The following is a 144,179-nucleotide window of genomic DNA, read 5'->3' as shown; positions in this document are numbered from 1 at the left end:
CCACCAAAATGGAGAATTAGATGAATATCCCTGATAAATACAGAAGCAAAAAATTCTCAACAAGATATTAGCCAATAGGGAAGTCCGGGTGGCTCAGCGGTTTAGCGCTGCCTTCAGTCCAGGGTGTGAACGTGGAGACCCAGAATCAAGTTGCACGTCAGGCTTCCTGCGTGGAGCCTGTTTCTCCCTCTGCCTGTGTCTCTGCCTTTCTCTCTGTGTGTGTGTGTGTCTCTCATGAATAAATAAATAAAATCTTTAAAAAATATATTATTAAAAAAAAGGATACTAGCCAATAGGATCCAACAGTACATTAAGAAGGTTATTCACCATGACCAAGCAGGATTTATCCCCGGGAAACAAGGCTGGTTCAACACTCATAAGCAATCAACCTGATAGATCATATCAACAAGAGAAAAAACAAGAACCAAATGATCCTCTCAATAGATGCAGAAAAAAGATTTGACAAAATACAGCATCCATTCCTGATCAAAACTCTTCAAAGTGTAGAAATAGAGGGGACATTCCTCAGCATCTTGAAAGCCATCTATGAAAAGCCCACAGCAAATGTCATTCTCAGTGGGGAAATGCTGGGAGCCTTTCCCCTAAGATCAGGAACAAGACAGGGATGTCCACTCTCACCACTACTATTTAACATAGTACTAGAAGTTCTAGCCTCAGCAATCAGACAACAAAAAGAAATCAAAGGCATTCAAACTGGCAAAAAAGAAGTCAAACTCTCTCTCTTTACCAACGACATGATACTGTACCTAGAAAACCTAGAAAAAGACTCCACCCCAAGTTTGCTAGAACTCATACAGCAATTCAGCAGTGAGGCAAGATACAAAATCAATGCCCAGAAATCAGTGGCATTTCTATACACTAACAATGAGACTGAAGAAAGAGAAATTAAGGAGTCAATCCCATTTACAATTGCACCCAAAAGCATAAGATACCTAGGAATAAACCTAACCAAGGGGTAAAGGATCCATAACCTAAAAATTACAGAACACTTCTGAAAGAAATTGAGGAAGATACAAAGACATGGAAAAATATACCTTGCTCATGGATTTGAAGACTTAATATTGTGAAGATGGCAATGCTACCCAGGGCAATTTACACATTTAATACAGTCCCTATCAAAATACCATGGCTTACTTCAGAGGGTTGAAACAAATCATCCTAAGATTTGTGTGGAATCAGAAACGGCTCCAAATTGCTGGGGACTATTGAAAAAGAAAACCAGAGCTGGGGACATCACAATGCTGGATTTCAGGTTGTACTACAAAGCTGTGGTCATCAAGACAGAGTGGTACTGGCACAAAAACAGACACATAGATCAATGGAACAGAACAGAGAATCGAGAAGGGCCCTCAAATGTATGGACAACTAATATTCGACAAAGCAGGAAAGGCTATCCACTGGAAAAAGGACAGTCTCTTCAATAAATGGTGCAGGGAATTAATGGATAGTCTCTTCAATAAATGGTGCTGCTGCTTCTCCACGTGCAGAAGAATGAAACTAGACCACTCTCTTACACCATACACAAAGATAAACTCAAAATGGATGAAAGATCTAAATGTGAGACAAGAATCCATCAAAATCTGAGAGGTGAACACAGGCAACATCCTTTTTGAACTCGGCCACAGCAACTTCTTGCAAGATACATCCACGAAGGCAAAAAAAAAAAAAAAAAGCAAAAATGAATTATAGGAACTTAATCAAGATCTAAAGCTTCTGCACAGCAAATGTGATAATCAACAAAACTAAAAGACAACCCACAGAATGGGAGAAGATATTTGCAAATGACATATCAGATAAAGGGCTAGTATCCAAGATCTATAAAGAACTTATTAAACTCAACACCAAAGAATCAAACAATCCAATCATGAAATGGGCAAAAGACATGAACAGAAATCTCACAGAGGAAGACATAGACATGGCCAACAAGCACACGAGAAAATGCTCTGCATCCCTTGCCATCAGGGAAATACAAATCAAAACCACAATGAGATACCACCTCACACCAGTGAAAATGGGGAAAATTAACCAGACAGGAAACAACAAATGTTGGAGAGGATGTGGAGAAAGGGGAACCCTCTTGCATTGTTGGTGGGAATGTGAACTGGTGCAACCACTTTGGAAAACTGTGTGGAGGTGCCTCAAAGAGTTAAAAATAGAACTGACGTACAATCCAGCAATTGCATTGCTGGGGATTTACCCCAAAAATACAGATGCAGTGAAACGCCGGGCCCCCTGCACCCCGGTGTTTTTTTTTTTTAATTTTTTTTTAATTTTTATTTATTTATGATAGTCACAGAGAGACAGAGAGAGAGGCAGAGACACAGGCAGAGGGAGAAGCAGGCTCCATGCACCGGGAGCCTGACGTGGGACTCGATCCCGGGTCTCCAGGATCGCGCCCTGGGCCAAAGGCAGGCGCTAAACCACTGCGCCACCCAGGGATCCCCACCCCGGTGTTTATAGCAGCAATGTCCACAATAGCCAAACTGTGGAAGGAGCGTCGGTGTCCATCGAAAGATGAATGGATACAGAAGATGTGGTTTATGTATACAATGGAATATTACTCAGCCATTAGAAACGACAAATACCCACCATTTGCTTCAACGTGGATGGAACTGGAGGGTATTATGCTGAGTGAAATAAGTCAATCGGAGAAGGACAAACATTATATGGTCTCATTCATTTGGGGAATATAAAAAATAGTGAAAGAGAATAAAGAGTAAAGGAGAGAAAAAGAGTGGGAAATATCAGTGAGGGTGACAGGAATGAGAGACTCCTAACTCTGGGAAACGATCAAGGGGTGGTGGAAAGGGAGGTGGGTGGGGGTTGGGGTGACTGGGTGATAGGCACAGAGGGGGACACTTGACGGGATGAGCACTGGATGTTATGCTCTATGTTGGCATATAGAACTCCAATAAAAAGTACACAAAAAATAGAATAAAAAAAGAAAAAGAAATGCTGATCTTTCTATTGTTTTTATTAGCTGTTTTGTAATTGCCTTAGGACAATCATAAGGAATTGCTAAATTTCACTTCTAGAAATAAATATACACATATATAATATTGTCTATACTCAGTTTTATCAGGTTTTTTTTTGCAATTTTTATATCTGAATATATTCTGCATAAAGTAACAAAGAAGGCAAACCACATGTCAGATTAATAAGGAATTTTTTCATCTATTCCTTCTCTGGACCCAGGGCTACAGATTAGATTTCTAAGCTAATATACATTAAGAACTTCTCCCACTCACCTCGACTTCAGGCCTATATCACTGCAACCTTCTGGGGAAAGAGCAGGAGAATGACTTTGTCCCGGATCTGCTTGGTCTTTACTCCATAGACAATAGGATTGAGTGCAGGTGGGATAACTACATAGAGGTTAGCAAAGAGGATGTGAAAAGTACGGGGGACATTATGCCCAAAGCGATGGGCAAGGATGGAGAAGAATGCTGGTATATAGAACATGAGGATGACACAGACATGGGAACCACAGGTGCCAAGGGCCTTCTGACGGGCATCTAGGGAGGGGAGGCGGAAGACTACACAGAGGATGAGAGTGTAAGAAACAGCAATGAGAATCACATCTGAGATGACTGTCATGATGGGAACACAAAAGCCATACCAGATGTTGATGGAGATGTCAGCACAGGCAAGTCGGGCCACACCTATGTGCTCACAGTATGTGTGTGGTATGATGTGTGTCCCGCAGAAAGGTAGACGATTTGCAAGGAAAACACATGGAACTATAACACAGAAACTTCTGAAGGAAATTCCCACAACAATTTTGACAGTGGTCTTGGGGTTCAGAATAGTGGTGTATCTCAGAGGGGAGCAGATGGCCACATAGCGGTCAAATGCCATGGCCAGGAGTATAGCTGAGTCCAGGACAAAGCTATAATGCAGAAAGAATAACTGGGTGAGGCAACCAGGAAAGCTGATTTTCTGGGGACCAAGCCAGAAGATGGTAAGGGTTTTGGGGACACATGTGGTAGACAAGATCACATCTGTAATGGCTAGCATGGATAGGAAAAAGAACATGGGTGCATGAAGACTCCGCTCCACAGCAATGAGGTAGAGAAGGATACCGTTGCCCACAATGGCCACAAGATAGATAAAGCAGAAGGGGATGCTGATCCAGACGTGGTACTGCTCAAGGCCAGGGATGCCCAGGAGGGTGAAGTCACCTGTGTTGTAGCTACTCAGGTTGTACATGGCCAGGGTGGTCTCATGAATCGATCTTGAGTCTGAAAAACAAAATGTGTATAGTGAACCTGAGAATATTGTATGGTAATTCTTCCTGCACTCTCTCCTTCCGGTTAGTTCTCCTCTTTCCTGTCTGCCAAGAAAGATACTCCCAGTGCTCATCTCTTTAAGAAAGATTCCCTAGACTTGATACCCTGGTGGTAGTCCTACCCTTGGGCATCTGGAATCTTCTTCCAACTGCCCAAATGCTATTCCCATTTTAATACCTAATATTATATATTACTGTATAAAAATTATATTATATCAAAAAATATATTATATCATAATATTATATTAGTAATAATAATGTAATTTTTTTGCTATATTGAAGTGAACAGAGAGAACCACAGCTAAGTACATACAGAGAAAAAAAAACTAAGAAAAGTGGGGATACAATGGGAAAATAACAGGATAATTAACAATGACAGACTCCTACTAGACGTCAGGCTTTACACAGTATCATCTCATTTAGAATAATCTTCTGAGTAAGTATTTTCATTCTCCTCATTTGTTTTTTATTGTTTTGCTCTAGAATCTAACACTCTGAGAGAAAATTTTACTTAAGATCTCATTTTGATTAACCGGCAGAGCCAAGATCAGTACAGTCCACAGCTAAAACTCCACCACAGCTGTGGTGCCAACCAGGTGATTGCTCAGGTGACACATTGTTAGATGCCAGGTGCTGAGAAGAGGCCTGAGATGTAGGGAAGTCAGTGGTGGGAAACCTAACACTTAAACTGCAGTGTGTCCAGCACACTAAACCTACAACGATTGAAATTACTCTACTAGGAGAGTACACTCTACCACCTGGGATTTGCAGACCAGAATGTTCTCTGAGACTGATATTTGGTGCCTCACCATGGAGAATGATATGGAAATGGATATACACAGTTCAGCCTCCAGCCCCCTCTCAGCACTGAAAGGGGAATCTTTTAAAATGTGCTCTTGATAGCAGCCCGGGTGGCTAAGTGGTTTAGCAGTTTCTTCAGCCCAGGGTGTGGTCCTGGAGACCTGGGATCAAGTTCCAGTGTCAGGCTCCCTGCACGGAGTCCTGTGTCCTCCCTGTATGGGGCCTGCTTCTCCCTCTGCCTGTGTCTCTGCCTCTCTCTCTCTCTCTCTCTCTCTCTCTGTCTCTCTCATGAATAAATAAAATAAATCTTAAAAAAAAAAAAAGGTGCCCTTGGTAAATACAGAGGGGACCTCTAGTGGAAGAAATGTACAATTGATACACTTAAATCCCAGGTCAAGATAAAAGCAAACAAGGAAATTCCATAACATAAAAAATAATATTTTGCGAAACGTTCACAGTACTATACTAGTTAAAACTCTTTACATAAAATCACTTCTTTAATCCTCTTAAAAACTCTATGAGATAGGTAATAATGTTGCCTACATTTTGAGGATGCAGAAACAGAGCACAGAGAAGGTAAGTAATTGCCAAAGACCACAAGATAAGCAAATGTTAGAGCTACGGATAAAACCCAGGACGTCTTTTCATAGACTCTTATGTAATAAAGGAAATTCTCTACAGAGTGTATAGCAAATGGCATACACATGACAGCTGTATAGCAGAAGATAAAAAATTAAGTCACATAAAGAATACACAAATACTTCATGAATCTACAGACAAGTGCTGTATATGCAATCTAATACAACAACATGAAAGCTTGTAGCTCATGGAAGCAGAGAACAGACTAGTGATTGACAGAGGTGGAGGTGGGGGTTATGAAATGAGTAAGGTAGTCAAATGTACAACCTCCCAGTTATAAAATAAATGAATCCTCCGGGTGGAATGTATAGCACAGTGACTCCAGTCTATAGTCTGAAATTCTATATTTAAAACTCGCTAAGAGCATAGATCTTCATGGTCCCTATCACAGGAAAATAATTCACCACGTGGTGATGGATGTTAACTTGACATATTATGGTGATCATTTTGCAGCAAGTTTAACATCCTTGTCACTCACCTACTCCAAACTTTTCCCTCAAAGCATGATAATCTCATCTTGAATATCTTCATTTGTTCCTAAAAGGTCAGGTACCCAATTCTAGGACTCTTTCTTGAAGAATTGTAGCTTTGAATTGTCCAGCCTCATTAATCACACACATGCTAACTTTGTATCTGCTCAGCTATGCGGTTCAGTGATTACCAATTTGTTCTTCAACAACCTTGAGCTCCCCACCCCCCCCCACCCCCCCCCACCCCCCCCCCATCATTGTCCTTTTCACTACTTTTCATTCACTATCCTGGTGTCTTTGCATTCGTCTTTTCTGGTTTGAATTCTGATTCATCATGTCAACCACTCTCTTACACATATAAGGTCCAGTGACCTCCTATCACATATGTATGCAAAACTCAAATCCTAAAACTCACCAACCTTATGAGTCCTTTAGATCAAGATGGAAAGGCACTTAATCAGGTTTAATTGTTTTCCCATAATTTCATGATCATCAACCTTAAGCTTCACCACAGCACTGCCAGATGACCTAAAAACATAATCTTGTTCAGCTCAATCTCCTTGGATGACTTTTTTCCTACTTTTCTCCAAGCACATACAACAACTCCAACTCCCTCTTTCTCAGCAGATAATCTTTCATTTTACTTCACATAGAAATTAGAAAACATTGGATATGAAATCAAGTAAGACAGCACATCTACATATATATGCATATACACATACACACACGTATATACTTTTTTTCTTGTCATAATTGAAAAAATATCCCTTTTTTTCTCTACTTTTTTCTGTCATAATTGAAAAAATATCTATTTTTTTCTCTACTTTTTTTGTCATAATTGGAAAAAATATCCCTTTTTTCTCTACCTTTTTTCTGTCATAATTGGAAAAAAATATCCCTTTTTTTCTCTACTATTTTTTCTGTCATAATTGGAAAAAATATCCCTTTCATATCTTGGTCCAAAAACAAACCGAAACTCCCTCTCTCAAATCTTTCCAATTTTCATTATTATTCATTTCCTTTCTTGTCTTTGCCTTCAGCCTAGGCTTTTAAAATTTCTACTCTTTTAACATTTAAACAATTAAAATGTGCTCAAGTATTTTCTAGTCTAAATTACACAGAAACAATTATATTCTCTCATCATAGACATGTAGTTGTCTACACCACATACATGTTTCTCATGTCCTATTCACCCTTTAATTCATGCTAATCTCATTTCTGTCTTCAGTTTTCTACCAAAGCAACTTTTGTTAACACCACCAGTGAAGTCCATGTCCCACCCTGAGTCCTTGCTGAACTTCACAGCGGCATCTAACACTATTCAATATCCTCTCCATCTTGAAACATCCTCTGAATACTTTATCACAACACTGAGTTTTTCTTCAATTTCGCTGGCATCCCATCTCATCCTTTGCCTGTTCTTCCTATTCCTTGTATCTTAAGTCCTAGAGTTCCTGAAGGCTCTGCTTGAAGCCCTCTTTTCTTTTCTTCATACTTTTCCTGATCTAGATCATCAACTCTTAAGATCTCAATTAATAGCTGTGTATGACATCTCCCCATTTTTTACACGACACATATATTCAACTCCTTTCTGGATCTCCTCTTATGGATATCTCATAGGCACTCAAATATAGCTTTTCAACAAGTAAAATCAAATTCCCTCATATATCATCACAAATCTGATGACCCATACTGTATCCAATAAGTCATAGGATATCAATATTATAGACTCAATAGAGGTGCACAGCTAGAGCTTCTCATCTTCCCCTGCCTTCTCTGCTCTCTGCCGGGTCTCTCACTCATCTCCAGGCCTCCACACCTCAGTGTCCTCTCAGAGTCAGGGGTTCACAAGGGACATGCTGATGGAAGTGGCAGTGGGATTGACATTCCCCCTGACTCCTGGGCAAGAGACTGTCTCTGAGCCACAGCCTGGAGCCCTGGAGCTGCTCCTACCTGCCGATGCACGCAGCCATCACTGTCCATGCCCCTTTCTGTGATCAGGAAACCAATGCACAGTGAGGCTCGGGTCACACACAGCTGGGACGAGGAATAAGGTCTCCTGGATCCTAGTCCAGGACTAGGATTTTGGTCTAACTAGGTCTATTTTGAATCTTTTGCTTCCTAGCCTGGGAAGTCTTTGCCTTGTTCCCACCAGATAGCAATTTTCCTCTTGGCAGGAGAAGCTACTCTGCCACTCATACAGATTCAGCAGCTCATCTGACCTGGGATCCCCCCACTCTGAGGAGGTCCTTGTTCTGACTCCATTCACACAGGCATGCTGTCTTGCTGGCATGAGTCACTGGGGGCACTGGGACACACACACCTGCATGAACCAGCCACAGACTCAGACTCACCTCGATCCATCCATGGCCTCGCCCCCATGGGTTCCAAGCCAGAGCCTGTGTCCTACCTCTTCCTGCGCTGATGATCCTTCTCACGCTGCCTGCTTCTCCTCAGAGTGGCTCACAGAATGTGTCCTGCCTAAGGGGCTGGGGGCACAAGTGTTCTGTCCAGGGAGGAGCAGAACAAGGAATGTATTAAATGCAGCTGGAAGCAGTCACACAGAAAGAAGGCAGAGGGGAAGAGTTCAGGAACTGAACTCTGGCAGCATGTGTTCAGTCCCAGCTTTGTCATATGATTTGGAGTGAACAGATTAAGCACTTTGGCCATTGGTTTAATCAGAATTCCTGATCCTCATGTTCTCTGTGGAGGTAGGAGTGAGAGGGAAGCCAGTCACAATGATCCACTTGTTGCCATGTACTTCCCCTTTAGCATAGTGGTTAAGATTTGGAGTGAGCTCCATGGCCACAGTATATGGTTCAGACCCTAGTCTGCCACCTACCAGCTGTGGGACTTTGCACAAGATATTCAACTTCTCTACGCCTTTATTTATTTTACTTAAACTGGGGATAAGACAACTTTTAAGGATAAATAAAATTCAAAAAATCATGTAAGAATCAAAAAACAATATATGTAAAGTGATTCTGGGACCTCTGGACAAGATAGTGGAGTATGATTCTGAGCTCACATTGTACTCCATAGCCCTAGATAATATCCATATCACTTAACCAACCCAGAAAATGACCCAAAGCCAGGTGGAACATGCTCTCCACAGTAATCATAAAGAAGAGGCCTCATCAAAAGTAGTTTTTGATTTAAGCATAATGGCTTAAATTATGAAATGGCTTTTTCATAAAAAAACAATAAAAAGTGAATAACGAATAAATCAGTTTTGCCTGAAACACAGCCAATACCAAAAACATGTTAAATAGAATAATTGTAATTATTGTACTTTCAGCATTTGTATTATTCCTGAATCTAATCCTGTTGAGAAAATTTCCACTTCATTCCTAGTCTTCATTTCATAATCTGATCAACCATCCATCCTTTAACATATCTTAGAACACAAAAAAAGGAAAGATAGAGACTAAACTAATGATATTTGAAAGAAGAATGGTCCTGAGTTTGGAAAAATCAAATTGCTAAAAGTCAGGCTGAAAGATTCAAAATAGACCTAGTTAGACCAAACTAGCAACCTTTTTTTTGCCATCGGAGCCCAAGAAAAGCAGGTTGAATACAAGACTGTTTCCAATAAAATAGAGAATGTGGTGGTATTGTCTTTTAAACCCTGTTCCTAGTCCCCAATCTGTACCTTCCATATTTTTTTGATCCAGGAACTATGACAAGGGAGTCTCACTGGAGTGAGACTCACTCCAGTTCTCAAACTTAACAGTCTCACTGGACCTCCAACACAGGGTCTCCTTGGCAAATCAAAGTTGTTCTCTGAAAAAGAATCTGAGGTAGTCTGTTTCTATCAGGACAAACAGGCTCTCTGAAACAACTACAGGAAGATTGGCACTTCACCAGGATCTTCAGTGCTTGGATCACCATGGGATAAATCCAGGTAGAGCATAGGGAGAGGAAGAGGTTTTCAGGAACCCTCAGATCCTGTGACTGAGCCTGGCTGAGGAAGTCCTGTTGCCCATCAGTCAGGAGCTCTCACCTCTCTGCTGGGGAGGTGGGATTAAAGATGAGGAAGGGACATCCATCCTCCATCTATCCAGTGCTGCTCCAGTCCCTGCTGCCCCACCCTGTCCATTCAGTAGTCAGGGCATCAGTGATCTGGGGATTCTGAAGGTACTCTAGGACAAGCCTGGGGGAGAGCAGGTGTGGGCAGGAAGAATTTATGGGTCTCTTTTCAGGGCATCAGGGGGGCATGGACCCTGCATTCCTGGTGGGATTGAGAACCTGTGAGTCTCAGCTGTGCACTGTTAATGAGGGATCTGCAGCAATCTGCAGTCATCTCTGCTGACTCTCCTAGTCCCCCCAGGTTTCCATGCCTCATGCACTCAGAGCCCTGGAAAGGAAGAGACCAACCAGGGAGGTCTCTGCAGAGCCCCTGGGTGGGGCACAGCAGACTCAGATGGAGACATGCTTCCTGCTGCACAAATAACAACCCCAGCTGCCACCTAGACGTGGACAGTCCTCATTACTTAGTATTTGTTTCTGCCCCCTAGCCCGATATACAGACAAAGCAGTGTGGAGGAAGAGCCTGGGCTGTTGAATCAGGCGGACATGGGATTGAATAGATTCCACTATTAAACAGACTGGAGCAAGTGTCTTCTTCTTTGAGCTATTTTTTTTTTCTTTTATACAATGACGATTCATGGACCTTCCCCAAGAGGTGGTGTGAAGAATAGAGCAGCAAACCGGAGCACCAGCAGGGTATTTGAGCTTGGGAGAGCTGACGCGTTACTCAGGGTTGTGTGGCTTACAGTGTCAGCTTAAGGACAAACTCTGGCTATCTGAGATGCCTGTGGGACCCACATGGGGTAGCTACTGGACCCTCATAGTAGACAGTAGCTTCACAACTCTTCTCTCTCTTACCAATGCCTTTCCTTCCATGTAGAGGCACATAAGAGGATGTGGTAATGACGTATTTCACAATATGTCCTCCACAGTTTGTCTTTGTAGACCTCGTTTGCATGAATTGTTTTGCAATTACACCGTCACAAAACAAACTTACAGTATGCCAAAAAACAACAACAAAATCTTTATGGTATTTTCATGCTGTATTTTAATAGTCTAGAATACTCTAATAACCTCTTCTGCCCAACCTTTCCCTTGTGGAGTATGTGTGGATACATTGGACTAGAGCATATGAGAGCAATTGTTGATATATGGCCCACTCTGAAAACATGACAATTTATTTCTAAGAATTCTAAGTGAGGAATCCATCTTGCACTGCTGTCTGTGGGAGTATATACCTCAGCAGGCTGATCATTTTACATGACCACATAATATCACATGTTTAAGGAGTGGTTAGTGATACATGGAACCCATAGAACAAACAAAGCTGGCAAAGTATTATTTCACGAGATAATATAAATTCTCTATAGTACATACCACTATGCACACTTTCAAGAACCAATATGTATATTTATGCTAGTCTTTCATTGGTTTCCTCTGGTTAATCCAGTAGTACTTATTATAATATATTTTATGCCTTTGAATACAATAGATATGAGACTGTGTTCCATGGTTATTTAAAATTGTATTTTTCTAGTAATTTATTTTACTCTACAAAAGCCTTAATATATGGTTTTTGGAAATTAAAAATATAATCTTTCCTCATTGATAGTTTGATATATCCCTATGCAAGTACATCCACCTTGGCGATTCATTGGTTTTCTTCAGCAGAAGAATGAACTACAGCGATGATTAGGTGGGTCTTGTCTCACTCTTGGATGTATCCTCCCAAGTTTACACTTGGAAATAAAATAGTAGAAGGCAACGTGAAGACACACTTATATCATATTCTTGATTTTGGCACTATGGAAATAATGCTCATATTTTCATATATCAGCTTGTCTGACTCATATGCCTATCCTCAATTCCTTTCCAAGAGGAAGTAAGAAATGTGTGATGAAATTCTTAACTTTCGAGTGTCAACAATAGCATCAAGGTATGAGATAGTTTACAAACCTCATCTACTGATATTCCCACTAGCTTCCTACCTCTACCGAAGACTAGTTTATGAGTCTCCCTTTTCTCACTGTCCAGCTCCCCTGCACAATGCCATTATCATTATGGACGATTCCTATACCAACTTACAGATCAGAGTTAACAGATTTTGAAACACATGGTTTCTTGCCTAGGCTCAGTATTCCCTCTGGCTGGCAGATCCTGTTCCCCTTATTCATGAGGCTCAACTGCTTTGTGTTCTTCTAGACAATCACGGAAATGTACTTTGCCATAAATCTTTCCCGGCCTCTGAGGAATGGTTGAGTATGCTTCCTTTGTGTTTCCCTAACATCCTATGCCACTCATTGCAACATATAAGATTAGCTAAGCAAAGTCTTTGTAAATGTGATGTACTCCTTTTGCTAACATAGAAGCTTTCTGATTGTAAGCAGCGTGGGTAGTACTTACTATATATCAGTATTGCCAATTTCTATGCATTTTGCTTCCTATAACATGCACTTTGTGAATGTTACTCAACTGAAATTATGACACATAAATCATTGTCCATTTATTTTAAAACATAGGTTCAAAATGACAGGTGCAAGGCATAAAACCAACTGCCTTCTCTCTTCAAAGAGAGACATTGTAAATCTATTCCATTACTCATTTTTATAAGGCCTACATTATTCTTCTGAACACAAGAAATATATCCAGTTGCCATTGGCTTATAAAATAAAACACGTACACAATCAGGTCTAGGTATACAATGCAAATGTCTGGCTAAATGGGAGTAAACAGGATGATGGAATGAGTAGCACTGAAATCTAAGAGACAGCAAATGTAATCACAAACACCTAAAGAATGGTGACATGGAGAATTTCTGGAAGAGAGGTTTTAGAGACACATTCTTGTATCTCTACTATTTGTAGGATACAGCTCTAAATTCTGAGGATGGAAAGGTAAAACCCTTCATTCCCCTAATGGTTTGGTTTTAATATCTCATATCTAATATAAGGGATGAGGAATTTGCAAAAAGAAAAATATATAGGATAAGACAATTTATGTCTGACACTATTCTCTTTTAAATCCAACCAGAACATGTAATGTCATTCATGGTCTGACACTGGAACAGAATATTTGCAGCCAGTCTCGCCACAAAGAGCCGTTAGCAACTGAGCAGTAGATTTGACCTTGAGGAAGAGAAACACCAGGCTTAACCTGTTTTCTCCTTCCATAAACATCAAAGTGGAGTGGGAATTTATTTTATTTTAATTTACCTATTAATTATTTATTTAAAATCAATTTTGTTAACATATACTGCATTATTAGTTTAGGGAGAGAATTTAGTGATTCATTATTTGAATATAACACCCATGCTCATTACATCAAGTGCCCTCCTTAATGCCCATCACCCATTTATACCATGTCCCCATCCACCTCCCCTCCAGCAACCCTCAGTCTATTTCCTATAGTTCCTCCTTTTTTAGGGTTTACTTCCCTCTCTATTGTCATCTTATTTTATTTTTTCTTGCCTTCCTCTATGTTTAACTTTTTGTTTCTTAAATTCCACATGAGTAAAATCATATGTATTTGTCTTTCTCTGACTTATTTCATTTAGCATAATACCTTCCAGTGGAGGAGGGATTTTAAATGACAATGATAAGCTCAGAGTTAAACATGCTGAGATTCTCCTTCCAGAAAAGAATGACAGTGGTAAGTAGTGGAATACTAACCTAACAGCTAACATAGATTAATATTTTACAATCTGCAAAGCACATGATCCACATTACTTGTTTCATCCTAACACTGGCCCCCTTAGGTAAAAAAGCAGACACTAAGATTTATTAGGAAGATCATATATGGACACTAGGGTATAGAGTTACCAGCACAGGGACTATAAGTCACAGAAATAAATGAACCCCTTTATAGAGTGATGGTAGAAATATAATAACAGGGCAGCCCCAGTGGCTCAGTGGTTTAGCGCTGCCTTCAGCCCGGGGCGTGACCCTGGAGACCCCGGATCAAGTCCCATGTCAGGCTCCCTGCAGGGAGGCTGCTTCTCCCTCTGCCTGTGTCTCTGCCTCTCCCCCTTCTCTCTCTCTCTCTCATTAATAAATGAATGAAATCTTAAAAAAAAAAGAAATATAATAACAGATAACTGGGCCAAAGATAGAGAGTGGGAGAAGGTAAGGACACAATGCAGAACAAAATCTCTTGCTGTATTGCTTTTTCTAGGGCATTAAGCTTTCATGGGAGCCATTCCTGTGTGTTGGTGAACAACCATGGCTTTGAGTTCCTAACAGGATGAAACAAGAATGTACTCTTTGTGTGTGTGTGTGTGAGAACGTACTTTTTTTTTTTTAACTTTTTTTTTTTTTTAACGAGAACGTACTTTTAAATTAGCTCAGAATCTATTTATTTAGGTTTCCACAGTAAGCTTTTAAAAATATCAGCTCTTATCTAATTCATGTTCTCAGAGGGGCGGAAATAATTAGAAGAAAATAAGAGGTCATTTCTTCTGATATTTGTGAGCAGATTTACCAAGCTGGTACATAGAGCAGAATCCTCAATTAGTAGGATGGGGCTTAATTTAAGACAATTAGACTTCACCAAAATTAGAAAAACGGGCTCTGATATCTCTACTTATGTTTTCTTCCCTCTGACGTTATCTCAGGAGTGAGGTTATGTGGAGTGGGAAAATCTCTGAACGAGGGGTTTGGCAGATGCTATTCAAGCTCTGCATTTATTAGTGCCTTGCCATGCACCTTAGAGAAGTCATGTTCACTCTCCAGGCTTCAGTTTCCTCGTCCTAGAATGAAGTTTGGATGATTCCAGTTCCACAGGACCTGACCAGGCTCCTCCTCCTTCCTCTGGTCCCCCCACCTCAGTGTGCTCAAGCCACATGTGCCTCTGCTCTGTCCACAGTCATGTCACACTGTTTCCAGCCCCAGGACCTTAGTGTGTGCTGTCCTCTCTGCTACTGTCCTCTTTGCCCACTTGTAGTGCATCACTGCATTCACTTCATTTCTCTCTCAGTTACATTACTCTTTGAAGGTAGAGAATTTATTTGTTTTCATGTTTCTTATGAATCTCTGTCCTGAGAATATGAGCTCCACAGAGCAGGGCAGAGTCTCTTTGTATTATTAACCCGAATGCTTAGAAGCATTATATCCCTAATGCTTAGAAGCTCATTGCAATACAGTGAGTACTCAATAGATAGCCCTAAATCAGTGGATAATTTTCAAAAAATGAAAGGCTTATCATAGGAACTCTAGATCATTCTTCGAATATGACACATGGTGTTGTGTGCCATGTGATCCTTGTGCAATTAGATGCACCTTCTCATGCATGTGCTACTTCCCTGTAGAGTTCCTCTGTTTATCCCTCCTGTACCGCACTTATGCGTCTGATAGTTGATTCTTTACCACTGTCCAGGAAACACACTCCGTAGGTAAGGGCCTCACAGGCTCCAGGCCAGTGGGGTTAAATGTCTACTTTACTGTCCCAGTGAACTGGCATGAGATCTCCTGACCCAATCTCTGCAGCTCCCTTCCTCAATGTGTCTTGGAGCCTAGAAGTTACTGTCTTCCACTGGGGTGAACAACTTTAGTGTTAAAAAGTATATGTTATGTCTTCCTCATTACAGCCCTGCTGGTAGACCACCCAGTTCATAGCACTTGTATTGAAAGACTTCATGTGTTGGGGCACCACTGAAAGGGAACTGTGAATGTACATCATGAATAATAATGAGCATTGAATATTATTGTAAATATTCTCAATCCACTTACAGATCCCCTCAATAATGGATTATTCATTGGTATTTTTACTTTTAGTCTCTCTGCTTAAGTGTTTCTCCCTTACATTTTTCATTACATAGTTGCAAAGTTGCAATTTTCAAATTTGTATTGTTTTGTCCATTTAAAGTAAGTCAGCTCTCTGTTTCCACCTCCTTTTCTTATTATATTCTATATAACTTCATATTCCACAAATAGGCCATCAGGAATTTTTCATACATAGAACCATCTCCTACATTAGATTATGTCATTTTCCTGGTATGCAAAAGTACCTGCAGGCAGATCTTACTTTATATTTAAAAAGAAATTAGGGGATCCCTGGGTGCCTCAGCAGTTTAGCGCCTGCCTTTGGCCGAGTGTGTGATCCTGGAGTCCCGGGATCGAGTCCCAGGATTGAGTCCCACATTGGGCTGCTTCTTGCATGGAGCCTGTATCTCCCTCTGCCTGTGTCTCTGCTTCTCTCTCTCTCTCTCTCTCTCTCTCTCTCTCTATCTGTGTGTGTGTGTGTCTCATGAATAAATAAATAAAATCTTAAAAAAAGAAATTAGCTTTTTTTAGGGGTGCCTGGGTGGCTCAGTTGGTTAAGTGCCTGACTCTTGATTTTGGCTCAGGCCATGATCTCAGGGTAATAAAATTGAGCTCTGTGTTTGGCTCTGTGCTAAACATGGAGCCTGCTTAATGTTCTCTCTCTCCCTCTGCCTCCTCCTCTCACTCCCTGCTCATGCTGTCTTTAAATAAATAAATTAGATTTTTTTCTCATATTGCTACATTAATACCCCTATACAGTGATGTTAGTTTTCCCATAGCATATTAAACATCATTCTGAACCCTTGGTAGAAAACAAAAGGATGACCTTATCTCTGATCTGCTTGGTCTTCACTCCATAGACAATGGGGTTGAGTGCAGGTGGAATAACAATGTAGAGGTTGGCAAACATGATGTGGAAAGTGCGGGAGACATTGTGTCCAAAACGATGAGCAAGGATGGAGAAAAAGGCAGGTGTATAAAACATGAGGATGACACAGACATGGGAACCACACGTGCCAAGGGCCTTCTGGCGGGCATCTCGGGAGGGCAGGCGGAAGACCGCACAGAGGATGAGGGTGTAAGAAACGGCAATGAGAATCACATCTGAGATGACTGTCATGATGGGAACACAAAAGCCATACCAGATGTTGATGGAGATGTCAGCACAGGCGAGCCGGGCCACACCTATGTGCTCACAGTATGTGTGTGGTATGATGCGTGTCCTGCAGAAAGGCAAGCGTGTAAGCAAGAATATAACTGGCAGGATGATGCAGAAGCTTCGACAGGAGATGCCCACTGCAATCTTGGTGATGGTCCTGGGGGTCAGAATAGTGGTGTATCTCAGAGGGGAGCAGATGGCCACATAGCGGTCAAATGCCATGGCCAGGAGTATAGCTGAGTCCAGGACAAAGCTACTGTGCAGAAAGAATAACTGGGTGAGGCAACCAGGAAAACTGATTTTCTGGGGACCAAGCCAGAAGACGGTAAGGGTTTTGGGGACACATGTGGTAGACAAGATCACATCTGTAATGGCTAGCATGGAAAGGAAAAAGAACATGGGTGTGTGAAGACTCCGCTCCATGGCAATGAGGTAGAGAAGGATACTGTTGCCCACAATGGCCATGAGATAGATAAAGCAGAAGGGGATGCTGATCCAGACGTGGTACTGCTCAAGGCCAGGGATGCCCAGGAGGGTGAAGTCACCTGTGTTGTAGCTACTCAGGTTGTACATGGCCAGGGTGGTCTCATGAATAGATTTTGAGTCTGAAAAACAAAATGTGTATAATTAACCTGAGAATATTGTATGGTAATTCTTCCTCCACTCTCTCCTTTAGGTTAGTTCTCTTTCCTATCTGCCAAGAAAGACCCTTCTAGTGCTAGTAAGAACAACAATATTCATGTCTTGAAGAAAGATTCCCATAAAAAAAAAAAAAGAAGAGAAAGAAAAGAAAAATTTCTCAGATGTGACACTCCTAGTACTAATTACTCAGTTACTCTGGAATCTTCAATCTCCCTAATTTTTTTTCCATGTAATGATTGAGTGTTCACTGAATCAATGTAATTAGTTTCTATGTAGACTTGAGTCCAGAAAAAAAAAAAAAAAACAATCTAACCACATGCAGAGAAAGAAACTAAGAAATGGAGCACAATTGGAAAAATAAGTAGATAATTAATAATTACAACTCCTATTATTCCCAGCTTTACAAAGTATTGTCCAATTTAGAACAGTCTTCTGAAATATATATTTTCTTTCCAATAAAAGCAGCTCAACTTTATTAAAGGGAAGCTAGGGAGAAGCAGGCAAATGAAGGTCTCTGCAGACACTACCATCACTGATAGGACTGCCAGGCCCATGTCTGTTGGAAAACAGGAAAGGGTCAGTGTCCTGCCCCCTTTGGTCCATTTTGGGACCAGGGGTCCAGGCCCTCATTACTTGGGGCCCAAGTACAAATCAGCCTTCTATTTTCCTCAGGGTCTCCAGCAGAACATTGGTGCTTTGCTCAGAGTTGATGCAAACCTTCTTGTTGGGCAGGCCAATATCAAACTCAACTCTTCCCAGGTTGTTGAGAACCCTTACTGATGGCTTTAGAGCAGCCTTCTCAGGTCATGTCCACAGAGAACTCCTACTTTAGCATGACTGTGGATATGGTCTGAGACATATGTTTTTATCCCTCCATTTTTTAAATAGAATCTAATACTCTGAGAGAAAATTTTACCTAAGATCTCATCTTGGGGAACTGGCAGAGCCAAGATCTATACAATCCACACATTTATGCTATGGTGCCAACCACATAATTGCTCAGGCGATACATACTAGATGTCAGGCACTGATAAGAGGCCTAGGATGTAGGGAAGTCAGTGTGGAAAACCTAACACTCAAACTGCAGTGTGTCCAGCACACTAACCCTATGCCAATTGCAATTACTCTCTTGATTTCCCTTACATTCTAGCACCTGGGATTTGCAGACCAGAATGTTCTCTGAGACTGATGTTTGGTGCCTCACCATGGAGAATGATGTGGAAATGGACATACAGTTCAGTGTCCAGCTCCCTCTTAGCACTGAATGAAGAAACTGCATCAAGTGTCTTTTAAAAAAAATAAGTATTGGTGTGGGCGACCACAAACTAACTGGAGTAACTGAACCAAACCAGGGCCGGACTTGGGTCCCTCATTCACTCAAAAGGCTTGGGAGCCTAAAGGGTGAATAGTTGGTTGACGCTTGAGAAAGGGCTTGAGCAATGGTTCTCAGGGCTCGCTTGTACGTGGTCGCCCACATAACACAATAGATACAACTTATTCTGGCCTGGTCATAAATGTAAGTAAGGGTCTGTCTGTCCTTGCTGGTCTGTTTACCATACCTAATATTCCTTTGAAGTATGCACATCTGGAGCAACAAGCTTATCTATTTACCAAGGTCTTCTGGCACCCGTGAGTCTGTCTTACATGCTGAGAAAGGGGAACTTTGGAGGGTTTCACAGACATGCTAAAAATAGACATTTTCTTAGCTTTGTTTTGCTCATGCTATAAAATGTTGTAAAACCTTGAATAAAGCTGACACTGCTTGGACATCATCCACTGTGTCCCTCCTGTCCCCATCTCTTTACTTTTCTTTTATTTTCCTCATCCCCTTATCCTTGGGACCCTAATCGTGTTGCCACAGCACGTGCAACATATTGAGATGCCTGGGTGGCTCAGCTATTGAGCATCTGCCTTCAGCCCAGGGTGTGATCCTGGAGACCTGGGATCAAGTCCTACATTGGGCTCCCTGCATGGAGCCTGCTTCTCCCTCTGCCTGTGTCTCTGCCTCTCTCTCTGTGTGTGTCTCTCATGAATAAATAAATATTTTTTTAAAAGTATTGATATTATTACATTTTAAAATAGTATCTTAAAATTTTTTTAAATAAAATAGTATCTTAAGAGGGTTAACTTGCAAGCATACAAGTGACATACAGTGACATTTCTTGTCACTGTAGCCCATTTATCATCATTGTTTCCTAGCATAAGAAAAAGAATCTTTATAATATTTTGAATGAAAACAAACTATCCCCAATAGCACTAGGGTATAAATAGTATTATTATACCTCTCTCAAAGAGACTAACATAGATGGAAAGTTGAGTAAGACCCAAATCCAGGCACTTCTGACTCCAAATGGTGTGTTTTAAACTTCTATGATACCCCCTCCCCAAACCATAAACATGTGGTTAAAAACAGAAAAAGAAAAAGGAAAAAAAAAAACTATTAAAGACATGTATTCAAAGAGAGTAACTGAGGGACCTCTAATGGAAGAAATACAGAATTAATACATTTTAAATCTCAAGTCAAGATAAAAGCAAAAAAGCAACCTCTGTAAACAAAAGTAATATTTTGGGAAACCTTCACATACTACACAAGTCTAAAGCTCTTTACATGAAATCACTTCTATAATCCTCTTAAAAACTCTATGAGATAGGTAATGATGTGACCTACATTTCAAAGATACAGAAACGGAGCACAGAGAAGTTAAGTAAGCTGCTAAAGCCTACACATAAGCAAATGCTTAGAGCTGCAAATAACACATAAGAAGTCTTTATATAAACTATCATGTAATAAACACAATTCTCTATAGAGCATAGGGCGAGTGGCACATACATGATATCTGTATAACAGAAGATATAAAATTAAGTCACAAAAAGAAAACAAACAAGAGGTGCCTGGGTGGCTCAGGAAGTTAGGCATCTACCTTCAGCTCAGATCATGATCCCAGGGTCCTGGAATCAAACCCTGCATCAGGCTCCCTGCTCAGTAGGGAGCCTACTCCTTCCCGCTTGTGCTCTCTCTTGCTATCTCTCTCTCTCAAATAAATAAAACCTTAAAAAAAAGAATACAGAGACAAATATCATATGACATCACAGACAAATGCTGTGTGTGCAATCTCTAACCATAAACACAACAACAACATGAAAGCGTGGAATTCAGACACTGAGAACAGATTGGCGATTGACAGAGGTGGGCATGGGGCATTAGTGAAATGGATAAAGGGAATCAAATATACAAATTTCAAGTTATAAAATAAATGAGTCCTGGGATGGAATGTACAGCCTGGTGACTCAGGTTAATAATAACATATCGTATACTTGAAACTTTCTAAGAGAGTAGATCTTCAAAATTTTCATCACACAAAGAAATTTGCAACTCTGCGTGGCGATATGTATAACTAGACAGATTGTGGTGATCATTTTACAGCATGTTAACATCCTTGTCACTCACTTACTCCAAACTTTTCCCTCAAGGTGGCACAACATCACCTCAGACAGCTTCATTTTATTACCGAAAAGAAAGGTACCTAATTTCATTATTGTATCTTCAAGTACAGTAACTTAGAATTGACTGGCCTCATTAATCACACATTTGCACATGCTAACTTTCTATCTATGTGGTTTAGTGATTACCAATTTGTTCTTCAACAACCCTGAGCCCTCCAGAGCACTGATTTTTCACTATTTTTCATTCACTACCCTGGTGTCTTTGCATTCCTCTTTTCTAGGTTAAATTATGATTCATCATGTCACGTACTCTCATACATATTTCGCCCACCCTTGCGTGACCTCCCATCTCTCATGCATGCAAAACTGAACTCCTAGATTCACCAACCTAGTAAGTCTTAGGCACAGTAAGGCACTTAACTAGACATGTTAATGTTCCCATAATTTCATTATCATCAGCCCTAAAGTTCATCTTCAACCTCGCCGATGACCCAACATGATCTTCTTTCAGCTTAATCTACTTGGATGACTTTTTTTCCCTGTTTTTCTCCAAGCACATCCACCAATTCCAACTCTCTCTTTCTCAGCAGATAATTTTTCATTTTACTTCACAGAGAAATTCAAAGGCACTGTATGTGAAATCATGTGAGAAAGCTATCACATCTGTGTGTATGTGTGTGTATGTATATATTTATATTAGATTTTAAGTGTCTTTTTTATATACATTGGAAAAAATATTCCTTTTGTATCTGGGTCCAAAAACAAACCCATCCCTCTCTCTCACATCTTTACATCGTGTCAGGTATCTTTTATTATCATTTATTCTCTTTCTTACCTTTGTCTTCAACCTAGGCTTTTTAAAAGTTTACTCCTTCAACATTTAAACAATTAAAACGTGCTCAAGTATTTTCTAGTGTAAATTACACAGAAACAATTATATTCTCTCATCATAGTTAGACATGTAGTTGTCTACATCACATACGTGCTTCTTATGTCCTATTCACCCTTTAATTCGTGCTAGTCTCATTTCTGGCCTCACCTTTCCACCAAAGCAACTTTTGCTAACACCACCGGCGAAGTCCATGTCCCACCCTGAGTCCTTGCTGGACTTCAAGCAGCATCTGACACTATTCACTATCCCATCCATCTTGACACATCCTCTGGATGCTTTATCACAACACTTTGAGTGTTTCTTTAATCTCGCTAGCATCTCATCTCATCCTTTGCCTGTTCTTCCTGTTCCTTGTATCTTAAGTTCTGGGGTTCCTCAAGGCTCCGCTCAAAGCCCGCTTTTCTTCTCTTTATACTTTTCCTAACTAGATCATCAACTCTTAAGATCCCAGTTAATAGCTGTACATGACATCTCCCTTACATCTTACAAGACACATATATTCAACTCCTTTCTAGATATCTTCTTTTGGATATCTCACAGGACTCAGATTTAATTTTCAAAAATTAAAATTAAGACCCATCGTATTTCTTCAGAAACCCAAAGCCCCCTACTGTGTCTATTATTTCACAGAATACAATATAATCCACTAAATAAGCCAAAGCAAAAACCTGACTTGCACTATTTATACCTTTCTCTCTTTAAACCCCCATGTACAATTGATTATGCTGATCCAATCCTTTTGGATCAAAATGAAAAATCTTTAACATAGCTAACAAGATATCCATAATCTGGTCTTGTTACCTCTTTTGTTTTCCTGTTACATCTTTGGAATGTTTACCAGAAAAAGAAGTCCTGCTTTTTCTAAAGATGTGTATATTAAAAGCAACTTCCATATAAGATGTGTGGTAAATTCCTCTACCACTTTATTTCAGGGGTTCCAACTACAGTGTTTAATTATTTCCTCAATTTTGACTTAAGTATCTGCTGAGACTCACACTTCTCTGCAGTTGAACAGAAATGAGGCCAGAGATATGGGAAAGCTATGTGATAAAGAGAAACAAGACCACCATGACTCCCTACAGGTGAGCTATCACACTGCAAGGTGTAGTATATTCAAAGCGATATCTGTTCAGTGAGTGGCCCACCCTGATGATGAACTTCTCTGAACAACCATCATTGTAGATAAATAAAAGTCTAAACAGACAATGTGTGCTATTCTAAATACAGATAGGCTACCACATGTTCCCTCAGTGCCAAAGTCTCCTGACTATGAGACTATGTACATATTTCCCCCTGGACTTTAGAACAAGCATCGCCATCCCTTTTCTTATCTCCAAGCAATGCTAGGTTCTACTTATCATTCAAATTTCAACTAAGCTCCACTTCATTCAACTGAAATATCGCTTCCCTGGGAGCAGTCTTCCTGATCTCTGTTAGGGTATTCTATTTCCAAATTATATTTCTTCTTTTCTTAAATTCATCATACTTGCGAACACCTGTTTACTATTTATTTTCTCTGCTAAGCTGCGTTCTCTACAAAGGCAAAGATCATGTAAATTTTGTTCTTTCTGCTTTTGTTGTTGTCGCTATTGTTTCAAACGTGCTTTCAATATCTGCCCAATAGTGGAGCTTAAAAAGTGCTCAGTGACTATTTCTGGAACTGAATGTTGCTATTGAGTCAAGACACAAAGAATATTCCCATCTTCTCATGAGCATTTAAATTTTGTTGAATAGATGAATAATGATTAAATTCCTGTTATGAATAATGTTAAATTTCCACACAAGTCCTTTTTGATAGTGATCTTTGCTCTTTTTCTGCCACATATCTCTACCCCACCTCCATTTTCTCTTCTATTTACTCTATATTCCCTTAGAGTTTAATAAGTGGCTAAAATAATAAATGAATGAGTGAAATAAAACACACACATGGAATTCCTAGGCAAAGTTTATACGAAGTCATATTATTGCTACTTCTTAAGAACTTGCATTTTAGAATCCAGTATTAGATTTGCATTTGATCAGTGCCTGTTTTTTCATTATACCAAACAAGTTATATGATCTCTCTAAAATGCCTGTTTCCTTACGCCTGGGTGGTTCAGTGGTTGAGCATCTGCCTTCAGCTCAGGTCATGATCCCGGGGTCCTGGGATCAAGTCCTACATTGGCTCCCCGCAGGGATACTGCTTCTCCTTCTGCCTGTGTCTCTACCTCTCTCTGTGCGTTTTTCATGAATAAATAAATAATTTTTTAAAAAAGATGCCTGTTTCCTCATAGAATTTTTGTGGCCATTACATGAGGAAAGTCCCCAGCTCAATGTTAAGCTCTCAATAAAGTGACTATTATGTAATGTCATTATTATCACAAACACTTGCAAATAGACATGGATGCCAGAAACCCACACAGTAACAGAAAATTTCAAATCACATACAGAAAACACAGAGTTTGATCTGCTCCTTCCAATCCAGGCTCTCAGACCATATGGTTTCCGCTGTTGAACTGTGTCCTGAAGAAAAGGACCAGTCCTATTTGTTCCCTTTGCCCCATTTGTCCATCCTTTTGCCAACCCCTAGGAACTACTTAAAATCTGGCCCCCAGTCTTGTGGACTCTATTTCACGGGGAAAGCTGGATTGAGCCCACTGATCTTTTCTCAGCATCTCTTTGCCCTCCTCTTGGTTCTTCTGTAAATCCTTCAATTAGCTGTCCTAGGATCCAAACCTGAGCTCTGCCCCTGGCTTCCCCAACACTCACCAAACCCAGGCCTTTGGTGAACACCGAGAATACATAGAAATGGCACCCTCAATCAATTAATCCTCTTATTTCTCTTTCTGGTCTTCAGAGAGGGCACTCAAAACTTGTGGGCTCCTGAGAGACCATAGCCACAAACCTAATTATCAAGCTGTGGCCTGCAGAGGAAACATTTCCCAGGGGTCTAGTTCCTGAAGTTCTGAGGTCCCAAGAGAGACCCTGCAGCCTCTTTTCTTCAGCCAGTATCCTGAGTGGGCACAGTCCACTGGGGCTTGCAAAATGGCAAGTGGACTCTCTACCACATTAAAGCCATTAACAGTGCGACCTGTGTGTGTGTGTGTGTGTGTGTGTGTGTGTGTGTGTTAGAGAGAGAGAGAGAGAGAGAGAGAGAGAAAAGAATTATCTTGTTTCTGCGGGTTATTGTATTTATGTCATAAATATCCAATCATTTGTGTAAGTACACATAATGGTAATTTTAGTATGAAAGTGCAAATAGACCTATGGAAGGAGGGGTACAGATTATTCTTTCTGATTCAAGCCTCAAAAAGGAATACCTTCGCTATCATGAATCAGTCCTATTGATCAAAGACTTGAACTATCATGTAAAACTCCTTACACACATGCTTGCCAACCCAGCCATTGAGACTTTAAGATACTGTTAGAACACATTTCTCCTTTGTCACCATTCTTCAGTCCCTTGTCACCTCTGCTATTGGATACTCATTGATCTGAAGATCTCAGTTCCACCCCATGAATCCCTCCCCTTCTCTCAAACCATAATAATCCTTATAAAATAGAAATATAATCATCATTTCTACAGAATTTATAAAGCCTTTAATATAAAATAGATCCCTATTAGCATCACATACAATATCTAGCAATTTCAGTCCCTTGACATCCTTTGGAGTGTCACCTCTTCCCATTTGTCCCCCAAACACCCTAAATTTCAGACTAATCTATTTGGAGTTCCAAATACACATTATAATTTTGCAGTCATCATCCCTGTGCATATATGTTTTTTTTTTTTCTAGAATATCCTTCCTATCTTTTTCTGTCTGACTCAGCTTAAAATCTTAGCATTACCCATTTGGAAAGTCACCCCTTAGTCTCCCTTGACTTTATCCTTGCCCTGGCACTAATCACATCATGTTGTAATTATCTGTTTAGCTGTTTCTGCTTCTAGAAGGCAAGTTTCTGAATGGAAAGGATCCTACTCCTGATGTTCACTATTAGATTTGGTGCTAGAATGGGGAAGATGCACTTAGAATGAAGCTTTAGCAACAGTGAAATTAATTTGAGAACTTTCACTGTAGTCCAGCCAGAGATGATGAGGAGCTAGGCAGGCTGGGAGGACATAATAATGAACTAAATAATGCTCCTTCCAGAGCTGGGACTAGGATGTGGCTAGGGAAATCCCCAGGATGCAAAATTTAAGAAGACACTTTCCTTCATGGTCTTGGGCGCTCCCAAAATTGGAGGTGCCTCCTTAAATTTTTGCATGTCCCTATAGGGTTTAGTACAGGGACAAAGAGTTATTGCTATTTCAGCAGGAAAGGAGGTCAGTATGTTCTTGAGTCATTTGTCCCTGCCTGCAGTTTAGGGGAAGCAGGAAAGGCACAAAGTCCCAGAGGTTACTCCCTTGGGATATTCTAGGAGCAATACACAATCCTGGGCCCATTCTGCCTTCTGTGTACTGGGAATCTCCCTTCTGGGAATAGATGGAGGTGACTGAGCTAGGTTGTGCAGATATGAGGTTGACCATTTCCAACACGTAGCAGTTACTGTAATTACCCACACTGCAAGAAGCCATTTCTGTCTGTGAATTGGCCATGTGAGCAGGAGTTAAAAAAGTAACTTTTTTTTAGACTGTAATTTTTTTGACCACCCTTCCGCATATTAATTCTCTGGATCGCATTTCCCCTCTGCTCTCCCTGCAGCAATTTCTCTTTACCTCTAGGTTCAGTTTTCTTGTGCTTTTCCAAAAGTAATTAACACTCCGGTACCCTGCTCTCTGAGCCTCCCATAGTAATATTTTAAAGCTGCAACGACCTCATTCTAGTTTGCTACTCATAGGAGAGCTCATGATGAGAACACCAGCAGTCCTCCACTGAATGAGACAGGCTTTTTTAAAAATTTAAATTCAATTAATTAACATATAGTGTATTATTAGTTTCAGAGGTAGAGTTCAGTGATTCATCAGTTGCATATAACACGCAGTGCTCATCACATCACATGCCCTTCTTAATGCCCATCACCCATTTATCTCATCCCCCTCCCCACCCCAGCAACCCTTAGTTTGTTTCCTATGATTAAGTGTCTCTTATGGTTTGTCTCCCTCTATGATTTTGTCTTGTTTTATTTTTTCTTCCCTTCCCCTATGATCCTGTTTTGTTTCTTAAATTCCACTTATGAGTGAGATCATATGATAATTTGTCTTTCTCTGACTGACTTACTTGGCTTAGCATAATACCTTCTAGTTTCATTCACATCATTGCAAATGGCAAGATTACATTTTTTATGACTGAGTAGTATTCCATTGTATATCTATACCGCATCTTCTTTATCCATTCATCCGCAAATGGACATCTGGGCTCTTTCCATAGTTTGGCTATTGTGGACATTGCTGCTATAAACACTGGGGGACAGGTACCCCTTCAAATCATTATTTTTGTATCCTTCAGATAAATACCTAGTCGCACAATTGTTAGGTCATAGGGTAACTCTAGTTTTAGCTTTTTGAGGAAACTTCATGTTGTTTTCCAGAGTGGCTACAGCAGCTTACATTCCCACCAACAGTGTAAAAGGGTTCCCCTTTCTCCTTATCATTGCCAACATTTGTCATTTCTTGACTTGTTAGTTTTAGCCATTCTGACCTGTGTGAGGTGGTATCTCATCATGGTTTTGGTATGTATTTTCCTGATGCTGAGTGATGTTGAACATTTTTTCATGTGTCTGTTGGCCATCTGTATGTCTTCTTTGGAGAAATGTCTGTTCTGAGATAGGCTCTTAGTACAGTCTATTTCGAGAGAGTATTCTGATCTTTTAACCCAAGGTGGGACTCCAGATCTGAGCTGTGCCTGAAGGGTGATCTGGGGAAAGGAAGCTCTTGATGGATCAGGGTAATCATAGAATCTATGAGTCCTTCTCAAATTTTATCCTCTGTGGATGATGAAACCCTGACTTTGACTTCTTGGTTGCCTGTCTATGAAGTCTGGGCTTATGCACACAGTTTCTTACACTTTAAAAGCATGAGATACCACATCAAATATGTTATTTTGTCCAGCAAGTTAATTTTTGTACGGAGAATGCTCTGGTTTTAAACACTAAATATTAGGAAGATATATTTTTTAAGATTTATTTATTTATTCCTGAGAGATACAAAAAGAGAGGGAGAGACATAGGCAGGAGAAGCAGGCTTCTTGCAGGGATCCCGATGCAGGACTCGGTCCCAGATCCCGAGATCATGACCTGAGCCAGAGGCACGCGCCCAACCGCTGAGCCACCCAGGTGTCCCAGGAAGATATCATAATATGAAGTAAAGAACAAATGTATTGTGTATTGTTTTACACACACCTTTTTTTCTTGTAAATGTAATTCCCTATTCTTTGCCATGCAAATTTATGGCATCAATGAATATTTTAGTTGATGCTAATCAATACTAGACTTCCCAGTTTATCTTAAACAGCTAAAGGGCAACTATAGATGGGTCATTGGCCTGAAACTGGTCCAACAGAGTTAGATTACTATAGACTAGAAGGGATATTGCGTCAATTCCTCCAAAGGTAGGAGATATAAATCAAATAACTTCTAATAAAAGCTTGCATTTTCAGCTCTCCCTTTAATTACAACAAAACAACTTCATCTAATTATTGTCATATATATTTGACAATAGTAAAATAATGTTATATTTTTCCATATAATAGAAAAATAGAAACTATCAAGACAAAACAAAAATAAAGTAAAATCTATTGGTTTACTATGCGGATATAACTAATTATTTCCACATTTTTACCCATCAGAAAGCCTATCTATACAAATATATATTTATGTACCATTGATATTGTTCAACAATGACACCAAGCACAAGTATTTTGTAACCTTCTAAAAAGTTTAATAAAAACTGAAATCTATTAAATGTCATTTATTTTTAAAATAAAATGTATTAAGCTTTGTATATAAGTTAATCTTTTATGATACAGAATAGCAAGATTTTTCTTTGTTAATAAGGAAATTAACTTTCTTTTTAATGAAAGTTTAATTTTCTTTTTAATGAAGATTTTAGTCTATTTAAAATGATGGCAGGATAGGGCCCCTGGGTGACTGTCAGTTGCTTAAGCCTCTGACTCTTGATTTTGGCTCAGATCATGATATCAGGGTCCTGAGATTGAGCCCCGTGTTGGCTCCACAGTGGGCATGGAGTCTGCTTGAGATTCTCTCTCTCCCTCTGCCTCTGCCCCTACCCCAGCCCCTCTCAAACAAACAAAAATCTTAAAATGATGTAAGGGTAGGAGACTTTATTTTTATTTTCTTTAAGGGGTATAGTGTCCATTATATGTCATTTTTTCTGTGATGAAACTCATTTAGCACCAGGTGGAGGGTTTCACAGAAATCTCTGGGAGGGAGAATTTGAGGAAAGTCAACTGTATTATGTTTCCTGAAGGATATAATTTTCTTGCTTACTAATTTTATTCAAACTCAGTGCTTGCACAAACACAAAATAAAACTTGAAGGAATTAGAAACCAACAAAGAAAGAAATTATCAAATCTATTTTTAAAGAAGTTTAAATATGAAGTGGTTGGTAGCAGTATCCAATTACATCTATGATTTATATTTTTGGCTTCTTCATTACTTATTTCTGATGATGCTTTTTTAAGGTAACAAAGTTGAAAAAAAAGTAATGAAGTTGGAATGTATTAATAATGAAACTTTGACATAGAGAAACAATATTTTTTGAATAATCTAGGTAAACTTTAGTATAGTGTCTCATCCTCAGTGAGTTGTGCTATAACGATCTCCACCCATTCTCAAGAGCAGTATCCCCACCTGCGATGATGGCTGTTCATAATTTAATAAAATTTTTCACCATTGAAACTTCAAAACAAAGGGTATCTATAATCAGTGGATAACAATTAATTAAATAGAAAACATCTCTGTTGGGACAATGGTTCTATAAACTATACCCTGACATGTGAGATTTCTATTCTATAGGCTTTGAACTCCTTTTCCCTTTTATGCACATGAGGATATCTCTGTACACATTGTAGGTGATTAATAGATGTTTAGTTGATCAATAGATTAATAGTTACTTAGGTAAATATGTGCACTGGATTACAGAATTGTTGTTTAATTAGTTCAACCAAAAAAAAAAAAAGCTTTTTGTTTTTATTTGGTTTTGAATATGTTTTACAAAAATTTGTAATTTTCTTCCCTGTCTTAAAATATTTAGTCAGAGAATACAATTTATTATTATAGATTTTAAAATTTCCTATGACTATCATTTTAAGTTTATGACAGTTGTGTGAAAAAACATTATCAGCCTCAGGAATTTCCTCAGAAGCATCTTTATGAAATTCTTTTATCCCACACATTTAGGTACATACTTAATACCTTTGAGTAGGAGGGGACTTACTAACTGAAATTTTACATAGCAGATCATGCTAGTCGATTGTGACAGGCAAGCTCTCAAACTTTCTTTATTCTTATAGGTAAGTGATGAAAATTCCCAAGCATAATTCAGGCATGGTTCATCCTAACAATTTCACTGTCATTTATGATATGTTTATGTTCAATGGCATTCTTGGCCTAAAGAGCTGCACATGTGGATCTCCATCCCTTTCTGTCTGATGTACCCAGTGGCTGTGTCAGGAAATGTTATCCTAATCAGCATCGTGGCAGTGGAACACAGTCTTCATGAACCCATGTACCTCTTCCTCTCCATGTTGGCTTTTTGGGATCTGATGCTATCCACATTCATAGTACCCAAAGCCCTGAGCATCTTCTGGTTTGATGATATGGACATCTCTTTTGGGGTTGTGTAACCCAACTCTTTTTTTTTTTTTAATGAATTTTGCCTTTTTAGTGAAGTCAGGCATTCTCTTAGCCTCTGCTTTTGATTGCTATGAACCCTTCTGCTCTGCATAGCAGTGGTCATCTGCTACCCACTGAGATATACCACCATTCTCTGCCATGGTGTCATTGGTAAAATGGGGGTGCTGTAGTGCTGAGGAATTTTGCAACTGTTTTCCCCATTATCTTCCTAGTGGGGAAAGATAATAGAGGTGTCTGCCCCTCTTTTTACAAACATCATTGCCCACACATTCTGTGAACACATGAGGCTGGTAAAGTTGGCTTGTGCTGTTATCATCATCAACATCTGGCATGGAATCTCTGTGTCATTACTCACTATTATGCTAGATATGGTGACAATAGTCATCTCCTATGAGCTCATTCTTGAGGCAGTCTTCAGACTGCCATTCCATGATGGACAAATTAAAGCCCTCAGCATGTGTGGTTCTCACGTCTGTGTCATCCTCATGTTCTGCCTTCCAGGGGTTTTCACTGTTATTGCTCAGCGCTTCAGCTGAAAAATCCCCAACCATGGCCACATCCTGTTGGTCAATCTCTATGATGTCCCCATAACAATCCCAATTATCTATGGAGTAAAGACCAAACATATTCATGACTGAGTGGCCTTGCTATTTCCCTCAAAAAGAAGTTGCTGAGGATAACTGGCTCTCATGGTTTTTTAGAATGAGGAAGAAGGATCCTATTAAAACAGAAGACAGATAAGTTGTCATTTAGGATAGACTTTACTTGCTATGAAATTAGTCTTTTTTCATTCAATAGAGATGACCCAAATTGTAGGCATCCGTATTTCAAAGATAAATATGTATTATAGGCATAAACCTATTTTATTTATTTTTTTAAGATTTTATTTATTTATTAATGAGAGACAGAGAGAGAGAGAGAGGCAGAGGTATAGGCAGAGGGAGAAGCAGGCTCAATGCAGGGAGCCTGACGTGGGATTTGATCCCAGGCCTCCAGGACCACATTAGGCTGAAGGCAGGCTCTAAAACTCTGAGCCATCCAGGGATCCCCTAAAGCTACTATTTTAAGTGCCTAAAGAGGGCAGTTTGGGTGGCTCAGCAGTTTTAGCGCCGCCTTCAGCCCAGGGCGTGATCCTGAAGACTGGGGATCAAGTCCCACACCGGGCTCCCTGCATAGAGCCTGCTTCTTCCTCTGCTTATGTCTCTGCCTCTTTCTCTCTTTGTGTGTGTCTCTCATGAATAAATAAAATCTTTAAAAAAAATAAAAATAAATAAATGTCTATAAGCTTCTTCAGTGTTCAATAACAATATATTTCTATTTCTACCAAACAAAAACAAGATATATATAACACTTCTCCATCTACTATTTAAATTTTTAGATCTCTATGCATACTCCCCAACAACTATATTGAATACAAATTAGAGTTCAAATCAAAACTGTATAAGTAAGGGAAATGTAAAGGTTCTCCCTTCTATCTCAGTTTATTTATGGAAGAACTGCTTCACAATCTTGTAACACAAATCGGAAAATTTGATGATAGTAGATAGTACGATCTGCATAAATGAAATATTTATGGCTATAAGTATGTAATTTGGAAGAAAAAAACAGGACAAGACAATTAGATGTTTGGAAACACAAACGCCCTTGAATGCTGGGTGTCCCTGTTACCCTCCTTTTTTAATTTTTTTTTTCCTGTTACCCTCCTAATTTGCACTTGAGCAAGCCTCTTTTAGACTCCTTTAACATCTATCTCACAGAGTTGTGACATGAAGATCCAAAGAAAATTGGATGCTAGAGCACTTTGGAAATTATAAAATGTTATACAATGCTATACACATATGTTGTGTCATTGTTGTTAATGTCATTATGTTTCCTGGTATAAGCTTTCACCCTCCTTATGGTCAAAGGATAAGAACAAAACAAAGCAAAAACCCCATCCTTTGTCCACAGCAAAGTCCTTCTATCTCCTGTCTTCTTTCTTTTCCCATCAGGGTTTATTTAACTGCAGGGAAGTGTCCTCCTACAGTTTTTTCCTATCAGGCATACGCCTCCCACTTTGGATGGGGGATGATCATAGATACTCTTCAGGTGCTCAGTCTGCAACGCCCCTATTCTAGGCAGTGTGGGCCGGTTTTGCATTTCCTTCAGAATCCCCTACAGGACTTCGCAAGGAAATTATACCTTGCTCCTTAACCATGGAGCTTACTTTTCAGCTGTCTGCTCAGACTTCTGGCATATTTGGTTTATAAAGAAAATATTTCTGTGTTTTCCCTGAGTGAGGTGAATAACTTTTGCCAAATCTTGGCAACCTGGCCTAAGAGCAAATCTTGGGAAGTTAATTTATAATGATAGTGAGATATATAAAGATATTAAGAAAACCCGAGAGAGATTCACCTATTTCCAGAAGCACAAGGACGTGGCTGGGTTTAGAGCTGAAGACAAGTGTTTCATCTTTTCCCTGGAGAGTCTTCTACTTCCATAACGTTCAACCCTGTAAGTCTTGGGTGGCTGCATTCTGGTCTCTCCTTTCCACTCTATTCCTTGTAGCCACATAAATCCATATACCTAAAAGAGCCTACCTCAATCACAACAAAATAATGTGTTACACCCCCATCCCCAACTCCCAACAATACTAAATACTAACAAGCTTAGGAATGTGAAGTATGGCCAAAGGAACATAAACAGCCCAAAAATGTCTGAAAGTCAAGTGTAGCCCTATAAGGTCTGAAGTCATGGCCTCAGCCACATTCAGGACTCTGAACCAGGCTTTAAGAGGATTACAGCCAATGATGTGCTAGTGAATGTTTAGCAACTATCTTTTGAAAATTTGGTCTGTACATTTACTGATTCCCAAGGTGTAGATATTCCCACTATTGCTGATTTCAAGCAGCCAATATGATGTTGACCTGTTTGCAAAATTCCTGAAAATTTAACACTTAGCTCTCATAAGCCAGTATGAGCAGTCTTCATTCACCACACCACCAATTGCAGGCCTGACACACTGAGATTAGAATGAGCTTGAAAATTGCAGCTTTGCTTTAACTCAGAAAGGATACAAAAAGTGAGGTCTCCGTGCTAGAGAAATCCTGCCTCACTGGGAGCTAGGACATTGAGTAAGTAAGAGCAAATACTTTGAAATCAGAGGACTTATTACCTTTATGCTCATCATATATTGTTTATATTATGCTGAGCATATTTAACTTTTTATTAAGGTAAGATTCACATTACATGACATTCACCATCTTAACCATTTATAGTGTGCAATTTAATGGCTTTTAGTACATTTGCAATGTTGTGTAATCATCCCCACTATCTAATTGCGGCACATTTCATCACCCCACAAGGAAACCACATCCTCAATTAACAGCCACTCTTTATTTCCCCTCCCCCTCAGTCATCTAGCCACTACTAATTGACTTTCTGTCTCTATGGATTTGGCTATTCTGGACTTTTGACATAAATGGAATAGTACAATATGTCAGGCTTCTGTGTCTGGCTTCCTTCACTTAGCATAGTGTTTTTAAAGTTCATTCATGTGATATTATATATAAGAACTTCATTCCTTCTTATGGCTGAAAAAGACTCCATTGTTTAGATTGGACATATTTGTTTTACCCATTCATTGGTTGATATGCATTTGATATGAGTTGTTTCTATTTTGGGGGCTATTATAAACAATGCTACTTTAACATTTATTTACAAACTTTGGTGTAAACAACTGTTTTCAATTCTTTTTGTTATATATCTACAAAGAGGACTGGATCATTTGATATTTCTATGTTTAACCATTTGAGGAACTGCCAATCCATATTCTACAGAGGCTGCACTATTTTACATTCCCTCTAGCAGTACATCAGGGTTCAGTTTCTTCATATCCTCACCAACACTCATTATTTCCCATTTAAAAAAATTACAGTTATCCTAGTGGGTGTGAAATAGAACAATAAAAAGGGATTAAACAATTATTTCCTTTCACTCCTTTTCTTACCCAAGTGCAAGCTAAGCTTCTGACTCTAAAGGAAATAGTATGCATGAAACTCCAGAAGGAAAGAGAACATAGTTTGAAAAAAGCATAAGATGTATGGGGTGATTAGAGCATAATGCGCATGTGAATGAAAGGGAGAGCTGGTTAGTGGACACCAAGCAACAGTTGGTTAGCACCAACCCTGCTGTGAAGGCTTTGAAGATATGTTGGGGAAAAGTGGGTAACTAGAATGATTTTTAGGTAGAGGATTGACATGATTAATTAGGATTTAGTAAGACCACTCTAGTTTGTGATTTAAAAAAAATGGATGCAGATGGTCCGCGCTGCACTCGGGCTCTCAGCCGCCGCCCCGCCCCGCAATCTCTGGCTTCTCTTCCTCCTTTTCTTTTTTTTTTTTTCTTTTTTTTTTAATAAATTAATTTTTTTATTGGTGTTCAGTTTACCAACATACAGAATAACACCCAGTGCCCGCGGGGCAGCCCAACCTGAGGAAGCGAGCCCGTTCCCTGGCCCGCTGCCGCCCCGGCGCCCGGCCAACCCTCGTTCAGAAGAGAGGTTTTAAGATCAAAGATGGGAAAATCGGAGAAAATTGCCATTCGCCACGGCCAGCTTGTTCATGGTATACACTTGTGTGAACAACCAAAGATAGACAGAAAAGCAAATATAACTTACCACTAACCGAGATCACCTCTGCAAAAAGAAATGGAAATAACTTTTGGCAGGATTCTGTTTCATCTGCTTTAATTCAGAAGCAGGAAAAAAAAAAAGCCTTTTAAAAACACTGAGAATATTAAAAATATGCATTTGAAGAAATCAGCATTTCTAACTGAAGTGAGCCAAAAGGAAAAGTGTGCTGGGGCAAAGTTTAGTGATCCACCTTCTCCCAGTGTTCTTCCAAAGCCTCCTAGTCACTGGATGGGAAGCACTATTGAAAATTCCAACCAAAATAGGGAGTTGATGGCGGTATACTTAAAAACTCTCCTAAAAGTTCAAACTTAGATCTCAGATTGCAATGTCTGTCAGTTTCCAAAATCTCTGGACTCTTGAAAAGAGAATTGGTACAGAAATGAAAATTTGCCTTGTAACTTACAAGTGCAAAAGATGAGTTGAAAAAATTACAACCAACAACTTGTATTATATTTTATATTTTGTAAATACTGTATACCATGTATTATGTGTATATTGTTCATACTTGAGACGTACATTATAGTTTTGTTATGAAAGTATGTATTTGCTCTGCCAAACGGTAGGTGTTTTGTATATATACGATGGAGAAATTTTAAGTGTCCTAAGGCACATGGAAGACCGATTTATTTGCACAAGGTACTGAGATTTTTTTTAAAGGAACAGCTATCTAATCTCAAGGTGAAGATCTAAATGTGAACAGTTTACTAATGCTCTACTGGAGTTTAAATCTGTGGCACAGTCATTGTAAACATGGGGTTTGTCATGTTTCTCTAAATTGATTTCTGCCTTCTAATCTGTAATTACTGGAAAACTATTCCCATTTTTACCAAACTTAATTTCTGGTTTTTGGTTTATCCATTCAAATTTAAGATACCTCTAATTTTAATGACAACAAAATTGGTTGTACTCAAATTTTTAAATAATAATATAATTTGGCCCCCCCTTTTAAAAAAAATGGATGCAAATTCCAAATGAGGCTGCTGAATAGATCCAGGACACAGAAAGAGTGGTGATCATATTTTAGTGTGAAACATATGATGAATTTAAAGGAAATTCAGAAGATGTAATTGATAATACAACTTTTAGTTCATGTTGATTGTGAAGTTTCAGTAGGAGAGCCAGGAGGCATTACTAAATACAAAGTTGTCTATGTGGGACTGAAAGAATTGTGAGTAGAGCTTTCGATGTGGAAATTTTCAGCATGCAGATGGTTATTGAATTTATGAGCTTACCGGATACTAAACAAGCCTATAAATAAGGTACTATTTTTTTCTTTTCTTTACTTCTTAAAATTTATTTGAGGAAGACATTGAAACAAGATAAAAGAAACAAAGAGTAAACAGTTTTTGCATTTAAGTTTTTGATTGTAGAAAATTAGGATTCTTCCATCTGATGTCTGTCATTTTCTAGGGACTTGAAAAATCCTTACCTCTCTTCCTCTAGTTCTACCAATGATTTTCTCTTACATAATTAAGGCCTTGAAATTCATAGGAATTGAGTCCATTGTTGAAGGTCTTCCTGCTACTGATTTACTTAAAAAATTCTATTAAATCAGACTTCCCACAATTTTTCTCTCCATGTGCTCAGCCCAGGGTCACTGCATCCCTTTAGGAAAGAATAGAAGGATGATCTTGTCCCTGATCTGCTTGGTTTTTACACCGTAAATGATAGGATTGAGTGCAGGAGGTATTGCCACATAGAGGTTGGCAAACATGATGTGAAAGGTGATAGAGATATTGTGGCCAAAGCGATGAGTAAGGACCGAGAACATGGCTGGTGTGTAGAATATGAGAATGACACTGACATGAGAACCACAGGTGCTGAGGGCTTTCTGCCGGGCATCTCTGGATGGAAGGTGGAAAACAGCATGAAGGATGAGAGAATAGGAAATACCAATGAGGATCAGGTCTGAGATAATAGTCATTACAGGCACAGCAAAGCCATACCAGATGTTGATGGAGATGTCCGCGCAGGCGAGCCGAGCCACACCTATATGTTCACAGTATGTGTGAGGAATGATTCGCGTCCTGCAGAAGGGCAAACGCTTCACCAGGAAAACAACAGGCAGAATGACACTAAAGCTCCGACCCACAATGCCCACCATGATCTTGACTATTGTCCTAGGTGTCAAAACACTTCTGTATCTCAAAGGAGAGCAAATGGCCATGTAACGATCAAACGCCATGCCCAACAAAATGGCTGAATCCAGAAAAAAGCTGAAGTGAAGAAAGAACAACTGGGTAAGGCAGCCAGGAAAAGTGATTTTCTGAGATTTCAACCAGAATATGCCAAGTGTTTTGGGCATACACGTGGTGCATAATATGAGGTCTGCAGAGGCCAACATGGAGAGAAAGAAGAACATGGGTTCATGGAGGTTGTGGTCCATAGTGATGAGGTAAAGAAGGATGCCATTACCTACAAGGGCCACCAGGTAGATAACGAAGAAAGGAATTCCAATCCAGATGTGGAATTGCTCCAGTCCTGGGATCCCCACCAACATGAAGACACTTGGATTGACACTTGTTAAATTCAATGTGGACATCATGGTAATTGTAATTCCTTGAGGATAAAATATACTACTTTATTCCTGGAACTGGCTGGCAGTGAATTCCCTTTAAGTCTTTTCCAGAACTAAGATCCATTTATTCCCATCACATAACAAACACTAGGCCAAACACAACCTACCTTTTGTCACAATTTCCACAGCATTTGATACCTTGATACCAAAGGCTGCCAAGAGGTATCAATTAAACGAATAACTCCCTGTCTACAGATATTACCATAACAGTATTGTTACCATATTGGGACCGTGTACCATCAGATCCATGATCTAGGATCATTACTGGCCCTGTGTTGTCAACTAAATTTCCAAGATTATCTTGCCTCCACCAAGTAATTCACTCTGAGATTTCTCAAAGATGTAAGTATTGAATATCCTACCTGGCATGAGTCTCAGTAATATCTTCACTGAGGTATCCATTCAAAGAAATAATAGGGACCAGGTCAAATTAGCAAATCTGCATTCTTCATTGCCAGCTCATCATTAGGACTCTGGCAAGCCAATCTACTGCTGTCTATTTGCTCCACTTCCTTGATATCTGGAAGAAAATTTCCACCCAAATATTCTTCTGTCAACCCATCAACAACTCATAATTCCTTCCATCTGCCAACTTCCTGACCAGCTACCTCACTTTGTCATCACAAATCTCTCCCATCACTGGAACATGGTGATCTGAGGGGTGACTAAGGCTCTTTTTCCTCCTTCAGTCCCCATATCTCATCTTTGAGTTCTTCTGATCCTTTTTGAAACTCCTGCTTGATCTGACTACTCCATTTTTCCACTTCCTCACCTACCCATTAATCACTAATTAGAGCTATACAATAAGAATCCCAGTTATTCCAATATCTTTGTTTTTATCTCATGTTGCCAGATTGCTCTCTTAAAAATATGAAATTACCTTGCTTACAACCTTGTTTAAAAGCTTGTAGTTCCCCCTCCATTACACCTACAGAAAATATTTTATCCCCTGCCTGGCAGTCAATAGTTTTATTTTTTTTAATAAATTTATTTTTTATTGGTGTTCAATTTGCCAACATACAGAATAACACCCAGTGCTCATCCCGTCAAGTGCCCCCCTCAGTGCCCGTCACCCATTCACCCCAACCCCCGCCCTCCTCCCCTTCCACCACCCCTAGTTCATTTCCCAGAGTTAGGAGTCTTTATGTTCTGTCTCCCTTTCTGATATTTCCTACCCATTTCTTCTCCCTTTCCTTCTATTCCCTTTCACTATTATTTATATTCCCCAAATGAATGAGAACATATAATGTTTGTCCTTCTCCGACTGACTTACTTCACTCAGCATAATACCCTCCAGTTCCATCCACGTTGAAGCAAATGGTGGGTATTTGTCATTTCTAATGGCTGAGTAATATTCCATTGTATACATAAACCATATAATTTAGTTCTACCTATGTGAATGTGTCTCACATTCCTCTCTACGAGGTGTCCATATAGACCTTCATAGATTTCTCCCCCTTTCCTACATCTCATTGCTTGGATTGTTGCCTTTTCCATCAGTGGAATGTTGTCTTCTCTCAACATGTGTAAATTCGGGATCCCTGGGTGGCGCAGCGGTTTGGTGCCTGCCTTTGGCCCGGGGCGCGATCCTGGAGACCCGGGATCGACTGCATGGAGCCTGCTTCTCCCTCTGCCTGTGTCTCTGCCTCTTTGTCTGTCTCTGTGTGTCTATCATGAATAAATAAATAAAATCTTTAAAAAAAAATCTGTAAATTCTATTTATTGCTCTTCATTCTACCAACGCTGATGTCTCCAGGACATGTTCTTCAGTAATCCTGAAACATGCAGTCCATTCCCCTGCTTATAAAATCACAGCTCTAAATCATTTTACCAAACAAAGAATCAGATGACTATATTGAGTTTTACATTATTTTCCTGCTTATTCTTTTGGATTATCTTTTATAGATATGTGAGCATCTTCTGTTAATGATTGGGAACTCTCCTGGAGGACAAACTTTCTGTCCTTCTATGCCTCGTCCAGAGTAAAAGGAAGCAAGATTTCACATAGAATAACCATTCATACAGTCTCAGGAGTAAAACTGAAATTTCAAGTTGTCATTCTTCACTTATTTTTTTTTCATTGTGTCCTATTTGGGCCAGAAAATATTGAATATATACTTTGAATACACACATAAGTGTGTGCGCGCACACACACACACACACACACATTTCCTTGGCTTATTGTCTCTTCCTCTATCTTCAAAGACAATAGAAGGGATTGAATCTTTCTCAAGTCTCATTATTCTAACCTCTATAGTCACATATCTCTCTCTGATTCTGAACTTTTCTATCTCCCTCTTCCTTTAAAGACTACTGCAATTACTTCAGAATCACCCAGATAACCCATTATATTTTAGTCAAGTGATTAGCAGCCATAAATCTCCTTTGACATATAATTTATGCATAGATTCCAGAGATTAAGATATGCATATCTTGGACGGCCTGGGTGGCTCTGCTTAGCACCGCCTTCAGGCTAGGGCCTGATCCTGGAGACCTGGAGTCAAGTCCCAAGTCAGGCTCCCTGCACGGAGCCTGCTTCTCCCTCTGCCTGTGTCTCTGCCCTCTGCCTTTCTCTCTCTCAATCTCTCTCTCTCTCTCTCTCTCTCTGTGTGTGTTTCTCATTAATAATAAATAAAATCTTAAAAAAGAAAAAAGAAAGGTAGCTGGATGACTTAAAAAAAAAAGAGAGAGATATGCATATCTTTGAGGGGTCATTCAGTATTCCAGCAACCCTAATCATTCCCTGGATCCTTCCCAGGATCTTCCCCAGTCTGCCTCCCCAAGACTCCTATCATTATTACTACATGCAGATTATACTCACAGGTACCTTACTCTGATGCTAGGAAACCAATAAAGGGCTTGAAGAGGATAGTTCCAAGCTGAGAACAGAAAAAAACAGGAGGTAACACAACACAATTGGGGAGCACATGTAAAAAGAAAGAGAAGGGTACTCAGACAAGAGATGAAGCACAGGAACAAAGAAATTTAATTCAAACAGAAGAGACAAACACACCTGGACAGCATAGCCTTTTATTTCTCATTGTTTTTCTCAGGGGATGGAAAGACTGAAAATTGAGGGCTCTAAAATCCAGAGGGACTCCAGGGAAGCTCCAGTCACCAGTCAATACTATTAGTATTAGTATACAAATGTTTACATTAATGTTTTTCTAGTCTAGAAATGGCATCATACACAAACATGGTATGATTCAGGATTTGGGACAGAGGAGAAATTAGGGAGTGCTGGGATTCTCCAGGGTATGGCCTGTGTAGGCTAGTCATTTATAGACACTCAAAAACTAATTTTTGAAAGAAAAACAAATTAAAGTTAACTAGGTTCCAGGTACTGACTTTGAAGAATGGTATGATAATAACCCTTTAAACTCTAGATCCCAACGGCCCCTGGGTGTCTCAGTTAGTTAAGCATCTGGTTCTTGATTTCAGCTCAGATCTTGATCTCATGGTCATGAGTTCAAGCCCCATGATGGGCTCCACATTGGGGATGGAGCCTACTAAAAAACCCCTCTAGATCCCAGATATTTATGTGAGTGTTTGGAGAAAGACAGTTGATTAATTATGGATGTGGGTGAGTTCCAAATGATATGGTTGTAGGACAGATATTAATATTACCTATTTCACTGAATGAGGCTAGATATAAGTCTCTACTTATCTATACTGAGGTACATCTTTGAAGAATCTTTGACTTCTAAGCAAGATGAGTTAATCTTTTATATAAACCAATAATCCTTATGTATCCTTTCCTTCAGGACATATAATGCAATAGATTTTTAGGGGCAATGAAGGGGTGAAGAGAGAGCATTAAGGTAAAAAAAGAAGCAGAAGTTTGAAGACAGACACTAGGCAGATGATGAAGCCCTAGAGGAAAAACTTTAGACAAGAAAAAGGATGAGAGGAAAAGAGAAGAGAGAGTGGGATTGAAGGCATGGAAGAGAGCTTATATTAGGGCAGGAGATGCAAAAACTAGTTCAATGGAAACTCTCAGGCTAAGGAGGAGCCTCTGAGTTGGTCCTCACCACCACTGTCCCACCACCCCCCGTTAGTGTCTATCAATAGATTTCTTCTCTCTGGCTCTATGCCAGAGCATTTCCTTATGTGCCTTAAATCCTTGTGTTGAATGGAAGTATATGGGCCCAAATGGCAGGGCAGAGATTTGAAACTAAGGGAGGAAAGAACATACAAGGGAGGAAAATCCATAGTCCCAAAGGAGAAGAGGAAACAAAGACCTATGAAGCAAGGCTCAAGACTCAATACTATATATTGAGGAAGGCTGAGCTGTGTACGAAATGCAGAATTGAAAACTGTGGATCTGAGAAGGTGGCCTCAGGGAAGTAAGTCTGAGATCAAATATTTTCAGGATGGAGAGGAGGTTATTAATATTGGGGAATGGGTACAAGGTGAATGGACACCTCTGTAGCAACATTCAAGGAGAGATGAAGGATGAAGGGGAAGAAAGGACTAGGTCGCCAGGGTGAATCGTGTTCTTCTTGTGGAGTGAGATGGGGGAAGAGCAGTTGGAAGGGTCACCTTACAGATGAGGATGAGATATTGATGAGCAACTGATCCTTGGCTTGTAAGGAAGATGCCACAATCATAAATGGCACATGGGTTTTATCCTCAGACATAATAAACAAAGAGGGAAAATGTTATTCTACTGCAGTTGGGGGTCATTTATAAAGGATAAAGTTCTTGGATGGAACAATCAGGTAAAGGACTCAAAAACAGGTGAAAAGAGGAATTCATTGGGATAGAAGGAACAGTTTTTCAGGTAATTTCCCCAAAGCTGAGAGAAGCAAGAACTAGAGGACAAGACAATTGGGCATAGAAGGAGTGGGAGTTCTGATAACAGGGGCTGCGGGAGAGAAAACTGCAAGTGGAGCTCTTAGGGATGCTCCCTAGTTAGGGGGCATAGCAACATCAAGGGTGCCTGAACTGGAGTGAAACCACAAGTCCCAGGGATTAGCAATAGGGAAGTACTGTGAACAAAGGCTGCCTTGGAGGTTGATTATGTAGAACTGAAGTCAGAGAAGAATAGTTTACTCAGGGCCCCCCCCCGATGCAATCCAGGAAGTTGGGAGCATGTGTGGTGAATGCACATGATGAGTGATGCTGGAGGAAGGATGGGTGCAACAAGTGGCACAGGCTCCAGACTAGAAGAGGGTGTGAGAACAGAGGGTCTGTGACTGTGAACCCATGATTTTAATGACACAAGTGTGTGTCCCTGATGGTGGGAATTTATGTGGCTGTGTGAGTGGAAACTTACCTATTCTTTCATTTTTGTTAACATCCACTACATGTCAACTCTATCCCAGACACCAGTAAATAAGACACAGCGACGACCCTTAAGGAGCTCACAATATATTGGGCCTGAAAAGATTTCAGTGTGATAAGTGCTAGAGAGATACTGGTATTTGCAGGGGAACATAGGTGCATGAAAGGAGCACACGACTCAGCCTCAGGAAAGTCTTCCTGAATGAGAACTATAAATGGGGTAGATAAAAGTGAGGATGGAGTTAGAAGAAGCAGAACATATAAAAGACCACAGAGAAAGAAGAACAGGCACAGAGACAAGCATTTGATCCAGTATTAGCAGAGAAAGCAGGGCACATACTTGTGTGAATCTTTCAGGCAGTGGGAAATTATTATCTGCAATCAAGTAAATACTGTGCTCAAAAGTGTCTTTAGGAAACATGACTTCTATATGGAGGCTGCTTTCTAGACTGGGAGGACTGCAGACTAGTTACAGGGAGTGGGGCAAGTGTTTGGATAAGTGGATCTGAAGTCAGCCTGGAAACAATGTAGATGACAAATATAGATTTGGGAGGGACTAGCACATGCCCACTAAGTGAAGCCCAGGCAGTGTACCAGATTAGTTAGGCTGAGTGGGTGGTGAGGAGGCCCATAGGAAACACCAACAGTAAGCCATCCTGCTGGGACAGAGTAACGCTTGATGAGACTGGAAAGGAAGGCCAGAAAACAAGAGAAGAACCAGTGGAGGGTAGAGAAATGAAACCTAAAGAAGTATTTATGGAAGGACTGACTTTGAAGGAAAGAAGAAAGAACAGTAAGTGGTGGGACAGGTTAGTAGAATAAGATATTTTTATGAGAGCTGAGGAGGTAGGAGAGAAAGGGGATTCAGAAAATAGATGGGGAAATTATTCTTTTAGACATATGTACATACATACATACTTAAACACATATGCATATATATACATATGCACATATGCAAAGATATGTGTCTCTGTGTGTTTATCCAGCTGGTTTTAAAAATAATTTAAGATCACACACACACAAAAGTAACTATGTGAGATGATGGATGTTAATTAACTTGATTGTGGCAATAATTTCACAGATGTATGCATATTCTAAATCACCACATTGTATATTTTAAATATATACAATTTTGTATTTGCCAATTATTCAAAAAATTGCATTTAAAAAACAAACTGGAGACTTATTTTGAGAAAATTGATGTTTTAACAATCATTTGGTCCTCTGACTTGTGTACATGGTGTACATCTTCATCTATTTATGTTCTAAAAAATCTCTGCCACATTTTGTAGTCCTCAGTGTAGAGGCTTTGCAAATTTCAATTACATTTATTTTTTAAGTATGTGATTTTAACATATATTTTGTATGCTTTTATGTTTGTATTAAAATGGAACTTCTAAAATGTAATTTTCCAGTTTGCTGCCAGTATAGAAAATTATAACTGATTTATATTATCTCTAAATAAATAAATAAAATAACTTGAAGGAGCTTTTTTATGGCTAGGTAATGTAAAATATATTCTGGTTCTGATAAATGAACCACTGAAACACAGGAGAAACATTCATACCACTTTGTCTAAAACTGGAGGAAATGAGAGAAGAATGGGTGCAGAGATAAGATAAAGGTATGAGAGTGGAATAATAATATGAGGAGTTGGCTTCTGACAAAATTGAAGTCTGGGTAATATAGGAGGAAAGTTCTGTTGAGAGAGGAATAGGAATTTGGGCAGTGGTAAAAGTTATATGTTTATTGTGAGGATAATTGGATGGGACTAAGGTGTCAAGTGGCCTAATTTGTAGTAAAGACTATTTGTATGGTCGGTATTTTCTCCACATCCTGACCATGTGAGCTGAGGATAACAGTGGTTAGATTTAGTGGAAGTCTGAGCATTTCCGGAGAGAATGCTGCAGAAACCAGTTGGAACTGAGAAGCTATTGATCCTAGCAGAAGGGATGGGCATTTAGACTACATAGGAAAGAAAGGTAAAAAGTTCTTGTCTCAGTGGCTCACAAACCTTAGCATGACTCAGAGTCAGCTGGTAGCCTTGCTAAAAAGTATATTGCTGCCTCCAAATCCAGTTAGTGATTCATTGGATTTGTGGTAGGGTTCAAGAATCTGCAGGTTCCCTGATGATGCTGATGACACTAGTCTGAGGACCTCACCTTCTGAAGCATTATTCCATACCTTTCTTCTTCTTCCCGATGATAGCACCATGTTTCAGAGACAGATGGGTGACTCAGGGAGCACCACACAACTTAATAAGGCTCCCAAAGACAAAATTTAATGTAATATACCAGTGGGACAACAATTACGCTCATTTTAAAGATAAGAAAAATGTTACTTAGAAAACTGACAGTGGAGTTGTCCAAAATCACTCAGTCTAGTTGATACAGCAGACCCAGGTTGGTGTTTTGTTTTGTTTTGTTTCACATAATATCTAGTGTTCTTTCTATTTTTTTTAAAGATTTTATTTATTTATTCAGGAGAGTCAGAGAGAAAGAGAGAGAGAGAGGGAGGGAGGGAGGGAGAGACACAGGAAGAGGGAGAGGCAGGCTCCATGCAGGGAGCCTGATGTGGGACTCGATTCCGGGACTCCAGGATCATGCCCTGGGCTGAAGGCAGGCGCTAAACCACCGAGCCACCCAGGGATCCCCTCCAGTATTCTTTCTAAATGTCGTGGCTGCCTTGACTGCCTCCATCTTTGTCAGAGCATCTGTGATGGGGGGAAAGAGATGTAATATCTGCAGTGAATTGCATTGTCCCCAATCCTACTCTTCCACAAGATGTGCTATGCAGAGGCAGTTGCTCTGTGGTGTGGCCCTTCTGTGCAGAGCCTGGGCCTCTTGCAGAGCTCATCACCGTTCACATACCTATAGAGGGCAGCCCGGGTGGCTCAGCGGTTTAGCACCGCCTTCAGCCCAGGGCATGATCCTGGAGTTGCAGGATCAAGTCCCACGTCAGGCTCCCTGCGTGGAGCCTGCTTCTCCCTCTGCCTGTGTCTCTGCCTCTTTCTCTCCTCTCTGTGTATTCTCATGAATAAATAAAATGTTTAAAAAATAAATAAATAAACTTAAAAAAAAAAAAAAAAAAAACCCCATACCTATAGAGATTATAGAGATTGTTTTTGGTGTTATAGCTATTCCTGTTCTTTTCAGAACCTGTGGTACTCTACTGAGTCTGGCAATGTCTTTAAACCCTATGAAAGTCCTAGAACCATATTGAAAGCCTCTGAATAAGAGCACAGAGTAGGGATCCCTGGGTGGCGCAGGGATCCCTGGGTGGCGCAGCGGTTTGGCGCCTGCCTTTGGCCCAGGGCGCGATCCTGGAGACCCGGGATCGAATCCCACGTCGGGCTCCCGGTGCATGGAGCCTGCTTCTCCCTCTGCCTTTGTCTCTGCTCGCCTCTCTCTCTCTCTGTGACTATCATAAATTAAAAAAAAAAAAAAAAAGAGCACAGAGTCTTTCTGTGGGCAGGGTCTATAACTGTGCACATTGTGCAGAGCCTCTGTATAAGTATCCAAAGAGAATATACCTGTGCAAAGCCCATAGGGGTTGTAGGATCTGTGAGTGTGTGCAGACCATGTGGCTGCTTGCAAGCCTTTATGTGCACTCTGCTAGTATATACAAAGTCTGAAGCTAGGTTGCCTCTCTGCACAGGTGAAGAAAATCATGGCCCTTTCATCTGCCACCAGCCCAGCTGCTGTGAATGACTCTGACACTCGAGTGGCCGGCTGCCTCCTCATTGGCATCCCTGGGCTGGAGCATCTGCACATCTGGCTCTCCATCCCCTTCTGTACTATGTATGCAGCTGCCCTGGCAGGCAATGGCATTTTAATTTGTGTCATCCTCTCCCAGCCAAGCCTGCATGAGCCTATGTACATATTCCTGTCCATGTTGGCCAGTGCGGATATCTTGCTCTCCACTTCCACCATGCCCAAAGCACTGGCCAACTTCTGGCTGGGTTCAAGCCATATTTCCTTCGATGGCTGCCTCACCCAGATGTTCTTCATCCATTTCCTCTTCGTGGCTGACTCTGCGGTCCTGCTGGCCATGGCCTTTGACCGCTTTGTGGCTATCTGCTACCCTCTGCGATATTCCACAATCCTGACGAAGACGGTCATTGGGAAGATCGTTGCTGCCACCCTGACCCGCAGCTTCATCATCATGTTTCCATCAGTCTTTCTTCTCAAGCGCCTGCACTATTGCCGGATAAACATCATTGCACACACTTTTTGTGAGCACATGGGCATCGCCCGTCTGTCCTGTTCTGATATCTCCATCAATATCTGGTATGGGTTGGCAGCTGCTCTACTCTCCACAGGCCTGGACATCATCCTTATCACTGTTTCCTACATTCACATCCTCCAAGCTGTCTTCCACCTCCCTTCTCAAAATGCCCGGTCCAAGGCCCTGAGCACGTGTGGCTCCCATGTCTGTGTCATCCTACTCTTCTATATCCCTGCCCTCTTCTCTGTCTTTGCCTACAGATTTGGTAGGAAACGCATCCCACGCTATGTCCATATCCTCTTGGCTAACCTCTATGTGGTCATCCCACCTATGCTCAATCCCATTATTTATGGAGTGAGGACCAAGCAGATTTGGGAAGGGGTTAAACAGATGTTTTCACATCTTGTCCAGGAATCTAAATAAATGTTCCTAACTTGACCTCAACTTAATCCCTTTTTTTATCTATCAGTCGTTCCTATATTCACACTATCCTCATATCCACATCTTCCAAGTATTGCCGTGTTATTATCATCTATGTCCTAATTTATTTAAGTACACGCTCTACTCAAATCTCCCTTTGCTTTCTTTTTTTAGAAATCTACAGTAATACCCACCCCACTTACTTCCACCTATGACTCAATACCTTCTGATAACCCACCGTCTCAAAAAAAAAAAAAAAAAAACTGATTAGGGGAATTGTGATAATTTGTTTAAATCTACCATTCGAATAAGACCTTTGTAAGCATCCACTTGCATTTTCTCCTTAACGTGTGTATAAGAATATGTACTATAGAATATATACAACACATACAATATATATACAAATATATATCACATAGCATATATATACAGTGCTTACTATATAATAAATGCTTTGCAAATATAGTTTTACTTGTATTGTTTTAAATATTATTAATTAATAGCTTATTACCTCATAAATAATAAAAGTTGTACTGAGACAAACCATAAGAGACTCAATCATAGGAAACAAACTGAAAGTTGCTGGAGGGGAGGTCGTTGAGGGGTTGGGGTTACTGAGTGATGGGCTATAATGAAGGCATGTGATGTAATGAGCACTGGGTGTTATATAAGACTGATGAATCACTGAACTCTACCTCTGCATCTAATAATACACTATATATTAACTAACTGAATTTTAAAAAGTTGTCCTGAGACCCAAGAGGATTACATAACCATACATGAATTTTATTTCTACATAGAGGAATAGGAAAGAGAACAAGTTTTAAAAAAGAATTAATTTAATATTTATAATAACTGAATTCATCCAAATATAATTTTAAAATATAAAAATTAAATGCACTTAGAAATTATTGTAGACATTGATTTAGGTACACCTACTAAAAAACACATAGACTTCATTGATGTTTTGCAGATGTACCAAGTTCATCTCCTCCTCAGGTCTTGGTAACTGTCAGTCTGTTGCCTGAAACTCCCTCTTCCTATATCTTTACATGACTCACTCCCTCCTTTCATTCAGTTTTCTGTTTATATGTCTCTTCCACAGAGATATCCCTATGATCTTCCCATAATAAATGCCTCCCTTTTTTTTTCTTGGCAAAAAAAAAAAAAAATCCCCCAAATCAAAACCAAAACCAAGAAAAAGAAAACACAACATAAGCAAAATCAAAATTCAGTGTAAAACTGTGAAGAAATATTTTCAAATTTTACTACAGATGAATGATTAATTTTTCCTAGTATATAAGGAGCCCTAAAATGTAGGGAAGAAATGATCAAGAGTCTGATGAAAGAAGACAAAGTCAATTGGAATATGCCTAACCATTAACAAGAGAAAATGAAATAGGACTACACCAAAATTCAATTTCTCACCTGTCAGATTGACTTAAATTAAAAAGATTAACACTGTGTTGGCAAAGAATTAAGAAAACAAGCTCTCTCATACACTGCTCATGAATATAAAATATGACAGAATTTTTGTGTAATTTGGAAATCTCTTGAAAATTCTTATGTGTTTGTCCTTTGATCTAGCAACCACAAGGGAAATTGCCTTTTAAACCTATCTTCACAGGTACAAAACAACATATGCACAAAGTCAGTAATTATGGTAAAAATTTTAAAATACTAAAGTATTTGAAAACTTAAATGGAGCCTGAATCCCTGGGCCCCAGTGCTTACTAGGAGTCCTATCTTCCCCAAGTTCCACAAAGGCTTTAAAGCCACACAGAGTTGACTTAGAGGAAGTCACTCTATTCAGTACATACTAGCTATTTGTCTCTAGGCAATATATTGAACCTCTTTAAACTTCCTTTCCTTTTCTATAAAATGTAGTAACACCCACTTCAGAGATGCTTTGATTATTAAAGAGATTAGCCTGACATAACAAAATAAATGGTGTTTCAATGGATATTTTATTGCTATCAAACTTGACACCATTCAGGTGCATGGGTGGCTCAGTCAAGTGTCCAACTCCTGATTTTGGCTCAGGTCATGATCTCAGTGTCCTGGGATAAAGCACCCAGCCCTATGTCAGACCCTGTGCTCATCAGGGCATCGGCTTGAGATTCTCTCTCCCTCTCCTTCTGCTCCTTCCCCTCACCCTGCTCTCTCTCAAATAAATAAGTAAATATTTTTAAAAATCTATCACTGTTATAAAATAGCTGGAGTTTGTGTATATTTATGTGCATCTTGGGAGTTCTGTATTTCTGTAAGTTAAATACCTAAAAGTGGAACAGCTACATGATACATTATGCATTTTTAAAATTTTAATAAATTATGCTTTTATTGAGAAGGTTTTTAAAAATCTTTATTATCAAAAAGCTTTTTATAAAAGCTTTATTATTATTTTGCATATTATTGTTCATATCAATTATGATTTGAAATAAATAGCACTAGGGTATCTGTTCCATGTTTAGCAAATTTTTGGTAACTGCTTTGGTAACTTTTGGTAATGTATTCTTTTTTTTACTCCTTCACCCCTCAGTCTGAATAACCTTGAAGAAATTGAGAGCTTTGAAGGCTCTGAAGGAAACAGAATCTCACCAATCTGAATTAGGAAACAGTTGCTAATTAAGAACAAGAAAGGAGGTCTGTGTCGTCATCCTGGACCTCCTACAGTACCCTTGAGCACCAACTATGCCCCCAGCATTCAGAGAGGCTGCATCCTTGGAATCTGGGAGAGGTAAGAGTCAACCAAGGAAAAAACAAACCTATATTACTGTATACTATGTACTGGATCAATACCTAGAACACTCTATCCCTTTTTCTATCTGGCCATCCGGGCTGAAAACTTCAGGTTACTGAAGCTAAGTCCTAGACAGGAACTTCACAAGAATAGTCAGGAAATATTGTCAAAGATTTGGAAATGGGAGAAAAAAATGACTGGTATTCTTGGAGTGGAATTTTGGACGTTGTCAAACAGACTCTCTGGGAATTACCTGATTCTATAAGGATGTACTACCATGATCACCTTTGATTAACTGGGGTCTAGGCTATTTTGCAACCCTACAAATTGTAGAAAATGTTAACAAAGCAAATGTTTTCTTCCTGGAATTACAAATGATTCTTGTTCATGGCATATAAAATTAATTTTGTATGCTAGAGTATACAAATTTCTTGTCAACTGCTGGCTCTCTCAGAGTAATCCATAAATAACCTGTTGATAAAATAAGGCAAAGTTTTATCTTAATACAATGAGGAAGAGTCTTCAGAGGGAGAATGGTAAAGCTAAGATGTTTATGAAAATTTGGAGTTCTTTTCAAGATGAGTCTTGCAGTTCAGAGACTTAATTAAGATTGGGTATGGATGGGCAGCTTGGGTGGCTCAGTGGTTTAGTGCTGCCTTCAACCCAGGGTGTGATCCTGGAGACCTGGGATCGAGTCCCACATCGGGCTCCCTGCATGAAGCCTGCTCTTCCCTCTGCCTGTGTCTCTGCCCTTCTCTCTGTGTGTGTCCCTGATGAATAAATAAATAAAATCTTAAAAAAAAAAAAAGGATTGAATATGGATAACAGCTTAAGATTGATGGAAACAGTAAGGTAAGAAGAATTTTGAGGTAAGGAGGCTTGAAAAGTCTTGAGGAGTAAATTCTTCTATTGAAGTATTGAGCAAATGGATCACATATAAATGTATTTCTAGGTTGAATAATAAACTTATTTGAAATTTTTACTTTGCTAGGCAAGAACCTCCTAAAATAGTAAAATCATGTTGGAATAGTAAGGTTTTGCTAATGTAGAGAGTAAACTATATAAGATATAGAATGTTGCAGTTCTCATTCCTGAAGTCATATTTTATTTGAACTGATTTTACTACTTTACTGGTTCCTTCCTTAATTAATGAAGTAAGTAAATCTCTGACATGTATTTTTTTCAGAATTGTATAAATGTGGATTTTCTGTTTTAAATCCTTTAATGAGAAAGGAGATGAGAGCCTGGGAGAATGGGGGAGAGAATAGATTACAGAGCATTAAAGACTCACATAAAAAAAAAAAAAAGACATAAATTTAAAGTGAAGTGTGTGGGGTGGGGGAGGGAAGGGGTTGTTTCTCCAATCATGGTCAGCTAACTGGATAAAGAGGAGCAGCAAAGAGTCAAGTAAAAATAGGGTTGGCATTTTGCTAAGAACCTACAAAGAAGGCGGGGAATAATAACAAAGTCTTTGAATGAACACATCAAAGAGTGATTAGAATAGAGGAATTTAAACTGAGAAAATTGGAGGGTAGTGCAGACATGGAGGGGGTGCTGTGCACAGAGAATCAATGGTAGGAACCAGTTTGATTATGGCGGGATCAAAGGAAATTATAGTGATGGCACCTAGAGGAAGAGTGAAATAATTGAAACTAAGGTCACAGAAAGGTTTTGTATTTATTGGTGACAATGGGATGTGTAGGATGACCACGGAGGGAGAGGCTGAGGAAAGATGAAAGACAAGCTTATTTTAGGAAAGGTAGTGAGGACTGAAGGTCAGCATAAGCAAGGATCCTCTATGAATTGAAATATCAAGAATCATGACAAAAGAATTAAGGAGCGAGAAAGAGAGACAGAGACAGAGATAAAGAACTAGGAGACCAAGAAAGTAAAGAGAATATTCCAAGAAATTGACAATACAGGGAATTTTACTGAATGATGACTGAATCCCAGATTGTCTAATGAAGGATTTCAAAAACTGGAGAGGGGTGGAATATCGAATCAAAACTAGGGATATAGGGCAGCCCAGGTGGCTCAGCGGTTTGGTGCCGCCTTTAGTCCAGGGCATGATCCAGGGCAGGATCGAACCCCACGTCAGACTCCCTGCATAGAGCCTGCTTCTCCCTCTGCCTGTGTCTCCGCCTCTCTCTCTGTGTCTCTCATAAATAAATAAAATCTTAAAAAAAAAAAAAGAACTAGGGATATATAGGACTTTATGGAGATGAGAGTCTGAGCAATAACTTTGAATCATGAGTTTCTTGCATGAGACATAACAGGGAAAAAAATGCTTACTGACATTATTCCTAATGGTCTCAAAGCAGTAAATGGTAGTGAGTATCCTGAGTGGGGAGGTGTGATGGGTCAGTCCAGGGGAACTCATTGTTGTCTGCTCCAGCCTCTGGAGTTGTGGAGGCTGGGGAAGGGCTGGTCTTCTCTGAAGCAAGGGATCACTCTCTTGATTCTTGGGGCATCACTCCAACATTTCATTCCCTTTTATTTTTTTTAAATATATAGATTTTATTGATTTACTTGACAGAATGAGAGCACAAGCATGGGGAACAGCAGAGGGAGATGGAGAGGCAGACTACCCCCGACTGAGCAGGGAGACCTATGTGGGGTTCCACCCCAGGACCCTGAGATCATGACCTGAGCCAAAGGCAGACACTTAACATATTGAGCTACCCAGGCACACCCATTTAATTCCCTCTGCCTTAAATGCACAACGTTAGACTCCAGGACCTCTTAGGTGCTTACAAAATACTTGAATCCGGGATCCCTGGGTGGCGCAGCGGTTTAGCGCCTGCCTTTGGCCCAGGGCGCGATCCTAGAGACCCGGGATCGAATTCCACGTCGGGCTCCCGGTGCATGGAGCCCGCTTCTCCCTCTGCCTGTGTCTCTGCCTCTCTCTCTCTCTCTGTGACTATCATAAATAAATAAAAATTAAAAAAAAATATTTGAATCCTAAAAACAATATTCCCCATAATATAGGGGAAAGATAAGTTATAAAACCCAAGTTAATCAATACTTAACTGCTTCAATTCAACTCTCCTAGTTAATTATTTTGAACATATGGGATGTGGGCATGTTTTTCTTTGTTTTAAATCATAGAGGAAAAATAAACATCCCTGAGGCCAAGACCTTGGTATCACCCTCTACTGGCCTCTGATAATTTCTAAGCCCTTGGTATTTGCTCTTCTTCAAGATCCTGTCACAGTTCTTCTTTGCTTGAGAAAGGCATTTCTTCCTCTCAATTTTCTGATTTGGTGTTGCAGCATTCCTGACAAAACCAGAGATTGAGAATGACTGGATGTACTTTGAATACCTCCCTATAGCAGGCTTTTCTGTCTCCTCCTGTCCCTTTGAGACTCTGCCCCATTCCATTCTTTCCTCTTTTACCCTTCCTCCACTCCTAGAAGTTTTCCTTGCTCTCTATTCCAATTGACATAAGCAGGTATAGATGAGTGAAGCCAGGTGTCCTTCACCCTCCCTTCTGAGAGTTTCACCTCCCCTATTAGACTTCTGCAGTGGACTCTTGTTGAGTGGAAAAATGTAGGGGAGTTTATAAGTTTAAAGTGTGACCCAAGCTTGGGGGAGAGAGCACAGGAAAGCTGATCTTGGGGCCATAAAGTAACTGTATAAAGGCTATTGTTCAGCAGACTGATACAGAAAGCTAAATGGCCAGCAGCCCACATTTCTCTTTCTGACCCAGGAGATAGACTTAGTTTCTTTCCTCCTCCCGTCCCTTCTATCTTTCCTTCCTTCCTTCCTTCCTTCCTTCCTTCCTTCCTTCCTTCCTTCCTTCCTTCCTTCCTTCCTCCCTTCCCTTCCCTTCCCTTCCCTTCCCTTCCCTTCCCTTCCCTTCCCTTCCCTTCCCTTCCCTTCCCTTCCCTTCCCTTCCCTTCCTCTTTTCTTTCTTTCAATTTCAATAAGAGCTTTATTGAGATAAAATTCACATGGCACACAATTCATTTATTTTGGGTGCATGAGTATTTCTTATTATGTTCATAAAGCTGTTGTCACTATCACCACAACCAATTTTAGAACATCTGCATTACTCACCTCCCTCAACAAAACCAGTATCCCTTTTTCTTCCATCCCACCTCCCAGCCCCAGGCAACCACTAAACTACTTTCTTTTTATGGATTTTTCAATTCTGGAAATTTCATATTAATGAAATCATACAATGTGATCTTTTCTGACTGGTTTCTTTCTCTTAGTATGCTATTTTCAAGGTTCATCCATGTTGTTGTATGTATCAGTCTTCATTCCTTTCGATGGCTGCATAATGTGCTGCTGTATGAATATACCCCCCCTTTTTTTTATCAATTTATACATTAATGGATGTTAATGCAAGGACACAGGAATTACTAATCCTGAGATTCCTTTTACTATATATCCCCCACTGACTTGGAGACCTTGCCAAGTTCTCCATGTCCATTCCTGTTGATCATGACTCCTTAAAACCCAGATCAGTGTTATCTGCTAACTGCTCAATATCCCATCTTCTTTGTCCTATGATTCTCACAAGGGCTCATATCACACTTCACAAAATGAAGTGATTAACAGTCTCCACTCCAACCCCATCCACTTTCTCCCTCCTATGAGAGGAAAAAGAAAGACAGATCAAGTTCAGAAATCACAGACACATCCCCTCTTAGAAAGGCTTTACTGAGGTCAGAAAAGCAGGACACAGACTGAACTAGAAAAACAAGAGGGGACATAAAAGATACAAAAATCATTCTCACCATCCTCCAAATAGCTTAATGCAAAATCTGTCTTAGATTCACCTTCTTCCTCCCTTCAATTCGCTGCTGTCACAGAGTCTGATCTTGCCACCTCAGCGACTTGCTTCATGGTTACTTCATATTCTCACTCTGTTGCCTTTATCTAGTTTCATCTGGACTGTTTTAATCATCTATGAGTTGGTTTCCCTGGTTTCAGCATTGTGTACTTTCTAGCTACCACCTACCCGGACACCCAAAAGGTCTACCCCAAATACAAATAATTGCAGTTTCTACTGCCTATAAGATAATAAAATCAAACCCCATAGAAGATATCTATTGAATGGAAAGTAAATTAGCAGACACATTACAGGGCAAGACTTATTTAGTACCTGGCATGCCAGTTAATTTTAGGCAAACAATTGTAAGTTGAATTTCTCAGGGTTTCTTTGTAAAGCGGATTTCCTTCTTTCATTATCTTTTCTGTGATAAGATGAATTTCAGGGGTAAAAACTGAATCTTTAAAGGCCTATGAAGTGTAAGGGTGGGTGGATTGGCTTGCATGAAGCAGGGGTTCTACACTGAGGGGGAAATAAGAGAAAGTAAGAGAAAAACTTAAGAGAACTCAGACTCATTTGAAAGATAAAAAGGCATTTTAAAAAAAGCAAAGAAGTGTGGCCTTTGACCTGCAATTTCGGAGTAGCTAGTCTCTTGAGAGAAAAACAAGTGGGAAAAGAAATGCAAGTTGTATTGAATGGAATCAATTATTCACTGTTTGATTTATTCATCCTCATGTTGAAAAAAGCTTTTGATGAAATGATTTTTGAGCTTATTCTTGTGCTACATACCATCTTTCCTTTACATCTTTTCTGGTCCCAGACCTCAGACTTCTCCTTTAAAAAAATATTATTCAAGTATAGCTGATATACCATGTCCTGTTAGTTTGAGATGTACAACACAGTGATTCAACAATTCTATATATTACTCAGTGCTCACTATGATAAGCATAGTCACCATCTGCCACCAAAGTTAATATATGTTATTGACTATATTCCCTATACTGCACTTTTTCAACTCTGTGACATTTATTTTGTAATTGGAAGTATGTAATTCTTAATTCCCTTTACCCATTTTGTACCCCTCAATACAAGCCCCAGAACTTCTTTAATATCAGCGCTCCCTTGAGCTTTCTTTCTTTTTTTTTTTTTTTTTTTTTAAGATTTTATTTATTTACTCATGAGAGACAGAGAGAGGCAGAGACATAGGCAGACCCCTGGATCACGACCTGAGCCAATGGTAGACACTCAACCACTGAGCCACCCAGGCATCCCTCTCTTGAGCGTTCTCCTTGATCCTTGGCTCTGTGTCTTCAAGGTGTTTTCCCTGGAAAGATGCTCCTTCAGTGTGCTCCTTTGAGCATCACTTCATATTTCTCTTCTTCCTACTTGTATTCTTGATCTCTCAAGTCATCTCTCCTTCATGTCCTTCATTAAGATATGAGAGCAAGAAATCTGGATGTACATCTAGAGTTATTTATCCTTAATCCCCACCTACACATTATCACCAATTTGCATGGAGAGAAAACCAGTGATTTCACAGATCCATTCTTTTAATTTAATTTTTTATTTAAATTCAATTTGCCAACATATAGTATAACACCTCTTTTAACTAAACTCAAGAGCATCTAGTTAAGCATGTTTTCCTCTGTACTAAAGCAATAGCTAGACATTTATTCTCCCTGGATTTAGGCATTTAGTGATTTCCAGACCTCTTTACCTGCTTACTGCTGCCACGTGATCTTTTCTTACATGACATTTACAAATTAGAACATATTACTTCCCACCTACCCCGTACCATCACACACACCCCTTTTAAAGGTCTTTAGTGGACTGCCAACAACATTAAGATAATTCAGAGGGGAAAGAATATGGTCCTGGGACAACTGGATATCCACATGCAAAAGAATAAAATTGGACCTCTGTCTCGCACAATAAAAATTAACTCAAAATAGATCATAAACCTGGGGATCCCTGGGTGGCTCAGCAGTTTGGCGTCTGCCTTTGGCCCAGGGCGTGATCCTGGAGTCCCGGGATTGAGTCCTGCGTCGGGCTCCCGGCATGGAGCCTGCTTCTCCCTCCTCCTGTGTCTCTGCCTCTCTCTCTCTCTATGTCTATCATAAATAAATAAATAAATCTTAAAAAAATGCAAAAAAAAAAGATCATAAACTTAAATATAAGAGTTAAATCATACTACTTTAAAATATATATAGGAGCAAAAGAACGACTTTCATCAAAATTCAAAACTTGTTCTTCTAAAGGATGCAATCAAGAAAATGAAGAGACAATCCCTAGTGTGGGAAAAAAATATTTACAAATCATAGAATTCATAAAGGATTGCATCTAGAATATGTATAGAACTCTTAATACCAGGGACACCTGGGTGGCTCAGCAGTTGAGTGTCTGCCTTTGGCCCAGGGTATGATCTCAGGATCCAGGATCGAGTCCCACATTGGGTTCCTTGCAGGGAGCCCGCTTCTCCTGCCTCTCTCTCTCTCTCTCTCTCTCTCACTGTGTCTCTCATGAATAAATAAAAATCTTAAAAAAAAAAAAAAAAGAACTCAATACTAAAATGACAATCTATTAAAAAAAAAAAACAGGCAAAGGCTCTGAATAGACATTTCTCCAAAGAAGATATGCAAATGGCAGTAACGTGTATGAAAAGATGCTGAACACCATTAGTTCTCTGGGAAATGCAAATTAAAATACCACTGAAATACCACTTCACACCCACTAAGATGATTATAAAAGACACGGAATAACAAATACTGGCAAGGAAATGGAGAAATTAGAGCCCTCCTACACTGCTGGTGGGAATGTAGAATGGTGCAGTCAGTTCGGAAAAGAGTCTGGAAGACTCTCCAAAGAGTAAATACATGATCCGGCAATTCTATCCTTAGGTATATTCCCAAGAAAAACAAAAAGCCTATGTTTAATAATAATAAAAAAATGTACAAGAAAACTCAGTCATATTATTCATAAAAGCCAAAAAAGTAGAAACAATTCAGAATATCTAAAAACTCATCAGTTTTGGATGAACAAATCGTGGAAAATCCATACCATGGAATATGATTCAGCCATCAAAGGAATAAAGTACTCGTAGGTGATATAACAATAATAAACCTTAGAAATAGTATGCTAAATGAAAAAAATCTATGTTGCCTAACCCTCTGTCCTGACTTTTATCTGACACCTTCCTCCCTGTGAGCCCTCCTCCCCCAACCCAACTTCCGGGACCAGGTTAGGTTCATCTCCTCCGTTCCCTTAGGGCAAAAAGTTTGACCTTCCTTTTTCTTTTCAAGAGTTGCTGTGCCATTGAAACCCGCTCTCACACTTCATAAGCTTTGCGTGTATTCACAGGACCTGAAAACTCATATACACGGTCTCTCACAGAGTACATAGGTCACATAGGTTAAAATCACAGATACAATTAAAAAAAAAAAAAGACTTTTATTTTATTTGACACAGAGAGAGTGTGTGTGCGAGCACAAGCAGGAGGAGCTGCAGAGGGGGAGGGAGGAGCAGGCTTCCCAGTGCGCAGGGAGCCTGATGCGAGGCCTCCATCCCAAGACACTGGGATCATGACCTGAGCCAAAGGCTCTTTACCGCCTGAGCCACCCAGGCTCCCCTCTTAAAAAAAAAAAAAAATCACAGATGGAATTTTTAACTCAATAAATTTTAATGATGTTCTTGCAAAACATACCATTATGGTGCGAAGTGGTTTTCTTTACCTACTCCTCTAAGTTTGGATATTTTTATTCAGACATTTTAATTAACAGGCGTATTATCAGTGTCCCTCAACACTGACGGGAGGTCGGAAAACTCAAGTGGAGGCAGTTTGCAAGCGCCGTGCCTGGCGCTCAGGTGCTCTCCAAGGCCGCAGAGCTGCGGCGCACAGGTAAGCGCAACAGCGCCCCCGCGGGCAGGTGGGGCCCCGGCGACCACACCCCCGGGGCGCGGGGCCCGCGCGGCCAGGTCGGCCCTATCAGCAGCCCTGGCCGTCGGCGCCCCGCCCCTGGGCGCGGAGTCTCGGCTTGGGTGCGGGCGGCCGCGGCTGCGGGACCTCGGCTCGGCTCCAGGCCCCAGGTGCAGGTGAGTGAGCCTGTCCGCCTCCTGGCCCGCCGCGCCGTCCCCGCCGGCGCCGAGTTCGAGCCGCCCTGCAGGCTGGGTCTCGGGGATCGCGGGCGGGCAAGGGTGACGGAGACCTCTGGTTTTGAGCGGCCTCGAGTTTGGCCGGGGAGCTCGGAAGGCCCGGCCACGCGCCGGTCGGCAGCCCTGGGCGGTCTGTGCGCAGCGCGGGGACCCGGGGCCGCGGGAGGTGAGGGAGGCCGGGCTGCAAGTTTTGAGGTCGCCAAGGAGCGCAAACCGTGGGACCGGCCGGGGCGCCCAGGTCAGCACCCCTCCCCCGTCGCTGCGCTCGGCCCCAGGAAGTGACACCGCTTACCCTCCACCCGGGAGGGCCTGAGCTCTCCAGGGAGCTGGGGGTGGTGAGCCTTCCGGCTCGCCGGGGCCGCGGGCCTGTGCAAGGCCTGGCCCTGCAGCGCGGCCCTCCTGGGAAGGGAGCAGGCCCGCGCGCCCCTGGGCCTCCCCATCTACTCAAAACTGCTGGGGGCGGGGAGTGGGGGGTCTTGACCGCCCGGGGCCGCTCACCTCTGGGCCCCCTGGGGCATCTCATGCTGGCGCTGTGCGGGTCACGCCTGCCCGTCCGTGACGGGCCACTTACTGTCACTCCTGGCGGAGGGGAGACGGCAGTAGACCAAGATAGGAGGCCCCTTCCCTTCCTGAGCTCACGATATAGATAATTTTTATTTCTTTTTCATCCTCATTGCGAATGAGCTCCGCGAGATTAGGGACAAAATCAGTCAATGGAGGCAGAAACGGTGGCTGAAGAACCGCCTGTGGCCAAATTCTGCCTCGGACACGGACGTCTTTGAGCTTCCGTTTCTCCCATCTGCAAAATGGACCGAGTGATACTTACACCCTGGAGTTTTGGTGAGCATTAAGCGAGGGAGAGGTTGAAACACACAGGCGACTTCCTGACAAATAGTAAATTAGCAAATCAGGTCATTATTCTTGACCAAGTCAACGCCGACCTTTTAGAAAATTGCAGTCAGAACAATTTTTGCAAGAAGAGAGTGGGCAATAAAATATGTTAAAATGCGCTATGATGAAGAATATGACTAACCTCTAAGCAAGTGAAAATATAACGAGTTTTAAAAATTGGAAATTACAAGTGGAATATCACAAATGCAGGGAGAAATAAGAACTTTGGGAACAATTCTTTTAAAAAAAACCCTCAGTTAATGGATTATCTAAGACTCAGGGAGAAGATGACAACTTGTGCGGGACAGTAGTTTAAGAATTTGCAAAGTAATTATAAATTTCCGAAATGCTTGGGATAGAGATTCTTTTGAGGTACTTTTAAAAAAGAATTTGAAGCTGGTTGTGTTCCAATTCCAATATTTATCAAGTGCCACCTTTCAGATTATCCATTCCAGATAATAGGTTAAAGTAGAATTGAACCCTACACAAAGGTAAATAAATAAATAAATATATATATATATATATATATATATATATATATATATATAATTATTCCCTAAGTACGAGAAACCAAACTTACTTATGAATGCAGTTTCCACCTGTTCAGGTTTTTACTGCATTTTCAGTAGAGTTCCGAGCTGGGGGGTTAGTCTTGCCCATCTTATTTCTAACTCATTCTGAGCCCCCAGCCTGGGCTAGTCTCTAGTGTTCCCTCCCGAGTCGCTGACTTTAATTCTGAAGTCCTTTTGATACTGACTTGTGAGCTTCTATTGGATGCTTCAGATCTAACCATTGGCCCGTCCTCTGACTCTTCCTCTCCCCCTGCCCCTTTCCAGCTATTTTGCCCCTAAATCGCATCTGCCTGGAAAGGAAGCGCCGTTCTGTAAAACCAGGCTTCTGAAACCTTGATGTGCATAGGCGTCACCTGGAGATCTTTATTGACTTGCAGAAACTGAATTGGCCCAGGTGAGGCTGAGATTCTGCATAAAGAGCTCCACTGGACGCCAATGCTGGTAGTTCCGCCATCACCTGACATTGTTTTTCAGGCATCTGCTTCTGATTTAATAGTTCCACTCGGTCTTGAATTTGGGCTCTTTCATTTGCAAATGTGATCCACAGGGCTCTGGCATTTTGGGCTCTGGGAACTGCTCCTCTCACAGCCAGGCTGTCATCTCCTGGTCGAACCACACTGCTCTTGAGACAGGCCTCCGTGGAAGGCTGAGCTGACCTGCCTTTTCTCCTCTGGGCTCGCTCTGTTGATACAGGCAGTCAAAGGCCTTCTGGGATGTGGGCAAGGGTTAGTCAAACATGCTAACTGTATGTTCCCCTCCTTCAAATTTCTTTCTCCAGCCTCAACTTTAAACCCTTTGACAAGAGACGTTAACTCTTACAGCATCTTTTCTGCTCAAAATTCTTTCTCTGTCTTGAATATCTATAGTACTGCATTAGATGGAAAGAAATAATAGAAATATCATGGGGCCACATTTATAATTTTAAATTTCCTGGTGGCCTAAAAAAAGAAGAAACAGGTGAAATTGATTTGAATATATTTTATTTAACTCAATACATCAATAATATAAAATATTAGGATGTATAATCAATACAAAAGCTGTTAATGATATGTTTTAGGTGATTTGTTTTTCTAACAAGTTCTTTGAAATCTGGTGTATAGTTGATGCATAATATATCTCATTTTTGACTAGCCACATTTTGGATGCTCATTTCAAGTGGCTACCATATTTGACAGCTCAGTTCTAATTTATGCGTAGAAGATCAGAAAACCAAGCCTTCAACTTTTCTAAATATGTTTCTTCTTTGTTCTGTTTTCTTCAGCCCTAATGAGTTATAATTTACATCTATTAAATCAACTTTAAGCATACAATTCTGTGAGTTTTATTATGTATACAGTTGTGCATTCACAAACACAGTCATATATATAGGACATTTCCATCACCCCCAAAAGTTCCTTGTGTTGGAGTTAATCCCCTTCCCACAGCCTTGGGCTTGGCATCCACTCTTCTGTTTTTGAAATAGGATAGTTTCGTTTTTTCTAGAGTTTCGTATAAATGGAATCCTATAATAATTTACCTTTGGAATCTAGTTTCTTTCCCTTTGTATCATGCTTTTGAGATTTACTTGTTTTTAAGTATCAGTTCGATTTTATGTTTGGTAAAATGCCATTGTATGGATATACCACAGTCTGTTCATTTACCAGTTATTGGTTTTATGAATTATTTTTATTTATTTATTTATGAGATTTTATTTTATTCATTCATGAGAGACACAGGCAGAGTGAGATGCAGGCTCCCTGTAGGGAGCATGATGTGGGACTTGGTACCAGGACCCTGAGGTATACCCCACCACCTGAGCCAACGGCAGGCGCTCAACCACTGAGCCACCCAGGTGCCCCTATGAATTATTTCCAGCTTTTGGTATTATTGCATTGCACTTATGATGCAGAAATGCCCCATGGCCTATTCTGTACATAAAGGTCTCAACTGGGATCCTAGGGGTAGCTAGCATGCCTTCAACTAGGCAGTGTATTTGTGAGTTTGTTCTTTATTATTTTTTTTTTCAAAAGGGCCAGATACTCCTTTTCTTTTCTTTTTTCTTTTCTTTTCTTTTCTTTTCTTTTCTTTCTTTTCTTTTCTTTTCTTCTTTTCTTTTCTTTTCTTTCTTTTCTTTTTTCTTTTCTTTCTTTTCTTTTCCTTTTCTTTTCTTTTCTTTTCTTTTCTTTTCTTTTTTTCTTTTCTTTCTTTCTTTTCTTTTCATTTTATTTATTCATGAGAGACAGAGAGAGGCAGAGACACAGGCAGAGGGAGAAGCAGGCTCCATGCAGGGAGCCCAATGCGGGACTTGAGCCCAGAACTGGGATGTGGGATCACGCCCAGGGCCCAAGGCAGGCGTTCAACCGCTGAGCCACCCAGGCGTCCCTGTGAGTTGGTTCTTTAATGTCCCAGACAAGACTCCAGCTAGGCAAGCAGAACAAATGGCTTTCAAGGAAAGTGATCAAATGGGGGAAACGCACACTCACTCACTCTATACATATATACATAGGAAGATATCTTTAAAAAATTCTCATTGTGATTTAAGACAATGGTAATATAACTTAACAACTGAAAGCTTCTAATGAGAAATAGTGTTTTTCTTTTTTTTTTTTTTTTAAGATTTTATTTATTTATTCATGAGAGACACAGAGAAAGAGAGGGGCACAGACACAGGCAGAGGGAGAAGCAGGCTCCATGTCCGGAGCCTGATGTGGGACGTGGGACTGGATCCTGGGTCTCCAGGATCACATCCTGGACTGAAGGTGGAGCCAAACTGCTGAGCCACCTGGGCTGCCTGAAATGGTGTTTTCCAATGAGAACATCTATTTTAATTCACAAACAATAAAGTTAGAGAAAGTTCTAGCATCTCTAGTTGTGTAGTTAGAGAAGATTCTAGCTTTCTTAACTGACCTTGTCCCAAGCACACACAGACTAACTGGCACAGGTCAGGCTTTCTCACATTATCCTTAAATGCCATCGAGTTAAATCTTGTTATGAATTGAAATAGTGGATTTTTCTCCTAAGTCCAAAAGAAGTAAGAAGAAATGAAAAGGGATAAGAAAGTGAATGATGAATTCTTGTAACAGATACTTATATAGAGCTATCTGTCTACCAGACTTGGCTCTGTCCCCAGTAAAAATATTAAGAAGCCCTTTTCCTCATGGTGACAGGTTAAGAGCATTGAAGGATCAGAGAGCAGTGCCAGCATAAGTGTAGCCATAATTAGTTTTTATTGAGACTATTCTATGCATTGGCTCAGATAATTTTCACAATTATACTCCTAAGGGAGGAATTGATTTCGGCAATGCACAAAGGATGAAGCCACAGCTCAGATCAGGAAACATTTCAGTGTTCTAAAGCTAGATACCGATTAATTCAGGATTTAGACCTAGGTCTATGTTACTCTAGCACCAGTGCCTTCTTTTCTGCCCTAAACTGCCAGGGAAAAGGAAGCAGTCTAGGTCTATGGGATGTGCTGCCAAGAATAAAGCCAAGTTGGGCTGGGGAGGGAGCTTGCAGATAACTTAGGAAGAGGTATCGGATGCTTTTAAGTGTTAAGAGAAATGGAACATGGTATCATGAATCAGCACAGCCTAAAAATGAGAAAAGCATCAGTCACATCATGATCTGAGTGCCTGTGCATGTGGCATGGGTAGCATGAAGAAAGCATTCTCTCCCTTTAAGGACCAGACAGGTCACTAGTTAATAACCTGAGATTTGGAGCTGCATAAAACTGGATTGTAGTTTTTACTTTGTCACTTACTCATTCTGAGACATTTGGCAGTTAAATACTTCCTTAAGAATTTCACTTTTCACTTTCATAAAATAGGTGTTATTAAACCTCACTGATAGAATTACTGTGGGATTTGCTCGTTCAAGGTCTGTAAAGCGTTCAGCCATTGCCTAGCACAGAAGAACTGATCAGAAAATGGTATTGATGATGATTTTCTACCTTCCTATTACTATTCTTGAAATGAATACCTTCATGCATCATTATCTCTCCACACCAACTGCAGAACCATGCTTGACTCTTCAGTCCTCTCCCATGGCATGCTTTGTGTACAAGCTCAGGGCTTAGGAGAGCACTGAACCGGAGGTCATGGTAGTCTTCCCCTATTCTTTTTCCCTCTCATACAATTTGTTAATTGAGATACCATTCTTGTGCCATAAAATTCACCCTTTTTTAAAATTTTTATTTATTTATGATAGTAACACAGAGAGAGAAGCAGAGACACAGGCAGAGGGAGAAGGAGGCTCCATGCACCGGGAGCCCGACTTGGGACCCGATCCCGGGTCTCCTGGATCGCACCCTGGGCCAAAGGCAGGCGCCAAACCGCTGCGCCACCCAGGGATCCCATAAAATTCACCCTTTAAAGGTATACAGTATTTGGGGGATATAATTACAAATACATCTAACGAGCACCACTATCTAATTCCACATTATTTTCACCACCCCCCAAAAGAAACCTCAAACCTATGAGCAGTCATCCTCATTCTTTCTCCCATCAGCCCTCCACAAATAACATCTAAGGTTTGCTATTCTGGACATTTTATGTAAATGGAATTCTATAACATGTGATCTTTTGTGTCTGGCTTCATTTACTTGGCCTAGTGTTGTCAAGTTTCATTCATGTGTATCATGAGCCAATATTTCATTTCTCCCTTCCTTCCATGTTTACACTTCTATCCCATTAGTGATTCCAAACTACTTCCCTGAAATGCTGTAAAACCTCTTTGTGCCAGCCATCCCACCTGCACACATCTCCCTCAGGTCTTTCTCTGGACTGCCCTACACTGGAATGCATGTGGCCCCCATCACCTCATCTTTCCCTTCTCCCCCCAAAACATGGGTCCTCTGAGACTCCTGTCAAAGATTATGACAGGCCCTGGTGAAATTTCTTCATCAAACAGGCCCTTTCTCATTTCCAGACACCTTATGCATAAGGGTCCGTGTTCGACTTTTACCACCTTTCCCACCAAATGTCTGGTTAAAGCTCTGAGGTTGCAGACAGAGCCTTGAACTAAGACTGTAGACACGTTAGGTCTGCCAGCTGCCAACTCTGACTTACAGACTGTTTGGTTTTATAATGTCACTCAATGTCTCCATTGCTTTATCAAAAGGCCAAAAATACTCTCATTTTCAGAGCTTTTCTATGAGGGATAAGGAAGGCAGGGGAATGTGATTTTCAAATCACAGGCGCCAAACCGCTGCACCACCCAGGTATCCCTGACACTGATATTTCTGAGGATATAGTAATGAACAGGGGAAAAAAAAACAAAAACAAAAACAGTCTCTGATTTCTAGAACTTATATTCTAGCAGGAGGATTCAGGCAATTAAAAATATGCATTAGGTGGTGGTGAAAAGAAAAAGCAAGCAGGTTAGTATATGGAGAGTGATTGTATGGATGGCCATGCTTTAGTTAGGCTAGACAGAGTCAGCTCTTCTGATAAGGGAGCGTGTAAGGAGAGTGTGGAATGAAGTCACCCAGTCAGGCGGATATTAGGGTGCAGGGCCTTCAAGCAGTAACAGCAAGTGCAAACATGCTGAGGCAGCCGTGTGTTTTGATGCTTTTAACACTAAGGGTGTGTTTTGGTGGATGGGAAAAGATCAAACAGATGGTGGCTCACGCAGGGCTACTCCTCTCACGGGCTTCAGTTGGTCCCTCCATCCAGTAGGAGTCAAGGAAAATCTTTAATTTAACAAGGAGTAATTCTTGTTCTAACGAGAGTACAAATTGATGTCTAATATGAGCTGGAGTGAATAACAGGTTTGAATACCGTGTTACCCGGGTATCTGGCCAAGTTGTCCAGGATACTCAGCATCCCTTTATTTGCACTCTTTTCTTACCTTGACCCTTTTTTGTTTGCCCATCTACCCAGGATTCTGGAAGCAAGAAGTGCCTTAGAAATCCCAGCTGGGCAGGCAAGAGCCAGGGGAGAAGCTACAATGACTTCAGCGGTCCTGGTGGACATACGAGATGAAGTGACCTGCCCCATCTGCCTGGAGCTCCTGACAGAACCCGTGAGCATAGACTGTGGCCACAGCTTCTGCCAAGCTTGCATCATGGGAAATAGCACGGAGTTGGTGATGGGCCAAGACGGGGAAAGCAGCTGTCCTGTATGTCAGACCAGCTACCAGCCCGGGGACCTGCGGCCTAATCGGCACCTGGCCAACATAGCGGAGAGGCTCAGAGAGGTGGTACTAGGCCCTGGGATGCAGCTGAAAGTGACTCTCTGTGCACACCATGGGGAAAAGCTCCAGCTCTTCTGTAAGGAGGATGGGAAGCTTATATGCTGGCTTTGTGAGCGGTCTCAGGAGCACCGTGGTCACCACACGGTCCTTATGGAGGAGGTTGCCCACGAGTATCAGGTAGGATTCCAAACAGAGAAGGCAGGGAAGAGCAGGGCCCTTGGCAGGAGATGACTTTTCTTTATCCTGTAATATTTTTTTTTTAAGATTTTATTTATTCATGAGAATAAATAAATAAATGAGAGAATTCATTCTCTCATTCTCAGAGAGAGCGGGCGAGAGAGAGAAAGGCAGAGACACAGGCAGAGGGAGAAGCAGGCTCCATGCAGGAAGCCTGACGCGGGACTCAATCCTGGGTCTCCAGGATCACACCCTGAGCTGAAGGTGGCGTTAAACCACTGAGCCACCCAGGCTGCCCATTTATCCTGTAATCTAATTTCTTTGTAGTTTTTCCATTTACCTAGAGGATGAACCTAGAAAATGCCCCCTGCCCAAGGGTAGAGACTTTATCTCTTCATTGCTGCTCAAGACCTGCTCCACAAGAGTAGAGGATGCTGCAGGGTATAACTTGGTATGATCGAGTGTGGGGGATGTGGTGGTGGTAAGAGAAAAGTCCTTCATAAACAGGTTCTATCCCTGGGAGGAAAGAGAAATGAGTCTATGCCCTTTGGCTCTTTATGCACACTCCCTGTGCATAAAAGATCCTTAGGCCTTCTCGGTTCTTCAGCTGTGGTAGGAGAGACTTCTGAGGTCAGCATAATCTCTTCCCTATTCACTCCATTCTGGACACAGAGACAAGTTAGTGCTTGACCCTGCTTGCCCTGATGTTTCTTTAAGGAGAAGTTCCAGGAGTCTCTGGGGAAGCTGAGGCAAGAGCAACAGGAAGCTGAGAGACTAACAGCTGTTATCATAGGGAAGAGGACATCATGGAAGGTGAGAGAGATTCTTCTTGAAGGTGTCCTGGGACAAGAATCAGGGCAGGGCATGGGAGCCCAGGGTCTGTCTGTTCCCTGATTTGACTGGAAGAGCTTCCCTTTGCCTAATTCTTTTCTGAAGCCCTTCCAAACAAGGGCATTGTTCTCGGTGAGGATGGGGAAGGGGGTGTTAGAGAATGAACATATCAAACAGGAATTCAGGTTCTTAAAGATGGTTACATAGAAGAGGAACCATGACCATTGGCAGCCCCCAATTCCTGATTCCAGACCTTGTTCTACAGTTTCAAGCTCTGGAAGCTCCTGGAAAGACAGGTCACACAATCATTCCCACCTGGGTATTCAAAATTGGAAGGGGAGGCCAATGCAGAGACCTGGGAGGCCAGGGAGGTGCCTTGGAATCTAGACCTCCCCCAGGATCCACAGTCTATGTCCTGGAGGCCTAGATAAGGTAGCCTGGGGCTGATGGTCTGGGAAGAGCTGAAGACAAAGCAGAAGGAAAGAACAGGTTCTGTGGGACTCCCTTCCCATTTTTACTCCTTTCCTGGTGAGACCTAGCCAGAAGAGTGGTGCTGAGCCTGAATCTCCACCCCCACCCAAGAGTAGGGACTCTAAGCTCAACAGATGAGCAGCCTTTATCTCTTACATGTTCCTGAAGAATCAGATGGAACCTGAGAGACACAGGATCCAGACAGAATTTAATAAGTTGAGAAGCATCCTGGACAAAGAGGAGCAGCGACAATTGAAAAAGCTGGAGGAGGAAGAGAGGAAGGGCCTGAGTATTTTAGAAGAGGCTGAGAATGAGCTGGTCCAGCAGAGCGAAACACTGAGGGAGCTCATTTCTGATCTGGAGCTTCGGTGTCAGGGGTCAGCAATGGAGCTGCTGCAGGTAAGACTCGGGGAAGAGCCCTTAGTCTGAGAGTCAAGGCAAAGGGAGACTGACTTTCACTCCCTTCTTATGCAGGACTAATGACCTGGTAGGAGAAAGAAAAAGATTTGCTTGGCCCTGTTGTGCCTCTTGCCTATTAAACTATGCAGAGGTCACGGGTAAAACATAGGATAATTAAGGTATAAATGCTAGGGGATTCTCATTTTCATTTATTATATATAAAGGGTAGTCCAGAAGTTTATTTGATACTATGGAGAAGATCTGTTATATCCACTGATGTTTTAGAGCAACATTTCTCAATCTCGGCACTGTTTATATTTTGAACTGGAAATTCCTTGCCATGAGGGACTGCCCTGTACCTTGTAGGATGTTTAGTAACATCCCTGGCCTCTACCCACTGGATGTCGGTAGCATCTCTCTTCAGCTGTAACAATCAAAATCCTCTAGATATTGCCAAATGTCCCTGGGGGAATCATAATCCCTCTTCCTCCTGTTGAGATTCACTGGCCATTTGGCATCTGTCAACTCTGAGGCTGTGTTGGGATTTGTCAGGTACTTTTCAGCCAGCTTAGTTACAGGCAAACACCCAAGCTCAAGTACTTAGAGATTCTGTGTCATCACCAGTCCTTCTTTGCTTTCACTATCTTTAGGGCAAAATCATTTAACATGTAAAAGAAGTTTGAATGGGTCTTTTTAAGACACAAAGAAGACTGAGCTCTGGGACGTGTGTACTGGGGTGTGTGTATGCATGTGTGTGTGCCTGGAGAGTACAAGGTGTCAGTTTGGAGATATTTGATACAGAAACTTGAACCAAAGTTGAAATCTGAGCGGGTGATTTCTGCATAGAATGACTAGTGTGACTGGAGACTGGATGTAGTTTCAACATTCTGGAACATTCAGGCTATTCCTTATTTTCTGTTTGCTTTCTTGCTTTCCTCTTGCTCTCCATTTATTGGTAGAATAATTAGTCCTAGTTACTTATCCTTGGGTCCTAGTATTAGGGTCATGGAGTAGCTACATTCTACCTATTGGACCTTTTCCCACGCACTGCTTCATTTTATTTTTCTTGTCCTTTTTCTTCAGCCTGGATATTGGGTTGCCCTGATGCTTCTCCCTGCCCCCACTTGAGCCCCTCCACAGACTCTTCAAGCTGTAAAAATTGCTCCATAAGTGCAAAGGGCTCATCCATTTATATCATTCGACAGGACCTGTCTAGACTCTCACATCTGTTTGTATGACTGCCTTATGGGTGTTTTAACCTGAGTGCTGTTCCACAGTCAGGTTTTCTAGAGCTCGCTCAGCACAAATACTTTCTTCCTCCCCTTTTTTGTATCGATGTGACATTGTTGCATGTTAGATTTGATAGCCCATGCCAGCCTGTGGCTTTCAAGTATCAGAATGTGACCCTTGAGAATAAAGCTAACGGAAGAGAAGGAGACATGAAGTGGCACCTAGATTTGGCCATTGAGTTCCTCAGTAAGCCATGCCTTAAGGCTGATCCAATCCTAGGTATTTGGTGTAAATTGACACATCCACCCCCTCTATTGCTTTCCATATTCAAACCAGTTTGAGTTGTGTTTCTGTCAAATGCCACCCAAAATAGGCCCAACACAGAAAATAGTTATTGCCACGTTACATAGATCAAGCCATTGTCCGTCCTTTCAGTCAATGTGGTGCATAGAGCAGAAGCTATGAGGACCAAGCGGGAGGCTCTGCTCCAGAAAGGCCATGGTGGCAGTGATGACAGTGAAGAGCAGGTGGCTAAAAGAAGTTATGAGTGTGAAACGGACTGGCTTGATCTGAGATGGGACATCAAAGTGAATATGACGTAGTTTTTAGAATCATACTTTGTCTAAATTGGATGATTAAATGGATCCTGGCAACACTGAGGAAGATTGAAGATAAGAGACTAAACCATTGCAGGAAAAGTAAGGTTTTTTTTTTTTTTTTTTTAAGCGTTTTGAGTTTGTGGTGCCGATAGCTCTCTTGCTGGCATATATGAGAGACATCTGAGTGGAAGTACAGATTTGGAAACCATGAATATGAGTGTGTGTCGAAATCAAGAAAACTAGATGAGGTCAGAAAGGATAGCATTGAGGGTGAGAGGAGGTAAAGTTTGAGAAATAACCACATTTAAGGCTCTTGTATCCTTAGCAATCAGAATGTAAGCATCTCAAGGACAGAAATGATGACTTAATCATGTGGGATTCTCTAGTTCTAATAGATAGTGTGCATATTTAACATTACGCACACACCCTATCATCAAAATAAAGGTACTAATGAATGAGTTGAATCATTTCCTGACATCCCTACATTAAAGTCTCAGGGACAGTCTGCTCTGAGTTCTTAATCTACTTTGTGACCTCCAGTTTGGGTCCTTCTTTATTCCCATCATATCATGGGGTGGTGGGAATGGGATAAGGAATATGGATGAGGCTATTAACGGGTGAGGCCTATTCTATTACTCTTTAACTTAACATTTCTCTTTCCTTCCTAGGATGTGAGTGATGTCATGAAAAGGTATGTGTAGGAGAGAACACAGAATGGTCCCCTTGGATTGACAAGGATTTCTGCACCCACAGAGTTATCTTGTGGGCAGTGGAAAAGGAAAAAAGAAAAATCACAAGGCAGGGAAGATATAGGACTGTGATGCCTTGAGTTGCTCATCATAAGAATTTTTGGGTTCCCCAAAATAAAGGGAATGACTTGGTTTCTATGGTAAGAGAATTTGGATGAAGGGGGGGTTGGTCACAAATTGGGGACAGTAGTGTTCTTAAGAATAAAAATTGCAGTATCATTAACTCCCCTAGTATCCCATGACCGGACTCCATTGCCACAAAACTTTGGATGTTTCCAACCCAGATTCTAGTAGCTTATAGTTACCTCAAACTACACAGCTTTTCTTTGTCCATCTATATTATCAGAGGGAAATTTCCCATCTGTGTTTTCCAAGGTCCAAAATACAACACCTGGGGCATTTCGCTTCAATTTCCCTTTCTCTTTTGGCTTTTGAAAAGTCCAGGCCTTACTACCTTTTTCTCCTCAGACTTCCTTTTTTTTTTTTCAATTCCAGGAAAAACATAGACAAGGTCTTGAGAAGATTGGTTTTGGCCTTGAAACAAAACATGTTCTCTTCTTTCTCCCATACTCTAGAATCTCATCCATCAAGATGACATCTAAGGTTGCCCACACACCTGTACCTTTCAGCTCCTCATAGACACATGAAACACAGAGTCCATTGTCCCTTCTGAAATATTCACTCTTGGCTTGGAGATAAAGATGTCTTCTTTCTCCAACTGGCATGATATTCCCAGAGACAGAGATATTCCCTCCTAAAACACTGTTCTGCAGGCCTTTCTCCCTAAGCCTTTAGGAGAGCCTAAGGCCTAACTCACTCTTCACAATGAAGCCCTTTACTCGATACTCTCAGAACCCCAGCAGCAGTTTCCTGGTGTTCTCCCTGTCAACACACACATCTCCAGTCCGTTATACTAGACCTTTAAGATGACATTGACATTGTAAACATTTTGTATCTTTTTTAGAGGTAGAAAAATATTTCCCAGCCCATTATTTTATATAGTCCTAGGATGTAGAGAGAGAAGGGAAAATTATTGTGTTTTATAAAAAACAAAAAACAAAAACAAAAAAACAAAACAAGCAAACCAAAATGAGTCTTTGAAAGGTTAGATCTTATCCAAGTTTGCACAGATGGTGAGAAGCTAGTTTCTAGTCCAGGTCTTCCAGTTCTAGTGCCAGAGCTCTTTGCAGAACGTTGCTCATTTTCTTTAGGAGAGAATGCTGAAGTTCTCCCAGGGGCCTGGTTGATGGGGAAGATGGGTGTTGGAGGAACCCAAGGCCAGCAGTGTAGGAGATTCATAAGGTCTATTCTCTCTAGAAGTGAGTTCTGGACCCTAAAGAAGCCAGAAGCTCTCCCTACCAAGCTGAAGAGTATGTTTCGAGTTCCAGATCTGAAAAAGATGCTGCGAGTGTTTAGAGGTGAGGAGATTCAGGGGACAGCTTTTGGATGTGAAATTATTGTAGCCTCAGCAATACATAGAATGGAGTGTAGAGTTGGTATTTGGTAATAGTGGTACAGAGAGAGATCAGAGAGAGAGGGACATAACCATGCTGAAGAAGATGCAGTTCATATATAAGGCAGAATGAGATGGCCAGCTTGCATCATTATAGAATTTCCTGCCTCACCCCTCAGTCAATAAGGGGGAGACAGCCGACCTGAAACTGTCCATTCTGTATAACATAATTGACTCTGTTTATCATTACAGAACTGACGGATGTCCAGAGCTACTGGGGTAAGTAACAACCATGGCCTCTCTGAGCTGAAATGTCCTTGGCCTTTCTCACCTGCTCCTCCCACTCAGACATACCCACACACACTCTCAACTACAAGGTGTTAGTACCATCTCTCCAACCCCCCACATAGTTCCATTCCTCCACTTCTGTGTTTCCTCTTCCCTGTGTCTTATGACCCATGTACCCATCCTTATCTGCTGATGTTGTACCTTTTCCCACAGTGGACGTGACTCTGAATCCACACACGGCTAACTTAAATCTCGTCATGTCTAAAAACCGAAGACAGGTGAGATTTGTGGGTGCCAAGCTATCTGCGTCTTACCTGGAAGAGCATTATGACTGTGGTATCCTGGGCTCTCAGCACTTCTCCTCTGGGAAACATTACTGGGAGGTAGATGTGGCCAAGAAGACTGACTGGATCCTGGGGGTGTGCAGTAATTCAGTGGGACCAACGTACTGTTTCAGCCAGTTTACGAACAATCGAAATGTCTACTCCAGATATCAACCTCAGAGTGGATACTGGGTGATTGGGCTCCATCATAAACATGAATATAGAGCCTATGAGGAATCTTCTACTTCCCTGCTCCTCTCCATGATGGTACCCCCTCGCCGTGTTGGGGTTTTCTTAGACTACGAGGCCGGCACTGTTTCCTTTTATAATGTCACAAACCATGGCTTTCCCATCTATACTTTCTCTAAATATTACTTTCCTACCACCCTTTCTCCATATTTCAATCCTTGCAACTGTGTAGTCCCAATGACCCTGCGTCGCCCAAGCTCTTGAACATTCTGCTATCTCCACCCATATCTGAGCAGGACCCTCTAATAAGATTCATCTGTATCTCAGTCTTTCTGCACTTCTGTTTTCCTGCGTTCTCACACCCTTCCCTTCAAACATTTATTCAGTGCCAAAATATACCCAGAGGTGATTGTGAACATCCCTGAATGATTAATTACCAATATTGAGATGGGTGAGGGTAGCTTTCAACATTTTACCATTACCATTGATTCATGGGATCAAATTTAGGAAGTTCTTTTCTATTAATTTGCTATCATCTTCTGCACTGAATGGAAAATTGAATTTCAATAGATACTGTCCATAATTATTGATATAATCCTGTGCCCTGTTTATTCTGTCATTGGAATACATTGATTTGTTTCCATTTTTAAATGCAACACAAAGTCCTGAAATAAATCATTATTCCTCATATGCAATAATGGATTTGTTTTTGCTAGTATATTGTGTGGGTTTCATTACCATCCCCATTGATGAAAAAAAGCGACCTATAATGTTACAGTGTTGTAACACCGATGTCAGGTTTTGTAAAATGCAATAAATGAGCAAAAAAATTACTATACTTTTGTGTAAGTATAGGTTTTTTTTTTATTATTTTTTATTTATTTATGATAGTCACACACACAGAGAGAGAGAGAGAGAGGCAGAGACATAGGCAGAGGGAGAAGCAGGCTCCATGCACTGGGAGCCTGATGTGGGATTCGATCCTGGATCTCCAGGATCACGCCCTGGGCCAAAGGCAGACGCTAAACCGCTGTGCTACCCAGGGATCCCTTGTGTAAGTATATATAGGATTGAGTGCTAAAAACCATTATAATGTTAATTTTGGTGGCTTTAAATCAAATTTTAACTTCAGTTTTCACTGCAGCCTTTATGGATTTAAAAATTTAAGATTAGTAATTGAAAATTTAAAGCAAATTTCCCAAATTCATTGAAGTAGAAAAAAGGGAAAAGAAAATGATGATCGAATATAGATTTTTCTCTCAGAATGGGAGGAAAACATACAAAGAAAATAATATAAAGCACTTTTAGGAAGAGAATGACTTTTTCCAGTGTCACCCCCTTTCTTTATGCTCAAATGTGAGCAGCCTGTGAATGAGCTGCAATGGCTTTGCTAGAGGTGCTATATGCTTTTGAGCCAACTGTAAAAGAAATTAGGAGGTGGCTGTGAGAGTGGAAACAAATACCAAGGAGCTGACTAGAGCTACTGTCCAATATGGTAGCCAAGAGCTACCTGTGGCTATTGAGTTCTTTTTTTTTTTTTTAATATTTTATTTATTTATTCATGAGAGACACAGGGAAAGAGAGAGGCAAAGACACAGGCAGAGGGAGAAGCAGGCTCCATGCAGGGAGCCCAACGTGGGACTCAATCCCGGGTCTCCAGGATCAGGCTCTGGGCTGAAGGTGGTGCCAAACCACTGAGCCACCCAGGCTGCCCTGTTGAGTTCTTTATATGTGACTAGTCTGAACTGAAGTGTGCTCTATATATAATATGCACACCTGATTTTGAAGACTTAGTTTAAAAAAATAATGTAAAGTATAACTTTTCTGTTGTAGATAGCAATGATAATATTTTGCATACACTGGATTAAATAAATATATATTAACTTCACCAGTTTTATTTTACTTTTTAGACGTAGATACTAGAAAATTTAAAATTACGTGTGTGGCTTATATTGCCTTTCTATTGGACAGCTCTTTCTGAAATGCAATTTCTATCTCTCCAGGGGCCCTTGTGTAGGGAAGGTATGTTCATCTCTGCACAGACCTCCTCCCTTTGGGGCATTTTTGTAGAAGGTAATGGCAGAAGGAGATCTCAACATATTTAGAAATTTACAATGTGGAAGATCATAGAAAGGGATCATGGCCAGAAAAAAAATCATTCTACCTGGTCTGGTCCCTGTCTTTAGCCCCCAGTCTTTTGAGCACTTAGTCTGAAGAAATACAAAGTAGCTCATCCTCAGGCTCAGCTCTGGTATCTGTGGGGGAGATGAAGTACAGTTTATAGTAAAAACCCAATATTGGTTTGCTCTAAGGCAGAATTTTATTTGGGAGATGAAATTTGTGGGAGACCAGAGGCCAAATGCATACGCTTCATCCTGATTTGCATTTCAATCAGGAAATATAAAAGGAGATAAAGCTGGCAAATGGTTGCTCGTAGAGGTGGTGGGGGTTTGAGAATGAGAGATGATAAAGAGAAAATCTGCCTGAGTAATTAATCCCTTCTACTTATTTTCCCATGTAATAATTTCCAGGTTAAAAGGAGTTAGCCCAGCTGTCCTCTACCAGTGGAGGTGTTCAGTGAATGACCTTACACAATAAGGAAAGACAAAGTACTTCCTGGGATTTTGTTGGTGAAATCTGGAGAAGGTTGTCCAGTTTGAGATTTGGAGGAATGAATTTGCAGCCCTGACTCTCCTGGGGGTTCTGGGGAGAGTGGCCTTGATGTTTTGGGCATAATGTGGTATAGACTAACCTGCTATGATTAAATATGATCAAATACTAAAGAATTTCATTTCTTATAAAAATCAAACAGGAGTGTAGTTAGTGCCATGTAGCACTGTTCCATATGGGTTTCATGCTCCAAGCTTTCTTCATCTGAATCTCTGCATCCCCAAAGATAGTATTGTCCTAAGCATCAAGCCAGTAGAATAGTTTAAAAAAAAGACCCAGGGAGGTCTTTTGATCTTAAATTCTTCACTTATATATGAGATTCCTAATTTCTGCTCACTTTCTATTGCTGAGAATAGCTATGGGGCCACATCTAACTATAAAGAAAAGTTGTAAACTTGTCTAACCATTTGCAATTTTTTTTTTAAGATTTTATTTATTTTATTTATTCATAGAGACACAGAGAGAGAGGCAGAGACACAGGCAGAGGGAGAAGCAGGCTCCATGCAGAGAGCCCGATGTCGATCCAGGGTCTCCAGGATCACACCCTGGGCTGCAGGCGGCACTAAACCGCTGTGCCACTGGGGCTGCCCACCATTTGCAATTATGTACAATCAAATTTCAAGGGAAGGAAAATGCAGATTTTTGTGGAGACCTAGTAGTCTGTTACATGGGACACAATGAGTGCCTGGAATCTTAGGCAATTCCTCTTTCTCATTACAGAAGATCCAGGACCTGCTAAGGAACTATGTTTATTCCATCCTGTAGCCTACAATTCATAGAGAAAAGGGGAAGAGATGAGATGTTTTCCTGTCATACACATGGACATGGGCTAAGTAACAACCATCTTTTTAAAATTAAAAGGCCAAGCTAAGATCAAATGGTAATAAGTTAAAGAAACAGAACAAGAGGAATGGAACTGGTGGATAGTATATAAAGATTTTCAGGAGGTTGAGGGACAGCCAAATCTGGAATGTATGCTCTGATGTGAATGGACTCCTGAACAGATAGTAAATGGGTTCTGTCTCTTACCTTGTCACTTCCAGGAAAGACCTCTGTGGAGACTGAAGTACTGAGGGGTGAGCAGAGGGGATTGGGCCTCTGGACATATAAAAAGATATGAAATATTCAAAAGAAACTAGAGGAAGAAGCATGGATGGACAAAATTCTTAAACAAGAAATAGATATTCATTTAATTACTGAATAATGGAGTTAAAGGGGAAAGAAATAGAGTTAAATAGACAAGGATTTGAATATCAATAAACAAAGTGTTTACTGAAAGAAAATAAAGAGGTCAAACTTCCTCTAAAGTTATTGGTGCGATAATTCCATATCATAAAAAGTAAAGCCTTTACTCACCAATAATGATAAAATAGTTGATAAGAGGAGGACAAACTTAACATTAGTTATACTACTGTTATAGAAGATAATACCAAGAGATGTTCTTGAGATGAAAATGTAATAGCCTGAAGATCTCAGGGCCAGCTATTACTGCAAGAAACCCAGAAGTAGAGCTGCCTTTTTAACATCTCTCCCTCCAACCCACATACAGAGGCCACATATTTATGACTTTTCAAACCTGCACATGCCCTACTCCACAATACCGTCCCTAAATGTGTTATTTCCAATAAATGAATTGTTAGCATTAGTGCACCAAATAATCTTGTTTGCATTTGAATAGGAATTAGCAAATATTAATCCCATTTTAAATCGGGACTAATTTGAACATCCACATATGTTTATAAAGACCATGTATGAAAGACTCACAGCTAATATTATCCTCAATGAGGAAAAACTGCTTTTCCACTAAGGTCAGGAATACAACAGGGGTATCCCTCTCACCACTATTATTCAAAGTAAAAGTATGAGTTCCAGGTGGGAAATATATATATATTTTTAAGGCAAATATGTATTGGATAGAATATGTATAACATAGAAAATATTTAGCAATATTTTCTGATGTGATAAGAATATCTCTGCATTGAAAAATGATTTTTATAAACATTTTATTTGACTCTATTGTCATATTATTCCACATTTACCTGCTTTACTAAAAAATATACTTCTTAAAAAGAGGAATGTCCTCTTCCCTTTGTGACCATTGCTGAAGCACCAGTGGCCAAAATGGAGTTCAATCCCTTTGGGACTTCTGACCAGAGCAAGAACTGTAAATATGGCAGCCTGGGTGGCTCAGCAGTTTAGCGCTGCCTTCAGCCCAGGGTGTGGTCCTGGGGACCATGGAATGGAGCCTGCTTCTCCCTCTGCCTGTGTCTGTGCCTCTTTCTCTCTCTCTGTGACTATCATAAATAAATAAAAATTAAAAAAAAAAAAAAGATTTGGCTTTACATTAAAGGGTATTTTGCAGTCTTTGCACCGAGAGCCCGATGTGGGATTCGATCCCGGGTCTCCAGGATCGCGCCCTGGGCCAAAGGCAGGCGCCAAACCGCTCCACCACCCAGGGATCCCTGTAAAGCCAAATCTTAATAGGAAAGGAAAAGAACAAATATAAGGAAGAAACAATTGAAAAGATGCATAACTAATCTTATATGCAACTTTGAATAAAAACTGTTAAAATGAAAAAAAAAAAGAATACAAACATGTTTTCTCATCAAGACATTATTATTTTAAAATGCTTAGTTGGGAAGATGATTTATAACATGCTCTATGAAAGGTAAGATTTCAAATGATTGGGATCTGAGTACAGGCTCACCAACCAGCCAAAGAAAGAGGATATTCCTGGCAGAAAAAAATAAATGAGGATAAGGACACAGAAATAATAGAAGCACCTGGCATGACTAAAGAGTGGTGAAGGATGAGTTTGCACTGTGTCTGAGAAACAGTTATGAAAGATGAAATGGGAAATATTGCTGGAAAGATAGCCTGCAGTGAAATGCCTAACTACCTGAGGTGGGAATTCTTGAAAAACGCTATGAATTGGGTAGTGAGAGTTTCCCAAATCCCATTCCCTGGCATCATCCAATGCCAATCAAACATTCTAAAACTCTACCAAACTGTCCCCGACTAGGGGATCACCAGGCTTCAGGGTATCCAAGCACCTTAAAAGTTCTATCCAGCAACTGAAGTCATATATTCTATCATTCAAAAAAAGGTTATTCATTCAATCATGTTTCATTCAATAAATATTGTGTGCCTATAGTATGCCAAGAACAGTTCAGGTTTATGCTATGAAGAAGCAACTCAAGAAAAATCCTCGCCTTTATGTCCACTGGTATGCTTCTGTTGTCTTTGGTGTGATCTCTCTCCACCTGGTCTCTTATTAGTTTGTCTAGCCTGAGCTTTTTAAATGACTGCTGGCTTCCCCAAGGGGGGCAAAATAGAAGTTGCAAGGTCCAAATGCCTGGAAATTCACAGATCATTGCAATCCTATTTTATTGGTCACAGCAAGTTATAAGGCCATCCCAGATTCAAGGGGCTGGAGAACAGACTGCACCTCATGATGGGTGAAATTGGCTTGTGTGTGCAGTAGAGGAAAGAATTATCGGCAGCCGTTTTTGTGGAGTGGCCAGCCACACTTGATAAACTAGCAGAGTGACGAATAGTCAAAAGCTTGATAACAAACTCTTCTGACAAGATTTTGAGAAAAAAAGACACTCTCATACATTGTTAGTGGCATTGGGGAAAGGTACAACCACATTTCTCCTTTAATATCTAACAAACATACAACCACATTTCTCCTTTGACCACCATAGTTATATTTCTTCTTCTTTTTAAGATTTATTTATTTATTTGGCAGAGAAAGAGAGAGCACAAGCAGTGGGAGGTACAGAGGTAAAGGGAAAAGCACTGAGCAGGGAGCCTGATGTGGGGCTCGAACCCAGGGCTCTGCAATCATGACCCGAGCTGAAGGCAGACTTTTAACTGACTGAGCCACCTAGGCATCCCTGATAGTCATATTTCTAATAATGATCCATAAGATTTATCAAAAGTACTTTCTAAGATGTGAGAGGAAAAGAAAAAAAAATGAAGAGACCCTCAGTTATTGGTGGAACAATGTCAGAAGATCTAAAGTATGTAGTTGAGATCCCAAAATGACATGAGAGACTGGAGATAGGAAATAAGTTTAGAAGTAATAATTACTGGCATTTTCCAAATTAGGTGAAAGTCATAAATTCACAGATTTAAAAAGCTCAGTGAAGTTTATAAAGAGGATGCAAATAAAGCTACATCTGGATACATCACAATCACACTAAAGAGGTAAAGGGTCACCTGGGTGGCTCATTGGTTGAGTGTCTGCCTTCGGCTCAGGGCATGATCCTGGGGTTCTGGAATCCAGTCCCGCATTGGGAGCCTGCTTGTCCCTCTGCCTATGTCTCTGCCTCTCTGAGTCTCTCATTAAGAGAGAAGAAAAGAAAGAAAGGAAAATGAAAAAAAAAAAAAAGAAAGAAAGAAAAAGAAAAAGAGGTAAAGTAAAAAATCTTAAAGGCAGGCAAAGGAAGCAGAGAAATGAAATATAAAAGCCTAAGGTAGCTGCAGGCCTCGGCCTGGAATGCCGGCGCCCTCGCCACCCGTCCCCGGAGAGCCACTCGTACTCGCAGGACTCCTGGCCTCTCCCGTATCCACGTCTTGGAGTTGGGGAAAGCCGGCCCTGTGCGTGGAAATCAGCGCAGCACTGCAGGAAATCCCCGAGTTACAACAATTGGATGCCTGCGGTGACTGGAGGAAGGCTGCCTAGAACTTGCAGCCCCTGCACTCCTCAGAAATACCCGTTCCCACTGTGAATCACTGCACAGCTGAGAGGGGCTGGAGCATTAAATAGCCCGTTTCAAGGTCTCAGGAACACAAGGAAGCTCTTCATCCTGCTTGGATTCTGCCTTTAACCCTTGGGAGTGTCCTCTAACACGTCCGCACCACCATCCAGACCCAAGAAACCAAGGCCAGAACCCAGGTCAAGATGGGGTTTATTTTCTCAAAATCTATGAATGAAAACATGAAAAACCAACAGGAGTTTATGCTTATGAATGCTCGACTCCAGGTGGTGATGCTGTATAGGCAATGGCCTCTCTGGAGATTGGCTGTGATTTTGTCTTTTTCTCCGTGGGATTCTATATTGCTTCTAATAGACCACCTGGAAGAGGTCAGGGAATCCCTGAAGGAGTGTCCTCTCATCACTATGAGTATTTACAATTTAAGCAAGTGAAAGCTGTACTAACATCTTGAAATAAGAAGTAACAGAACTACTGTTCTGAGGCAAGCAAGAGAGTACAGTGTCTGCTTTGTAGAGAGTCCTGTGGCAACAAGGAACCCCAAATGTAAAGCAGGTAGTGAAGAGGAGAGGAAAGCCGCCAACTCCTTCTGTATGTAGAAGGATGAGCAAGTGGGAGTTGGCTCTAGAACCAGAAATGACCAGGAAATGCCTTGACTAAGGCAGCATGTCAACCTGAGCTCATCAACAGTGGGAGGATCTTGGATTTACCAGGGCTTCAACTTAACCCACTGAAACTCATTTCTGCTCGGTCCCCATCCCTGCTACTTCTCTTAGCCTCCCTCTGTCCCTCCCTCATAATCATTCTTCTGAAGTTTTATTGTGGTAAGACACAAATAAAAATTCATCATTTTAAAATGTATAATTCAGTGACATTTACAATGTGTGCAACCATCGCTACTATTTAATTTTTTCATCAAAAGGAAACCCTATGCCCATGACACAGTCACTCCCATCACCCCCAATCCCTGGAAACCACTAACCTGCTTTCTGGACTTGCCTGTTCTGGACATTTCATATAAATGGAATCATACAATAAAAAAAAAATGTCTAAGGTAATCAAGACTCACACCTCTTCCACTAACTGTTAAGTGTGTTGAGAGTATATGAATGCTTATATACTCTTAGGCAATAGTTCAACATCATTATTCATGATTCTAAAATTTACGACTTATTAAAATCCAGAGGATAAGTATACCTAATTCTTTTTATGAGGAACAGAACTATAAATAGAAATCATTAGTACATATTATTTATAAGTTTTTATATTCCCTTTGTTTTGTTTTGTCTTAAGGATTTTATTTAGTCATGGGAGACACACAGAGAAAGGCAGAGACATAGGCAGAGGGAGAAGCAGGCTCCCTGTGGCGAGCCCAATATGAGACTTGATCCTAGGTCCCTGGGATCACCACCTGAGCCAAAGGAAGATGCTCAACCACTGAGCCACCTAGCTGTCCCTATGTTCCCTCTGAAAATGAGTTAAATATTCATTAAATAGGCCTCTAGCAAGGCTAGATTAGGTGGAAAAAGCTTTCCTATCAGAGAATCTTGAGAAAAGCAAGCGAGAAGAGGGTCAGAGGAAGGGAGGGAGATAGTAAATGGTTTTAGAGACCCAATCCTTTTGGGAATAAAGCGAGGCTGGTGGAGACTGGCTCTGTCCCTGGAGCCCCAGTGTAAGTAAATGTTCCCTCCAGGGTTCCACAAAAGAGTATAAACAGCTCAACTCCTGACCTACAAGCTGAATTTTATTAAGGATCTCATGTCATCTGCTCCTGAATGTTCAGTGTAAGGCTGGTGAGTGAATTAGATATCTAGGAGTGGTGAAGTTTCCAGGTTGAGGTAAGGACTGGACTGGTGTTCTGTCCCTGACAGGCCAGAGGTGACAGGACCCTTAGGGGCTATTGATACATGTGGACAAGGAGTGGTAAAGACCAGTGGCACAAATCTGTTTGGTTCTAGCAGATGTGGAAAGTGAGGTCTGGGAGGGGAGCTGAGGATGCATGGGCCAGATGGAAGTTCCTGAGGGGTAACAAATCAGGAAAAGCAATCCTATCAAATGGTAGATGCCCTAAATAATTAGACTGGAGATGAGAAAAACAGAAAATGCAGTTACTTAGACTATGGAAATGCATTTACATACCCCTCCTGAAAGATCAGGAAAGGAGCTCTGATAAAGGCAGCAAACTAGTCAACTCCCCCAAGCCAGATATTGGAGGGGACTTTGGGGAAGGACCCAGGGCATCTCTGCAGGTGTGAGAACTCGAAGCCAATTTTCCTCCACAGAAAGAAAAATCAAGGCACCAAAAGAGGGAGCTGGAGTGGAAGAAATAATGTTATCTAGTATAAGATTTATCTTGGCCCCTGAGCTAGATATTTTAAGATGCCTCTTCATTTAATATCTTCAGAAACCCTGGGAAGAGGATATTTTATTATTGGCTTCATTTCTTCTTCATTCTGGTGAAAATGGAACTAGACATAGCTGTCTTCTCAGGGGGTACCCTGTGAGCCCATTACACCTGGAAAATTTTACTGAACCCATCTGCTTCCATACCGACCACTTTCTCAGTCCATAAGCCCAGTTAGGACAGATGCCTGAAAAATAGCCTGTGCTCCAAATAAGCTTGCTGAATAATTAAGCTAATGAATGAAGGAAAGTTAGTGAATGCTAGGAAGCAAATGGTAAAATTACGTGTTAACTTCTATCAGGAGAGTCTTCCAAATATCAAGTGCTCCACACCCGCCCCCAGAGATAATGTTTTTCTTTTTCAACTTTCAGTCATTTATTTTTTAAAATTCTTTTTAAAAAAATTTTAAGTCATTTTTTAGGCGTGAAATGGAGGCCATATCTACTTCCTAGAGTGGATGTCTGCTCCCTACAGGGAGAGTATACAAAACGCCACATGTAATGTGCATACTGCAATCCCTGACCTAAAACGATGATTAGGAAATACTAGTTTAATTCTTCTGTGACCATATTACATTCAGATCTATCCTATTTCTAGGACACAACTTACCTCTTGGTATCCAATTTCTCGGCAATTACTATTCCAATAAATCTTCAAGGCATATAATGGCTGCCACACGGGTGAGGTCTAAGTATGAAGTTGTGATCAAGGCCCTTCACTGACTGTGCACCCCTTCTGGCCTCTTAAGCACTCCCTATGCACCTGTCACCCAAGGTTAGAAATGTTTCATAAACATACTGTGCATGTCTATGCAGTATATTCACCTTTTCTTATGCTGATTCTCTTCTGATAAATTAGTCAATTTCAAGTATCTTTTGCATTCTTCCTAGTAATGATAATGAGTTTTTCTACTTATGTATAATCCTCTATTTGAAAGTGAGATACATAGAATAATATCTCTGATTTTGGTTTGTTAGAGGTGAGTATAGTTGGTTGTCACTCATTGAGGCACACACCATATCCTTCATCTTTGCATATTTTCTTTTTTTTGCATATTTTCTATTTGCATGTTTAAGAAGATGAAGAGTATGAGATATGCCAAAAGTTCTAATATTCACAAAGGATATTAGAATAATTCCCCTTAAGAATATATTAAAAATAATATGCATTTTCCAGGTGCCTGAGTGGCTCAGTTGGTTGAGTATCTGCCTTAGGCTCAGTTCATGATCTCAGGGTCCTGGAATTGAGCTGCATGTCAGCTTTCTGCTCAGCAGGATTTGCTTTTCCTTCTCCATTTGCTTTCCTCTGCTCATGGTCTTTCTCTCTCTCTCTCAAGTAAATAAAATCTTTTTTTAAAAAAGTATGCATTTTCATATCTTTATAAACAGAAAGTGAGATCCCAGATCATCTGCTCCAGCATGACTGCCTTAAACCACACTGCTGTTAGTCACACAGTCTTCCAGTTGTTGGGTATCCCTGGGCTAGAAGACCAGCACATGTGGATTTCCATCCCCTTCTTCATTTCCTACGTCATTGCCCTGCTTGGGAACAGCTTGCTCATCTGCATTATCCTCACAAAGCGCAGCCTCCATGAACCCATGTACCTCTTCCTCTGCATGCTGGCCGGAGCAGACGTTGTCCTCTCCACGTGCACAGTACCCCAGGCCTTGGCCATCTTCTGGTTCCGTGCTGGGGAGATCTCCTTGGATCGCTGCATCACTCAGTTCTTCATCATACATTGCACTTTCATGTCTGAGTCAGGGATATTGCTGGTGATGGCCTTTGACCGCTACATTGCCATATGCTACCCACTGAGATACACCACTATTCTTACACAAGCACTGATTGGGAAAATCGGTGTGACTGTCTTTCTGAGAAGTTTTTGTACACTTTTCCCCATAATATTTCTTTTGAAAAGATTGACTTTCTGCCAAAATAATACCATTCCACACACCTTTTGTGAACACATTGGCTTGGCCAAATATGCTTGTAATGACATTCAAGTGAACATCTGGTATGGATTTTCCATCCTAATGTTAACAGTGGTTTTAGATGTTGTGCTAATTTTTGTTTCCTATGTGCTGATTCTCCATGCTGTCTTCCACATCCCTTCTCAAGATGCTCGCCACAAAGCCCTCAACACCTGTGGTTCCCACATCTGTGTCATCATCCTTTTTTATGGGCCTGGAATCTTCACAATCCTTACTCAACGGTTTGGACGCCACATTCCACCTCATACCCACATCTTGTTGGCTAATGTTTGCATGCTTGCCCCACCTATGCTCAATCCCATCATTTATGGGATCAAGACCAAGCAAATCCGGGTGCAGGTGGTTCATGTGTTGTTCACAAAGCAGAAATCACTTTGGTTTAAAACTTGAGTTTTTGGAATCTCTACCCATCTGTGAAGTGGCCTCTGGAGTGGTCAGTTGGAGAGATAGCTCAGTGAGTTCTGTCCCAGGAGCAAGTTCACCAGGGAGGTTTCAGGATTACTCCTTTATTGTCAAAACAACCTGAGCATAGCGCCTTGTTGAACTGAGCAAGCCTGCTCCCACAAAGACCCTGGGAAAGGATGCACTGATTTTCAGAGATCATAGATCTTTAATGACTCTAACATGATCTTTAGAAATAGATGAAGTGAGAGCAGTCCTCTGGCCTGGGATTTTTGTTCCACCATTCCTCAGTGAGTTTCTCAAGCTCTGAGATGTCTTGTGTTGTCTCCTTAATGCCTTTCATTCTGGCTAACAACGTTCTTAGAATCAGTGATTCCTATGTTTTATAGTTATTAGTCCTATTACATTATAATTTTTTAAAATATTTTATTTATTTATTCATGAGAGACACAGAGAGAGAGAGAGGCAGAGACATAGGCAGAGGGAAAATCAGGCTCTATGCAGGGAGGCCAATGTGGCACTCGATCCTTGGACTCTGGAATCATGCCCTGAGCAGAAGGCAGGTGTTCAACCACTGAGCCACCCAGGTATCCCTACATTATAATTTATATCTTGTCAACATGCATGTCTGTAATAAGAGAATGTAAATGAACCATGTATTTTTTACTTAGCAGAACAGCCCCTGAGGAGACTGAGGGGATTGAAATTGGTCCCTCCTGTGTTGGGGGGATGGTGAGGAAGGTGCTCTTCCAATCTCAATGTCAGACCATGTTCTTCAGTGATCTCCTCCTCAGTGGGGCATTCAAGGCCTTTAATGACCTGACTCTTGACCTCCTTCACTGCAACACTGCCCATGTCACCTCTAAGCGACCTGAGGATCAGACTCACCAGGATATTTAATGCCTCACCTTTTCCAGATCATGCCACGCTCTCCGTGTCCTTGTTCTGCCTCGGGATACATCCCCCATGGACTTGTGAAAAACTCCTATTCCTCTTTCCATATTCACTTCTCATCTTATCTGCTCTGCCACTTTCTCCAACCACAGCTCTTTCCCAATGTGCTGTTTAGTTGATGCTTCCTCTCTGAGGAAGATAGCATTAGTCCATGTTTCTTTTTAAATATGTATTTTATTAAAAAGCTATGTTTCCTGTAGAAAATATTAGAAATTATGAAAAAAGACAAACATGAAATGGAACTCATAAGCTCATAAACTTACAGCTCCCAAGCAATTTTATTGTTAAAGTTTTGTCTCCTGTAGTTATACATCTATATCTATATACTTATATATCTACACCTGCATCTGTATCTATATCTGTGTCTGTATTTTTTCTCCATCTCTATCTATAGTTTGATCTACTCCTTTATCTACCTGGAAAATATTATCATATGATACACATACATTTTTGATGGTACTATGTATATGGTCTGTAACTACTTTTCCTTTCCGGCAGTACTTGTTGACATTGTTTCTAATACATATACATTTATATAATCAATTACTGTGCCTACATAGTATTTTACTGCAGCGTTTTACTATATTAAACAAAACAGTATTTTTTAAGCCTTTTTGCATGGCATTATGACTGTATATCTACAAATTTAAGACTCAATTCTATTTGCCTCTTAAGTACACAGTCCAGATATGGTTAGATAAATTATTTGTAAATATTGCCTTTTAATATAAGATGCAAATACTCAACATAAGATAAATGGAAAAGAAAAAAGTATAAAGAAAATCCCTAGTTAGGAGAAAACCACTGGTAACATTTTAGTATTTTGCCTTATATTCATTGTTCTTTGCATATATTTTTTCATACATTTTAAATATTACTGGATATTTGGAGTTTTCTGTTTTTAACTATATACACAAGGATTCTCTGCATAAATCTTACTCTGGTGTTTCAGTTTTTATTTTGAGGATGGAAACCTACAAATACTATTGCAGATTTTATATATGTTTTTTGATGAGTCCTATAAAAAATGTACTCAGAAAGGATGCATAATGTATCTCTCTAACAATGGAGTTGAATATTTTTCTTTAATTTTTTTGCCATTTAAAAGGACAAAAATATTATACTGCAGTTTTTACTTATATTTTTGTTTTGAGGTTAAATATATATTAGATAACTAATATATCATCTTATGAGTAATAATAACTACCATTTACATGTTAAAATTTTTATGTACGTTACCTCATACCCCTTTCACTTGCACTTCGTAAAATAGTTCTTACAGATGAGGAAATGGAAACTCTACCAAGGAAAATGTCAGAGGCAAAAACAAATCTGTTTCTTTTTTATTTGTTAGGTTTGTTATCTTGACTACTAAATCCCCCAGATGATTTTAACTGTCTTTCCTTTTGCCAATTTAACTCTTAAAAACTTTATGTTGTCCTTAGCACTTTTCATGATTTAAAAAAAAAGTATCACAATGATATATTTTCAATCTCATATTTAAGTATTTATTCAGTATATTTGTCTTTTATTTTTCCCATTTTATAATCTGATTTAGATATTTAATGTGTTTATATTAATAGCTATGTGTATGTCGCTTATGTCTTTTACCCTTGCTTAATCAGAAAATTCACCTTAAGCTAGGATTTGAGTATTTTTCACATAATTTCTCTATTTTTACTTTCTCATCTCTAAATTAGGATTATTATATAAACATTACATAATTCTTATAAGGATTAAATAGCTTATTATATGTAATGTGCTTAGAATGGCACTAAGGATATAGTGTTATATATATTTGCTATTATAATTATTACTTTTTATTTTAATTTTTCTTAAGATATCTTTTCTCACATTTAACACTTGTGAGACATCTTTTAATTTTGAAATAACTAAACACTCACAGGAAGGTTCAAAATAAGTACATACTGGAAGGTCATGTTTATCTTTCCACTAGTTTTCCCCTGTGGTAACATCCTGTGTAACTAAAATACAATTATCAAAATTGTAAGGTTGACATTGGTACAAAACCATAGAACTTACTAGGTTCCACCCATTTTACATGCACTACTTGTATGTGTCCTTGTGTGTGTGTGTGTGTGATTCTTTGTGTTTGTGTATAATTCTAAGTAATTGACTTCATAGATTCACAGAACCTCCACCACAATTAAGATGCAGAATTGTTCAATCACTACATATGGTATCATTGTATAGCTTTACTCACACCCTTCTCTCTCCATATCTAGCCCCTGGCAACCATTAATTGGTTCTCTATCTATAATTTTGTTACTTCATGAATGTTATGTAAATAGAATCACACAGCATATAACCTTTAGAGACTTTTTATTATTATTATTTTTGAAGTTCAATTTGTCAACATATAGTATAACACCCGGGGCTCATCCCCTCCAAGTGCCCTCCTCAGTGCCCATCACCCAGGTACCCCAACCCCCTGCCCAGCTCCCCTTCCTCAACTTGTTCATTTCCCATAGTTAGGAGTCTCTCATGGTTTGTCTCCCTCTCTAATTTTTCCCACTCATTTCCCCTCCTTTCCCTTATAATCCCTTTCACTATTTCTTATATTCCCTGTATGAGTGAAACCATATGATATCTGTAAATGACATATCACATAAAGGGCTAGTATCCAAGATCTATAAAGAACTTATTAAATTCAACACCCAAGAAACAAAAAATCCAATCATGAAATGGACAGAAAACATGAACAGAAATTTCACCAAAATAGAGACTGTGTTTGTTTCGCTCAACATAATTCACTTTGGATTCATCCAAATAGTTGTGTATATCAGTAATTTTATCGTTGTGTGGAATTCCATAGTATTCTACAATGGGATGTACAAAGGATGTACCATAGTGTTTTTAAACTTTCATATGTTAAATGGCATTTGGCTTGACATTGTTAATAAATTAGGTTTTAATCCTAAAAGTAATGGACACTCAATGAAATGTTTTACTTTCAATAATGGCATGATCATATTTTCATTGTAAAAGATAATTTTCGTTATTCTGGGAAGAATGTATGTTGGGTAGAATGTGTTAACCAGGAGAATAATTAGGAAGCCATAGGGCAGAAAAGGAGTGATGCTGGTATAGAAAATGATGTTGGAATTTGAGAGAGAAAAAATAGATGGAGTTTTAGATATATATAATGGAGGGAATCTAGCTTCTGATGGCATCTGGAGGGTGTGTGGCCCTGTGTATTTGCATGGGTTTGTGTAAGGGGCAAGTGGAGAGAGAGCAGGGCACAGGTTCTACTGCCTGAGGTGTCTTCCCTCTCCAGCCTGCCCACAGAGCCCATATTCATTTTTAATCTTATGTCTTCTTGAATCTCTGAATTGACCCCATATCTTGGCTTCCAGTAAGGTCGTTCCTGGCTATGTAGTTTGTGTGAGGTCTAACTGTCATATGGATCTGAATAAAGGCACATTTCAGAGTGAAACATAGCTTATACCTGGTGACCTACTTACCTAAATCTATAACTACTGTCCATTGATTTTATCCTGGTCTCCATTCTTTATGATTTGAATGAATCAGTTTTAGAATGTAGTTTAGTTTACTTGAAACATTGTTACCTTAGTTTTATTTCAAGAAATAGAATAAGTTGATTTTAAAATCACAGATAATTTTAAAATTTCATCTGATTGTAAAAGAATTCTTCATTGTAAAAAAAATCTTTATTCTAAAACTAAAACTTTATTCTTAACCTTATTCTTTGCTGCCTTTTTTAAGCAAACTGAACATAATAGTTAAATGATTTGATATTATTTTTTCTAGATGAGAATTTTAAAAAAGTATTGACTTGTTTTGTGTTCTCTGAGCTTCTTAGATCTCTATTTGATGTTTATTGTTATTTTTTGGAACATTTTTGGCCATTTTTGCTTCAAATATTTCTTGTGATCCTGCTCCACTCTCTCTCTTTCTTCTGCTAGTATTCCAATCATACATATATTACATAAAAAGAAATTGTCACACAATTCTTAAATACTTTTTTTTCCATATTCATTCCTTTTTGTCTTGGATTTCATTTTGTTATGGGGAAGTCGTTGGACATATTTTATGATGGTTCTTTTACCCTCCCTCTGCCAGAGAAAAGATAGGATTTTTTTTTCCCCTTGGCTCTTCACTAGCAGATCTGATTTGGTTTTCTTGGAAATAAATTCTAGGGCTGTGTGGTGGTCCCCTAGGGCAGTTTATGTCAGGAATTTCTCACTCTCAAACTATCCATACCCGGCCTCCAGCAATTCAGTAGAATTACCATTTTAATGCACCTATTAGTTTATGATTCTTTTAACTTCTTCAGGTAAGCAGATGGAGGCTGTTATTCTCTGCGCTTACCTGTCATCTGTCTCTAGATACCAGGGTAGTGGTTTATCCTGTGGCCTCAAGTGTCTGTTGTTGCATCCAAGATAAGTCATAGATGTTCAGTTTGTTCAGCTTTTTCTTTCATTATTTTTTTGAGTATAATTGATACACAACATTACATTAATTTCGGGTGTACAACACAGTGGTTGCAAAAGTGTATACATTCTGCTGCACTCACCACAAGGGTAGCCACCACAAATGTCACTGTGCAACTATTACAATATCGTTGACTGTATATTCTTATGCTGTGCCTTTTATTCCCATGATTTATTCATTCCATAACTGGAGGGCTGTATCTCCCACTCCCATTCACCCATTTTGCCAACCTCCCATCCCCCCACCTTACTATCTGGTAACCATCAGTTGTTCTCTATAAAAGTCTGATTCTGTTTTTTGTTTGTTTACTTGTTTTGTTTTAGATTCCACATGTGAATGACATCATGGTATTTGTTTTCCCTAATCTGACTTATCTTACTTAGCATAATACCCTCTAAGTCCATCCATTTTGTCACATGGCATTTTCTTATGAGGTCCTCATCTGTTTACCTATTGATGAATACTTAGGTTTGCTTTGATATCTTGGCTATTGTATAATGCTGCAGTAAACATAAGGGTGCATATATCCTTTTGAATTAGTATTTTCATTTTCTTTGGGTAAATACCCAGTAGTGGAATTATTAGGTCTTATGGTAATTTTATTTTTAATTTTTTAAGGAACTTCCATACTGTTTTCCACAATGGCTGCAACAGTTTGCATTCTCACCAACTGTGCATGAGGGTTCCTTTTTCTTCACATCCTCTCCAACATTCGTTTCTTTTCTTCTTGATTCTAATCATTCAGTTCAGCTTTTTTCTTACTGTGAAATTGGAAGTATTGACTTTCAAGTTCTTTTTACATGTTGGAACTAGAACTGCAAGTCTCTGATATTCTTTTCTAATACTCAGTAATTCTTTGGCTAGAAACTTTTCTTTGTCCAGCTAAGTGTCCGTTTTTCAGTTTGCTTGTTCACATTATGACTGAAAGTGACAGAGGAAGGCTCCAGAGTTCTGGGCTGGGCCCCCTCAACAGTGGTATATGTGGGTCAGAGTTGCTTTTCTCCATTCCTTTCCCACCAGGAATGAGGTAAGGCCTTTCTGCACCTCCAGCGAGAGGTCCAATGGTGTCTTACTTGGTAAGATCCCCAGGTTTTTCGGCATTTCCACTGCCCACCATCTCTTCCGAAATTCTGCACTGAGACAAGTGTGGAGGCCAGGAAAAATTAAGGCATCCCACCTCAAGTTTAGCATTAGCACAAGTACAGCCATCTTAGGCCCCTGTGAATAAGAGCTGAACTTTACGGGAAAAACTGCAGGGAATCCCATATCAGAAAGACAACAGAGCCCATGCCCGTTGTAGAAAGTCCCATATTAGAATGAGAACAGAGCTCAATGCCCTGAAGCCCCATATCAGAATGTAAACAGAACTTGAGAAATTCCTCCACCCCTTCTGAAAATCCCCTAGACCAGCCTATAAAAAACCCAGCTGTAACCCACTTCGGGTCCAAGTCCCTGCTCCGCTGTGTGGGGTACACTTGGACCCAAGCTTGAGCTCGTAAATAAACCCTCGTGTTTGCATTGGTGTCGGCTCCTCGGTGGTTTCTCAGATTCGTAATCTTGGGCACAACAACAAGTAGAATTAATGAGCTGCTTGGCCAAGTAGTTTCTGCTCTTGTCCCTTCTTTGCCAGGAATTTTTCAAGTCTCCCAGCTCCTGGTGACTTTGAGGGAGGGGATGTAAAGTCAGACACATCCAGTCTCTCTGTGTGTACACACACACCTTTAACTACAGCACTCATCCATGGAAACCAACAGAAATCAGCTTCTATCTGTTTAGTCCCCTGCTTACCAGTCAGTTTATTACTACTCTGTGGCTCTGGCTTTTGAATTATTGAGTGTAGTTGAGCATAATACTCAGTTAGCAAGTATTATCGAGTATCCCTGAGATAACTCTTGGGATATTCAGATCTTTCATTCTCTGAAATTCCCAATTCCTCAGCTCAAGATGAGACAGTTATAGAAAAAAAAAAAAAAAAAAAAAGACTTGAAATAGCAACCCAAACAAAACCATCTGCTAGCTAAGGAAGACACTTTTCAACAGAGCCCTTGGCACTGAAAAATGGCACCCTCTGCTGACAAGACCATAAAGCCTGCAATCAGCTTCCAATTTTTCCACTTTCAGGAAAAGAACAGAGAAAGGATCTGAATTCAAAATAAAAAATCCAGTGGGCACAAAGTGTGGATTCTCACCACCCAGGAATCAGTTCTAGGACTTTCTCCTTCCCATCATCTCCAAAAGTGTATGTGACATAATGCCATCTTATATTTCTGGGGCCTTAGGACTACACTGGGTCATAATTAGAGAGAAAGAGTTCACCATGAAAGTTTGGGGATTGGTTGGGAGGGTGGTTCAGGAGCATAAGGAGCCTTCAATCTGCAGGACTGTGCATGGACAATGAATGAGCAGCAGTAACTACAGCCATCGCCAAATGGCAATCAGAAGTTTCTCAACCCTGGGAACCTGAGATCCTCAATGGAATAGACACAGGATCTGCACTCCTTTGTGTGTGATTCTAATGATCTTCCCTTTTGTCTGAGGATGATGCTGGGCAATCTCTCAATCCCGACTTCACCCTAGATCTGTTTTGTTTTGATGATCTCAGGACCCTCAACCTTTTCCTTCTGCAGTGCCCCTCCCAGGCTGTGCACCTTCCCAGGGCAGGTCTCATCTGGTCACCCTAGGGTGGGAAGAGAGGAATTGTTTTTTTGCTCAGTGTTCCTATGCCACTGAGACCCTATGGGGAAGCTACTAAAGTACTCCTAAGTGCTTTAAGTTATTCTTGAGAATATTGGAGACTTAAAAACAAAGGTCATTATTGTCTTCAAGTTATTTGGTTGGGGGAGGGGGGACACCTCATAATCCAAAAGTAAGTGTTAATTATCTTTCTTCCAGACATGCTATTATGCCAAGTAGTCATCTTTAACACACTCATACAATTTTAGAATATTTATATTTAATGTGGGACATTCTTATTGTGTCGTAGGAAAGCTAAAGCAAACAGATCATGCTTTGTGGTGGTGCAGGTGGTGTCTGTGGCCCTACATGTTTTCAGGTGTGTGTGCACCTACATTGTGCAGGTGGTGTCTGTGGCCCTACATGTTTTCAGAGGCCTCAGATTTTCCTCTTCATTTAGGGAACATGCCACTCAGTACTGATGAGTACAAAAGATTTGAACTGTCTCCTCCCCTGGCTGATGGGCCGGAGCTGTATCCATGGAGTGTGGAGTCTGAGAGTCTGTGAGTCTGCACTGTGCTGTGTTAGTCCACCCTACAGCAGTGTCCTTCCTCCTGCTCCTTCCCTTCTGAGTCATTTACTCTCAAAGGATCACTGGCAGGTATCACAAGTGGAGGTAGGCTACAGCAGCACATGGTCTTCTATAAAGCTGGGCCAAGGATTTCGGTTTTAGAATGCTATCCCAGCCTCCTTCTGTCCCCAAACTGCCATCTTCCCTCATACAGGGAATTTGCTTGTTGAAAGAATATACTAGTGTATAAAATATATACACTAAATTTCAGTAGGAAGAATTAGATGATCATTTTACACAAATGAACAAGGCAAATGAAATTGTGAATGAAAGTAGTTCATTACAGATAATTAAAAATGGTAAAAAGAATTACACAATTCTATGCTGGTAAGCTTTAGAATTCTGCAAAAAAATTAAAAATGCCCAATATTCAAAAAACAAACAGAAAAGCTCCATAATGAAATAAAAATTAAAAGATGTACACAATTATCTCCATGTGAAGAGGGCCTTATGCATACTGATATTTGCGGAGACCCAGGCTTCCAAGTTACTTCTGCAAGTGAAAATTTGCAAAACAGAGAGTCCTGCTGGGCTCTGCCATGGGAGAGTGTGGATACCTTGGTGATGGGATTATGAGGTGTCCCCCCTCCCCCAACCAAATAATTTGAAGACAATATCTGGGAAAGTTAACACTTTACTTCTGCACTGGTATCTGTGTAGTAGTGGTCATTCTTTTCCAAATAACTCCCAGCTCCCTCTCTGCCTGCGTAAATGAGTCTTAATGATGCACTGCTTGTTCACCTTTTGTGGTCTCTCTTTACCTAGAGCTCCAAGTACAGTGCCATGGAGCTCTTTGCAGGTTCCTGAATATTCCAAACTTGCTTATCCTTCCATCTAGGCCATTCAGGTCTCCTGGAAAAACAGCTCAGCTGACAGTGACATGCCAGAGAAATTCTTGATGCCCTAAGATGAGTTTCCAAAAAATGTCACATTTTTCTACCTTTAATATATTACAAGTTTTAGATGGTTCTTAAGAAAATAATAAAACAATAGCAAAGTCAAAGCATGGTAGCAAGCCCATTGAACTCATAGACAAGTCAGGAAAATAGAGGAAAAAACCCCAAGTGAATAAAATTATTGATGAAAATTGGATGTTTCCCACACAGAACTGATAGTGTTGAGGTAATTTACATACCTAAACTAATGATTCAGACACCTAAAATAACAAATCTGTCTAATGACTAATTATCTGAATGATGTAAATTATCAGTATTGAACTAAGGATAAGCAAGCCTAAATAGGTAATTTATTGACTCCTTAAAAGTGGTCAAAGCATATGTCTAAATGTAATAGATACAGCTATTTTAATGGGAAAGTTGTTAAAATTTCAAACAATTATTTGTCTTTCTGCTTGGGGGTGGTCTTTGGGCACCAGGTGTGAGTCAGATGATGAGAGAGGGCTGAAAGAACAATTATACCTTGGAAAGCAGTTCCAGGATTTTCTTGAGAAATACAACACAGAAAATTAATCCATCAATTTATTCTTCTCATGTTATCTTCATGGAGGCACAATATGTGCTGAGATCATCCTGAGCCCAGAAAAGGTGGTAACTCCTGACAGGAACACCCTTGTTCAAGATGACTTCCTATCAGAAATGGTGTCAAGGTTGTCTCATTTTCAAATCAGTCCTTTCTGACCAAGGCCCCCAAAGGCCCAATTCACCACTGAAGGTGGTGGTTCTCAACCTGAGACTCACGTAAGAATCACCTGGAGAGACTACATCAAAATAAAAAGCTTTTGCACACACACACACACACACAAAGCTTTTGCACAGTGAAGGAAACAATTTACAAAACTAAAAGGCAACCTAGGGAGGGAAACTTGCAAATGCCATATTTGATAATAAAAAGCTGGTATCCAGAATATATAAAGAACTTACAAAACCCTATACCCCCTCAAAACAAATAATCCAACTAAACATTGGGCTGAAGACATCAGTGGACATTTCCCCAAAGAAGAACAGTCTCTCAACCTCAGCACTTGGGACATTTTTGTTTTGTTTTGTTTTTGTTTTTGTTTTTATTTTATTTATTTTATTTTATTTAATTTTTTAAATAATAAATTTATTTTTTTATTGGTGTTCAATTTGCCAACATACAGAATAACACCCAGTGCTCATCCTGTCAAGTGCCCCCCTCAGTGCCCGTCACCCAGTCACCCCCACCCCCCGCCCTCCTCCCCTTCCACCACCCCTAGTTCGTTTCCCAGAGTTGGGAGTCTCTCATGTTCTGTCTCCCTTTCTGATATTTCCTACCCATTTCTTCTCCCTTCCCCTCTATTCCCTTTCACTATTATTTATATTCCCCAAATGAATGAGACCATATAATGCTTGTCCTTCTCCGACTGACTTACTTCACTCAGCATAATACCCTCCAGTTCCATCCATGTCGAAGCAAATGGTGGGTATTTGTCATTTCTAATGGCTGAGTAATATTCCATTGTATACATAAACCACATCTTCTTTATCCATTCATCTTTCGATGGACACCGAGGCTCCTTCCACAGTTTAGCTATTGTGGACATTGCTGCTAGAAACATTGGGGTGCAGGTATCCTGGCGTTTCATTGCATCTGTATCTTTGGGGGTAAATCCCCAGCAGTGCAATTGCTGGGTCGTAGGGCAGATCTGTTTTTAACCCTTTGAGGAACCTCCACACAGTTTTCCCGAGTTGCTGCACCAGTTCACATTCCCACCAACAGTGCAAGAGGGTTCCCTTTGCACTGGCAAGTGATGCAGAGCATTTTCTCATGTGCATGTTGGCCATGTCTATGTCTTCCTCTGTGAGATTTCTCTTCATGTCTTTTGCCCATTTCATGATTGGATTGTTTCTTTCTTTGGTGTTGAGTTTAATAAATTCTTCATAGATCTTGGAAACTAGCCCTTTATCTGATACGTCATTTGCAAATATCTTCTCCCATTCTGTAGGTTGTCTTCTAGTTTTGTTGACTGTATCCTTTGCTGTGCAAAAGCTTCTAATCTTGATGAAGTCCCAATAGTTCATTTTTGCTTTTGTTTCTTTTGCCTTCATGGATGTATCTTGCAAGAAGTTACTGTGGCTGAGTTCAAAAAGGGTGTTGCCTGTGTTCTTCTCTAGGATTTTGATGGAATCTTGTCTCACATTTAGATCTTTCATCCATTTTGAGTTTATCTTTGTGTATGATGCAAGAGAGTGGTCTAGTTTCATTCTTCTGCATGTGGATGTCCAATTTTCCCAGCACCATTTACATTTTGGACTGGAGAATTCCTTGCTGTGGGAGCCGTCCTGTGCACTGTAGAACAGTTAGCCGTACCCCTAGCTTCTACCCACTAGATGGCAGTAGCACCCCCCAGGTATGACCACCAAATTTGTCCTCAGACTTTGCCAAACATCCCTTGGGACAAGCCCTGGCCTCCCCCACTTGAGAACCACTGAGTTAAAGCATTTTTCTTCCGCTCTACAGGACTGCTGCCTGTTGGGCCCAGAAGCTCCTTCCCCTGTCATCTTCCTTTCGGCTCTGAGGATTTCACTTTCGTTTCCAAGCCAGCAGCTCAGAAGGAGCTACGCAGACCCAGCACTTGTTTGGTGAGGAAATGCTGAGGACGCCTGCCCTGGCTGTTCTTCACCACTTAAATCGGGAGTCAAGACTTCTCTGCTGGGGCCTACAGGTGAGTTGGGGAAGTTAATGAGGGTCTGTGTGTGGAGAGGGAGAGGGTAGGAGAAGCTAGAAAGAAGGTACTATACCAAGTTATGTGAGTTTTTTGTGTGGCCCAGACTTGCTCTGACGGGAATCGAAGTCAGCTTGCCAACTTCCTGCTCTGAATGCAGACAGATGGTGGCCTTGACTCTGGAGAGGATGGCCTAGAGAGAAAGGAACGCCCAAGAGATGGAGGGCATTGTTTCTTTCCTGGAGGGGCCCTTCTTTCTCCAGCCTGTGTCCATCCTCATCCCCTTTCTATTCTCTAGTTTGAATTATCTAACTGGCTGAAGAGAATTGGGTCCGTTTCCTCTCTTGCTCTCTATCTCTCTTTCTCAAAGATGAACAGAAAGTATTTTCTCTTCTGCCCACGTCTACCTGCTTGAAAAAAAGCTGGCAAAAGAGGTCCTTGTGTTCCAAATGTTTGAAAGCCCAAGCTCCTAGAGTGGAGCATGAGACAGAATGGAGTTTGGGGGGCATGACTGGGGTAATATTGAAGCTGATTCTCTCATTCTTCTCTGGCAAACCAACCAAGGGGCTGTCTATGGCCTTGCTGACATCTCCTTAGCTGCTGGTCTGTGGAGTGATGTGCCTGCCACCTGTCTCTGTGGGCCCCTGTCACCCTGTGTTCTTGGGAGTGCCAATCTCAGGAGTATCCTTGCAACTTTCCAGAATAGGCCCAAGTACTCTTGCTTCCAGTAGCCCACTGACCCATCCTTACCTGCCTTAGGGCTCTTTCTTCATCATTCTTCCTCTGTAGACACACTTTTGCATGGTTACCTCAATTCTTTACTATTTTTCTTCATTCAGAACTAATTAACAGGGGTTGATTATTGCTCAAAAGGGGCCATACACAGTGATGGATTTATTCTGACACATGCCCATTCCATCCTGTTCTCCGGTCTCCCCGGGAGTCTATGGTTTACTCCTGGATAGGGTACCTTTCTGCTCAGACACTAATTGTGCCCCATGGTCCAAAACAAAGCCCAGCACATTGGAAAAAACAGATTTATTATTTCTTTCTTTATTTAAACAATTGATTCATAGGACCTAAAGCTGCTGGTTTAAAAAAAGTGCAATGAATATGCATTCGACATGCACTAAATGTTAAATACATAATAAGATCTTATGGTCTAAAAAAAAATAAAAAAAAAAAGATCTTATGGTCTACTTGGGGAGAGATTGTACACAAACAAATAATGGATATGTACACAAGAAGGTGACTAATATTATGGGGTAACAGTTTGTAAGTGTCAAATGCAGTGACCTGATAAAGGCCTCGTAACTGTAAGTAGTTTTCATAAAGGCCTCATTATGAGGAAATATTTGAGTAGAATCTTAAGAATGTGAGGGATTTAAAGGCTTTAGTATGGGTTTCCTACCAAGAGTGAAAGGAGGTCCGTGTGGGCTGGGGCAGAATAAGCAGGGAGAAGAGAAGGGGGTGGCCTCAGGTGTTAGAGGCAGGAGGAGGCGGTATATAATGTGGCCCTGACTAGACGGTGGGGATGATGACTGTCTCATGCTGGATGACATGTATTTGAGCCAAGTAAGGGTGACAGGACTGGTACTTGCTTTGAGGAACATTCTACTCAATGATGTAAGAACAGAGATGGTAGCAAACTGAGGAAGGGCAGTGATAGTTTCAGGGAGAATAGTTTCCCAGAATCCATGCAGGAAGACATATGGCTCCTGACAGGATAATGGTAGTGGAAATGATTGGAACTAGTTTGAAGAAAACATTCTTAGCATCCTCTGATGAACTAATGAGACCAGGAACAATGTAATAAAAGTGGTCCTGTTACAGAATGACTTTTTTTAATTGACTTGCTAAAAATATTACTTTTTAAAAATATATTTGCCAGACAGCTTGAGCTCTTGGAGAGAGGGTCATGTATGGGGGGTTGAGAGGGGGAATGCAAATTTAGTCCTGAATTCTAAGGAGTTTCTGAAGCAGGAACTCCCAATATAGAGTTATGGGGAGGGGAACCACAATATTTCTGAGCTCCCCAGGTCTCTTCATGTCAAAAATAGGTCCTACTTCCCCCACTGGAAGTTTCTGGCCCATGAAACCAAGAAAAGTGGCGAGGATGCTGTTTGAAAATTCAGAGAACATCCTTTCCTGCACACCACTTCCTGGAGATGCTTATTTTACTATGTGACCTGCAGAGAGGCATAAAGTTGCATTATCATGAGTCCAGATGTTAGGAGAAGACTCAAGTATAGGATATAATCATCTGACACTTGTGACAGCCAGCTGACCGGGGACTTCCATCAGGCAGATACTACTTGTATTCCCTTCCTATCTTCCTGACCACTGCTGGACTCTCAGGTCACTCTTGGACTTTGGTGGGGTCACTACCTATGTGTGGGGGACTGGCTCCTTTATACCATCTTCCTTCTGTGGCCAGTGTGGTGGCAGCTAATTTGACATCAATTTCTTGTAGCCCCACTGTGAACCTGAGGTTTATAACCCCATGGTAGAGTTCATGGTCCACTCCCCTATAGACTTTAGTTGTTTCTCAGCATTGGTTGGATTCTGAATAGAATGAAGGATAACAGAGAACCCCATCCCTATGGTTGGCTTATAGCTTCAGTTGTAAGCAGAGGTGGATATTATCATGTGTAAACCCCTGGTCTTGCCAGTCATTAAAGCCTGATCTGACCAAAGTCATTGTAACTAGGAGCTAATAACATATGGCCTTTGGACAATTTTCAGTATCTGTACCATTGGCTAGATAACATTGGCCAGCCCACATTCAGCTTTATTTTTCACCAGGTTCACTTCATGGGTGATTGGAGAAGTGACATATTTCTGGACCTAACTTTATCTTAATACAGCTTCCATCATGCCCCTATTTTTCTCTTTTTAGGGGAAAGGGAAGATTATAGTTTGTTACACAGCTGAGTTCTTTTATTTCAACTGTGTTAGCTTCCTAAGGTTTTATAATAAATTATGGGTTAAAACAGGAATTTATTCTTCCACAGTTCAGGAAACAAGTCCAAAGTCAAGATGTTGGCAGAGTCGGTTTCTTCTCTAGGTAATAAGGGAGAATCTTGTTTCATGTTTCTCTCCTAGCTTCTGGTTAGTGGTTTCGTGAAATCCTTGGTGTCCCTTGCCTTGCTGTTGCATTGCTCCAGTGTTGGCCACCATTGTCACATGGCCTTTCTTCCCTGTATGCCATGTTCCCTTTCTTCTTCTTAAAGGACACTTGTCACTGGATTTAGAGCCCATCCTATTCCAGTATTACCTCATCTTAACTTGATTACATTGGCAAAGACTTTATTTCCAAAAAATATCACATTCACACAAGTGATATCGATATGGGGGATAGAATTCAATTATTTAAAACAGGTATCATAACATTAATATCTACTGAGATCTTCCCTTTTTTTTGCCTCACAGTTTCTTGTCCATAATGAACCCAGGTTCTGAGAATCAGCAGTGTCACCATGTTACCACTCTGTGATGCCTTCTGACTGACTACCACCAATAGTTTTAGGTTTGGGTTGCCATTCCCATTCATATGATTTAGCAGGTTGTAAACCAGTCAGGTTCAGGTAGCTTATCTGGGGCATACAGGACAGGAGATACAGCATAGCATCATGACCTTCTCATGTCAGTCATGAGGGTCCACACAGTGATATGGAAGGTACTTTATCCCCTTCAAGAGGTTACTTGTTAGAAAACAAGACCAGGTGGTATGTATGAAACTAACATGGCTTAGGTAAGTCTTGGGGCAATAGATTGATTACCTGGTAAGAGTCATGAGAGGAGCTTCCAAGACCCTACCAGCAAATATTTCATTACAAGAGTAACAACCCACTTGTGGAAGCAGAGGTCTGTACCTTTGAAAAATAATAAAAATAAGTCAAAGTACTAGAAGAAGGTAATGCCAGTATCTTTTTTTGTGGGAGAAAGGATGTAAGCCTGATGATGACTTTTTTTTTGTTACATATCCAACCCAACTCCCAATCTTGTCTCTTTTCTCTTACCTTCTCTCTCAGCTTCATCTGCTTCTCTGTATTCCCTCCAGCAGCCTGTCCTACAATTCCTATCACTGATCCCTGCTTTTTGGAGAGAGACTGTCTCTTTTACATCATTTAGAAAGTGTGACTCTTTTGGTCTCTACAGGCGCATTAATGCCAAAAGCTTAGCAAATCTCGGCACACCAGGCATATGGGCATTTTAAAACCTGTACGTGTTGTATTTTCCATCAGCAGGGCATTCATACATGTGAATTCTTTTCTCTAGAATGTGTTTTTCCTCTTTCTCATTCCATATCCCTTCTCACACCTTTTAGTTAAACCCTTACTTATGCAAGGGGGATATCTTTGACATTCTCCTATTTGGCAAATTATTAGTTCTTCCAAAACATGGACCTCTGGGTGGTAGTGTTTATCACACCTACCAGATGTCTGAATGAGGATCCTGAAGACATTGTATTTACCCTAATTCAACTTAGAGAATGAAATAATCTTTATAAGCTACTTCATTCAATTTAAACAGTTCAATAAAGTACTCATTTCTCAAGGACTTTCATATAAAGAATAAATAGGTTCGATAATTCTTAGTGATAAAATTCTTTCCCTATTGTGGCCTTTGCTATTTCTGTGAGTGTCTCTGGGAGTGAATATGAAAGAATGGAAGGGTTCTATATGGGACAGGCATATTTAGAGGTAAGTATTTCTTATGTTGAAATTATATCTGTGGTCCCAATGTTTATCTATTAGAAAACAGATAATTAATGGAACAAAAGGATGAAAGGATGATTAAAAGAAAGAATTCATTACCTAAGGAGAAATGAGGAGGTTCTTTATAAATTAATCAAAGGTTGTGTTCCTGTGCATTCTAGGTACTAGAGATACAGCAGTGAATAAAAACAAAGTGCCTGATCTATGTAGGGATTAGATTTTACGGGGAGGATATTTAAGGAAAAGATGTCATATATCATATAATATAATAAGAAAAAATGGCAAATGTACAACAAATGGTATATTAGTAATTGTGCTATAGATAAAGTAATCATATTAGGTCCTTCTGATGAAAAAAATATTTAAGGAAAGGGTTGAATGAAGTGTAAGAGGAAGTCATGCAAATATCAAGGGGAGGATCATTCCAGGCTGAAAGAAGAACAATTGCAGAAGAAGCCTGAGGCATTAGCAGCTTTACCAGGCCACTGAATTTCATTGCTGTTTCTTCTTTTTTTTCCCTCTTTCTTTTTGTCCTTCCAACATTTCAGTCTTGGCCAATCCTTAATATCTGCACAATTATGATTCTTTTACATTTCTGCCAATCTTACCTTATCCTTTTTCAATCTGTCCAGCCATCCAGGAACTTTTAAGCAAGAAGAGGCTCAGGAGCAAATATAGGAAGAGCCAAGGAAGACGTACTATGGCTTTAAAAATCTTGAACATACAGGATGAGGTATCCTGTCCCATCTGCCTGGAGCTTTCGACAGAATCCCGGAGTCTAGACTGTGGTCACAGCTTCCGTCAAGGCTGCATTGCTGTGAATAATAAGGAGGCAGAGATCAGCCCCAGAGGGGAAAGCACCTGTCCTCTGTGTGGTGTCAGATACTCACTCAGTAACCTATGGCATAATCAGCATCTGGTCAACATAGTGGAGAGAATCAGAATGTTTGAGTTGAACCCAGAAGAGTTGCTGAAGAGAGACCTCTGTGTGCGCCATGGAAAGAAGCTCCTGCTCTTCTGTAAGGAGGATAGAAAGGTCATTTGTTGGCTTTGTGAGCGGTCTCAGGAGCACCGGGGACACCAAACATTCCTCGTGGAGGAAGTAGTCAAGGAGTATCAGGTAAGGCCCAGGATGGAGGGAGACAGGAGGGAAGATGGTACTTGGTGGGAAATCTCACCTTTCCATCCTTCTTTACTCACCTTGGCACCATGAGACTGAGCCCTGTAATATTCCAGGTATGTTTCTATGCTAAGCTTCCAATGCCTAAAGGACAATTCTGCTTATTCCTTACACTTACATAAACGGTGAGCCTTGGGGGGCTTGGATGGCTCAATTAGTTAAGTCTCCGATTCTTGGTTTCAGCTCATTTGTGATCTCAGAGTCATGAGATTTAGCCCCACATGGGGCTCTGCTCTCAGCAAGGAGTCTCTTCCCCTTTCTCTCTCCCTCTGCCCCTCCCCCACCCCCACTCTAACAAACACACACATATTCTGTCTCTAACATAAATCAATAAATCTTAAAAAAAATAAAGAATGAGCATAGAATCTAGAGCCTAGACTCTTGGCCAAGAGTGAGAAGTTTTCCTTTTTTCTCTTTTGTTATATGAGTCAGGGATTCCTTTCACAAACTTGGCTCTCATAGTTCCCCTCAGCAGGATGATTGCTGTTCCAACCTTGTGGATTGGATGTGGAAAGAGTGTCAGTAAGAGTATGGGATTTTTCTTGTTACAGCAGGATCAATCTTCTATGAAAAGAGAGAATTAGGCTACTCTTGGTGAGGGATGGTGACTTCCACCACCCAGGTACAAATGATGTATTCTCCTTAGCTTTTCTCTCATATCATAGATTCTAATCACTGTTTCTGTTAACTGGTCTCTTCTGAGATCAGCATGATTTCTTCTCCATTCATTCTTTGCTGAGAAAGCTCATAGGTTGATGATGTCTCCTAATGTGAGTCGTCTGATGTGACTTTTCTCTCACAGGAGAATCTCCAGGCAGCTGTGGAGAGGCTGAGGAAAGAGCAGCAGAAAGCTGAGAAGTTGGAAACTGATATCAGAGGAGAGAGGACTTCCTGGAAGGTAGGAAGAGATGCTTTCTGATGGGTTTTTGACACAGGAATCTTGGCAGGACCTTCAGTCCAAATCACAAGGAAGCCCCTTCTTTTTTCCCTGACACCGAATGCATCCAGAAGCTATTTGATTCTTTGTCCTGTCTCAGTTACAATTGAGGGTTGGAGAGTGGACATGTTACAAGTACACACAGGGATTTGGAACTGAGCATAAAGACAGATTCTTTGGTGAGGAAGGATAGAGAATTCTGTCTTCCATTCCTCTTTTCCAATGAAGCTCTGATACCTTTGGTGAAGGACTCTGGACAAAGGACCAAGATTTTCCCTAAGGTTTAAACTTGGAAATGTGGTAATGCAGGGAGATGTCAATGTCCAATACAGCCACATACAACTTAAAGCCTCATTTAGGTATTACATTTCATCCCAGGGTTGGCCTGGATAAGACAGTCTGAGGCTTGCTTTGGTTGGGTGACTGGGTGACTGGCACTGAGGGGGGCACTTGACGGGATGAGCACTGGGTGATATGCTATATGTTGGCAAATTGAACTCCAATAAAAAAATAATTAAAAGACAGTCTGAGGCTTGCTTTTTGGTATGTACTAAAGGGAAAACAGTAGGAAAAATACCCAGCTTTCCCAAAAATTGACCCCATGCCTCCATTTCCCTCTTGATTAGAACTCAGTGAAAAAATATTTCTTTTCCTGGCTCGTAATCCCTTACACAGTAGGCTTTCAGGCAGATAGATTCTTTATCTCTTTTGTTTGTTTAATCTTGCAGTACCAGATACAGACTGAGAGACAAAGAATTAGAACAGAATTCAATCAGCTTAGAAGCATTTTGGACAGTGAAGAGCAGAGAGTTCTGCAAAAATTAGAAGAAGAGGAAAAGAGGATACTGGATAACTTGGCTGAGGGTGAGGCTGAGTTGGCTCAGCAGAACCAGTTGGTGAAAGAGCTCATCTCAGATCTGGAGCATCGCAGTAAATGGTCAACAGTGGACCTGCTGCAGGTAAGAAGAATCCCCCAATTTGGAATTCTTGAAACAGAATTTATGTTACTTTCATTTCTGTGTCTTTGGGCTCTGATCTCAGTGTTGACACTACAAGGTTCCTTTGGCTTTGTGAAGCCCCTCTTTGCCATCCATTCAAAATATCATGGACCGTTTAATATAAGCATTGCAGGGGAGTGTCCTACTTTATTATTTTATGAAGTAAGGAAATACACTTGAAGATCCATGGTATCCAGAGATATTCTCAATACCCCTATTATCTGTGATCCAGTGTTGGACATTTGTCAAACTTTTTTCATTTATTTTAGCTACAGGAAAATACATGCATTTTCAGGTTTAAGAAATGAATCCTTTTTTTTAAAATTAAAAAATCTGTATTTATTATTATAAATTTCTCCTCTTAGATTTTTTTTTAAGTATAAAGAGAAAGAACATTGAGCCTTTTCTTAGGAGGATGGGAAATATATGGATAGGATGTGTCATACTTGAGTGGTAAGATTCTGTGTGCAAGTGTGTATATGAGTGTATGTGTATGTCAGAAAGGTTGCTGGTGTCAGGAAATTATGTTGGTGCAAACCTATAGAGACTTGAGAGAACAATTTGAACTAACATTAAAATTTATATACTATTTTTGAAGCATTATTAGTGTGACTATGATCCTGAGTCATGATGTATGATGGTCATTAAGGGAATTCCAGAATTTTCATATTTTTTGCTTGATTTCCTGTCTATTTCTTCCCTTTCTTTGCTGTATTTCCAAAATACTTTTTAAAATTCTTGTTATCAAGCAGAAGGATAATTGATTTTCACATTTTGGCTTGTTTCCTTTCTCTCTGATACTTGCATTTTAGTCCTTTCTTTTTTCTTTATGCTTTTTTTAGTTCCCTTTTTTCTTCTTTTTTTGCTTTCAGATTAGTTTGTGATAGAGGTTAATAACTCTTCTTCTTCTTTTTTTTTCTTCTATCAGAATCACCTGAAGTGCTATTTTAACTTTAGGTCCTCAGATCCATTGTAGTAAAATAGCTTTTGCATTTTTTAAAATATTTTATTTATTTACTCTTGAGAGACACACAGAGAGAGAGAGGCAGAGATATAGAGGGAGAAGTAGGCTCCCGGAAGGGAGCCCTATGCAGGACTCCATCCCCAGACCCGGGATCATACCCTGAGCTGAAGGCTGATGCTCAAATGCTGAGCCACCCAGGTGTCCCACCCAGCCTTTGCATTTTTTACCAGGATCTGTAAGTGATTATATCACCAGACAAACTTTAATAAACTTACAATAGATGTTTTCAACAAATTGGGCTGGGAAAACAATATCCACAAGCCAAAATATAAAGGTAGACCCCTGCTTCACATCATATACAAAAATTAACTCAAAGTAGATAAAAAAATCTAAAAGTAAGGAAAGTGCAAAAATTATAAGACTCTTAGAAGAAAACATAGGTAGAAATCTTTGTGACTTGGAATTAGGCAATAGCTTCACAGATATGGTGCTTAAGAACACTAGCAACCAAAAATAAGGTAAATTGGAGCTCATCAAAATTAAAAATTGTGCTTCAGAGGACACCATGTAGAAAGTGAAAACAACATCTCACAGAATGGGAGAAAATATTTTCAAATCATACATTTGATAAGGTTTAATATTCATGATATATAGAAAACCTCTTACAACTCAACAATAAAAAAGACAACCTAGGGTGCCTGGGTGGCTCAGTCAGTTAAGCATCTGACTTTCGAATTTATCTTTTTTAAAATTTTTATTATTTTTTAAATTATTTTTTCATTGGAGTTCAATTTTCAACATGTAGCATATCGCCCAGTGCTCATCCCGTCAAGTACCCCACTCAGTGCCCATCACTCAGACACCCCAACCTCCTTCCCCCCTTCCTTTCCACCACCCCTTGTTCTTTTCCCAGCGTTAAGAGTCTCTCATGTTCTATCTCCCTCACTGATATTTCCCACTCATTTTCTCTCCTTTCCCCTTTATTCCCTTTCACTATTTTTATTTTTATTTTTTTAAAATATTTTATTTATTTATTCATGAGAAACACACACACACAGAGGCAGAGGGAGAAGCAGGCTCCATTCAGGGAACCGGCCGTGGGACTCGATAACGGGTACCCAGGATCACACCCTGGGCTGAAGGCAGACGCTAAACCGCTGGGCCACCGGGGCTGCCTTTCACTATTTTTTAATATTCCCCAAATGAATGAGAACATACAATGTTTGTCCTTCTCCGATTGACTTACTTCACTCAGCATAATACCCTCCAGTTCCATCCACGTCGAAGCAAATGGTGGGTATTTGTCGTTTCTAATGGCTGAGGAATATTCCATTGTATACATAGACCACATCTTCTTTATCCATTCATATTTTGATGGACACCGAGGCTCCTTCCACAGTTTGGCTATTGTGGACATTGCTGCTAGAAACATCGGGGTGCAGTTGTCCCGGCGTTTCATTGCATCTGAATCATTGGGATAAATCCCCAACAGTGCAATTGCTGGGTCGTAGGGCAAGTCTATTTTTAACTCTTTGAGGAACCTCCACACAGTTTTCCAGAGTGGCTGCACCAGTTCACATTCCCACCAACAGTGTATGAGGGTTCCCTTTTCTCCGCATCCTCTCCAACATTTGTGGTTTCCTGCCTTGTTAATTTTCCCCATTCTCACTGGTGTGAGGTGGTATCTCATTGTGGTTTTGATTTGTATTTCCCTGATGGCAAGTGATGCAGAGCATTTTCTCATGTGCATGTTGGCCATGTCTATGTCTTCCTCCGTGAGATTTCTCTTCATGTCTTTTGCCCATTTCATGATTGGATTGTATGTTTCTTTGGTGTTGAGTTGAATAAGTTCTTTATGGATCCTGGATACTAGCCCTTTATCTGATAGGTCATTTGCAAAAATCTCCCATTCTATAGGTTGTCTTTTAGTTTTGTTGACTGTATCCTTTGCTGTGCAAAAGCTTCTAATCTTGATGAAGTCCAATAGTTCATTTTTGCTTTTGTTTCTTTTGCCTTCGTGGATGTATCTTGCAAGAAGTTACTGTGGCTGAGTTCTAAAAGGGTGTTGCCTGTGTTCTCTAGGATTTTGTTGGAATCTTGTCTCACATTTAGATCTTTCATCCATTTTGAGTTTATCTTTGTGTATGGTGCAAGAGAGTGGTCTAGTTTCATTCCTCTGCATGTGGATGTCCAACTTTCCCAGCACCATTTATTGAAGAGACTTTCTTCCAATGGATAGTCTTTCCTCCTTTATCGAATATTAGTTGGCCATAAAGTTCAGGGTCCACTTCTGGATTCTCTATTCTGTTCCATTGATCTATGTGTCTGTTTTTGTGCCAGTACCACACTGTCTTGATGACCACAGCTTTGTAGTACAACCTGAAATCTGGCATTGTGATGCCCCCAGATATGGTTTTCTTTTTTAAAATTCCCCTGGCTATTTGGGGTCTTTTCTGATTCCACACTAATCTTAAAATAATTTGTTCTAACTCTCTGAAGAAAGTCCATGGCATTTTGATAGGGATTGCATTAAACGTGTACATTGCCCTGGGTAACATTGCCATTTTCACAATATTAATTCTGTCAATCATGAGCATGGAATATTTTTCCATCTCTTTGTGTCTTTCTCAATTTCTTTCAGAAGTGTTCTATAGTTTTTAGGGTATAGATCCTTTACCTCTTTGGTGAGGTTTATTCCTAGGTATCTTATGCTTTTGGGTGCAATTGTAAATGGGATTGACTCCTTAATTTCTCTTTCTTCAGTCTCATTGTTAGTGTATAGAAATGCCATTGATTTCTGGGTATTGATTTTGTATCCTGCCACGCTACCAAATTGCTGTGTGAGTTCTAGCAATCTTGGGGTGGAGGCTTTTGGGTTTTCTATGTAGAGTATCATGTCATCAGCGAAGAGGGAGAGTTTGACTTCTTCTTTGCCAATTTGAATGCCTTTAATGTCTTTTTGTTGTCTGATTGCTGAGGCGAGGACTTCCAGTACTATGTTGAATAGCAGTGGTGAGAGTGGACATCCCTGTCTTGTTCCTGATCTTAGGGGAAAGGCTCCCAGTGCTTCCCCATTGAGAATGATATTTGCTGTGGGCTTTTCTTAGATGGCTTTTAAGATGTCGAGGAAAGTTCCCTCTATCCCTACACTCTGAAGAGTTTTGATCAGGAATGGATGCTGTATTTTGTCAAATGCTTTCTCTGCATCTAATGACAGGATCATATGGTTCTTGGTTTTTCTCTTGCTGATATGATGAATCACATTGATTGTTTTACGGGTGTTGAACCAGCCTTGTGTCCCAGGGATAAATCCTACTTGGTCATGGTGAATAATTTTCTCAATGTGCTGTTGGATCCTATTGGCTAGTATCTTGTTGAGAATTTTTGCATCCATGTTCATCAGGGATATTGGTCTGTAATTCTCCTTTTTGGTGGGGTCTTTGTCTGGTTTTGGAATTAAGGTGATGCTGGCCTCATAGAACGAATTTGGAAGTACTCCATCTCTTTCTATCTTTCCAAACAGCTTTAGGAGAATAGGTATGGTTTCTTCTTTAAACGTTTGATAGAATTCCCCTGGGAAGCCATCTGCCCTGGACTCTTGTGTCCGAGGTTTTTGATGACTGCTTCAATTTCCTCCCTGGTTATTGGCCTATTCAGGTTTCCTATTTCTTCCTGTTCCAGTTTTGGTAGTTTGTGGCTTTTCAGGAATGTGTCCATTTCTTCTAGATTGCCTAATTTATTGGCGTATAGCTGTTCATAATATGTTTTTAAAATCGTTTGTATTTCCTTGGTGTTGGTAGTGATCTCTCCTTTCTCATTCATGATTTTATTAATTTGAGTCTTCTCTCTCTTCTTTTTAATAAGGCTGGCTAATGGTTTATCTATCTTATTAATTCTTTCAAAGAACCAACTCCTGGTTCTGTTGATATGTTCCACAGTTCTTCTGGTCTCAATTTCGTTGAGTTCTGCTCGAATTTTAATTAACTCTCTTCTTCGGCTGGGCGTGGGGTCCATCTGCTGTTTTTTCTCTAGCTCCTTTATGTGTAAGGTTAGCTTTTGTATTTGAGTTCTTTCCAGTTTTTGAATGGATGCTTGTATTGTGATGTATTTCCCCCTTAGGACTGCTTTTGCTGCATCCCAAATATTTTGAACGGTTGTATCTTCATTCTCATTAGTTTCCATGAATCTTTTTAATTCTTCCTTAATTTCCTGGTTGACCCTTTCATCTTTTAGCAGGATGGTCCTTAACCTCCACGTGTTTGAGGTCCTTCCAAACTTCTTGTTGTGATTTAGTTCTAATTTCAAGGCATTATGGTCTGAGAATATGCAGGTGATGATCCCAATCTTTTGGTATCGGTTCAGACCCGATTTATGACCCAGTATGTGGTCCATTGTGGAGAAAGTTCTATGTGCACTTGAGAAGAATGTGTATTCAGTTGAGTTTGGATGTAAAGTTCTGTAGATATCTGTGAAATCCATCTGGTCCAATGTATCATTTAAAGCTCTCGTTTCTTTGGAGATGTTGTGCTTAGAAAACCTATCAAGGGTAGAAAGAGCTAGATTGAAGTCACCAAGTATAAGTGTATTATTATCTAAGTATTTCTTCACTTTGGTTATTAATTGGTTTAAATATTTGGCAGCTCCCACATTCGGGGCATATATATTCAGGATTGTTAAGTCCTCTTGTTGGATAGATCCTTTAAGTATGTTGCTCTCTCTGTCTTAAATAAATAAATCTTTTTTTAGAAAAAGAGTACTTGAATAGATATTTCCCAGAGAAGATATATAAATAGCCAATAAGCTCATGAAAACATGATTGATATTATTAGCCATCAGGGAAATGTAAAATCAAAACCACAATGATAATTCCACCAAAAAATGGACAATACAAAGAATTGACAAAGAGGTGTAGAAGTTGGAACTTTCATATACTGCTAGTGAAGTTGTAAAGTGTTGAAGCTATTTTGGAAAACTGCTTGGCAGTTCCTCCAAAAGTTAAAGTTACCATATGGCTCAGCAGTTCCATTCCTGGGAATTAAAACAGGTCCACACCTAAGCTTGTATACAGAAGTTCATTGTAGCATTGTTCATAAGAACTCAAAAGTGGAAAGATTAACTGAAGAATGAATAGATAAAATGTGTCATACCCAAACAATGTAATATTGTTTGGCTCTAAAAAGAAATTAACACTAATAGGTGCTATAATGTGAATGAACCTTGAAAACATAAGTGAAAGAAGGCAGACACAAAAGGCCCTTATTGTATGATTCCACTTATATGAAGGTTGTAATTGATAAATCCATAAACACAGATTAGATTAGTAGTTTCCAGAGTCTCTGGAGAGGAGGCAATAGGAAATGATTGCTATTAACAGTAAGGTTTCTTTTTGCAATAATGAAAATATTCTGGAATTTAATAGTGGTGATGATAAATATATATATATATTTAAAGATTTTATTTATTTATTTATTCATGAGACACACACACACACACACACACACACAGAGGCAGAAACACAGCAGAGAGAGAAGCAGGCACTGTGCAAGGAGCCCGATGTAGGACTTGATCCCCGATCCCAGGATCACCCCCTGAGCCGAAGGCAGACGCTTAACCACTGAGCCACCCAGGCGTCCCATAAATAAACTAAAACCTACTAAATTGTGAACTATAGAAGGTGAATTTTTTGGCATTTTAATTATATATGAGTAAAAACAAAAATCTTGCAGATTTATTCCTTTTCTCTTGTTTATAGTTCATTCACAAGCTCTTCACAGCTCTTTCAACTGCCTTCATGAAGACTCGTGTTTATGTCACTTTTCCAGGCATCTGTTCCACTTATACCAGCTTCAGTTGGTATCTGGTTACTTGTAATAAAAACAGTGCTCAGTAGATAAATATGAATTTGGGGGGTTAACTTCCCACATTTAGATAACAGCTTCAAAGAATGACAAACAGGCCAACCAAGGAACTTACTCTTACACTAGATTAGGGAGTTTGAGTGTTCCTTTCCAACATGTTAAGATATATACTATTGATTGTGATGCTGTCCCTTCATAACCTTGTCCCTTGAAAGTTCTTATAACAACTTTCCTATTATCTGGATCTTCACTGTAGTGATAGGGATGGATCATTTTATCATATGCCTATTGTTTGCTAGAGGTATTATTGTTGTTTGCATGCTGTTGTTACCTTCAACACTGACTCAGAAGTCTGAGCTAACAAAGAAATTCCATACTTAAAAATGGATGAAAAATTAGATGAGATTTTAGGTTAGTTACCTTGGGAATAAGAGGTACTTCTGTTCTTAATGTTCTTATAATAGTATTTTTACATTGGGCCATTTTTAGCAAAACTGGAACAGGAAGAAATAGAAAACCTGAACAGGCCAATAACCAGGGAGGAAATTGAAGCAGTCATCAAAAACCTCCCAAGACACAAGAGTCCAGGGCAGATGGCTTCCCAGGGGAATTCTTCAAACGTTTAAAGAAGAAACCATACCTATTCTCCTAAAGCTGTTTGGAAAGATAGAAAGAGATGGAGTACTTCCAAATTCATTCTATGAGGCCAGCATCACCTTAATTCCAAAACCAGACAAAGACCCCACCAAAAAGGAGAATTACAGACCAATATCCCTGATGAACACGGATGCAAAAATTCTCAACAAGATACTAGCCAATAGGATCCAACAGCACATTAAGAAAATTATTCACCATGACCAAGTAGGATTTATCCCTGGGACACAATTTTGTCAAAAATTTTCCCCTGTGTTTATTAAAATCATCATGTTGTTTTTACTTTTATTCTATTAATCCAGTGAATTATGTGAATTGCTTTTCTTATGTTAAACCAAACTTGCATTTCTGGGATATATCCCACTTGACCATGGTGTATATATCATCTTTCCTATTTTGCTGGATTCAGTTTTTTAGTATATTGTTGAAGAAGTTTACATCTATATTCATAAGAAATACTGGCCTGTAGTTCACTTTTCTTGTGATGTCTTTGTCTTGTTTTTGCATCAGGGTAGTATTGGCTTCATAGAATGAGTTGGGAACTATAACCTCCTTTTCTATTTTTTGGAAGAATTTGTGAAGTATTTCTATTATTTCCACTTTAAATCTTTAGCAAAATTCACCAGTGAAGCCATCTGGGCCTGCCTTCTTCACAGGAAATTCTTTATTTCCAGTCTAATAGCTACATCTTTTAGGAGTATTCAGATTTTCTATTTCTTCTTAAATTAGCACTGATAGTTTGTCTTTCTAGGAATTTGTCCATTTCACGTGGATTATTTAATTTGTTGGCATACAATTGTTCATAGTTTTATATTTCTATTAGTTTTTGTAAAAGTCAGTAGTAATGTGTTCCCTCTCATTCCCAATTTTAATAATTTGTCTTCTCTGTTCTTCATGGTATGTCAGTTTTGTTGATATTGTCAAATAGTTCACATTTGATTTCTCTGATTTTCTCTAGTGTTCTTCTATTCTATCTTTCATTAATCCTGCTCTAATATTTATATACCTTGACTCTTGTTTTCTCTCTTCTTCTAGGACATGAGTGGAATCATGAAATGGTATGTATGGGTGACCATGGGGTGGTGCTTTTGTGTTATGAAGAAAGGATTGTAGCCATATGAGTGTTCTGATGGTCAATCAGAATAAAAAGTCTTCCAAATCAGGGAAATTTGGATGTAGTATTATTTTAAATTGTTGGTCATAGACAAGGATTTAAGTGCTCCATATGTATGGGGAATAGATCACATTCTATGGTGGTGAATTTAGTGGTCAGAGTTCACAGAATTAGGGAAAGTAAGGGTAATAAGGATCAGGGATTTTACTATCAGGCTTCTATGACTTTACTTTGTCCTTGTCTCATTCCTGTATTCCATCCATGCCTATCTTATCACATGGAGGGCTTCAACAAGCCCTAAAGTAGGTTGTAGGAGCAGCTCCTTTATATTTACTTTGCTTGCATGAGAATATAAAAGACCAGGTCATTCTGCAGGTTCTCTTTAGATTAAAAACAACAACAACAACAACCACAACAACAACAACAACAAAAACCCCGAGCCTCAGGCTTGACCGTGGTGCCATAATTAATCTCTTCCTATTCACACTTGTTAGAAGCTTATATAGGAAAGTAGTTCTTGTGGGTTAAGTTGGCAACCTACCTGGCAACATTAAATTCCTCACAAACACATGAAATACTAACAGTTTGTAGTTTGGTGGTCATAATTTTTCCTTTACCAAGTGTTTTTAACTTTTTTTCCAGAGCACCTGAAATCTCAAATGTTATTTGTGGGGTCACACCACTGGGATTCAGGCTTTGGATGAGGGCACAAGCTCACAGGCTCTCAAAAAGAGACCTGTGGATTTCACATCATAGCTAGCATCTGCAGCCTCACTACTGATCTCTCTGCCTGGGAAGACTCATCTATGGCCTCCTTGAAAGACCCACCGTGATAACTTTCCCACAGACTGCATACATTTTTTAGAGGTAGCAAAGGCTTTTCCTACATGTTATTTCATCAAATTTTCTATTATGTCCATGAGGTATCAAGAAAAAGATTAACTATTCCATTTTTAGAAGAAGAAACTGTTTGAGATGAATACCTTCCCAAGGTTATACAGATAGTAGATGAGAAGGTAGACATGAGCACATTTCTTCTGGCTTCAGCATTAGGACTCTCCCTTCTCCCCAACTCAAGCTTCTCAGGGAGGAGGGTTCAAGTGCATCAGTGGCATGGAAAGAGAGAGGAAGGCAGTCATATTGGAAGGATACACGGTAAGAGAAGTAGGATCAACATTTTTTGTCATGCCTAGGAGTGAGATCTGGACACTGAAGAAGCCAAAAACTGTTTCCAAAAGACTGAAGAGTATATTCCATGCTCCAGATCTGAGCACAATGCTGCGCATGTGTAGAGGTGAGGAGAGCCAGGACAAGATGGGTGAATGTGGGACTCCTGTGGTGTCAGTGACTAAAGTGGGGGGCTGGTATAGTTTCAAAGAGAGAATAGAAAGGAGGAGGGTATTCACAGAAGATGGATATTGCTGAGAGAGATGTGGTTAAATCTAAGGGGGAATGGCTAGATGCCTAGTCCATCCTCTCATTCACCAGTTCATAGCCTCACAGGGCTCCCCTCTGCTGGCCCTACTCTGGAGAAGAGATAGGCATTGGTGCTTAGTCATTTGCTTCTAGTCAGCATCACTGACTCTCTTATCATTTCAGAGCTAACACAAGTCCAGTGCTACTGGGGTAAGAAGAAGTTACTGGTTCTTCAAATCTCTGTGCTCTAATCCCCTTTCAGAAACTTGCGATTTCAGTGAGATCTCATAATCTTAGCTCCATGTGTTAATATATATAATATTCTCTCTCTCTCTCTCTCTCTCTCTCTATATATATATATATATATATATATATCTTTTTTAGCATATATATGTGTGTGTGTGTGTGTGTGTGTATGAAATACAATTCTCCAGTGTCTTACTCCTTTCCCCAATCCATCAATACAAGTTCTACCAAATCATTTCCCAAGTTCCCTCTTTATAATGTCAGAAGATAAACCAACCCCATACTTGTCACCTGATCTTACTTTTCTTTCTTTCTTTTTTTTTCTGCAGTGGACATCACACTGAACCCAAGCAACTTAAATCTAAGCCTTGTCCTTTCAGAAGACCAGAGACAAGTGATGTCTGTGCCAATTTGGCCTGTTAAGTTTAGTAATTATGGTATCTTGGGCTCCCAATATTTCTCCTCAGGGAAACACTACTGGGAAATAGAGGTGTCCAAGAAGACTGCCTGGATCTTGGGGGTATACTCTAGAAAACGTTTTCATAATATAAATCTTGGTGTTAGACAAGGCACAGATAATCAAAATGTTTACTCTAGATACAGACCTCAGTGTGGCTACTGGGTCATTGGGTTACAGAATAAATTTGAGTATAAGGCCTTTGAGGAGTCATCTACATCTCTTCCCATGGTCTTGACTATTTCCATGGCTGTTCCTCCCCATCGTATTGGGGTTTTCCTAGACTATGAAGCAGGGATTGTATCATTTCTTAATGTCACAAACCACGGGTCACTCATCTACAAATTTTCTAAATGTTGCTTTTCTCACACTGTGTATCCATACTTCAATCCTTGGAACTGCCCCGGGCCTATCACCCTGTGCCCACCACGCTCCTGAACCTTCTTGACTCCTCATCCACCCCTTGTCTTGGGGCTCATCTGCACCTGAGTTTATGTTCACCATTCTGAACACCTCTTCCTTCCTTTCTCCTTCTTTTATGTTAGAATGTCATAGAATTGTGCAATGCTTTTCTCCATATACTGAACATACAACTTTTACCCTTTTGTTCCTCATTTGATTCAGCTATCTTTATAGTTTTGTTATCATTGCATTTTATTGATTATTCTGTGGGGTTAAGCCTATGTTAAGCCTTGATTTTTTTTTTTCATAGATTATTGAGGCTCTGTTCATTATTTTCCTATTGGATAATTTGCATTAATCTACTTTTAAGTTCACTCAGTCTTTCTTTTGTGATTCTAAATTTCTCTTAAGCCAGTCCAGGATTACTTTTTTGAGTGATTAAAGCTTTTAGTTTTACTATTTCAATTAATAAAACTATTTCTATTTGTCTTTTGGAATTTCCTATTTGATGATTATTATAAGCAAGTTTTCTTTAATAGGCTTTACCCTAGTTATGATAGTTACGGTGAAGTTCTTATCTTCCTTGTTGTAAGTCCTGTTTTAAATGCAGTATCTGCATTACCTTGAAGTTGTTCTCCATTGATCACCTTGTTGTTGAGTATGGACTATTTTAGTTTCTCTGTAGGTTAAACCATTTTAACATGTACCTTAAATTCCCCAAGGGGAATTGTGAATGAGATGTAAAGACTCTGGATTCTGTTTATTTTTCTGAAGGATATTTATTTTTCAGGCAATTAATTTGGTTGATCTCAAATTCGAAAATCTCCCCTGCATTTTGCAGCAACTGAAATTTTGATCAGTTCTTTTAGGTCTATTTGGACTCCTCTGTATTCACTTCAAACATATGTTGTTCAAAGAATTGCTCGATTTGTATGTAAAATAAGAGATTTCCTCCTCTGGATCTCTCTTTTACAGGCATTCTCCTACTGGCTGTTATAATAGCCCCAAATCATTCCTCTTGCTTTTCAAGCTAATAAGTCTCTATGCTGCTGAGTTTTAACTGTCCTGCTCACTACCAATTGAGCAAATAAAAAGCCATAAAACCAGGAAAGTCCTTCAATAGTATAGTCCCTTCTTTTAATTGTTTATTACACTGTAGATTCTAAGTGTTTTGTCAGTCTCTAGTGCCTTCATGTTTTTGTTTGTTTTGTTTAATTTTTACAAATGTTCAAAGTTAATAGTGTTGACCTGTAGGGTATGAGTACTCTTTTGTTAGAATAAATACCTCCATTATTTATGGAGGAAACAGAATCTCAGTTTTGCTTCTCTGGATATTCTAAGCTGAAAGTTCAATTTCTGAATTTTAGTGTGTGTTTTTTTTTGTTTTGTTTTGTTTTACAAACTGCCAGATTTTGTTCAAAGTGGTTATACCATTTCTGCAAGTCTGCATATTTCAGGAAGGGAACAGTGATGGTGTGGAATAGGTGGTTAATGCAAAGATATTAAGCATAGGTGTATTTTTCAGTGTATTTGGTTGAAATTGTAGAGGATTGGAGAGCTCAGAGTCCAACTGTGTGACAGGCACAGTACAATGATATTGATTGTAGTGCTCAGAAGAAAAGAACTTTCTTACCCAAAAACTTCTTTTCTGTCTGGTACTTCCTTTCCCAATCCCTCCACAGATCCAAAAATCCATTGTTTCACCTCTCTTCCTCTGAATCTCTTAACTGACCCTACATCCATGGTCAATATCTTGGGACTCTCTTATGAAGCATTAGATTTGCAGCCAAGAAGAATCAGTGGGGAAAGCAGCTCTTGTCAAGATACCTAGAAACTTAGGCAAGCACAATACCTGAATTTACACTTCTCTTACCATAAATACTTTCTCACCAGAGCTGAGTATATTGGTATGTTGCATATTCCAGCTCATTGCATTCTGAGTTACAGGGAAAAAGAAATCTTTCTCAGAGCTCTGTATTTCCCTGCCTTCATTATATCTTCTGCTTGGAAAGGAATCTAATGAAATATCTCTCTATTTGGCCCATGGATTTTTAATACTTTCCCATTTGAGAAAACCTTAGGGTAAAGCAAGAGTTGACACAGTTGAAGTGTATTGATGGGGACAGATAAAAAAATTAATCCAAGAAAGCCATAGGAATAAGACAGAAGTGAAAGATTGATTAGTATTTGTCAAAAAGTGGAAACAACCTAAGAGTCTATCAATGGAATAATGGATAAAGATGTAGTATATATATATATATATATATATATATACACACACACACACACACAATGGAATAATACTCAGCCATAAAAAGAATGAAATCTTGCCATTCAACAACATAGATGGACCTTGAAGGTGTAATGCTAAGTGAAATAAATGAGAGAAATACAAACACCATATCATTTCACTCAGACATGTAAACTAACAAATAAAACAAGCAAACAACACAAAACTCATAGATAAAGAGATCAGATTGATGGTTGTTAGAGGCAGGAGTTTGGGGGTAGGCAAAATGTGTGAAGGGGGTCAAGAAGTAAAGCCTTCCAGTTATAAAATAAGTCACAGGGATATAATGTATAGCATGGTGACTTCATGTAAAAAGTATTGTGTTACAAATTTGAAGTTGCTCCAAAAGTAAATCTTGAAAGTTCTCATGGGGGGGGGGGGTTCTTGACTTTGTATGGTGATAGATAGTAATTTGATTTACTATAATGAACATTTCACAATGTATACAAATGTTAAATCATTATATTGTACATCTAAACCAATATGATGTATGCTAATTATACTTCAATAAAAATTTATCAAAGGGGAATCATATATATGTTATTGATACCAGAAGAATAACTGAATTATATGATGTGACAGCAACTGTGTTCACAGGAAGAATGGTAGGTTAGAAGCATGATTTATCATCAAGATGTTCCATTCAGAATATTACTTAGCCATTAGAAATGACAAATACCCACCATTTGCTTCAACGTGGATGGAACTGGAGGGTATTATGCTGTGTGAAATAAGTCAATCGGAGAAGGACAAACATTGTATGTTCTCATTCATTTGGGGAATATAAATAATAGTGAAAGGGAATAGAAGGAAAGGGAGAAGAAGTGGGTAGGAAATATCAGAAAGGGAGACAGAACATGAAGACTCCTAACTCTGGGAAACAAACTAGGGGTGGTGGAAGGGGAGGAGGGCGGGGGGTGGGGGTGAGTGGGTGATGGGCACTGAGGGGGGCACTTGACGGGATGAGCACTGGGTGTTATTCTGTATGTTGGCAAATTGAACACCAATAAAAAATAAATTTATTATTTAAAAAAAGAAAAAAAAGGATGTTCCATTCAATTAAAAATATTTTACAGTTATATATATGCATATCTATCACTCCTATGTACAATAACTTCTAATAGATTTGAGGCAATAAGCAACAAAATAGAGAAAGTCTCCCTGACTTCATGAAACTTATAGTTGAGGATGCAGTGTGAGGTAAGTATGGAGATTACCACTGATAAAATCAGTAATACAACCAAGTTTCTCATTGCACTTCTCTCTCTTGCCTTTGACGCATGCATTTTCCTTTTTCAATTCAAGGAATAGTGACTGAGTCCTCACCTCTAGGAATAGCCCTAGTTTCAGCAACAGCTTCCAGAAAAATTCTAGCAAAAGGAACCCTAGACAAAGAGCTTATGGAGTACCTGTGGGCCACATCCCAGACTTCCGGACCAGTTGTGCACTGAGCGCAGCAGAGACGAGAACTAGGCCTGGCTCTGCTCAGGATTGAAAAAGATACTTTGAGGAAGATAGTAGGGGAAGTCAGAAAGTTCTTTGAAGCTTAAGAATTTAATGCCTGTCAGTATAATAATGTAGGATTTCTATATGACTCTCCACAGAAATTCCTAGCACCCTATCCTCTCTGGGTTTGGAAGCCTTGATGGTGTGATGATGGTTGCTCTGCCCTGCAGTTTCTTTGGTGTTTTCTAGTCTTACAGAATTTTCAAGTTCAAACTCAAGGATCTACTACAGTTTACACATTAAAAAAAAAATCACTAATCTTGCTCATCCTTCTTCTTGGGCCATTTCTGCCAACCAGAGAAGCACCTAGGAAGGATTTCCATAAAGGGCATCTTGACAACTTCAAATAAAAGAAAATGGGCACCTGGGTGGCTCAGCAGGTTGAGCATTCGACTCTTGATTTCAACTCAAATCTTGATCTCAGGGTTTAAGCAACAACAACAACAAGGACATGATGACAACAACAACAAAATGAGATGCTTGCTTGGTGTTAATAACATGAAAAGACATCAGAAGATGTAGCATGATAACAAGATGCTAAGACCCATGAGAAAAGGGAATTGTAGGGGAATTTCTTTGTTTAACTACCTTTTTTCCTGTGAAAGACAGCCACACTCCAGATTGACTCACTCAGATGGTAGATACCACTCAAAACTCTTTTTTCTTTTCTTTTTTCTTCTTCTTCTTTTTTTTTTTTAACCATGACTTCCTTTTATCTGACTAGATTGTATGGGATTATAGCTGACTTTTAAAACACTATCACCTCAACAACATCCTCCTGTGCCCTTCAGTGTCCTGTGTCACTATTTGGCATGTACCCTTTGAAACTGTATAATTCACATGTTTCATTATCACTGTCATTATCACAGTTCACTTGTGCCACTTGATGCAGAACTTGAGAATTGTTAGTCAGGGTTCTCTAGAGAAATATACCTACATGAAGGAGATTTATTATAAGGAATTGACTCACATGATTATGGGGGCTGAGAAGTTTCAGGACCTGGCATCTGCAAAGAGGAGACACAAGAAAGCTGGTGTTGTCATTCAGTCCAAGACCAAAGGCTGGAGAACTGGGGTAGGTGGTGTTGTAAATTCTAATTCCAAGGACAGGAGAGGACCTATATATCCCAGCTCAGGCAGGCAGGCAGGAAGGAAAAGGGATGAATTCCTCTTTCCTTTCAGGCCTTCAACAAATCAGATGATGCCCAACAATGCTGGGGAAGACAATCCAGAGTCCACAGATTCAAATGCCATTGTCATCTAGAAACAACCACCTCACAGACCTAGAAATGTTTAATCTGGGCATCTTGTGGCCTGTCAAGTTGACACACAAAAGTAACCTTCACAATTATTTTCCTGCTTCATTTTTATTATGCTAAGATAATTGAGACTATATGTTAAATAATACTAGATCACATTATCCAACAAATTACACTGCCCATGGTTTCATCTTTCTAACATCTTCAGCAAAAGTGTCATTTTGGCTATATTGAATCCAAATATTCTGAAGGTCAGCCTCATTGTGCTGCCATTCCATGATAGCACATGACTGACTGCTGAGGGTAATGTAAGATGTACATAGGCCTTCCCTCTCGTAAGATCTAATAGGACACACACTGGGCAGATTCACTTACCTTAGCAGGTGGACAAAGAACAGTAGAAAGTATGTCCCTAGGTCTGCCTCAGACTAGCCTTCAGTGTGGAGCCCTCTTTGTGGAAAAGGGGTAAGTTTTTTCCCTCCTCATGACAGCTCATTTGGAGGGAAAAAGGCAAGGTGTGTGTGTGTGAAATTATAGTGCTCCAGTAAGCCTACTACTCGAAAGGACTGATTATCTTGAGCAGACATGAGAGCAGCTTGTAGGAGTGGAACAGACAGGAATGAGTGCAACCACTGGCTCACATGACCCAGACACAAAGCCATGTCACTTCCTTGGGGTCCTAGGCACAGGCCTCCCAGTGGTCCACAAACTTTCTCCTCTTTTCCTGCCCATCCCAGAGAATTTAACTTTCATTTTCACTCAGCACCTCTGGATCTGGTGGAGATCAGCCCCATGTTGGTGAGAGAATCCTGACCATGTCTGCCCCTAGCCCTAGCCTGCCTCCACTCTTCTCCAAGGAGGCACAACTTCTCACCTGGTGTCTGAGGTGTGTGGTATAGTTTGCAGAGGGCAGAGGTGGGGAGAAGTACTGAATTTTGGATGTGAGTTTAACATGTGGTCAGGAAGCTGCTGTGAAGGGGGGCCAAGCCCAACTTGCAAGCTTCCTGCTGAAAGTGTGGGGGCGGGGGAGGGAGGCAGTGCCTGTAGGTCAAAGGGAGGTTTGAAGGCTTGAAACACTGTTCTTTTATGGAAGGACCATTATTTCTCCAGGTTCAATCCACCCTGGAGATTTCCTTTACATTCTATAATTTTGAATTGCGCCTTGCTGAGAACAAGCCAAAATCCTTTATTTTTCAGAGGTAGAAAGTTACTTCTTTCCACAGAAAGAGCAAAGGCAGAGATATCTTTAAATCCTAACATTTAATGCCCATCCTGTAACACTGTAGCATTTCTGCATGATTCTAGATAAATTCTCATCATCTTGGCCTGTTTGTGCTTAGGAGCTTGATGGGCTGACAACTGGCAGGCCCTGCAGCCTCCTTCTATTCACTCAGGCCAGAAGTTCCTTGAGAATCACTAACCTTACTCATTCTTCTCCCAGGGCCATAACTACCACCCAGGAACAGGTCACCTGAGAGATCAGGAGCAAGGAGGACACTTTCCAGATGTGGTATCTTTTCTAGCTGTTAATAAACAACATCAGTTACTTAATTGGTGTTAATGATGTAAAAAGATGACAGAAGAAGTACTAAGTTAACAAAATCCTGAGACCTGAAGGGAAGGAAATTTAGAGCAGAGGGGCCTCTGTTTACTTCTCCCCTTTCTATGGAAGGTACAGCTGCACCATCCTTACTCAGGTGGTCTGGAAGACACAGGTCAGATCTCTTTTCTCACCCTGACTTCCCTTCCTCTGTTGAAATCTCACTTTATCAAAGCTGACTTTGGAGATTTTACCTCTGCTACATATTCTTTGCATCCCTCTCAGCCATCCATCACTGTTTGGCACCTGTCTTCTGAACTCACAGTATACCTTTGTCATACCAATTATCATAGAGTTTTAGATTTGATTTGTTATTTTTGTGCTCCAGTTTTCACTTTGCTAGTATTATAAGGAATTTGTATTAAATAGTATCACATGATTACCTGGCAAATGAAACAACACAATTTCCTTTTCCCGTTTTCTTTTTTTTTTTTTCTTTTCCCATTTTCTTTAAGAAAAGTGACTCTTTCCCATATAGCATCAGTAATTTGTGGCTTCATCATGCTTAGAGAAACAGTTTTTCAGTCATAAAAGAAGAAAGTTTTGTGTGTATCCTCATTGTCTGGAATTTTGCCTAGTTTTGGTCTTTTTGTGTCTTTTTTTATTGTCTTTATCTGTCACCTCTGGGATATGCTGAGTTTGTATTCTTACAATCTCAGATGTTGGGAAAAGACCCAAGAATCGGACGGAGTCATCTGACATCTATGGCAGCCAGCTGACCTGGGAGTTGTATCAGACAGATAGCATTCATATTCCCATATCTATCTCCCTGATTGCTGTGGAGACCTTGGTCAGAGCTTAGGCAGCAGTGTGGTCATCCTCCATGTGTGGGGACTCCAGCTCCTCTTTGCCGATTCCTCCTCCTGTGCCTATTGTGACGGCAGATGCTTTGATATTGGCTCCTTATAGCCCCACTGTGAAAATAAATCCCATAACCCCATAGCTGAATGCATGCCCTGCTGCTCCTTCCTGTAGAAGTTTCTTGATGCTTCTCTGCATTGGTTGGATCTTGAGTGAAATGAGAAATAATTGGAGTCCTCATCCCATGTCTGTATCATAGTTTGAGTCATAAACAGGGATAGATATTATCATATAATAGGTAGAGATTATATACTATCTATCCCTGATATAATGTCTACTTCTGAGCCTGCTGTTCATCAGAGCCTTGTGTGACCCACAGTCTCTGCAGCTGCGAGCTTACTTCATATGGTTTTTGAACTATTTTCAGTACCTGTACCATTAGCTGGATTACATTTGCAATGCATGTCAGCCTCATTCTTGTCAGGTTCCCTTTATTCAGGATGAATATGGCCTAAGTGGACCATTTTGGTAGATTTAAATTTATCTCCATGCTGCCTCGATAGCTTTTCCCTCCTTATGTGGAGCAAAGGCAGCCTTACTGGTTGTCTCATACTGGAGATCTTTCTTTGATCATCAAACTCTGGCAACCTTAATATATACTGAGATCTTCCCTTTATGGTTTTTGTTTTTGCTTTCACATGCCCTCATGTGCCTGGAGCTCCTAACAGAAGCCGTGAATATAGACTCTGGCCACAGGACCATACTGAGTTCAGGTGAGAGAACGAATGTCCTTGTACCAATCTGTGATACCCCTGTGATTGACCACCATCAGTAGTTTCCAGTTTGGATCACCATCTCCATCATGCAATCTGATGAGACATATACTGCCAGGTTCATGTAGCTTAGCTGGGGAATAGAGGTGAGGAGATACAGCATGCTGGTATGGCTGCTTCAGATGAGCTTTCAGTCATGGTCCATACAGGGATATACCAGGTCCATTATCCTTGGCATCTCAGCTTCTTAAGAAACCAGACTAGGTGGATGTGCATGAACCTACCATTGATAAGCCTTGTGCTATAAAGGACTGATTACCCAGTGAAATCCTGTGAATACAGCTTCCCGGGGCTAAAAGAAGACAGAGTTGCCATCCAAGTCACAGTCCCCTCATGGAAACGGAGTCTTTGCTTATGAACTTGCTTTTAAGGTCTATATCAAGTCTCCTAGTCCAAAAGCACTTTACATATCAAGCGGGTTTTACTATCAATACTGTGGCCTTGCCAGGCAGCTGACCTTCCACTTTAGTGTAACCTGGTAGATTTCCCAGAAAAACAGATAAGCAATGACCTACTGAAAGAGTAAGGCAAGAATGCGTTTATGAGAAGGGAGAGCCCAAGCCTGATGCAAGTCCTTTGTTTCCAGGTCCCAACCCTATCCTTTACCTCATCTTGTCTCTCACTCTTCTCTGGTGCCTCCAACTCCTTCATCACCGTGTCCCTTGGGCTATCATCCTCCTCCCCTGGGCAAGTGTGCATGTATCCCAACTGACCTTCCCAGTTCTGCACTTTGGATGCATGTAACATTTCACAGCCCAAGTGCAGAGCTAATTATCTCCTTGCTCTTTGATGAGAGAGCATTGGTAATTTCTCCCTGCTCCTGGAAAAGATTCCTTTAATGTTGCATAATTTGGGAAGTGTCACATTTTACGGTCACTGCAGGCTCATGTGATGCCAAAGGCCTAGCAGTTTTCTGCACACCAGCCACACTGGTATTTTAAAACTCATGCAAGGTGACATGTCTTCATGACCAGATCACTTATTTTACCTAATACATTTTGAATTCTGTCTCACCCCATCTTTCCTTCATTTTCTTCAGCTTTCAGTTCAACCTTTCGGTTTTCAAGTTAGAATTCTTGGATAACACTTTATTTGCCCCATTATTTGATTTCTCAAGAGCATGTATGCCTCCCTAGTAATGTTTTCCACATTTGCTTTTGTGGTGTGTATATCTGTGTGTGTGAATGTGTGTGTGTTCTATTATTTAATTTACTATTTCTTTCCAGGTGAATGTCAAGTGTAGCCATTTAAACCCTCTTTTTTTTAAAATTAATTCTAATATAGTTAACATATAGAATTATAGTAGTTTCAAGTGTATAATATAGTGATTCAACACTTTCAAGTGTCACTTGGTGCTTGTCGACTAGTATATTCCTTCAACCTTATCACCTATCTCACCCATTCCCTCCCCTCCCCCATAACCAGCAGCTTGTTCTCTATAGTTAGGAGTCTGTTTCTTGGTCTCTCTCTCTTTCCCCTTGCTCATTTGGGTTTAAGTCCTAAGTTTAGACTCATTTTTGTGTTTATGGATATTAGGTTGCTAGCATATAATTCATCATTAAAGGTAATTAGTTGAATAATCTTGCCTAATATTTGAGATTTTATTCTTAAGACTGACATTTCATCCATATTTCTATTTTTTCAGGTGCCTAATTTGTACAATCCTATGAGTATATACCATTCTCTGAGTTTAAATGATCCCCCTCTTTACCATGTACACATACAATTTCATGCTCTTATTAACATCCTTGGCATATTTCCTGGCCAAGGTAAAATCTCACTAAGTACAACCACAAGACTTCCCAGAACCTCTCAGTTGATCTGGATCTCTTCATTCCCACATCTCACATTGCTTGGGTGTTAGTTGGGTCCAGGAAGTTATCTCTGTTTGTCTTTGATTAACTCAGTGTCAGGAGACAGACCTCTAGAGGAGGACCTTAAATACAGTAAGTTGATCCCAACTCTGTATTGAAGATAATTGATCTTTGTAAGTCACTTACTATCTCTATTCACACATATGGTGAAGGGTTTTCTTTTACCATGTACACAAACATTGTCATATATTATGTCATGGTAATAGGATAAATTATTGCAAACTTATAGCAAATGATGACAATGGTCACATTTATAAGTAAGTTAGAGCAAGAGTTTTTGATAAGAAAACAAGTAAGATGAGAGTTTACTGAAGTATAGGAGTGAGTCACACCGATGTCAGGGGTAGTATTTCACGTTGAGTGAAGAACAGATATAAAGGCCCAAATGAGTGTTTGGTGCTTTTTGCAGCGAGGGTGTGTTTTTGGGATGGCAAAGAAAAAGCAGGATAGATGGTAGGTCACACAAGGATCTTGGTAAAAACGGCCTCAGGTCATCTTTTTGTTTAGTAAAAGGAAAGGAAAATGACATTCATTGCGGACAGAGATGGAATTTGTCATGTCATGTGAACCAGGAGGAATTTGTTTGAAATGAGTAAGAAAAGTCCTTTTTACCAGGTCCCCAAGCTCCATTCCTTATTTCTCTACCTTTTTTTTTTGTCCTTCAATATTATAATTTGGGTTTGTCCTTGATTTCTACACAATTAGTATAATTTTATTCTTACCTTTCCAACTCTGCCCCCTTTTAACCTTCCCGATTGTGTAGGGATTTGTGAGCAAGGGGAACCACAGATGTCAGGAAAGATAGGAGCAAGGGAGTAACTTCTATGGCTTTTAAATTCCTAACATAGAGGGGGTGGTGATCTGCTCCATCTGCCTGGTCCTCCTGAGATAACCACCGAGCCTGGAATGTGGCCACAGCTTCTGTAAAGCCTGCTTTACTGCAGACAACAAGGAGTCCATGCCAAGCCAAGGAGGGAAGAACAGAAATTTCCCTGTATGCTGCATCAGTTACTGTGCTGCGGACCTGCGGCCTAACTGGCATGTGGTCGACATAGTAGAGTGGCTCAGAGAGCCCAAGGTGAGCCATGAGGAGGGCCAGAAGAGAAATCTCTGTGAGCACCACAAAGAGAAACTCTTGTTCTTCTGTAAGGAGGATGGGAAAGTCATTTGCTGGCTTTGTGAGTGGTCTCAGGAGCACCATGGTCTCCACATGGTCCCAATGGAGAAAGTTGCCCAGGAGTACCAGGTAAGAGACCAGGATGGAGCGAATATAGGGCAGAAAATGGTATTTGAGGAGATATCTCCACTTTGCATCCAACTTTAATTACCTTGTCATCATAGACTCGAGGCCTGTGATATCTTTTCCTTCTATCCTCGCCTTCCAAGGCCTGAAGAACATTTTTCTTGGCCTGAAGAAACTTTTTGCACATTCCATTAAATTACAAAAGGATAAAGATTTAGCCAAAAGTAGATAGTTTTGTACCTTATGCTAGACCGGTGAAGACTTAGTGTCCAAGTAACGCCCTCATTACCCTGTTGAACAGGAGGGTATATTGAGATGTAAGTTCCTTCTTTGCTGCAGGATTTGGTTTGTTCTAATAGTACAAAGAGAATCAGTTCTCTTTTAATGAGGGGATGATGACATCTATTGCCCAAGTCTTAACACATTCACCATGTTAAGTTTTCCTCCAAGTCGTGGATTCTAACTGCTGTTCTCACTGATTCTGTAAACTTTAGTCTCTTTGGAGATTGGCCTGATATCTTCCCCATTTATTCTCTGTGCTGTTGCTGAAAAATCTCACAGCTTGACTCTGGTGTAACTCTTCTCTCATAAGAGAAACTCCAAGCGGCTCTGCAGAAACTGAGGAAGAAGTAGCAGGAAGCTGAGATGTTGGAAGCTGTCATCAGAGAAGAGAATACTTTCTGCAAGGTAGGAGGAGATACCTCCTGAGGGAGTTAGATAAAAACATAGACGGGACCTTGAGTGTTAGTCACAGGAGCTCCCTTCCTTTTTGTTCCCTGAGAGTCGATATGTCCAGAGGTCATTTGGTTAGTCCTCTTCTTTTATCCTTTCCCCAATAAAGGTGAAGGCTGAAAAGTGAACATGTTATAAATGAACAGATGTTGAGAGGGAGATATTCGCATAGAGGGTGGCTAGTAAATTTTATGTTACATTCCTGATGTGATTTTGAGTCTTTTCTCTTCTGAGGGAAAGACAATTAGCAATGACTCATGGTTCTGTCTGCATTGCTCAACTTTCAGCTGAGGGTGAGGGGATAGGGGTCAGGAATAAAGCAAGGAGACTTGGTTGTCCTGGAAAGCTGTGTGAAAGCTGAGCCACATACACCCAAGGATCCTATCTGGGTCAGGGTTGGCCTCAATAATGCAAACTTGAAACCATTATTTTGAAATGCGATGGAGAAAAAAAAAAAAAAAAAGGAAGAGTTAGCTTCCCCACAAGTTGCTCCCTTGCTTCTCTCTCATTTCCCTTTGAGAACTTTTCAAGGAAAATAGTTCTCTTTCTAGCTCTCAGTCTCTGCCTGATAGCCTGAGTATCTCTCTCTCTTTCTCATTCCAAAGAATCAAATGCAAAATGAGAAAAGGCTTGTCTAGGCACAGTTTAAAAAACTAAAGACTATCCTGGAGCATGAGGAACTGAGGATGGTGCAGAAGCTGCAGTGCCAGGAGAATGCTGTTCTCAATACCCAGGGTACATCATGCATTGGTGATGAGCTGGTCCAGCAAAGCCAGATGTAAGAGACCTGATCTCGGTTCTGGAGCATCAGCTTCAGGGGTCAACAGTAAACATGCAGCATGTAAGACTCCAGAAAAAGCCCCAACATCTAGGATTTGAGAAAAATGAAGACCAAGTTTCCTTCTCTCCTCTCCCATGGTGCTTTGCTCTTCCTGGTGATGACACTAAGTTTCCCTTGGCCTTGCGGTGCCTCTTTCCTGTATCTATGTCAGAGGTATAAGGATAAATAACAAGGGACAATCTCATATTTTTTTTTCATCAAGTGCAGTACAGAGATCTGATTGTGGCGAGAATTTGCATTGTATCCAGGGAAAGTCTAGAGGCCTCTATGAACAGTGACCTAGTGCTAAAGACTACCAGGTTCCTCTTCATGATTCAGCTTGGTCACAGATAGATGAACTTCACATTCTAAGACTTTTTTTTTTTCCCTCATAGGATAAACTAAGGTTTTTTTTTCTTCCTCTTTTTCCATTTTCTGAAAAACAAACAAACAAAAAACAAATTGTGAAGGACTAGTATTACTTATTCTTTAAATATTCAATAGAATTTGCCAGTAGAACTATCTCATTCTAGGCTTTTCTTTTTCAAAAGGTTTAAAATACTTTTTAAAAATATGTATTAGGTTTATTTACATTTTTTACCATTCTTAAGTCAGGTGTGGTTTTTTGTTGTTGTTTGTTTTTTGTTTGTTTGTTTGTTTTGTTTTTTGCTTTTTAAAGATTTTGAGAGATTGAGCACAAATGGGGAGGTGAGGGAGAAGCAGGCTCCCCTCGAACAGGGACCCCAATGCAGGGCTTGATCCCAGGATCCCTGGCCCATGACCCAAGCCAAAGGTAGACTTAACTGACTGAGCCACTGAGGTACCCCTTAAGTCAGGTTTTGATAATAAATGTCTTTGTAGGGATTTGTCCACTCCAAGTTGTCTCATTTGTAGATATAAGGTAGTCACAATAATCCTTTATAATCCCTCTGATTTCTACAGCACACACAGTAATGTCCACTCTTTTATACCTGGTTTTGGTGATGTGCTTTTTCTCTCTCTTTTTTTTTTTTCTTGGACAGTTCAGTTGTCTTTGGTCAATTTTATTGATTTTCTTCAAGAACAAACTTTATTATTTCATCAACTTTTTAAATCTTTCTATATCATTTGTGTCTGCTCTCATCTTCATTGTTTCCTTTGTATAAGTGTGACTGCACACATGAACATGAATTTGTGCATGGATGAACATGAATGTGTGTGCATGCATGAACACAAGTGTGTGTATGTATGCATATATGAACATGAGTGTGTGTGTATGTGTGTGTGTGTGTGTATTGGGTTTAATTTGCCATTCTTTGTCTAGTTTCTTTTTTTTTTTTTTCTTTTTTTTTTTGTGTCTAGTTTCTTAAAGTGAAAACTTTAATTATTTATTTGAGGTGATCTTTTCTGATATAGTATTTAATGATATAAATGCAATGATTTAGGTATATTCCATATATTTTGATTGATTAGTTGTTATTTTCATTTAGTTCTACTTATTTTCTAATTTCTTTTGTGATTCTTTTTTTTTTTTTTTTTTTTTTGGTTAACCCTTGGGAATATTTGAAAGTGTGCTTTTTATCTATTTTATAAAAATGTTTTTATTTAAATTCCGGTTAATTAACATACAGTGTCATATTAGTTTCAGGTGTACAATATAGTGATTCAAAACTTCCATACAACATCTAGTGCTCATCACACTCCTTAATCCCCATCACCTATTTATTCTATCCCCCATTCACCTCCTCTCTGATAACCACTAGTTTGTTCTCTATAATTAAGAGTCTGTTTCTTGATTTGCCTCTTTTATTCCCCTTTGCTCATTTTTTTCTTAAATTCTACATGAGTGAAATCATGATATTTGCCTTTCTTTGACTGACTTATTTCACTTAGCATAATACTCTCTAGCTCTATTCTTTTTTTATGACTAATATTCCATGGTGTGTGTGTGTGTGTGTGTGTGTGTGTGTGTGTGTGTGAGTGAGATATATACTACATCTTCTTTATCATTCATCAGTTGAAGGACACTTGTGCTGTTTCTTAACTTGGCCATTGCAGATAATGCTACTGGAAACATTGGGGTGCATGTATCCCTTTGAATTAGTATTTTTGTATTCTTTGGGTAAATACTTAGAAAGCGTGCAGCTTAATTTAACAACACTTGATTTCTTATATTTTCTTCTGTGGATTTCTTTTTTTTTTTTTTTAAAGATTCTATTTATTTGTTCATGAGAGACACAGAGAGGCAGAGACATAAGCAGAGGGAGAAGTGGGCTCCCTGCAGGGATCCGATGCAGTACTCAATCCCAGACCCCAGGATCATGCCCTGAGCTGAAGGCAGACACTCAACTACTGAGCCACCCAGGCTTCTCTGCTGTGGATTTAAAATTTAATTTCTTTGTAATCAGAAAACACATATTTTATTATTTCACTATTTAAATGTATTGATAATTGTTTTATGGACTATAATATTGTATGTCCAGAAAATTTTTCTATGCAAATTTGAGAAGAATGTGTATTCTTCATTTATTAGATAAAATGGTTTATTAGTTAGATTATTATTAGTTATTATTATTAGTTAGATTATTATTATTAGTTAGATCAAATTGGTTAATAATATCATCTATGTCTTCTGTATCTTTGATGATGTTCATACAAGCTATTTTATCAATTATTGAGAGTGAGCTACTAAATTGTCTATTTTTCTTTTTATTCCTTTCAATTTTGCTTTGTGTATTTTGAAACTCTGCTGTTGAGTAAATTTACATTTATAATTGTTATATCCCTTCTTGATCTACTGAACCTTTTATCATTCTGAAATTTCCCTCTCATTCTCTCATAATATTTATTGTCATAAAGTCTATTTTGTCTAATATTAATGTAGACACAAGCTTTTTTATGATTACTGCTTGCACGGTGTATATTTTTCTATCTTTTTCCTTTCCTGTATTTGTGTCTCTGGATCCAAAATATGTCTCTTGTAGATAGCAACAGTTGAATCTTGCCTTTTATCTAGTCCAATGATCATTGCTTTTTAATAGGGGTAATAAGACAGTAACATGTAGCATAATTGTTGATGTGGCTGTATTTACATTTATCATATTTATCATATTGCTTTTTTTCCATATGTTGCCTGCAGTTTTCATTGTCTTTTCTCCTTAACTTGCCTTGTTTGAGTTAAACAAATATTTCTTTTCTTTTTAAAAGGGGGGGGCCAAATTACTTTATTATTTAAAAATTTGAGTACAACCAATTTTGTTGTCATTAAAATTAGAGGTATCTTAAATTTGAATGAATAAACCAAAAACCAGAAATTAAGTTTGGTAAAAATGGGAATAGTTTTCCAGTAATTACAGATTAGAAGGCAGAAATCAATTTAGAGAAATATAGACAAACCCCATGTTTACAATGATTGTGCCACAGATTTAAACTTCAGTAGTGCATTAGTAAACTGTTCACATTTAGATCTTCACCTTGAGATAGCTGTTCCTTTAAAAAAAATCTCAGTACCTTGTGCAAATAAATCGGTCTTCCATATGCCTTAGCACACTTAAAATTTCTCCATCGTATGTATACAAAACACCTACCATTCGGCAGGGCAAAATACATACTTTCATAACAAAACTATAATGTACGTCTCAAGTATGAACAATATAGACATAATACATGGTATACAGTATTTACAAAATATAAAATATAATACAAGTTGTTGGTTGTAATTTTTTCAACTCATCTTTTGCACTTGTAAGTTACAAGGCAAATTTTCATTTCTGTACCAATTCTCTTTTCAAGAGTCCAGAGATTTTGGAAACTGACAGACATTGCAATCTGAGATCTAAGTTTGAACTTTTAGGAGAGTTTTTAAGTATACCGCCATCAACTCCCTATTTTGGTTGGAATTTTCAATAGTGCTTCCCATCCAGTGACTAGGAGGCTTTGGAAGAACACTGGGAGAAGGTGGATCACTAAACTTTGCCCCAGCACACTTTTCCTTTTGGCTCACTTCAGTTAGAAATGCTGATTTCTTCAAATGCATATTTTTAATATTCTCAGTGTTTTTAAAAGGCTTTTTTTTTCCTGCTTCTGAATTAAAGCGGATGAAACAGAATCCTGCCAAAAGTTATTTCCATTTCTTTTTGCAGAGGTGATCTCGGCTAATGGTAAGTTATATTTGCTTTTCTGTCTGTTTATCTTTGGTTGTTCACACAAGTGTATACCATGAACAAGCTGGCCGTGGCGAATGGCAATTTTCTCCGATTTTCCCATCTTTGATCTTAAAACCTCTCTTCTGAACGAGGGTTGGCCGGGCGCCGGGGCGGCAGCGGGCCAGGGAACGGGCTCGCTTCCTCAGGTTGGGCTGCCCCGCGGGCACTGGGTGTTATTCTGTATGTTGGTAAATTGAACACCAATAAAAAATTAATTTATTAAAAAAAAAACATAAAAAAAAAAAAAGAAAAGGAGGAAGAGAAGCCAGCGATTGCGGGGCGGGGCGGCGGCTGAGAGCCCGAGTGCAGCGTGGACCATGGTTCGGGCGGTGGCGGCGCAGCAACCTAAACAAATATTTCTAATATAAAGTGTTAAGTTTTCCTATTTCTGTGTGTTTTCTTTCTTTCTTTCTTTCTTTCTTTCTTTCTTTCTTTCTTTCTTTCTCTCTCTCTCTCTCTCTCTTTCTTTCTTTCTTTCTTTCTCTTTCTCTTTCTTTCTTTCTTTCTTTCTTTCTTTCTTTCTTTCTTTCTTTCTTTTTTTGTTTGTTTTGCTTTTTTTTAGGTTTTTTTTTCCCCCCTAGGGGTTGTTTGAGTGATGACCCTATGCATCTTACCCTATTAGGTTCTATTTAGATTAATACCAAGTTAACTAGAGTAAGATAGAGAAACTTTCTTCCAACATTGCTTCATTTCCTTCCAGCTACAATGCAGCGATACTTTAATATGGGCACCTGATCCAATGCATAGCAATGCCATGCAGGCATAAGAGTGCTTTGGTTTTTGTTTTCTGTTTTGTTTTGTTTTAACTGGGAAGAGAAATTCTCTTTTCTTCTGGAGTTTATATCAAGAGACTCATGTTTCCTTCATGAACTGAGAATAAAGTGAATATAGTGGAAATAAATGAAATTTGGAGAAGGACATAGACCAGATCCTGATGACAGTGTTTGAGGTTCAAAAATAACCTTTGATTAAAATTATAACTGCCCTAAACGCTTTTTTCTACTTAATCTAGTTTTGGTTTTTGTCATATACAACATAAAAGCTCTAATACAGACAGCAAGACCTTGTGAGGTTTTGTTTTGTTTTGTTTTGTTTTGTTTTGTTTGTTTGTTTGTTGCCCTTATAGATCCACCTCCCGGCCTAGTTTTTGGTGACATGAAAGAAGTAAGTCTGATGTAAAGGAAATCAAATGTATTGGTAGATATTTGTTCAAATAACAAAATAATACCTGTGATGATAAAGAAAATCAGATGGTTAAGAACTATTAAGAATGTGTACTAAACTGTACTAATATTATACTGTATGTTAACTAACTAGAATTTTAAATAACAACTTAAAAAAATAAAAATAACAAAAAATGAATTGGACTAAATTGCTTTGTAGAGACTAAAGTGCAGGTAAAAAAGGTAAAAAATATAGTTTTGGGATAGTGACTGAGTGGGTATTGGTAACATTATGAACAATGGAGTATAAGAGAGAAAATGACTTGATTGGTAAGTGATAAGTTACATATTAGACATCCTGACTTACTAGGTCCTATGGCTTCTTTACTACTGAATATATTAACCTGCATTTAAGAGACAAAACTGAGTTAAAATGAGGAGTTGGAAATCAAATGCACATATGTGTCTGTTGAATTTAAGGGAGTGAACTAGATCATTTGTAGATAGTGTGCAAAATGAGGAGAGACTTGAAAAAACCCTACTTTAATATATTTTCTTGAATCCTCAGCAAAGCCATGTAAATTTCTTGAGGGATATTATGATTATCTACTCATCTTTGATTCTCCAAATCCTCTCCTGATGTTTGGCAGATAATAGTATATCACTTTGTTTCTATTGAATAAATGAAAGAACTTTTGCATTATTCAAACCACCTCATTCATTTAGGAAAAAATGATGATACTCGTTTTCCTCATAAATATGCCTCATCTCCAGATAGTAGGAGCTTCATGCTTTTACTTCTACAAGGCTCAAAGCAGTTTCTACCTTTCAGGAAATCTGATAACCTCACATGAGTTTTCGGGATGGTTAGCCTGGCCTTATTTGTACTTACTTGCTCTCACATTGGGACCATCTTTACTCCTACCACGACGGTTGGTGGGGATACGATGAAGCTTTGTAAGTGAGGAGAGTCATAGCCTCTTTCTTTTTTTTTTAAGATTTATTTATTCATGATAGAGAGAGAGAGAGACAGAGAGAGAGAGAGAGGCAGAGACACAAGAGGAGGCTCCATGCCGGGAGCCGGACGCGGGACTTGAGCCGAGAACTCCAGGATCGCGCCCTGGGCCAAAGGCAGGCGCCAAACCGCTGAGCCACCCAGGGATACCCGAGTCTATAGCCTCTTGACTCATGTCTTCCCTTTTCTTCCTAGGATGTGAACCACATCACAGAAAGGTACGTGTGGGGCATCAGAGATGATCCTTTTGTGCAGTGAAAAGAAGTTTAAAGTCATTAGAGTTCTATGGTGATCAATTGGAATAAAACATCTCAGGGCAGGACAATTTGGGAATAGTTTTATGCTAAACTTCTGCTCACAAATCATGGTTTGAGTGTTCTGAAACTATTGGGAATGGACCAAGTTCTGTGGGACAGAATGTAGATGGTGGAAAGTCACACAGTTTGGGTCAGTAGCAGTACTCTGGGGTTAAGGGGTGGCAGACACCTGTGACATCATAAATTTTATTCACCCTCCATGCCTGTGTCTAACTCAGGCTCTCATATTCCATAGGTGTTGGCTTTTTGTGGGAAGGTCATGTCTTCTAAACCTGTCAAGCACAGGTTTAGGAATTGGAGACAGCTCCTTTATATTTAAGAGATATATAGGGACCTTCTATATGGCTCTGTTTAGATTTCCAAACACAGACTCATATCTCATGGAATATTTTGGCCCTAGGACACACAGTGATCCATCTTGGTCACACACTTTAGAAGCCAGAATGGAAAGGTAGCATCTAAATTTGCACACCTACCTGACAGTATCAAGCTTTTTCCTAACACATGAAATTCTGGTCATCTTTATTTTGATGTTCATGTCTTCTGTTCTAAGTGTCTGCAAATGTTTCCAGAGAACCTGAAAGCTCAGATGTTATTCTGAGGGATTTCCTGCTAGGGAGCAGAGTTTAAAGATCTTGGTCCTTCCCAGACAATATTCCCACACTTGATATGTTTCAAACACCCAGGAGTCAGGTTCTGCAACCTCACTTTCTGATCATCTGCCCTGGGAACCGACATCCATGCAGTGACTTTTTCACCCATTAAGTTTTTTCAAGGTACTATAGTTTTGTTTTGTTATATCCATTATTTCATATAATTTCTAGGAGATAGAGAGGGAGATGTTCATGATTTAATTTTGGAAGAAAGAAATGTGTCTCTGAAAGGTTAAGACATTTATTTATTTATTTATTTATTTATTTATTATTATTATTTTATTTTTATTTTTATTTTTTTTTTAGGTTAAGACATTTCTAAGGTCACACAGAGGCTAACTGGGAAGGTGGACATGAACACTTTTCTCCCGGATTCAGGGTCAGGAGTCTGCTCTTTTTTTTTCTCGGGATCTCCAGGGAGAAGGATTCAAGCTCTTCAATGGGGTGAATAGGAAGTCAGTCATTTTGGAAGAACAAAGAGTCAAAAGTGTAAGGTTCATTTTTTGTCATGCTTAGGAGTGAGAACTTGAGCTGAAGAAACCAAAACTTTTCTCAAGGAATGAAAGAAAGTGTTCTGAGTTTCTAATCTGAAAGGGATAATACAAGCGCTTAGAGGTGAAGAGCCCTGGAGCAAGTGGGTGACTGTGAGTGTTGTTTTTTTTTATTTTATTTATTTATTTTTTATTTTTTATTTGAGAGCTGACACATGTAGCACTACTGAGGGAAGGAGAAATCAGTATAATTAAGCTAAACTGTTCTAATCACCTTTCAGAATTTTTCATTCTTAGTAGTCTCCTGTTCCCACACTTGTGTTTTCTCTTCCAACACATACATACATATTTTGCTTCTGCAGTGTTACACCTCTCCCCAGGAACAGAATATAATTATTCCCAGTTCCCACTCCAATTATTCCTAATATCCCTTTTACAGTGTCACAAATAAAGCTATGTCACATGTCTCACCCAGCCCTAATTTTTCTGCAGCTCATATGACTCCAGATAATGCCAAAAATAACAACATATGCTATTTCTACAGATCAAAGACAAATGAGATATGTGTTTCATTGGAAACTAGATAATGCATATAATAGCAGTTATGGTGTCCTTGGCTCCCTGGTCATTGGATTGGGGAAACATTACTGGGAGGTAGATCCTGGAGGTATAAGATGGAAAATGCCCAGAATACATTATGAAATTTCATGTTAGACATGATTAAAATTATCAACATAGTTACTCTAGGTTTCAACCAAATATGACCACTGCATTAAACGGTGATGAATCAACTTTATAATGCTTTTGAGGAGTCATCCTTCTCTGATCTCCTCATCTTAATCCTGACCCTGCCTGTCATTCTCCATAGGTTTTCCTAGACTATGAGGCTGGCATTGTCTTATTTTTCAATGTCACAAACTATGGGTTTCTCATCTATACGTTCTTTTCATTTTCCTCTTCTCAGGAAGCTTTTCCATATTTCAGCCCCATGAAATGGAATGACCCCATCATGACTCTGCTCTCCAAGCTCTTGAACCTTCTTACATCCCTACTCATTTCTTTGTAGTGCCTCTTGCCTTGGGTGCAGCTGATGCACTGAGCTTATCTGCACCATTCTCACCATCTTTTCTTTGCTGCCTTCCTTCTCTCCATTTGAACACCCTTCGTTCAGGAGAATATATCAAAAATAGTAATTAAGAGTTTTGTGTCTAGAGTGTCTGGACAATGTAAAGTAACCTTGAATAATGTACATAAATGCTGTGTTTATTTTCTTAAAATCATCTTGATGTAAAAACTGCACCATACTTAGGATTATTGTGAGAAAATAAATTCATTAAATATTAACATATAAGTGTTTCGATTTTTTTTTTCATTTTTTAAAAAAAAAGATCTATTTATTTGAGAGAAAGAGAGAAAGAGTTTGAGCAGGGATAGAGGCAGAGGGAAAGGGAGAGAGAAATTCCCAAGTAGACTTCCCACGGAGTACCAAGACCAACATGGGGCTCAATTTCACAATCACTTTACGATCTTAAAGCCACAGGGATCTAGGAGGGCTGATCCATTTGCTTCTTGTACTTGTAAATATATAGTGTTTCTGATCCTCTGGTGAAATTACCAGTGCTCTCTTCACTATATAAAGGAGGGTTGAAACTGGGCTGCTTGCCCAGTTCTACAACCTGAGTTCATGACCTGAGTTAAAATCAAGAGTCAGGTTATTAACTAACTGAGCAACCAGGTGCCCCTGAGTCTCTATTTATTCATAAATATTTGCTCCTAAAAAATATAAGCTGTGTCAGTGTCTCATGAAATTCTATGGGATTAAGTTTTCTCATTTGAAAAAAAGAGAAAAGAAGAAAGAAGAAGAAGAAAGAAAGAAAGAAAGAAAGAAAGAAAGAAAGAAAGAAAGAAAAAAGAAAAGAAATATACCTGATGTAGAATTGTGAAAATTAACCAACAGAATGTTTTCTAGCACATAAGCAGGGATCCAGTAGGTAGGTATCTATTCATTTTTTGGCTCCCTCTCAGTGTGACTAAAATAAATGATTTTAAGAATACACATTAGCTTACTTTCAACATTAGTATCCTTATTTTGTGTTAAGAAATAAAATAACTTGATTAAACAATTATAATTTTCTTTAAATTTTAGCTAATAAATGTTTTGTATAACTGCCTAGTCTTACCTTTTTTTTTCATTTTTCTGCAGTATGGTATTTAATTGAAATTGAATTTCAACTTGGGCTGTTTGCTCAGCTTTAAAAAGTTATTATTCACAGTAATACAGTAAGAGAAGTACAATCGTGGGATTTCTTAACAATGCTGTAGTTAAGGGTTTTGCTTGCCTGGTCACCTTTCCTTTTGCAGTGACTTGAAAGTTCTCAGGAATGAAGAGGAAAATCCTTCTCTCCTCCTTTAGTGAGATTGGAGCGGAATTATCTCTGCAATGTATCTTCATTTCGGGCTTGATGGGATCCCATGTTTATGTTCAGAGCTAGGGAAAAAAAAGTGGGCTATCTGGTTAAACAGTATCTGCTCTCATTCCTGGCTGTCTCCAGAATCCCCACCTGCCTCATTTTTGGATGACCTTTGATGACACAAGGGATTCCAAGGTGAATGTGCCTATATCTCATCACTCATCCATGGAAACTGGAGGAAATTGATCTTCTAAAATTTCTCTTTGACCTCTCCTTCCTGTCACACCATTGCTACAATGAATAATTTGAGGAATGTAAAAATGTCTTCTAGAAGTAGCAGAAAACTTGGTAGGATCATGATAATGAAGGTTTGTAAAATTATGAAATTATAAGTGTCCAAAGTATATGAGGCAACGCTCCTTTCGACAGCCCAGCTTCTGGGTCACTTCTGTAATCAGCGGCAGCAGATGATATCTCTGTCTGCCCTGCTTCAGGAGAGAAAGGGAAACGAGAAGATGCCATGATCTTAAAGCCAGGCAGATCTTGGGAAGCTGATCCATTTGATTCTTCTTGAAAATAATAGTTTTTGTGATCCCCAGAGAAATTCCTAGTGCTTTCTTTATCAATGTAAAGGAGACTTGATGAGGGGGCCCCTGCCCAGTTCTGCAACCTCTCATCTCTTCACTTGTCTCTCTTGAGCCCTGCAACTCGTCCTCTGGAGAAACCAACAGGTTTCTGAATATTCATGCTTCTGCCTGGGCCATCTGCCACCTGGAAGCAAAGCTCAGCTAAGGATACAAAACTAAAAGTAAACTTGTACCTCAGAGAAGAATTTCTCAAAGCATCAACTACTTTTAAAAATAAAAGATAACTGTAGCTACACTTATATTTGTAAGAGATAATACAGACATGCTTATACACTTTCATCAATTTCCCCCATTTTTCAGATCCTTGCCACCACCAACAAGACTATTCCAGTTCTGCTTTTGATAAACACACACCCCCCCCACACACATCTCATAGGCAAATTTGCTTTCAGTTTCTTATCAGCCTTGAGATATCATTGTCATGTAAAAATTGTAAATATTTAAGATGTACTACTTAATGGTTGAGTACATGTGCCTTGTGAAATGATCACCACAATCAAGCTAATAAACATATGCATCACTTCTCCATGGTTACGTTGTGTGTGTATGTGTGTGTGTGTATCCCCATTTCCTCCTCCCTCCAGCCTCTGACAACCACCATCTTAATTTCTACTTCCTGTAGCTGTTGTAGATCCCGCATAGCAGTAATAACATGCAAGATTTTTTTTTTCTGTATCACAGGTGGACTTTTATTATAATTCTGTTATGCCGTATGCTGGCCCTTAACAAATAAACCAAATTTTATGAGATGCACTTTCTCATTTATTAAAAAAAGTAATGAAAATTACTTGATGAGTTATGATGAAAATTAAATAACAGAATATTTTAAATAACTGCTACTATTTCTTAACACATAAGCAGTGATTTAGAATATCTGTTATTTTTCTGATTCCCTTTACTTTGAAATAAATTATTAAAAAAATTAGTTTACTTTCAAAATTGTTGCCTTTGCATTGTTTTAATTAATTGAATTACTTGCTTAAATATTTAGATTTTTAAATTATTTTATCTGATTGTAAAATAAACATTTTAGCATTATAAGAGTTTTTTCTTATCGCCTTCAGAGTTGCTCAGTCTTATTTTATCATTATATAGCCTCTTTAACTGAATATACTAATAAAAAGTTAATATCCTCCAGTAATTCTATTTCATTGGAAATCTCTATTTTCCTGGCTTTATTCAATTATTATTCATGGTAATACGGAAGAGTCCAGAGTACTTTGTGGGATTTCTCAACAATGTCCTAGGCCAAACTTGGTTTCTCCTGGTTTGTCTCATTCTTGCCAGTGAACTGAGGACCCGGGCAGTCCTCAGGAATGAAGAAAAGCTGGTTCTCCCAGAATTGTTTCTTCAGTGATTGCTCATGCAGGGCTTGATGAGATCTCCCTGTCCACGCTTCAAAAATCCAACTGATCATCCCTTTTGTGAGTGAATACTGTAAACTGACTTATGGTTTTTAGAGTTAATGCATATTTTATGTCATAACAACTGCCAGATGCTTTTCCAAGTGGTTGTCCCATTTTTCATTATCACGCGTCAGAAAGGAGAATAGGGATGGTATGGAGTGTGGTGATAAAGGCAGAGATGTACAGTAGATGTGACTTTGGGATAGTCTATTTTTTTGCTCTGTAAATATTGTTGACAATTAGAGGGGAGTGCAGGGCTTGGGCTGTGTGTGTGCATTTATGGGGCTTAAATAGGGGCAGGGTAAGTGAATTGATAGGACCAAAGGAGATGAATTCCTTTCTTTTTTTTATAAATTTATTTTTTATTGGTGTTCAGTTTGTCAACATACAGAATATCACCCAGTGCTCATCCCTTCAAGTGCCCACCTCAGTGCCCGCCACCCAGTCACCCCACCCCCTGCCCACCTCCTCTTCCACCACCCCTAGTTCATTTCCCAGTTAGGAGTCTTTCATGTTCTGTAGGAGATGAATTTCTAATACTTCTTCCCTTCTCATGCCTCCCACAAATCCCATATTCATCCTTTCACTCCTTTTGAATCTCTCATCTGACCTGACATCCTGGGCCCCAGACACCTAAAGGTTCTCTCCAGACTTTCTGTGAGAAGTTTGTATGAGGCAAGAGTTTTTGGAATGTAAAGAGACAGATGTTTGGAAGTACAGGGTGTAAAAGCTGACTTTTTAATCAGGATCCCTTCTCTTTAGTCCTCAAGAACTCCCTTTCTTCCAAAACTCAAATCCCAGGACCCCTCATGCATTTCTGAGTTAGTTGAGATAGGGCAGCTTTAGACTGTAAAACCTTGGATCAATCTATAATTTGAAAATTACAGTTACATAGATGACCTGATGTTTTTGAGCTTGTCTAGGAAAAGATAACAAAAAATTCATCTGGAAAATGTGGGAGGGAATCAGAGACCTAAGAGAGTGTAAGAAGGTGGGAAGGTAGGGGGATGGCACTGATGTCCTGGGAACTGCCTCTGAAACATCAGCTTTAAGGTGGGAGAAATCAGTGAAGAAATCAGAGCTTGTCAGTTACCAGGAAACATGGGCTGGTAGGAAATCTGAATGAACCATGCTCTTTCTCCTACCTCCCAAAGTCTACCTTTGGAGCTAACCATATTGCGGTGATCCAAATGCCAGTATACTATGCTCCGAAAGACCAGGGAATAAAAAAATCCTCCTTAGGGCTTTGTGTCTCCCTCCATTTCCTACATCTCCTATTGAGGAGGAAT

At 39.8% G+C, this 144,179-nt stretch overlaps 7 protein-coding genes across 10 annotated transcripts; 4 read left to right on the top strand and 3 right to left on the bottom strand.

Moving 5' to 3' along the window:
• Positions 1–3,282: 3,282 nt before the first annotated feature.
• LOC140615264 (olfactory receptor 52H1-like) lies at positions 3,283–4,230 on the bottom strand. The gene has a single exon (XM_072795183.1). It carries the CDS (start codon positions 4,228–4,230, stop codon positions 3,283–3,285), a length of 948 nt encoding a protein of 315 aa, XP_072651284.1.
• A 12,564-nt stretch (positions 4,231–16,794) lies between these two features.
• LOC140615472 (olfactory receptor 52H1-like) lies at positions 16,795–21,000 on the bottom strand. The gene is made up of 2 exons (XM_072795338.1): positions 20,989–21,000; positions 16,795–17,748 (listed from the first exon to the last, which is right to left on the bottom strand). The coding sequence occupies exons 1-2, from the start codon at positions 20,998–21,000 to the stop codon at positions 16,795–16,797; spliced, it is 966 nt and encodes a 321-aa protein (XP_072651439.1).
• Positions 21,001–37,201: 16,201 nt separating this feature from the next.
• LOC140615263 (olfactory receptor 52H1-like) lies at positions 37,202–38,149 on the bottom strand. The gene has a single exon (XM_072795181.1). The coding sequence runs from the start codon at positions 38,147–38,149 to the stop codon at positions 37,202–37,204; it is 948 nt and encodes a 315-aa protein (XP_072651282.1).
• A 6,001-nt stretch (positions 38,150–44,150) lies between these two features.
• Positions 44,151–48,121, top strand: OR52B6 (olfactory receptor family 52 subfamily B member 6). The gene is made up of 2 exons (XM_072795180.1): positions 44,151–44,198; positions 47,129–48,121. Exons 1-2 carry the CDS (start codon positions 44,151–44,153, stop codon positions 48,119–48,121), a joined length of 1,041 nt encoding a protein of 346 aa, XP_072651281.1.
• An 11,497-nt stretch (positions 48,122–59,618) lies between these two features.
• LOC140614902 (tripartite motif-containing protein 6-like) lies at positions 59,619–74,963 on the top strand. Of its 2 annotated transcripts, XM_072794326.1 has the most exons (9): positions 59,651–59,727; positions 60,472–60,627; positions 67,109–67,598; positions 68,316–68,411; positions 69,069–69,299; positions 71,797–71,819; positions 73,195–73,295; positions 73,583–73,609; positions 73,832–74,963. In XM_072794326.1, exons 3-9 carry the CDS (start codon positions 67,176–67,178, stop codon positions 74,392–74,394), a joined length of 1,464 nt encoding a protein of 487 aa, XP_072650427.1. In that variant the 5' UTR covers positions 59,651–59,727; positions 60,472–60,627; positions 67,109–67,175; the 3' UTR covers positions 74,395–74,963. The 2 variants fall into 2 exon arrangements, with proteins under 2 accessions (XP_072650425.1, XP_072650427.1); XM_072794324.1 differs by lacking the exon at positions 60,472–60,627 and having other exon boundaries at positions 59,619–59,727.
• A 6,341-nt stretch (positions 74,964–81,304) lies between these two features.
• LOC140615261 (olfactory receptor 52B4-like) lies at positions 81,305–86,306 on the top strand. Its single transcript, XM_072795179.1, has 3 exons — positions 81,305–81,467; positions 84,523–84,605; positions 85,314–86,306. The coding sequence occupies exons 1-3, from the start codon at positions 81,305–81,307 to the stop codon at positions 86,304–86,306; spliced, it is 1,239 nt and encodes a 412-aa protein (XP_072651280.1).
• Positions 86,307–98,403: 12,097 nt separating this feature from the next.
• Positions 98,404–120,464, top strand: TRIM34 (tripartite motif containing 34). Of its 3 annotated transcripts, XM_072794321.1 has the most exons (8): positions 98,405–98,698; positions 104,052–104,539; positions 105,402–105,497; positions 106,265–106,495; positions 115,046–115,068; positions 116,318–116,418; positions 116,724–116,750; positions 117,116–120,464. In XM_072794321.1, the coding sequence occupies exons 2-8, from the start codon at positions 104,120–104,122 to the stop codon at positions 117,679–117,681; spliced, it is 1,464 nt and encodes a 487-aa protein (XP_072650422.1). In that variant the 5' UTR covers positions 98,405–98,698; positions 104,052–104,119; the 3' UTR covers positions 117,682–120,464. The 3 variants fall into 3 exon arrangements, with proteins under 3 accessions (XP_072650423.1, XP_072650424.1, XP_072650422.1); XM_072794322.1 differs by lacking the exon at positions 116,724–116,750 and having other exon boundaries at positions 98,404–98,698; XM_072794323.1 differs by lacking the exons at positions 116,724–116,750; positions 117,116–120,464 and having other exon boundaries at positions 98,404–98,698; positions 115,767–116,418.
• The last annotated feature ends 23,715 nt before the right edge of the window (positions 120,465–144,179 follow it).

Source organism: Canis lupus, chromosome 23 (genome assembly GCF_048164855.1).
Source record: "Canis lupus baileyi chromosome 23, mCanLup2.hap1, whole genome shotgun sequence".
NCBI lineage: Eukaryota > Metazoa > Chordata > Mammalia > Carnivora > Canidae > Canis > Canis lupus.
The sequence above is the reverse complement of the archived record's forward strand: the minus strand, read 5'-3'. Positions and strand labels throughout refer to the sequence as shown.

What these genes read in the sequence shown, in the direction of transcription:
- LOC140615264 (XM_072795183.1), bottom strand. Translation starts at nt 4,230, where the DNA reads ATGTACAACCTGAGTAGCTACAACACAGGTGACTTCACCCTCCTGGGC.
- LOC140615263 (XM_072795181.1), bottom strand. Translation starts at nt 38,149, where the DNA reads ATGTCCACATTGAATTTAACAAGTGTCAATCCAAGTGTCTTCATGTTG.
- OR52B6 (XM_072795180.1), top strand. Translation starts at nt 44,151, where the DNA reads ATGAGACTGGAAAGGAAGGCCAGAAAACAAGAGAAGAACCAGTGGAGG. An exon ending in AAGAGAAGAACCAGTGGAGG is followed by an intron (nt 44,199 to 47,128) that starts GTAGAGAAATGA and finishes CTCTCTGCACAG; the next exon opens with GTGAAGAAAATCATGGCCCT.
- LOC140614902 (XM_072794324.1), top strand. Translation starts at nt 67,176, where the DNA reads ATGACTTCAGCGGTCCTGGTGGACATACGAGATGAAGTGACCTGCCCC. An exon ending in AGGTTGCCCACGAGTATCAG is followed by an intron (nt 67,599 to 68,315) that starts GTAGGATTCCAA and finishes TGTTTCTTTAAG; the next exon opens with GAGAAGTTCCAGGAGTCTCT. An exon ending in GATGCTGCGAGTGTTTAGAG is followed by an intron (nt 73,296 to 73,582) that starts GTGAGGAGATTC and finishes TTATCATTACAG; the next exon opens with AACTGACGGATGTCCAGAGC.
- LOC140615261 (XM_072795179.1), top strand. Translation starts at nt 81,305, where the DNA reads ATGCCGGCGCCCTCGCCACCCGTCCCCGGAGAGCCACTCGTACTCGCA. An exon ending in ACAACAATTGGATGCCTGCG is followed by an intron (nt 81,468 to 84,522) that starts GTGACTGGAGGA and finishes TCCTATTTCTAG; the next exon opens with GACACAACTTACCTCTTGGT. An exon ending in ATATAATGGCTGCCACACGG is followed by an intron (nt 84,606 to 85,313) that starts GTGAGGTCTAAG and finishes CTTTATAAACAG; the next exon opens with AAAGTGAGATCCCAGATCAT.
- TRIM34 (XM_072794321.1), top strand. Translation starts at nt 104,120, where the DNA reads ATGGCTTTAAAAATCTTGAACATACAGGATGAGGTATCCTGTCCCATC. An exon ending in CAACAGTGGACCTGCTGCAG is followed by an intron (nt 106,496 to 115,045) that starts GTAAGAAGAATC and finishes CTCTTCTTCTAG; the next exon opens with GACATGAGTGGAATCATGAA. An exon ending in ATGAGTGGAATCATGAAATG is followed by an intron (nt 115,069 to 116,317) that starts GTATGTATGGGT and finishes TGTCATGCCTAG; the next exon opens with GAGTGAGATCTGGACACTGA.